This window comes from Hippocampus bargibanti, linkage group LG12 (genome assembly GCF_051943395.1).
Source record: "Hippocampus bargibanti isolate YZ-2025 linkage group LG12, ASM5194339v1, whole genome shotgun sequence".
Taxonomy (NCBI): Eukaryota; Metazoa; Chordata; class Actinopteri; order Syngnathiformes; family Syngnathidae; genus Hippocampus; species Hippocampus bargibanti.
The window spans coordinates 6,296,951-6,400,000 of NC_142745.1; the positions used below are offsets into that span (position 1 = coordinate 6,296,951).

The following is a 103,050-nucleotide window of genomic DNA, read 5'->3' on the forward strand; positions in this document are numbered from 1 at the left end:
TACACGTGACTTTCTTCCGTTGTATACGTTGTTGATTGCGTATCGTGTGACGTGCGGAGATTATAATTGGACAGGTTTGGCTGGAATATCCACGTGAGTTATATTTCGGGATGTTATTAAAGGAGACGTCCAAGGCGTTAAAATTAAGGGAAAAAAGATGAATGTGACGTGCTCCCGCTCATACACGGGACCTGTCATCTAACTGCGCATGCGCAAGACAACAGGCGGTAAATCCACCATGATAAATTCCCAAACACATCACTGCCAACGAGCGTGTGCTTAAAATATCTTCACTATTATTATTGTTTATTTTTTTAATTCTCATCCCCCAACAACATTATTCGTTCGCCTAACGATTGGAAAGGGAAAAGGACGGAAAAAACGGAGGTGGGAGGAGGGTTTGGAGTGGGGGGAGAGAGAAGGGGGCGTCGGGTGATGGTGGAGGTATTAGGTTGGGGCTCCATCAACATTCCCAAAATCATTTTGATTGGAGTCGCCGCCGTGCGTGCATGGGCCGACTTAAAAAAAAAAGCGCTCCTCACGTCCCACCTCGGAGGAGATTAGCGGTCACAATAGATCCAGTGGGGAGGCAAAACCCGTGACATTCGCGCAAGGGGGGACGACGGCTGAAGGCAGGAAGGACGACACGCGACTGAGCGCTCCATCTCGTGGGGAGATATTCCACACTTAGACGACACTTTGACATCATCGGTAAGCCCGTCGGCGACTTGCATTACTGTGCCACGTTTGAACTGAAAACCACCAGGTGACATTTAAAGAATACACTTAGAAAAAACGAATGTACCGTATTTATAAATGACGAAACATTTGATAATATTTTTTCTTTGTTCCTCATTTTTCAGCATGCTGACAAACTCCACCATGAATGTAAAAACTGATTGTGATTGTTTAATTGTATATCATTCATTAGCCAATGTTTTTAAATAGGGAAAATGTTTTATTTCACACCGGCAAACAAAAAGGTCACCAAATGTTTACAGTGATGCCTTGCAAAATGATTTATGTGATTTCAACATACCGACTCTTTATTTTATTGTTGAAATTATATTTTTGCTTTGATTTGCTAGCCCCTCAATATTTGAGTTCACTTCACAACAAGGACCAGTTGGGCTGTTTGGGAACATATTTGCTCAAAGTGTAATGTGCCACTACCAGTTGATGTATACCGTCAAACTAATCAAACTGGATTATTCCGCATATTGTATTTGAAAAAGCATATATTTGACTTTGGAACAATTGCTGAGCTTGATTTGAACAAACATTGCAAAACTCCATAGCATAGTTGAACTAACAGATAGCATCCATGTCAGTATTCAAATCCTACTGAGGTTGTGATATTTGAACACAAACAGTAAAGCAGCACATATAGACAGGCAACACAACAAAGCTCGTCAGTAAATTGGTATTGTCCTCTTAAAAAAGACTAGTATTACTTCATCCATACAGTCCATATGCCTTTATTATACTACTTCCAAATGGCCAAGGTGTGCATACTACAAGTAGCTTCATACTCCCTATGAGTTCATCATGTTCCACAAAACTTTTCAAATCATAACATTGCATTTGATTATTTTCTGAGTCTTTTTTTGTGATATTTTAGAGTGTTATTTTTCTTACTAAAAGACAGAATTTTGGTAAATGTTAATGAGAATAAAATAGGTTAATGGCATTTCAATTCATTTAAATAGTAGTTACAAGCTTGTTCATGGAGCATTTGCATCCAAAGGCAACAAATTGGATATGTGGTACTCCCTATAAATGTTGAGGGCACTTCATATGTTTAAGGGGATTCCATAATACGATCACCAAACACTTCTAATTGCCTTGTTGCTCTCTGACATCCATTTTACTCTGATGGTGACGCTCATGGAGTTGCAGTGTTGTAGTTTGAAAGCAACCATGTAGTTGTGGTAATAGCTCTGATCACTCATGCCCGGAAACAGTGCCTCTTCTGGTTGCATCTGAATTCCCAATCAATCAATGAATTATTATGCCCATTCCAACGATAACACAAAAATTATATCTCGCGAACTGTTATTACGATAAGCTAATGACAGTTTTGATTTACTTGTGCACCCCCCTCCCCTCCCCAAACGATCTCCTTGGGGCCAAATGGTGAAATAGATGTGTATTTGTTGGCGCTGCAAGGTCAGAGAATCATAGAGAGTTGTTGACGACACTGCACAGGCACCTGCAGCGGACAAAGTCCCCCTTGTGCACGATGAGTCAGATGAAGGGTTTGAGGGCAGCGGGTGGCAGCTGGAGGTGAAACGCTGAACCACAGCTCATTTCTGATCCACTTTTAGGATGAAATATTTCCCACATTTAATTAGCAGTGGCATCAAGCGTGTTATGCTTTTGTTCCAGCTGGTGCTGACAACGTTTGCATATCATCATTGAAACATCATTTTTTTTATGTTGTTGGATCCATGGGTAATGTAACTTAAATAGTACTTTCTTTGTCTTTAAGGTTGTCAATGCGCTTTACTATTGATGACACAGCAGCATCAGTATCTTGGATGCAAGGACACGAGCGCTGGGCTCAGCACGAAACCCACAACCTCTGTTTTGGGAAACAAACGTTCCACCATGCTCCATCATGTGGTGCAGCTTGTCCGATTTTGCTCCATCATATGGCGCAGCTTGTCCGATTTTAATCCACACTGTTTGGCAGAACATATTTTTTCATTGAGCAAGAAAAAATTTACACCAGCCACTTGAATTGCATGCGATTGCAAGGATTGGATTGGCTATGCTGGTAAACTGAAACATCAGAATGGGCAAGAATTGTGTTTTTTTTTTGTATACTTGATAAGAAGTTGCAAAGAGTATCAAAATAATGGCCATATATATTATTTTTCAGGAGGAGTTGGCTGGCTACAAATTGTTTATTGAAAACAGTGCCCCCTGCTGTTCTTACAAGTAAACAACATATGGGGGGGGGGGGTGCATACTTATCAATGGTGGACCGTGCATGTTACTCCAAGGCCTTCATTAGTGCTACGTCTATATCAATCAGCTGCGAGTGTGGTGTGATATTACTACACGTCCACGAGAGGGTGCCGTTGGCCGGGAAATAACTTGTGACTTGAAGAAACTTAAGAAATACTGTCATTAAATTGTTCTAAGTTTGAACATGTGCATTCATTGATAACCAATATTATTTCCTGTTTTTGTTAGCTTCGGAGCTGTCCAACCTTGATGGTGTCCATCTATTCTTGAAAAAGCTCATCTTGAAAATGGCTTTAACAGTACGTATATCTGCAACCAAATCCATTTCTTCTTGAGCTTTTGTGGGTTGACAAAACCCATATTAAATCGACACATCAATATACAGTAAAGTCTCGTTATATCGATATCGGATATATCGATAGTCCCGGTTATATCGATACTATTTCTATGCACGCACGGAGAAAATTACATGCAAACAGGGTCGGATATATCGATAGTCCCGGTTATATCGATATTTTTTCGGACTCCCTTGAATATCGATATAACGAGACTTTACTGTATTTGCTTTGGCAGCTCAGTATAGATACAATGTGCTAGCTCTGGCCAGTATGCTCTATCACTAGTGGCTAGTGATACTATGATTGTAGCTGGCTATATATTAGCTATCTACCTGGCTAGCTGTTAGCTATATATTAGCTAGCTTTCTATCTCTTTGAGTTACTTATGACAGTAAAATTAATCTGTATTAGAATTATACGGCCTGTACTGTCTATAGCATTTTATGATGAGTGTTTTCTCAACAGATGACTTTTTTTACTTTATGTTACTGTCACTGCTCACCCGCAGAAAAAAAATATTCTGACTGTAAAGTATCCTTGGGAGTTTTGAAAGGCGCTTGTAAATGAAATGTATTATTATTATTATTATTGGCTAGTGACTAGCCAATCATGTGATTAGCCAATCAGAGTTTGCGAAAACTCTGACGTTTCCAGCGCCTTCCAGCAGGCCTTTGGTTTCAAACTCGAACTCTGATTGGTTAAAGCAACAGTTTCATCAACATTGATTTTTATGCTTGAGCGTGTTCTACCGGAAACAAATTCCTTGTGTCCTACCTGCAGAATTTGATTCTGTCAACATTGATTTTTATGCTTGAGGGCCTGCAGAATTGGTCGTGAAAGTGTCCAGGTAGATTTGTGACCCTGGTAACAAACGATGGCTGAAATGTGATTGGTTAAATGCTTAAATACGAAAACACACAACTGATTTGTCATCAGTTTTTAGAACTTCCACGTGTAGCACTGCAGTCACGTACTGTACAAGTTGTACGGTACTTCCAGCTGAACGAATCCATTTGCTCCCACCATGCACCCTCTCTTTTGCTCGCATCTCGTGCGATGTCGGAGAAGCAGAAGAAAGACAAGCAGTACATGCCAACAGAGGGTGGCACTTTGTTTTGGGACACATGACTGAGCGAGCAGAGCGCTGGTATTATACAACAGTTGGCGGGTTTCAATCTTTCGTGTTGTTCTGACCAATATAGGGGGCATACGCTTGCCTCTGTGGTTGTGTCACTGCTCTCCTTTGTATTTGCTCGCTGGACATGCTGCCTTTGTCTCCACAATGCAAAACTAACCTCACGCGGATCTAGGGGTGGGGGAACAAAGTGTTTTTGTCATTTGGTGGCTTTTAGAAGTAATGTAATCTAGCCAATGGTGGACCGTCAAGGCCTGCAAGGCCTTCTCTGCTGGCCTAAAATATCTGAATTACAGACTGATGTTAATTATATTTTGTCCATGAATTTTTATTTCATAATTCCAAATTGTCTTTCAGCTTCCTTTCAACATTTCCTTTCCCCTGTTGCACTGCTTTCGCATGTGTTTTTTTTTTCATATTTAAGCATTTAACCAATCACATTTTAGCCATCATTTGTTACCACGGTCAGAAATCTATCTGGACACCTGCACAATCAGTCCTGCAGACCGTCTTCTTCTTTTCCTTTCGGCTTTTCCCTGCAGGGTTCGCCACAGCGAATCAGTGTCCTTCATATTTGTGCATCCTCTTCTCTGACACCAGCTACCTTCTTGTCCTCTTTGACAACATCCATAAACCTCATCTTTGGTCTTCTTCTCGGTATTGCTCCTGCAGACCCTGGAGCATAAAAATCAATGTCGATAAAACTGTTGCTTGAACCAATCAGAGTTCGAGTTGGCTACCCAAAAGGGGTACAAACTATGATTGACTACTCACTGGCCAATTATACAGTAGTTTGCAAAAACTGCTCCGATCATAAGCCGCTAGTGACAAGAGCATACTGGCCAGAGCTAGCACATGGTATCATTAGCGAGCTGCATGCGCAACTATATTGTGTTGATTTAAAAGCAGTCAACCCACAATGGCTGAAAGAGGAGAAGAAATTTATTTGGTTGGAGATTTACTGTGAAAGCCATTTTCAAGAGGGACTTTTCAAGAAAAAATGGACTTCATTAATAAAGGTTGGTCAGTTATTTCCTGTCTAAAGGCACCCTAGTGGACTTGCAGTAAATCATACCACACTTTTTTTTCAGTTTGGATTGCTTCGGACGTAGCACTACTGAAGGCCTAGCGATGAAATTCACGGTCCGCCCGCCACTCAATCTAGCACAGTGGCTTCCAATCTTTGCGGATTAAACCCCACATTGTTTTTTCATGATTGTGAAAGTCTTAGCAAGCACTGAGATGATCCAAAGTTTAACTCTATTCTCACATATATTCATATGCATGATCACCCCCAAAGTGAGGAATCACATAAAACAGACAGATGGTCAGACACCATCACGATATATTTAGTACTTTTTTTGCAGGCAGATGATATGTTCATTGGCACATGCAGCAGCATTTAAATACTGCTTTGTGACATGTTAGAGCGAGGTTATTCACTCATCTGTAGCTATTTTTATCCTCAAGCAAGGACATATAGAACAGGCTGTGTGGTTTCATTGTAATATCCCGCGAGAGGCTTCCGTATCCGATCAGCCAGACCATGTGAGGTCTCTAGTTCAATTCTTTTTTTTTGCAATAAAATGTTCCCTGTTAGATCTATTAGCTGCCCATCAGTAAAATGGTGACCATGTTTAATCTTTTAATCTGCTGAAAATCTCTTTCTGTTTTCATTGGCGGGAAGGGAGAGGGTGAGGAATCTGCATGAGTTGTGCCATCCGGAAATCTAAAGTGATTAGTGTATGTCGGTTGCGTTTCCTCCAACCTTTCACTTCACAAATCACAGACGATCTGCAATGCATTCCAGGAGATTTAAATGAGGAAAACTCCACTAGGGACTAAAATAAGTCAACTTCCGTAACAGCGACATCCTGTGAGAACGTCATCAAGTTGTGTCTTACAATACCAAGTGGATCTGTCTCTGAGGAAACTAACAAAATACGCACTTGCATATGAATGACGGAGGATGAATCAGAGTGAATCGTCAGTCAGTTCAGGTATCACTTTAGGAATAACAACAACAAAACTGCTCCCGGAGCTGACGTCCCTCAGGACAAAGGCCTGCGTCAGAGCAGACAAAATCGAGGCTCAACTTGCGTTGGCAAAGTGAAGTGCGGATTTAGAGGATGGCTGAAAAAAAAAATACCGGTAGCCATGCCTGTTGCCATGAAGAGACTCATTTATTACCCCCAAAAGACCACTACAATGTGTCATTTACTCACCCTTGGATTGCAGCGATGAAAAAACTGGATTATCAGATGTGTTTCAATGAATATTTACTCATTTGCATGCCGTTTTTTTGGACAGCTGTTTAACAGTTATACTCTGTCTCCAAAAGATTTATGCGGCACAATCCGGCAGCTGACAAAGATTTATTGTCATTCTGTCAGTCTATCTGTGCTCTGCAGAGCTCTATGACGAATTGGGGAGTGTGGGGGTGAGGGGTTTGGGGGGGGGGGCACCAGAGAGAAAGGAAGAGAGGGAGAGAGGCATTTGGTTTTGAGTCGGGAATTAATTATCTTGGCAACAAGATTTTGCAGATATGCACAAATTTTGGCTTGTCAAATAACTTGCTGCATAAGAGATTAGGACTGCAATCGTGTGCAATTTGGTGTAACTGCCAAGTGATATCTTCTCATATATTCGCCGTATATTTTTTCTGATTAGGGGATAAATGTGCAAATGTTGCATTAACTCCACAACAAACAGAAGTTTGGCAGGTGGTGAAGAATTCGTCCCAAAATATTCTTCAAGCTGTTTAACACATTCACTGCCGGACGATGTGAAAAAAATGCATCCACTCCAATGCCAGGGTTTTTGTCATTTTCACTGAAATTGCAGGACCCACAAAATATTACGTTTTAGGACTACATAAACATTCAATGCAGCGTAAGAAACCTTAGACTTTCTTCTTTCATTAGAAAAAGTTAATTCCTAAGTTAATTTCTAAGTAATATTGGCCTGGAGTTATCTGTGCTTGAAATGGGGGAGGCTGTACAAAAGGCAAATGCTGCCCACTGGTGGGAGGGAAAAACATTGCCAGAGGTCCACATCATTCTTTTCAATTCCCAAACAAATTCGGGAATTGAAAATTAATGCTATTTCTAGTTGATGTTTGCGTGAAACTAAACATCAAATGAATTACACATGGCATTATTTTAAAATGATCATAACAGTTAAATGATTAAGACAACATTGTTCTCAAACCATGGCCTCTGCCGTCACACTCACAACGGGTGTTCATTTTGCTAAAACAAAATAAACCACGGGTAAAGTACTGTATATAGGATGCCATCATTAAGTAGCTCTTAATTATTTTTGTTCCATCAAGCGAGACAGTCCGGTTCACTACACTACACCCTGATGTGTTTAGTGTTTCCACCACAGGTATCCAGATGGGATGCTGGTAACTGCATGCTCCTCAAATAAGAAGACATCACAGCACCAGGTCATACACCAGTGATTTCAACAAAAAGGAAAAAATGTGACATAATCTCGTGCATTGTTTAACCAAACGTCTGTAAATGCCCTCCTTGGGTTGATACAAGATAATGTTGTTTTCATAGCGCTGTCAATGAGAGCATAAAAGCATGAGGGTGATGTAATAAAACAAGGCGTTATTCTTCTGACCAGAAGTTCAGGGGGTCTGCTTAACCTGAAAAGGGTCGCTGGGGTGCTAGAGCCGAAACTTTATCTGCCTTTAGTCATTAGGCGGTGTGCACCCTGAACTGGTTGCTTGCCAATTGCAGGGCATACATAGATGAACAACCATCCGGAGTCACTATTCGCTGGGGGTGCTGGAGCCCATCCCAGGTCTCTTCTGGAAGTTGGCTGGGTCGTAAAGCGGTTGCCCAAAAAAATTAGTGGCAATTAACATACAGTGTTTTCCGGTGTATAAGGCACACCGGATTATAAAGTGCACCCCCATTTAATTGCATTGGATTTACCTTATTAGTGTCGCAGTGGAGAAATTTACATGGCGTCTTTTCAAACTTTTACCATATACTGTATAAGGCGCACCCCGAATGAATGACAACGTTTTCCAAAGGTATTTGAACACCTACACTGTCTGTAAGTAAAGAAACTGCTTTAAATTAGTACATACATATATAAACGTTTTCCAAATATAAGGCATACCACATTGTCAGGTGCTACGGTAGAGGCTGACGTTAGACACAACTTCTTCTACAGGGGGAAATGGAGTTGGTGACTGTTGACAGTCGTTGCGAGACTGGTTGTGGCTCAATGTTACTTCACATATAAGGCACACCTGCATATAAGGCGCAGGGTCATCTTTTCAAGAAAATTAAGGCTTTTGGGTGTTCCTTATACAGCGGAAAATACGGTATGTTGTATGTTTTTGGAATGTGGGAGGAAACCTGAGTACCACACAGACATAGGGTGAACTGGTCTGATAACCAGCCGGCCAATGGGCTAACCAAATAGAGATTATTCATTCATTCATTATTTCATTCATTCATTCATTCATGCATTCATTCATTCATTTGTTCGTTCATTTTTTTAATTAATTTATCTACCTATTTATTTATTTATTTATTTATTTATTTAAAGGGATATTTGTTCTCACACAATATGTAATATCAATAGGAAATGATTAGTTATATGGCTAGTTGTCTAGCTGGCTATCCATTGGCTATTTAGCTAGCTAGCTTTCTATCTATTTGAGTTACTTCCGGGTTGAGTGAACACTGGCGCTTGTGGCTGCCGCTGCTCACCTGCGGAAAAACTGATTCTGTGACTGTAAAGTAACCTTGAGAGTTTTGAAAGGTGCTTATAAATACAATGTACAGCAAAGTCTCGTTATATCGATATTCTCTGGAGTCGGAAAAAAATATCGATATAACCAGACTATCGATATATCCGATCCTGCGGCATGTAAATTTTCTCCTTGCGTTCATAGAAATAGTATCGTAATAAGCAGTACTATCGCTATAACCGATATCGATATAACGAGACTTTACTGTATTATTATTATTATTAGTTCATTTTAATTTTGCTGCATATTTTTTTATCGATAATGACGTCGAGCAAAATCGTGACTGAATGGAGTTCACCCATTTCCTTCCGATTGTCAGACAAAAGTAGTATTTCTTTGTCGACTAGTCAACAAAAGCATGTCTAGTCTGATGCCACTCCACACGACGCTTCAAATAATTATCTGTAACTCTCAATGATTAGCACAAGAATTACTGTTTTTGTTTTGCTTTGATGGCTCTTGACTTTGCCTCATCTGTCACGACTCCCTTATTCCGACTGAATGGTCATGTCCTTCTTTGTTAGTGAGAGAATTGCAACCCTCCCTGTAGCCTTTGGTCGAAATCAACCACAAAGATTGTAGGAGAGATGACTCTCACCAATCAGCTGTGCTGTTTGTACCCGCGCTGCTTGAGGCCATTGGGGTGGCACTCTTGTAGCCACCACAAGCCACCGTCCATTGTCCTCAAACGGCTTCCCCTTACTCCTCTCGAGATTTGTCGACCCCGTGAGTGGCAGTGTTTCTCTGCGCTGATTTGTCGAATGTGAGGGGCCATCACTGCCCTCAGCAATTCTGCTACAGCTGCACACAAATAAATGACCGTGGCATTTGTTGAATCCAAGGTGGCATATTTTCAATTAGCGATTTTTATGTATTTTTTTTGTCATCCTTTGAGTGGCCCACCAAACTACAGCCAAAGGGCCCCCGGCAGTATAATGATGCCTTGGCACAATAGTACCACTGTTACCCAACCTGTTCCCAGGAAACGGCACAACATGCGCCATTGTGCGCTGTGTTTTTCTGCCCAACCACGTTGCCCGGGTTGAGCCAGAGTCACGGAGAGGCCTGGCTGTGCAACTAAGCTCACGGCAACGTGGTTGATAAGACAGCTTTACAGGAATGATAGATGAAGTCTAGGTGTATTCACCTCTCACTGCGCTTGATTTGCTCATATTACAAAAAGCTACATTAGAAAGAAAGCTGTGAAGCGGAAGAACCCCGGGTGGGATGCAAACACATCCGAATGGTTGCCAGGAATGGTGCTTCAGAAAACCCCTGCATTGTTACTATGTTGACCGCTCCTCAATAAACAAGAGGACCAAGGGAGAAGTGTCAAGCAAAATGAAAAAAAACACGGACAGCTGAAACCGGTTCGTAGCTGGTCCGAGCTGGTTCCCCTCTTTATATCTGCACACGGTATTCAATGTGTGTGTGTGTGTGTGTGTGTGTGGCACCCAGCGTGCTCACGCTTCTAGTCTTCAGGAGTGTTTTTGCAACCCAGCAAAAGAGATTATTCAGTGCCAGCTTGTCGGAAGGGGGTGAGGGGTGTTCTTTTAGTCTGCAGGAGAAATATGTCACAGGCGCCTTTCTGAGTCAGTCGGTCATCTTAGACCAGGGGTGTCAAAGTCATTTTTTGCTGCGGGCCACATTGTAGTTACGGTTTCCTGTCGAGGGCCATTATGAATTTGGGGAAGCCATTAGAATGTTTCATCCCCTCCACATATATAACATATAGAGTGCACAACAAATTAATGAATAACTAGTTTTCAAATCTGAAGTCAAGGATAATGACTGTTATTGTGGTTTACATCCAAAAATATGAAATTTTGGTTAGGATTTTAGCTAGCATCATGGAATTTTACAAGTTCGATTTGCTTTCGCGGGCCGAAAAAAATGATGTGGCGGGCCGGATTTGGCCCCTGGGCCTTGACTTTGATAGCTGTGTCTTAGACAGATACGCTACGACTCGAAGTAAATAGCCAAGTGTGTCACACTTAGATTCAAGTCCCTCCTTACGCTGGGCCTCCAGCTGTCAGTTGATATGACGATTATGATTGGAAATTGTGGGCTGTATGCTAAACGCTATACGCTTTGGACAAATGATGACTGTTTTCAGTTTCTTCCACTGTCACCTTTATCTAGTCAATTGCGGAATTTAGTCAATTGCAATCTTCTATTAGAACAAGGCACTTTTTTATTTTGAAATTATTTTTTTATTCAGCATTTTGACTTTTCAACAAAAAGTACAGAATGACAAAGTTTGTGAATAGCATTGATCCTTTGTGAAACAATTGGTGGGACCTCCTTTTACCATTTCCCTGTCCTACCTACTGATTTTTCTCTAAGTGATATATACTCAAGTCGCCTTACAAGTGTAACTCAGGATTTCAATGTACTGTTTCAGAGTGAAATCTTTGTGCTTGCTGATGTACTCTTCCTCCAACATTTAGAACATTTTGCGTTTTACTCTGAAGTCCCTTCACCTAAGAGCTGCGGTGTCCAACCTTTTTTTAACTCATTCACTGCCAGATATGCCAAAATGTGTCCACTCCAGTGCCAGGGAGTTTGTCATTTTTACTCAAATTCCAGGACCCGCAGAATATTAAGTTTTAGGACTACATAAACATTCAATGTAGCATAAGAAACTTTAAACTCTCTTCTTTCATCAGAAAAAGTTAATTCCTAAGTTATATAGGTGTCGTTATCTGGCTTGAAATAGGGGTGGCTCTACAAAAGGCAAATGCTGCCCCCTTGTGGAAAGGAAAAAAATGACAGAGGTTTGACCAGCGCATTATCGTCACCCCTTCAAGAAAAACCAAAATCCGAACAAATTTGGGAGTGGCGCTCCACATCATATTTTCACTTCCCAAATAAATTCGGGAATGGCAGTGAATGAGTTAATCTACTTTTCAAGCAACCAAATACACTTTTACACGATGAAACCTGTTCAGATTGTTCATCTTTTCCCTTCCGCAGATCTCTGATCAAAATTAAGAAGCCTTTTCTTCTTCCACGAGCTGGTTTCTTTGCATAACTACCGCAACAGCACTGAAGACATGAGTGAGGATAAACCTTCAGACAGTGTGGAGACGGCCCCCGCTGAGATGAATTCTATCCCCAACGGCAAAGGTCACGATGCGGTCGATGAGCTGACGGCATCGTCCAAAATATCACCTGTGGATGATGGCCCAACGTGAGTCTCTAAACATTGCTGATTGGTATTAGCGGTGCTAGCTGGAATACTTGGAAATCAACATTGTGTTACACACATCTCAATCTGATTAACCTTCAAATAATATTGTCTGATTTTAAATATTAAATACGTTTACAAGTCATCCATCACTGTCAAGCTAATGTGGCCTACTGCTTAGTTGGCTAATGATGTCGTCACCCCTAACGTAGTATATGGCGCAATGCTCCTAACAGTGAATGTGATGGAATCACTCGTTGTATAAGCTCACTCCCTCCTTACACACTGATTGAAAAACAGTTAGTGCTGCGTAATTGCTTGAGCTAAAAGCCTACCCTAATTAGCTTGTCCCTGATGTCTGGCAGTCATTTTCCAGCATGTAATAGCTGTTCCCCCTTCAGTCATAGATGATCCTGTCATCGTGTAATTGTTGTTATTGTATTATGACTCAATATCGTTTTCTAATTGTGCACTCGTTGGGTGATGGATGGCCTCTCGACAATGCTTGTAGGGAAACGGCACCCAACAGTGCCACGAATGTTAGGTATGTTTCTGTTAAATATTTTATTTGTCTTTTCTGTCAAATGTTAGACGAAGCGGTTATCACCCTAAATTGCCATAGAGGCGTCCATGTTTCTCCCTCGAAAAGCTGAAATGATTTTCAATTGATCAATTTGCAATTCACGGTGATAATGGTGAACTTGACATCTAAGTACATAAAACAGTAACTTTTAATGTCCTTAAGCTAATATTCGTGCTATTTAGCCTCTGTTGTTAATGTTATTTCTTCCCAACTGAAGTCCTAACAGAACTGAAAATACAACAGCCAACCAGCCAGAAGGACAGGAGTTCTCGTCAGGTGCCGACAACACCAAAACGACACAATTTACCGATGTAAGGTCATGTGACTCTCAAGTGTGATGTACATTAGATGCTGTGAAGATGTAACACATTCACTTCTATTTTGGTTTTAGTTTGAGGGAAAAACGTCATTTGGGATGTCCGTCTTCAACTTGGGCAACGCAATCATGGGAAGTGGAATCCTGGGACTGGCATACGCAATGGCCAACACAGGAGTCGTTCTGTTTTTGTAAGTTATTACAATATGAAAATACAGTGTCACTTGTAAATTCCTTGACCAAATGGTATCACATGACTCATTTTCTGAATGCTCAGTGACATGCTTTACCATAAGTAATTCCCAGTTTTATTTTAATAGCTTCTTATTAAACAGACAAATTATGTCGGGTGAAATCATTAAATTAACAGACACAAGACTAAATGAAATGTCACTCTGAGGAAGCAAATGGAATGCCTCTTCAGAGGCCAATAAAAGGCTACTTTCAGTCATTCAAAATATACAGTATTTCACAATTTTTCCTTGTCCGAACAAACAATTCTTTTATTGTATCAAGTTGATTCTTTACTTTCTCCAGTGCGTCTGTCTGTGGCCCATATGTGATAGGGCTTATCTTCGCTAAGCCTCTGCAATATCACTGTCTTTCAGAGTAATATTGTGAGCGGATCCTCGGTACTCAAAAATAGTTGGTATTACCTCCTTCGGTTTGAAAAATAAAGTAACTGTAGTAGCGACATTGCCCCTTTTTGTGATTCTGTTCTTTTCCCATTAGGTTTCTGAGATTAAAGTAAAAAAAAAAACAACAACACGCATAATTTTTAGAAAGAAATGACTCATCCCAGAAGGCACACATAAACAAAGGCACAGCGGATCCAGTGTTTTTTTTCTGCTACAGTTGAAGCATTTCAAAATAAGCTCTATATATATATATATATATATATATATATATATATATATATATATATATATATATATATATATATATACACACACAGTAAAGTCTCGTTATATCGATATCGGATATATACATCGATACTATTTCTATGCACGCACGGAGAAAATTACATGCAAACAGGGTCGGATATATCGATACTCCCGGTTATATCGATATTTTTTCGGACTCCCTTGAATATCGATATAACGAGACTTTACTGTATATATATATATATATATATATTGTACCTCTACTGTAGGATAACCAGTGGTTTTGACACATCTATCTATAGCTAACAAACTAGCTATAGCTACAGTATACCTATGTAACTTGTGATGCAGCATGCTAGCTCTCTAAAAAAACAGTGTGTCTTACTTTTTAAAGCAATAATATTGCAATTGGAAGTGGAAATTTTTTATTTAATGCATACGTGGTATAGTTTAAGGTGTTTTCCAACGTGGTCATGTTTGGAAGATTTCCCCTGGCGTGATGAAAAGCTTCTTGTATTTAGCTGAGTTGTGTGGTGTCAGGTTTTTGTATATTTGAGTGTTAGCCTATAGGTCACATACATAGTTTTATGCTGCTGGTGTGCACTTGATTCTTGGGCGATGCCCAGTTTGCATGCATCTTGCCATTGAAAGAAGACCAATCCAGGGTGGACAGTATTGTGCCTTCCACCTTTAGTGCCTGTGTACAGCACTGAGCAGGATTAAAACCTGTAGAGAATGACAAATGGCCAATATGTATACTTCATAATGACTGTAGCTCACAAGGTATTTCATGTAACTTCAAAAATCAGTTTTTACTGGTATCAGCTTTCGATTATACACCTTAACCAATGTTCTTCATTTTTGGATTGGATTTGCCTTTATTAGTCTCGCAGTGGAGAAATTTACAATAATTAATTTAATTTTTATGTGTATTGTAAAAATATTCAGGTCTTTGCTAAATTTAGAACATGGTTGTTTTTGTACCCCTTATACTCTAATGATACAAACAAACAAAATAGTGGCTGCTTTGTCCAAGGCTCAGGCCGAGCTGGAATGCAGTGGTGCAAAGCTGTGAGCAAAGCAACAGTGACCCAAGTGTGTCACTTTGTGTGATTCTCAGCAGATCTGTCCTCCCACTGCCACTCGACTGACTAAATCCTCCCTGTCAAGGTTGACCGGCATTGTTTTGCAACAACCCGCACTGGAATAACAAACTGTTTAATTGTCTGAATATCATTGCGAGGTGACTCGCAGTTGGTTTAAGAAAATGATTTTGAGCATTCCTTTGCAAATTCAGACATTTTCTACCACTAATCCTGTTCCTTGGAGATGAAATGTCAGACCAAATTTCCCATACCGGGAGTTGAACCCGGGCCACCTGGGTGAAAACCAGGGATCCTAACCGCTAGACCATATGGGACACATGGGTACCCACGCGCGTCAGGCATAAAACGGATCAAATCTACCACGGACACACCTCTTGAATACCCATAATGCAATTCCTCATAAATGGAATCAGTCAAAAATCACTTGTCTGATGAGGGCAAGATTATATGTTATTTTAGAGTACACAATGGAAGTGAACCTTTAGTATTTACACATATATTTGCTTTTTTTATGGGGTAGCCATTTTCAAAATGAACCCTTGGTCTATTGGAATTTTGTGAATGGCACATCGCATTTTGCCAAACCCAAACATGCTAAATGTGTGTTCTGATGAAAAGAGCGCATAGTGCTTGCTTATGACTGATGAGAGCCAAAATAGTTTTACATTTAAAAAGATGAAGCCCACTGTCGCACATTCCGAAAGCAGTTCAATGTACATCCTATACGTTTAACTCCAAATAAGTAAATAAAACGTGATTGCGGGTCGAGACGGAAACAGGGCGAAAGAGGGAGATTAATATTAATTTTGGATTTCTCCTCAAACTGTCAATTCCATCAATCCACCGCTTCCTTTGAAATAGTCCATCTGCTATGTGGTTACTTAGTGTGGTTGAGGGCAGAGGGCAGCCAACTTGATCAGCTGCAGAAACAATCCAGGATAAAGGCGAGCCACGGGGACTCGCCAGCGTGTTTCTATACCACAGCTGAATAAATAACCTACAGTACAAGTACAAGTGGAGGGTAGCCTAAAGAAAATGCATGGAGAACTCTCCGTTTTTAATGTGTCACACTTGGTGTGGTTAAAGAGTTAAATGCCGTTTTTGCTGGCAGTCATTGTACTGTATTTAATGTCAGTTGATTTGTCTTTTTTTCAGGATTCTCCTAACAGTGGTTGCTGTCCTTTCATCATATTCCATTCATTTACTGCTCAAGTCTTCTGGTATTGTCGGTATGTATGTCCGTGATTGGATGTCTTATAAAGTTGTGAAGGATCATGTCAACCTCAATTGCACTTTTAATAGCTTTCGTGACAAAACAACAAAACACACAAACTTTTAGTATTCATGAACAATACTACAAAGTGACAACATGTTGAATAAGCACATTCGTATATAATCTACCGAGGGCTACAATTCACGCCATAACACTCAGCAGTCAAACAGCTCTACACTGATATTTGCTGACACCCATGTCACTCACCACACCAGCCCTCACCGTTTAAAGCCATACACACTTAAGTCTCAGATAGTACAATGCAACATGAGGATGGTGACCCCAAGTGGGAAAACAAAAAATATCTGAATCTTACATGTGGTTGTTATTGTTGAACTCATTCACTGCCAAACGATGTGCAAAAATGTGTACACTCCAGTGCCAGGGTTTTTGTCATTGTCACTCGAATTACACTTGAATTATTGAGTTTTAGGACTACATAAAAATTCCATTCGGCATAAGAAACCTCAGACGACCTTCTTTCATCAGAAAAAAGGATTAATTCCTAAATTATATGGGTCTGGAGTTATATGAGCTTGAAATGGGGGTGGCTGTACAAAATGCAATACAATACATACATATTGATTTCTATAGCGTTGAAGCTGTAATAAAGCGCTAATATGGAAAAAGGCAAATGCTGCACCCTTGTGGACGGGAAAAACATTGTCAGAGGTCTGACCAGCACTTTATCTGCACCCCTCCCCCACACAAGAAAAATCAAAGCCCAAACAAATTAGGAAATGGCGCTCCAAGTCATGCTTTTCAATTCTCGACGAAATTTGGGAATGTCAGTGAACTATATGTAAATACATTCATTAATCAAGGGCATCATCAATAGAGTACTTTAATCCAAAAAAAGTTTCAATAAATCATCACTTTTCTCCATACTTGAAGGTATCCGTGCTTATGAGCAGCTCGGCTACAGGGCTTTTGGCACTGCGGGAAAGATGGCAGCTGGTATTGCCATCACACTGCAAAATATCGGAGGTGAGCACGCGTTTGCTTTTTAAATTTGCCTTCTATCATTCCTATATCGTATGCTCACAGGAGAGCGACTTTGCTGGCATGATGTTCAGAAATGTCTTCTGTTCGTGTTTACGTTATCCTCTCTGTTTGAAATTTAATTATGTCTTTCTCCCGTCCACAGCCATGTCTAGTTATCTGTACATCGTCAAGTATGAGTTTCCTCTTGTCATTCAAGCCTTCCTTAAGGTGGACAAGCCAGCAGGGTGAGTCAATCGATAATTCCCATTTTGTAGTAACGGGAATAAACAGCACCTACAGAAATTTGCAAAAATCAAGTGGGATACAACAGATGCCTCGTTTGTTATAATTCACACCTGCCCTTTGAGAAACTGTTGATATCGGAACCACCAGGTACTTCATCCGTTCATTTTCAACACCCCTTATTGTTGTTTAGGATTGCAAAGTCCATGTTTTTTGTTCCTGATAATTACATTTAGTGTCTTTATTGGCACTTATGCACATGTTTTTGTATTTTCTTGTGGTAAATGTTGGGGTAAAAAAAGTAGTTACAGTAAAGTCTCGTTATATCGATATTCAAGGGAGTCCGAAAAAATATCGATATAACCGGGACTATCGATATATCCGACCCTGTTTGCATGTAATTTTCTCAGTGCGTGCATAGAAATAGTATCGATATAACCGGGACTATCGATATATCCGATATCGATATAACGAGACTTTACTGTATTTATTTTTACTTCATATCTTTTACATTGGACATACATATTTATTTTTAATGAAACAGTATGTTGCTGTTTAATTTTGGATGTAAACTGACATCAATTACTGCAGCTTAAATGTTAACATTAAGAAGAAGAAATACTGTAACTAAGTTTCCTTTTGTAATCAGTTGTGTTATATTCTACTATTGGTGAATCATGAATACGTATGAATGGGGGAACAGGGGGGGTGATAAATGGTATGATGAAAGGTTCCAGGGGTACACAAGACAAAAATGGTTGGAAACCATTGGCATAAAAGAATTATGGTTTCATACAACCCACTTGTAGGTTTAGCCTGGATTGTTAGTGGAAATATATTGTCATTAGTGTATATGTATACATGTTCAGAATCATTTTATTCTTAACTCATTCACTACCATTCCCGAATTTCTCCTGGTTTTTGTTTTTCTTCCTGGCAATGTTTTTTCCATTCCACGCGGGGGCAGCATTTAGCTTTTTTTCCACGTTAGCTCTTTGTTACAGCCGCCCCCATTTCAAGCTCATATAACCCCAGACCCATATAATTTATGAATTGACTATTTTTTTCTGATGAAAGAATAGAGTCTAAGGTTTGTTACCCTCCATTGAATGTTTATGTAGTCCTTAAACTTAATATTCTGTGGGGTCTGGAATTCGAATGACAATGACAAAAACCCTGGCACTGGAGTGGACACATTTTTGCATATTACTGGCAGTAAATGAGTTCAGAGTAATGTCGTAAAATGAGCTTGAAATTTTGAAGTGTGAAGGATCATTTCTCTGTATATTTGTATATTAATGACTTAAACGTTGAATACAGGCAAAATAAACTAAACCCTACAGTCACTATATCAGCATTTTGGCTATCAACAGCAAAATACTTGTCTGAATCCACAATGACAGAAAATACCTAATGGCACCAACGCTGTGACTTAGTGTGTCATCTCATGTGTGGGGTTACGATCCAGAGCTATCTCACTGTCATCCCAGTAGAACATGCGGCGCAGCTGGCGTGCGACCAGCTGTGATAGTAACCCCGAAGGAGGAGAGCAGCATGGCCATAGCGAGAAAGTCACAAACACGTCTATATTCCACGAGTGCAAATGTAAACCATTCGATATTTCTGGACATGCGCAGGTGGCCGCGGGGACAAACAACACTTGCTTCCTTGGGAGTTGAACTGGGGTGTTACCCCTTCACCCTTTTACACTTACCCCACTTAAAGGAGACGTAAAGTGTTTCTCAGTCGTCATAGCACTGGTTTAATTGACCTTTCAGAATACAGTGCAGCTGATTGTCTTTACTGTACGATTGTGTGTGTCTCTGGTGATAAGCAAAAGATTGGGTCCGTGAAACAGATGGCCAGAGGGCAGGATGACACGAGAATAGATGAGTCTCAACATTTTTTTTTTCACATTCTGTGTGTGCGTGCAAGGGCAAGACAGCTCTAAGAGGGAGTGCGTATCCATGCAATTTTCCCACTTGATAGAAGAGAAGAAGTGAATCACCCTGACTAAAAATAGTCCCTTGTTTTGGCAGGAGCGTGGCGCATTGTCCTGCTCATGCTTTGTAAAACTTCTCCCCACCTCAATCTTGTGTCTTAAAGGGACTCATACCAATGTTTTAGCCATGATATGATATGATATGATATGATATGATATGATATGATATGATATGATATGATATGATATGATATGATATGATATGATATGATATGATATGATATGAAGATATATCACTTACAATCCACATCAAAATTGTGACTTTTTTTAAAACCAGTGTTAAGAATTCAATTAATTCATCAAATTTAGTCCTTTACTGTATTTTCCGCTCTGTAAAACTCACCTAAAAGCATTCAACTTTCTCTAAAGCTGGCTCAAGTTCAATTTATAATCTGATGCGAATCAAATATCTGATTTCTTGGACATAGAATTTTAAATGTTCTGTTAAATGCTTTATTACATTTGCAACAGTTGTGAAAGGTCCACATAAATAAAGCGTTATTGTATTGAATTCTCATTAGTGTAGCACCATCTAGTGGATGAATAATGCAACCGCATGGTAGTTTTCTATTCTGTGCAATTTATAATGAAGGAGCTGACCCCTGTATATGAAAACAGATGAACTCATTCGTTGCCAGACGATGTGCAAACAAGTGTCCACTCCAGTGCCAGGGTTTTTGTCATTTTCACTCAAAGAATATTGAGTTTTGGGACTCCACAAACATTCAATGCAGCGTAAGAAACCTTTGAAAAGAATTCCTAAATTGTATCTGTCTAGAGTTATCTTAGCTTGAAATATCCAAAATGCAATACAATACATACATATTGATTTATATAGCGCTTTAACAACAGCTGAAGCTGTAACAAAGCGCTAACATGGAAATAAGAGAAATGCTGCCCCTCCGTGGAAGGGGAAAAAAACATGGCCAGAAGCATGGCCAGCGCTTTATCGGCACCCTCAGCAAGAAAAACCCAATCAAATTCGAGTATGGCACTCCATGTCATATTTTCAATTCCTGAATAAGTTCGGGAATGGGCCATATTCATACTCTGTAGTGCCTTGTAGTGCATAAAATATGGTAAGTAGCATGAAAAAATTGTTTAAACTTTTAAATGGTTGTCTACACACATTACTTTATACGATCGGGTTTTTGATGTTGTGCATATAGTTTTTCTAAGGTAAATTATGTGTATTGGCTTGATATATATTGGGAAACAATGTTTTAAAGAAACACAACAAAATACAACTTATCAAGGCAGCATTCCTCTACTCAAGTTCAAAACGTTAAAATTAAGTTTGTGAAAATATATATTTGTATTGTCCTCTTATGTGTGTTTGTAACCACATTGATATTTTTCTACCTCACTGCAGTGAATGGTACTTGAACGGCAACTACCTTGTGATTATTGTATCCATCGCCGTGATTTTGCCGCTGGCACTCATGAAGCAGCTTGGTGAGTTTATGAATTGCTGATCGATTGTTAAATCACATAAAACTTCGAAGCAAAATAATAAAAAGGTGAGATATACAGTAAAGTCTCGTTATATCGATATTGGTTATATCGATAGTACTGCTTATTACGATACTATTTCTATGAACGCAAGGTGAAAATTTACATGCCGCAGGATCGGATATATCGATAGTCCGGTTATATCGATATTTTTTCAGACTCCCGAGAATTTCGATATAACGAGACTTTACAGTATAATAGGTGGGACGTTTTTGGGGCTTTACTGTAGAATGAACACTTTAAATGTGTGTCTGCAAGAACTATACTAATTGAAAGCAGGGTTACAATGCTTGATTTTTACTATTCGCATTCATTCATTCATTTCATTCTGAGGGCACTGAATTGTCTGCAATTGGACTGCTGTGTTGTCTTAGAAGAGATTTCACCTCTCTTCTAAGTTTATGCAACAAGGTTTGGTAAGGACAGCAAAGTGACTGTGAAAAATCCAACTATATATGCTCCAAATTGGAAGTGGTTGTATTCCCACCGACGAAACAAAGTCTTTTTTTTTGCATGGATTGACAACACCTTCTCTGATCAGAGGTGAATCATCTTCGAAGACAAAAAGAGCAGTGCAGTTATAATCGATTCATTGCCTGGAGAAAGGTTGCAGCACGGTGACTTTGTTCATTCGTGTACAATCGCAAACAGCCCGAGGAGCGCAAAGTGGTGCAGTTGCAGTCAATAATCAGCTTCTACTCCCAACAAATTAAATCAGTCTGGCGGGCATCTAGGGAGCATATTTTATTTTCTGCAAAACTTCTTAGGTGTAACCGAGTACATTCCATGATACTATTTGAGGTCTATTTTTCATTAGGAAATAATTTTAGATTACATTTATGTTTTTGTCTGCTTGTCATTTGTCACGATTTGCAAGATGGTGATGGTGGTGGGCCCCAAAAAATGCAGACAGGAAGGAGGAGCAGGGTGTAGTTGACAAATAGTATTAAATCAAGTAAGTCAGCAGGAACGAAATCTCAAACACTAGTAATCAGAACCAAAAGGTCCAAAGTAGCAAACAAAACAATGAGTAAAACATGCTAAAATGAAACAAACCTGACAAGGTGATACCAACATGACAGCCTCTAACAAACAATGACCCAACATTGAATGGCTGTGCCGGGCGTCCCAAGCTGACCCCTGACCCCGAGGACAGAAAGTGATTTTTTTTTGTCATGCTCAACTTTAGCAGTTCCACTGCATTTTATACATGAAGTCAGGCTAATAACTGCTTGCTTTCAGGTTATTTGGGATACACCAGTGGCTTCTCCTTGAGCTGCATGGTGTTCTTCCTCGTCGCGGTAAGTCGAGTGAGACATTTGATGTCTTAAGCATCAACATAAACATAATCAGAACGGATAAGTACATGCTGATGCCTTAAACTGTGATCAGCTTGTAATATGATTGACACTTTCACCTTCCCACCAGCTTTTCGTATTGTCTTTGCGTGCTGCTGTTCCAGGCTATTTTGATTGTCTGACTTTCACTGACCTACTTTTGGCTGTGCGAGCAGTAATCCATGTATTGCTCTCTCTCTATCTCTTGCTCTGTCTCTCTCTCGCTCTCCATCCCTTCAGTCTACTCAATATGCTAACTGCATTTTTAGAGTTCACCCATGTCTGTTTCACGCCTCCGCAGGTCATTTACAAAAAGTTCAACGTCCCCTGCCCATTCGTGGACTTTGCCGTCAATGGCACTGCCGGTGGTCTCCTTAACATCACGGATCCCGGTGGGGTGGATGACCCCTCCTGCCTTCCCAAAATGGCCAACCTCAACTCTCAAGTAAGATTTAGGGATGCCACTCCTCATGACTGCTATACGAGAGCCATCCACTTGGAACATCTCCAGCATGCTGCCAGTAACATATCACACAGTTCAAGCATGGTCACATTTGGCTTGAAGCACTCTATCACACGCTACTTGAGATTGACACATTCACTCTTGAAATTAGACAGTCGGGTTTAAATATTGAAATTGGTCAGTGACCTCTCCACTGAAGAAGCACAGGTCATGGAGCAAAGTTCTGCATTTAGACAAGGGCTAATATTTATCATAAATTCCAAGTCAATCTAAGTCCATTTGAAGTTTTTTGGCAGCACAACTGGTGTGATGTAAGGATGTCTTTTGATGGACAAATAAAAACAAAGGAAGTAAAGCCTAAAAAAATGTGGTAAAACGGCTGGGATAGCGCTGCTTTACCTCTGGTGACCTTTTGGGGTTCGTTTTCAGACCGCCTACACCATCCCTATCCTGGCGTTTGCCTTTGTGTGCCACCCTGAGGTGCTGCCCATCTACACAGAGCTACGCAAGTATGTGCTAATGATGGAAAGAAAGCTCCTGCTACCCTTTAAGACTAATAATCTGCTGCCTGGCAAAACAAGGAGGCTACAATGTTGAATTTGTGTTTGGCTGATCCCTTGCACCTTTTTTTGGCACTCCTTGCATGATGGAGCATGTTTGTGTTGATTTCCACTTTTGATTTCTACAATTACTGAGTTACAGTGGGACCTCCAAATTTAAACGCTACAACGTGTTATGTACTTATATGGATTTTTGAGGAAGTGTTAAAATTTCAACTCAGCCGCCTGTTTTTTAATCTAATATAATCATAGGTGGGGCGGGGTGGTGTTAGTTTCTTTCTTTGTTGGTGATTTACTGTGTTTTATATAATTCTTATCCTGTTTAGGAGAACAGGGAGCTGAATTCTCCCAGGTGACTTTGGGTGAAAGGCAGACGTGTCGGACGAAACATTCAGTAACATGAAATAATTCATACTGAGGGAATATTTGTTTTGAAATTAGAAGTCGAGCATTTGTATTGAACGTCCGTCTTTATTGGAGGTTCCACTGTATGAATCAAAAAGCTGCGGAAACCTTCATATCGCTAAAATTACAATCTCCTGTATTTTATTCATTGTTTTTATTTAATCAAGCTACTATACTCACATAAATACAAAAACCATGGACACTGCTGTTATAGTAAATAGCAGGATAAATTGCAGTACCATATTTTCCGGTTTATAAGGTGCCCCCAAAAGCCTTCATTTTCTTCAATAAAGTACCCTGCGCCTTATACGCAGGTGCGCCTTATATGGGAAGTAGCATGTAACCTCAGTCTCTACTGTAGCGCCTTATAATGGGGTGTGCCTTATATTTGGAAAACTTTTATATATTTAGAATTTATATTTGGAAAACCTTTCTCATTCATTGAAGGCGCGCATTATACGGCTGTGCGCCTTATATATGGAAAAACATCAAAAATTCACCATTCATTTGGGGGTGCACCTTACACTCCGGTGCGCCTTATACATCAGAAAATACGGTACTTTTATTGTGTTCTTCAAAGATGTATGTGTTTATGTGATATCACATGGCAATATATATTTTCGTATTTCAGCCCCACCAAGAAAAAGATGCAACATGTGGCTAACATGTCCATTACAGTCATGTACGTCATGTATTTCCTGGCTGCTCTCTTTGGCTATTTGACCTTCTACGGTAAGGAAGGTTACTTCATTCCACTGCGGAATATTCACTGATGATCATCTTCAAGGGTTTATCTTACATTCTCATTCTCGGACCTTTTGTCATGCAGGTGAAGTGGAGGCCGAGCTGCTTCACACCTACAGTCGCATTGACCCGTATGACACGCTGATTTTGTGTGTGCGCGTGGCCGTGCTCACCGCTGTCACACTCACAGTGCCCATCGTGCTCTTTCCTGTGAGTACTGTATACGTGATAATAAACTCACAGGGACTGTCAGTATATTCTGAACACTATAAGTGACACCACCGTTAAAAGGGGTTTGTACTTGAATATACAGTTGCTGCCACTAGATGGCATCAAAGATAATAAACAGTACTGTACAGTATTTGTTTTTTTTTGTCAAGCCGTCCTGGCTTTGTTACTAGGGTCAGAAATCTACCCGGGCGCCTTCATAATCAATTCTGAAGTCCCCAGAGCATAAGAATCAATGTTGTTTTAACAAATCAGATTTCGAGTTGGCAACTTAAGGCCTGCAGGAAGGCACTACAAACATCAGTTTTCCCAAATTATGATTGGCTAGCCACATGAATAGCTAGTCACTAGCCGATCATAGTATAACTAACCGCTAGTGATAATAGCATACTGGCCAGAGCTAGCACACTGTATCTGTAGCGAGCTGCATAAGCAAATATAATGTTGTGTTGGTTTAATAGTGCTTTTGTCCACACACAATGTCTGATTGAAGAAATGGATTTGGTTGAAGATATACGGTTAAAGCCATTTTTAAGAATAGATGGGCATCATTAAGAAAGTTTGACCAGCTCCAAAGCTAGCAAAAATAGCAAATAATATTGAAATTTTATGAGGCTATCATAAATGCACACGTTCATAGTAAAAATTCCAACAGTTTAATGACAGTATTTTTTTAAGTTTCTTCAAGTCACAAGTTATGACCTGGCCAAGGGCCCCCTCGAGTGGACATGTCGTAAATCACACCACACTCGCAGCTGTGGATTGATTCAGACATCGCACTACTGAAGGCCTAGGAGTGACATGCACTGCCTGCCACTGAAAATAATACATTTATTTCATTGGTCTATGCATAAAAACAGCAAACTGACATGACAAATGTGTGGGATTTCACTTGAGGTGCGCCTTATGCTATGTTGTGTCTCCTGTTATCAGGTACGAAAAGCTATCCAGCAGATGATGTTCCCAAACAAGACCTTCAACTGGCCACGCCACATCGCCATAGCGTTCACCTTGCTCACCTTCATTAACCTGTTGGTCATCTTTGCCCCAAACATCTTGGGCATCTTTGGGATTATAGGTATGTATACAAACCCGAAATGTTTTTGAAACGTTGGAATTCATTTTAATTTCTTGATTTGTGTGTGTTTGTGTGTGTGAATGTGTTTCTAGGAGCTACTTCTGCCCCTTGTCTTATCTTCATCTTCCCTGCTGTCTTCTACATTCGCATTGTGCCCAAAGAAGAGGAGCCACTACGCTCAACCCCCAAAATCCTGGTAAGAAATCAAGTGCAGTGACTCTGTTTGGCGTATCTGAATATAATACATTTTGGTCTCTCTTATAGGCGGCTTGCTTTGCTGGGCTCGGCTTCCTGTTCATGATAATGAGTCTCAGCTTTATCATTATTGACTGGACTTCAGGCAGCAGCAAAGCCAACACAGGCCACTAAACGGCCTTCCGGTACTGTCCAAGAATTTAATTTTCCTTTTGGTTCATTTAAGTTTATGTGTTATTACTTTTCATGATTTTATTTTGGATCTTCCATCGAGAATTTTGTCACTTCCATCAAGTTAAAGGGTTAAAGGACAACCGACGCCTCTGGACAAGTTGTGTCCATAATTTGTAAAATCACTTCAAATGACTTCTACTGAGCGCATTTTACAAAGATTCCACCGCATATAGCTATATTTTACGTTTTAAGACTCGCGCTGAATATTCAGGAAGTCTTGTTTTTGAGTTGGTGACGAGTCCGTACGTGACGTCACTAAAGGAACGCCCCTGACCGAGAAAGCGACACACAATGCATTTTGGGTACTTTGTTTGGTCTGAAAACTTCGTGTTTATCCGTGTTGATGGCGAAATTAGAAGGAAATAATGCGATGGTGATTAGTTGTGTGTTGCACCATGACTACTATTTGATCCTGGTTGACACAAATTCCCAGCAGACAAATCAGCCCATTTCCAACAGAGCTTGGGCGTCATCTTGTGCATTTTCTGGCCGCTACATTGGAGTCCAGACGCCTCAAAATGAGATGGAAGGACTTCTTTAATCGATTGCAAACATGTATGCTTTCCTCTTCAGAACTATTTGAATCATATTCATAACTGGATGAGTAACAAGAAAGCATATTCTACGAATCTGAAGCCATTGTTTTTATTCTCGAGCGAGACGTCCTGGTGTCACGAACAAGGGGGCAGGACCTTCTGAAACTGAAACTTTCTGAGATCATTTTGAAGTAGTTTTGGGACACTTTAAGTCATTTTTATTGGTGTTTTGCATTTGACTAAAAATATCATACTGCGTGTTTTGGGTATTTTAGATGCTATAAAATGTTTTTCTGATGTCAGTTAGGAAACAAAAAAAAATGGTGTCGGTTGTCCTTTAAGAGGACGCTTTGTCCCCGCACAAAATAAACTTTGTACTGTACATCCTACCACACAACTACTGGACAAACAATTTTTTGGGAGAGTGTGTGCCTTGTTAGATGAGATGTATATAAAATGGAAACGCAGCAGTGTAGGAAACTGATTTCTTTCCACATTCATCTGTCACTGTGATGACATCATGCTATGCTCATCTGGTTATCAGCGCTGCTAAGATTTCAATACATGCATTCCTTTCAGACAATTGGAACATCAGAGATGTACTTAACTAAGGGAATGCTTCGATAATATAGTCGCAACATTCAGCTTCCGTCCAAGCCGTTGTGTAGCACAGACAAAGCACATTTACAACAACATTCCGCGATCAAACTGAATGTTTTTAAATGTGTTAAACAATAAGTTAGCGCATACTTAATTCCAATGGCGTTTCTGGTTATCCTAAAATCATTTTAAATGAATATTTTGCAACTGGTGCTTCGAGATACAAAAGTATCTTCTTTGGAAATGAATTGGCAAAGAGAATAATGGTTGGCTGCAATTTAGTGCAGAGTGAAGGCGTCGTTGGGGGATTTGGGAGGACATTTGGACAAATATATTAGCTCAAGGCACCATCATTGTGTTTTTTTGGTTGTTTGTTTGTTCTCAATAATTGCCGATACTGAAGACCTCAAGACAGTTACCTCTCAGTGTTCATCTTCCTTGGTGATTAAAAATTAAGCATATGCGTTGTTTCTGAGTTAACCTATGAAACAGGGTCCATTTAAGCAACAACTCGCAAATGTTTTGTTTCTTCTCAAAAGTGGAAGTCAAGAAAAAAAATTGCAATAATATGTCCAATGTGACCCCCTGACCTCCATCATCCAAACACGTTAGGATTAACGTTGGTGAAATACGGTACAGTAAAGTGAAGATTATTTCACCTGTTTTCGACCATCTCAGGGCATTGAACTGACATTACACTGCCCCCTGCTGTCGACTAGCATTAATGTCAAAATGCTGTTGGACATCCATTTGCCAATGTCACGTGACCTAACCTAAAATCCAGGTGAGACGTGATTCACACTTTAATGAATACATCCAGCAAATGGAAACGACAGACATGCAGTACTTAGTACTGTTTGCAATGTTGCTGTTTAGCATTAGCACTTTCACTAAAAGCACAACATCTCGCCGTTCTTACTGACTTTTTGTGCAATGTCTTTGGTGTGTGTGTGTGGGCGTGTAACTTTTGGATTGGATGTACTACCTTTATTCGTCTTGCAGTAGAGACATTTACAATATAACACAATATATGCTGTATTAATCGACCCAATTCCACATAAAGTAGCGACGTGTCAGTGGGGCGTTATAACACATATTACCTGAAATTAACATGAACTTTTCTAATGTTCCTTTTCCACTATGTAGTAGAGAAAATCCAAGCAATTTAATCAGATATATTATTACAAGGTTGTCATATGTATAAAAGAAAACATCACAGCTGTGGTGACTACATGCAGTGATGTTGTGAAATTTCAAACGTATATTCACAAGTCAGAGGTTCAACTCAAGTGTTCTAATCTAGTACAAACGTGTTTATGATGTTGCCAGTGGTAACAGTCTGCTCATATTACTCAAAATCAGTGATCTTGTCAACCTTTCTGTATTTTAACATTTGTTCACATTGTCAAAGCTGTCAGTGCTCTGTAAGTGTATTATCGTTCTTTTCAATTTGTTATGCAGCAAGTATTATCTGTTCCCCTTTTGTTATGTACCCTGTCTCTGCTTTATGAAGTTTTTCTGTTCATTTGCGGTGGGCTTCATTTTGAGTCCGCCACTGTATCCTTCACCTTAAAATTGGTCTTAAAGATAGCTGAATTATTCCTTGCACAACAGACAAATGCCACAAAAATGATAAATATTCATAATCGTGACCATCTGTGTTGGTGGCAGCTGCATGCAAGAAGACCTCTTTGAACCTTTATGTCACCTCTCAGTGACCATCTTTGTAATGTAATAATTAAGAGCATTAAACATTGGCCAGCATTTATAAATACATGTAAATAAATGTAGACCCTTTATATTCTATATGCATATCTAATTTGTATAATGTAAATAGCAGTTACAGTTTTAGTCAAATATAAAAATATATCAGAATTTTCAAAGTGCTTTTAAACCACTTGTTCCCCAATTGGTGTCTATTTTCTTGTATGTCTATTTTAATATGTCGCTGGCAGTATTGTACTGTAAACAATGTTGCAATAAAGATAATGAACGTCCTGGTTTGCGTTGGTGGTGACTCATTTTTCTCACGTTAATTTAGTTGACGGTTTGGGACAGTGTAAGCAAGGCCCAAATTGCTGAAAATTTAGAGATTTGCACATCGTTCACTAGGTGACGCTGTAGCCCAGTTTGAGTTGCCTGAGTAACCTACTGGAACTTGTGTTGGGATTATATATATTATATATATATATATATATATATATATATATATATATATATATATATATATATATATATATATATATATATATACACACGTATACTGTAGTACTAAAAATAATATTCGGACTGGATTGTTAATGAAACTATAGCTTTTCTTACACTTTATGTGTACCTTATTGCGCCATGCACGTGTACTTTCTCTGAAAAAGAAACAAGAACTATAGAAGAGAACAAATGTGCCCTGTCGTAAATGATTGCTCCCAATTTACCCTGGCAAAGGTTTGTGTACGCTTGTGACTCTTGTAAGAATAAAAGGGATAGGAAGTTTATGGGTGAATAAAAGAATACACAACATTTGAACTAAAAAATAACTACAACAACACATGTGTGCTTTAATCCAAATTATGCAAATATACCCATTTTGTGACTGTTAAAGATTATGTGATAAAATGAGTATTTTACTGTTGAATATGTGACTGCGCTCTAAAATCTTAACCTAATTATCTGTTTGTTTTAAACATCAAATGTAACTGTATACCGCGTGACACAAAGCCATCCAAAAACTGTGTAGTACAAACAATAAGACTGTATTGCGCTTTAATATTCCAGGTTGTTACAAATCGATTTGACCTCATTTACCACAATGCACTGCAGTGTCAGTTTCTTTTGGGGCATAAAAACGGTCGCATTTTGGCACAATCGGAAGTAGTAATGGGATTACATACCCGGCTCTTTTGGCGCAACTCACTAAAAACAAACATGTGTTTCGGCTCCTAACGCGTTTTTTTTTAATTATTTGACCAGTAAATGTCAAATAATGCAGTGTTTTATCGTAAATTTGCCTTTGTTTTTGGTCGTTGCATTTACAGTAGGGCAGACGAAGGCGGAAGTATATCCCGAAACATGTGATGGTAATTGGACACCTAAAAAAACACTGTCTGGAAGAAAAGAATGTTTAAATTAGTTAACAAGTAGACAGTATGAAATTAACACAACTAATAAAAGTAGATGTTTTATCTTGAGTAAATTCAAAAGATTCGTGAAGAAGAAAACTCACTGAAAAATTATTGTTGATAGGCTGTGTTCGATGAGTAAACGTGTAAGGGAGAATCAATGGGGTCCTCGGGACTGCATTTCTTTTGCATTTTAGGAGATTTTAAAACCGCATAGCATTACTTTGTGATTAGAACATTTCGTATAAACAAAATGTTAACGTATTTTAATGTTATATTTCATATTTTCAGTTTTATTTTCTATATCGCTTGACGCCTCCTCTTCTTTCTCTCCCTCATTGGGGATTGATTTGCGTCACAGGTATTGCCCTCATATCCCGACTTTTTGTTGTCGTTAACTTTAAGCCCCTCCCGTTTTCTCGGCTCCCAATCATGATCCGGCCTCCTTCGTTCATTTCATCGAGCCGTTTCGTTGGCGAATGACACATTACTTGTCGGACGGTGACTCCAGCCCGACGCCTCTTGTGCCTGTCGTGGGGGAACGTAACCGCGGACCCGGGTGTGGCTACAAACGTGACAAATCTTCGCCGCGTAGAAAGAATGCGTGATATTGCAAATGCAGTAGAGGACAGCTTAATCTAAAAACAACCGCCCGCCGGTGTGAACCTTCTTGTCGATTCTCCTTTGATTGATCGATTTTGACTACAGCTGGAATACTTTTTTTCTTTCCACGGAACTTCCGGAGTAATTTTTCGTGAGTTTATCATGCGTTGAATGTGTTTCAAAACAAACCAAGAGGTCTACCCGTAGGAAAACAAAAACTTTTTTTTGGCTGCCTCTCCCTTCTCCTCCCAAAAAAAAGAGGCGCTCATGCTGTTTTTGTAACCGGGCAAGTCGCTCGATTTGACGGCTCAAGGGTTCTGGGGAACCGCCACGAGCAAAAAAAGGGGGAAGTCGTTCTATTCAACTTTAGATTTTTGTTCCCCCAATTCCAAACAAAGGCTTCGAGCCTCGTTTTTTTCCCTAGGTGATTTTTACCACTAAAGCAGCAGCCCTGAAGCGAGCACTAGGAACCATGGGTTGCACCGTGAGCCAGGAGGATAAAGCCGCGGCCGAAAAGTCCAAAATGATCGACAAGAGCCTGCGGGAAGATGGAGAGAAGGCGGCTAGAGAAGTGAAACTGCTCCTGCTGGGTGAGTAGTCTCACCCCCTCCTTCCTACAAAGTACATCAATTGTGGAACAGAAAGTTGAATTGTGCATGCCACGGAGTGCGTGCGATTGGCTGGATTTACTGCTTTCATTCATCCCCTTCAACGCCTCACGAACGGACAGCTGAGCTTTTTGTGTGCTTAACAATAAATTGACCCCTGACACTTGCCCTTTATGGCCTGCAATTGACACTGCGTGCAACCTGTGTGGCCTCGCATCATCTCACGGGCTTACTCACAAAGGCAAAAATGAGTTAAAGTTTGGAATCCAATCAAGACCGTCTGTCCTTCTGCAGACATGTTGAATGGAATCTACTTTCTTTACCTGCTTTAAGGACAGATTGGTTAATAAAAAGTTTGCTGCAAGGTCCGCCTGATAATGAGCGAACTACCGTTTGGTCAGAGTTTGAGCAGCCCTAACTTTTCCCAGAAATATCCAGACTGCAGCATGTTCACATCTAGTCAAAACAAGTCAGTGAGAGAGTGAAGTCCTTCAAACCCTTGTGAAATGCTCTTTTTGGGTCCAAGTAGGGGATTGTTACTGCCTCATTTCCATGCAGTCACATTCTGTTCCATCTCCCTAATATGTCTGTCTTTGAAGTTCTCTCACTGATGAAGTATAAGAAATGGACATGCACCGTACTGAGTGCTCTAAGTTAACATCCTGTGTGTTATTAAATCTCATTCTCGCTGTTAAATGAGACCTTTTTAAAGGTGTCAAACAGTCTTGAGTGTAAATATAACCAACGTAACCACCTTTTAATGACAACCATCAACACAAAGAGAACCAATCAATGTTGTACAAAAATGTACATAATTCAATAGTCATCTGCTAATATGATCAAAACTTTAAACATTTAAACGAAGCATATGCGATTGACTAGAGAACTGGAAAACTGTCATGATGCGCAGATCGCAACGGATTCGTTTTGCTAGCCGCAACAGGTTTTGCCATGGACAAAAAAAGTACTTTTTATTCTGGTCTCTGCCAACTTGTTCATTGTGTGTTGTGTCAAATGTGTGAAGACGTTGTTAATAATCACTTTCTCACAGGTGGCATTACCCTTACCGTTGAATTTTTCGATTTTAATGTGCGCATTTGTCAGTGGGGACCCCCAATATGATCATTCACTTGTGGTCCTCTTCACTAGAAAGCAAAGTTTTTCACGTCAAACTGTAACATGTGCATTCTTAACACTTGTGACAGTATTAAGATTTGTAATGACACAATTTGCCTGTCCAGTTTAAAAAAACTTTCAACACTTTCCGCTGGGAAACAAAAATCATTGTAGTCAGTTTGCCCCATGTCCTTATAAGGAGTTGACGTTTGATATTCTACCACCATGCTGGCGCCGCCTCCTGAAATTCGGAATTAAACGCAGCATTGCGTTTCGTCCTCTAAGTTGCAACTTTGTGATCACATTTGTCATCTCGGGACCCAGATGGACCATGACAAAGAGAGGGTGTCATAGAAAAGGCCATGTTTTTCCTCTCCTTGGTTGTTTGACGACATGGCTAGTTAATTTGTGGCTCCTGGTTAGATAGCTAATGATACACTTCGCTCCGTATTGCCACGATCATATCAGTATCGCAATTACTATCCAGTCAAATGTGTGAGGGATTACACTGGAGCGCTTTATCCCAAACTCTCTCGGATCCCAGAAAAAGAAAAAAATGGCAATGAGTTGTGCAGCTTTGTGAAGATTATGTCACTGTTGTTTCCGCTGTATTATTCTACCGTATAAATTGATGTACTGCCTTTTAAGTAAAGCCAACATTGCATGTAGGCAGTCACATAGCCTAGCACTGAATTTGATAGCTTTGTGAACACCCTTCAAAGGTGCTAGATTGGATTGGATTCGTCTTTATTAGCCCAGTAGTGGAGAAATTCACATTTAACAGCAGCAAAGTGAGGAAAGGAAAAAAGTAGAAAAACAAAATACAGGATCTACTGCAAAGGCAGCCACTCTTGCGGTGCCATCTTTAAGTCAAAAGAACACAAAACGGAATATCAAATAATATGACAACACAAACACATAGACAGTCATTCAGAACTTTCTGCACCCTCTTTGTTGTCTTAAGCAGTTCTAGATGAAAGAGGAAAGGAACAAAGTGTCATTTTCACCAGTGGATCAGGAATGTGCACATCTGCTATACGCTAAATGTTGAAAGCAAACCTAAATCTGTAGCCATTGATAATAAGAGATTGTCTCACATCTGTGCCACGCAAATCCGCTTCCATTCCAAGCTGTGACAGTTCCACATACGCACCGACCGTTCCGCTGAACAAACGGGGGTGGTAAAAATGCGACCAATTACAGGAGCAAAACAGTACAATCGCCGCAGAGCTGTCCAGCGATGACAGTCAAATGGCATAGACATTCCTCCCAAATCAAAAACAGTGCTGGCATGTTGTACTTTAAACAAATGTTGAATCATTTCTTCACTGTGAATTAATTTATTCAATAATCTGGGCCATATTATCATCACCCAAAATACAAATTCAAACTCATGCAAAGTATCACCAGAGCAACCGGTAAAAATACCAATCGATTGCCAATCGGTAAACTCTTTGTAGCCACTTGGCAGAGCCGCAACAAGTTAATATGGCTGACTTTCCCCCCCAAAAAAAAAACGCCAGCAAAACTTAGCTCCTCTCTGATATTCTTGGAAGAGATCACAGAATAATTCTTTCCTATACGCGAGGGCTCCGATGTCATATTTGTGCATTCCAGAAAGGCACAAGATGTGAGTGTCAAACCACAAAATGGGCGAGGTTCACCAACGTGGCCTTATTGTTTGATAGTTCAGTTATATCGCACCAGACAACACCACTTGTATTTATTTCTTTGAACTACTTTGGATTTTAGTCATAAGATCTTTGTTTGTTCCACAGCAAAAGGTCTTTATGATCTGTTTGGTGTATTTTTGAAGCAAGAAATTGAGTTAATGGAGTAGCATGTCACAGTAAATGGCAGATTAGCTGTGTGTCATCAAATTATTTTAAAATCATTCCAAAAATGGAACTGTATAGTGCTACTTAGCAGTTTTTTTTGACGACGATACTAGTGCAGCGTGTTCTACCGGAAACAAATTCCTTGTGTGTTCTACATACTTGGCAATAAAGATGATTCTGATTCTGATAGGCTCCAGTTCCGGGTTGATTCACCTTATATGTGGATCAATATACTGACTTGTTGGACTGATTTTTAAAAAATGTTCTATAAATCGCTTTTTTTACAGCTGTAGCTCTATTATAATAAAAGCTGTATTGTATTCTCTTTATCATAGCTCCATCTTGTGGATGCGTAACGTAAACGCAGCCACCATTGTAGCTTCTTCATTGCGCCTTATAATTTATGAAAAAAGTTTTTAAAATGCAGTAAAGTCTCGTTATATCGATATTCAAGGGAGTCCGAAAAAATATCGATATAACCGGGACTATCGATATATCCGACCCTGTTTGCATGTAATTTTCTCCGTGCGTGCATAGAAATAGTATCGATATAACCGGGACTATCGATATATCCGATATCGATATAACGAGACTTTACTGTAGCTCATTTGTTGAATTTGCGCCTGATACTCTGAAGCGCCATACGATATGGAAGATATTCTACTTTCAAGGCTGTTGTTTTGAATTTGTCACAAGTTTCCAATCTCAGATCAGTCTTAAAGGACAACCGACGTCTCCGGACAAGTTGTTTCCATAATTTGTAAAATGGCTTCAAATGACTTCTACTGAGCGTATTTTACAAAGATTCCACCGCATATAGCTATATTTAACATTTTAAGACTCACACTGAATATTTCGGAAGTCTTGTTTTTGATTTGGTGACGAGTCCGTACGTGATGTCACTGAAGGAACGCTCGTGACCGAAAAAAGGACACATTGTAGCAGTCCTTCCATCACGTCAATGTATTTTGCTGTACTTGTTTGGTCTGAAAACCTTGTGTTGCACCAAAAAGCCGCCAGAAGAGGGCGTCCAAGCTCCATGGAAGGAATTTACCAGCCTGTGGAAACGGGCTGATTAATTCCTCACAGGAGGTCGCCATTTTCTGCCTCTTTTTTTGATGATACATTGCCCCCCAATGTTACCTCAAAATGGCACGGAATACATTCTTTAATCGATTGCAAACATCTATGCTTTCCTCTTCAGAACTAGTTGAATCATATTCATAACTGGATGAGTAACAAGAAAGCATATTCTCCAAATCTGAAGCAATTGTTTTGATTCACAAGCAATGCAAGACGTCTTGGCGTGACTTCATGAACTGGGGGCGGGACTTTCTGAAAATGCCCAATTTGCAGCTCAATTTTTTTTGCAGATTTTGGACACTTTAAGTCATTTTTATTGGTGTTTTGCATTTGACTAAAAATATCAGACTGCATGTTTTGGGTATTTTAGATGCTATAAAACGTTTTTCTGATGTCAGTTAGGAAACAAAAAAGTGATGTCGGTTGTCCTTTAAAACGGCTTCACACCCGACCGACTCTAGTTCAGACTGACAGACAGAGTGCTGTAATTGGATGGACAATGTCACATTAGACGAAAGAAAAGCATGATCTTCAAATGTTAAATTTTAGACAAACAAGACCAGTAATGTTTTAAATGTTTGCCGTGTAAAAAAAATGTCATGGAAGAAAGACATTCTCTTATGGATGAAACAAATCTTAACATGTTGCTTCTCAGGAATGAGCGGTCATACGACACAAATGAAGTCTGTGGTGTTTGACTGCCCTCACAAATTTAGGGTTATAAAAATCTTAGCTTGATATTTTTATTTTATTTTATCGATCACACACTGAAAAAAACAAAACTCCAGAGGCACTCACACGTTGGCATCCATCTTGTGAATTCCACTCGAGTTAATGGTATTTCCATCACCACAATGAAATTAAACTTGCCTCTGTATTTGTTTTGGCATCAAAGAGAGGGTACCAAAAAACTGCTATGTGGAGTTTTTTTTTAAATGCCAAGGCTTTCAAAGTAAATGACGAGCTGAACTCAAATTGCCTTGAGACAGTTGATTTTCCTTTATAAAATCATTTGCAAATGTCATAATAAAGCCAAGTACTTTGTATTATGATGGATGCAATGTACCTTTAAAGCGATTTATATACAATACATATTGATTTATATAACACTTTAAGAACCGCTGAAGCTGTAACAAAGCGCTTAACATGGACAGCTATCAGATACAGCAGGGGTGTCAGTCATTTTTTTTGCCGCGGGCCACATTGTAGTTATGGTTTCCTCTCGAGGGCCGTTATGAATTTGGGGAACCCATTAGAATGTTTAAATCCCTTCAAATATTACATATAGAGCACGCAGCAAATTAATGAATAACTCGTTTTCAAATCTGAAGTCAAGAATAATGACTTTTTTTGTGGTTGACATCCAAAAATATGAATTTTTGGCTCAGATTTTAGCAATCATCATGGAATTTAACAAGTTTGATTTGCTTTCGCGGGCCGAAAAAAAATGAAGTGGCGGGCCGGATTTGGCCCGCGGGCCTTGACTTTGACACCTGTGATATACAGTGAATAAAGCCGTCCCAAATTATAGTATTTTAATGAATTACATTTCATATAATTTATACACATTATCACATCATGGTAAAGCCGCTGTATATTGTTTCTTGAAATTTGGATTTGACCCAGACGCATCACCTGATTTGTTCCCAAGTGAAGTTGACTCTGCCCTGCTATGTGCAAGCAAACAAACGCAAACCTGTGTTTTCGTTGTGTGTGCTCTCCCGCAATTACTCAATACTTTGAAAGTTGTTTCCAGGGAAAATCAGTCGTTAATGTGACATGGGCAATGAATGCATGATAGCCCGAGTTAACATCTAGTGCTTCCCAGCCACACTTTTTCCCTCCTTTCCCCTGCTAGGTCCTTGATTGATGTTTTAATCTCCTCCCCACTCAGCAACAGAATTGCAGAGATTTTCTCATGACTTTTTTTGGCTCGCTGTGTGTTTCTAGTTATGCATAAATAGAAAGTTCCTTGGCACAATGTTGCGTTGTGAAAATAAAATAACCCAGCATGCAATTGCGGTGTGTTTCTGCATAATGCACTGCACACAATTACGCACGGGCAGACTTGCATTCATGACAGAGGAACACATTGTAGCGGAGATTTGACAGCCTGTTTTATGCAAAATAAATTTCATGTTTTGAAGATATAGTGCAGAGGACTGTGACTTCACATCAGTCTAGTCCACCGGTGTCAAAGTCAAGGCCCGGGGGCCAAATCTGGCCTGCCACATCATTTTATTTGGCCCGTGAAAGCAAATCAAACATTTAAACTCCATGATGCTTGCTAAAGTCTGCACCTAAATTTCAAATTGTCCCATGTAAACCAAAATAAGTCATTTTTTTTTACTTGAAATTTGAATAATAGTTACTTGTTCATTTGTTGTGTGCTCTATATGTACACGCTTGATCTAGTGCAAGATTAAGAACCACTGGTCTCGTGCAAGGGTGTCAATTTGTTTTTTTGCCGCTGGCCACACTGGAGTTAGTTTCTTCTTGGGGTCCGCTATGAATTTGGGAAAGTCGTTAGAATACCCTCCATATTTTATACACACAGCGCACAACAAATTAATGAATATCTAGTTTTCAAATTTAAAGTCAAGAATAATGACTGTTATTGTGGCTTGCATGGGACAATTGAACATTTTGGTTCCGACTTCGTGAAAGCATCGTGAAATTTCACAAGTTGATTTGCTTTCACGGGCCAAAAAAAATGATGTGTCGGGCCATATTTGGCCCCCGAGCCTTGACTTTGACACCTGTGGTCTAGTGGATCAAATGCGGGTGTACAGTTTTGTTCTTTTTGGACTGGAGACTCCAGCAATTCGTTGTACGTATTATCTTCCATGGAGTCAGTTGTTCAGTCTTTGAGATTGACTCAGCCTGCGTGCTAATTAGCTCTTAGCATGCTCTATGCAGACCCGCTGAGAGAAGGACCACAGTCAGTCCTAAAATAAGGTTTTTAAAAATAAGTTTCAGTTACTGATCAAAGCTTAAGCCATTGTCGGTGAAAGCTGCGCCAAAATGCCCATTCAAAACAAAAAAAGGCGGCATAAATTCTGCCAGCTGGCTCCGCTCACTCGGTTCTGCTGGTTCACCGGTTTTGTGACGCTTTCATGATGACGGGGGGGGGGCAAAAAAAAGCACATTTGATCACCCAGAAAAAGAAGTCATACTTGGGTTATCAAATAAAAGTTGACTATCACATCATATAACATTTTAGAGCGTAACATCCTGTAGAATTCAACAGTTGGTTCGTAATTAGCCATCCTTCAAATTAAAAAGTGCTACTTTTTCATTCGGAATTGATTTTTGCCTGGGGAGACGATTAATCAATCCCACACAATTGGCTGAATTCTTAAATCAGCTGCACATCATGATGCTTATCCTGATATCAACTTTTGCTGTGTTTTGCCTCAGTCTTGGTCAAATAACCACTTGTGTGTTTGAATTCACTCATTTTTCGAAAATTTCATGGATTTGTGTTTGTCTGTTCATTTTTTTTCGTCACTTAAAAAAAACATCTCCAAAATCCCGCTCACTTCCTGTTTCCTGTTCCTTTGACTCATGACCCATTATGTAATCACCGTGGCTGATCACAAGTCTGTTTGAATTGAATATCCTTCTTTTGTTTTTCAACAATAGAAATGAGTCACATTTAACTAACGGGCCGCAACAAAGGCCCATTGCTCAATGGTAGAAACGGGAGGGATGGATTCGTCGTTATGTGGGTGCATTGTTGTGATCATGTTGGTGTTGATGAGCTAGACGGGAAGCTTTTTTATTAACCCGGCGCCTGGTTGTGTTTCATTGTGCGCCTGGTGAAAAATGGTAGATAAAATGTAGCTTTCAGTAGAGTCCCTTTTTCAAATTTGATGGCTATCCAAGGTGACACATGCTCAGCGCCACATCGACTCCCGGGTTTCTCCCCGTTATTAAAGTGAGCTGTTGCCTTCGTAGTTGTCAGCAGCCTGGTTCAGATACGAGCATTTCATCTGTAGCACATAAAAGTGAGGCTAAATTGTAGCTTACTTAATGTCATTTCTATATCAGCACTTCTCGAGAGACATTTTCAGCCATTTAGGGCCAGCTTTATCAAATAAGCTAATGCCTCATGTTTTCAGCCTTGTTTACTCAACAAACTGTGCCACAGCGCTGCACAATTAGTTGCGTGACGCACAGGATAGCGCATCAGCGAGCGTGAATGTGCCAGGGCTGGATAGAGTGCAATTACACAGCGAGTAAGGCTTACAGATAAAAGCCGCCCCTGCGGATATTCAGTACTTTAACCATTGCACCTCATGCAGAGAAGTGCATCGTTGACTAACCTGTTCATGGTGTTAGTGCTGCCAGCATATGATGTGGTCCTGAATTGAAAAACATTCAAGAGCGACGGCTTGATGTAATCTCATCCAATAGAAGACATGGCGGAGGTGTGATTTACAAATGGCTACAGACTTTGACAGTTTAAAAAAAAATCAGTGTCAAAGTCAAGGCCCGGGGGCTAAATCTGGCCCGCCACATCATTTTATTTGGCCCGAGAAAGCAAATCAAGCATGTCAAGTGCCATGATGCTTGCTAAATTCCGAACCAAAATATCAAATTGTCCCACGTAAATCACAATAACAGTCATTATTCTTGACTTCATATTTGAAAGCTAGTTATTCATTAATTAGTTGTGCATTATGTATGTAATATATGAAGCAGATGAAACATTCTATTGGTTTACCCAAATTCATAACGGCCCTCGAGAGGAAAATGAAACTTCAATGTGGCCCTTGGCAAAAAATGAGTTTGACACCCCTGGTTTAAAACACCAGCAAGTGGGTATCGGTGTCTTATTCTCTTAGACACAAAACAAACATCCTGCCCTGGCGGGATCAATATAAACAAGAGATCCAATGTATGTATTATACTGCTTGAAGGTGACAGATTGGTTAAAAGTGATTTTTATAATGCATTTTTAACTAAACACATAAAATCGCATAAAATATAGCATAGCAACGAACCAGGCGATCCAGTGGATAGCATGCCAACATCACAGTGCAGAAGTGTACTGGGTTCAATTCCATCTCCGCCCTGCCTGTTTCGAATTTGCACGTTCTACCCGGGCTTGCGTGGGTTTTCTCCGGGTACTCCAGTATCCTCTCACATTCCAAAAACATGTTTGAGTGGCTGATTGAACACTCCAAATTGCCCCAAGATGTGAGTTTGCCCGAAAACAGTTGGGATAGGCGGCAGCGAGCCCTGCGCCCTAGTGAGGATAACCGGATCGAAAAATAGATGGATGGATATAGCATATCTACATATGCTTCATTAGTATCACATTTCCTATTTCCTGTTTGGTCGCTTGGCACCCAGTTTAGAATATGCACGACAAAAACTGACTGACCACTTACTGCATAATACTGTAATGTAATGTAATGTCGTGTAATGTACAATACTGAGTGACCACTTTCATTTCATGATTTCATAATTGTTCTCATTATTTTTGGTCGTGGTATTTTATATAACTGATTCCACAGCTTTTTTTGTGTGCCCTTTATGTCGAAAAATACGAAAAAGAAGAGGAAGTGGATACCTCAGTATGCAAGCATGCAGACAGTACTCTCACAAAACGGGAAAAGGAACTGTTGCAAGACTGAGAAGCAACTTAGCCTCCCCTAGTTAGATATAGTTTCATACTTGGTCTTTCTTGCGGAGTGGCCAGTTCAGTGAATAGTTTTAGCAATTTATTTGGCCTAACAAGAATAACCACCTTACAAATCGGTTTCTGTTTACTCGGTTTGTGTGTCGTGATTCTGGCCTCTGGTTGTTGCCTCCCAACCAAATGTTGAACACAATGACGTTCATCATACCAGGTCATCATTCTGGATTGCAGATGAACTTTTTGACTAAACTCAAAAGACACTGATTTCAAAAATACTCTGCGATCTTGGGTTGCAATGCTTTCTGTTGAATGCTATAAATAAATCAAAATACCTCAGTCTCCATGACTACATGAGACAATTTCTAGTTATTGGGATGACCTGACACTTGAAACCGATCCGTTTGTACTTTTTCCTCGTCTCCCCCTATTTTGTCCCAGGGCCACAAAAACTCTTAATTTTCAGTTTTCGCTCAGCACTTGGGCATTTAAGTTTGGGCAGCGCTCCCCGCAACACTGTTTATGTTAGCGGGGCCCTTCAAAAAGCACAATTCACTCGTCAAATGTGTGTCCTCCCATTGCATCGCCACACACAATGTAGTGTCCTCTTGCCTCCTCCTCAACGTGCTTACATGTTCGAGTTCCTCTGGGAAGTTTAGGATTGGGCCTTTCTTTGTGCGATCATATCACTAAACACGTACTGTAAACCATTTTCCCGACTCACCCCTCCCACAGTCCCATTTCCTCTTCCTTGCCATTATAGGAAATGAGCTCAGTTCACTTTTCCCCCCCGCCCTCATCCTTATTTCTTTATCCTATCATTTTCGTAGTCGGAAGGCTTGGCACTCCGGACTCTGAACTGTCCCACGTAGCTAGGACAAAGTATAGTAGTCCAAAATGATCTAATGACAAAAAAGGTCGGTGGTGGCAGTGACTCTTGATATCACAGAAGTGGGGTGAAAGGCTCATGAGGGAAGTGGGTGGGTTGAATGTTCAATGTTAACTTCATTAAGGATCCGACCAGGGAGGAGTTCTCTGTATTGACAACTTTTTTAGACATCTGAAAGAAGTCATCACTTGGTGCTACACGCTGATAATTGAGGGACACCCACAGGTAGACATTTGTACCTAAAACGATGTTGGTCCTTGTTTCCAAAACTAAAACAATGATGCTTTTTCCATTGGAAAAACCAGATCCAAGGAACTTGGCTAACATTTTAAATTGATGCAGTTCAACTAAACATTTTAGCTCTTGTGAAAGTTGGCTTTTCTTGATTTCACAGGAAATAATTTACAGTACAGTTGTCCCCATTTATGAAATTCCAACTTCCAAAAACTTAGGCAACTGATTTGTTTTGCTGCACTAACTTTGTGTTTTTCCCGAAAAATACAAGGTGAGATGTGTAGTTAGCGCTATATTATTTCTAATACCTGATCAGCAGATTCTACCGATACTTTCTGTTCTGTTCACTATGTTACCATTCTGAAGTCAAAACCCGACTGCCTCAGCGTGAGGTGGCAAAGATAATTTGGCACTGTCTAGAAAGGGGAATTCTGAGCTGCGGCCAAACAGCGACAAGTGTGCTGCCTAACATAACCAAAGCAACAAGGGGCCCATGTGGGAGTGAAGAATGGTGGGAATAGTTTGGATGTCACACAGATTGAAGTATATTTTTTTTTCCGTCGGGGACTTCAGAGCGATTATGCTGTGACAGCTGCACTTGGCGAGACTATAACCGAATGGTCAATTGGCTTCAGAAGAATTGTCTGCCCTCAATTAGTTTCTCTTGACAGTGTTTAATATGCCCGATTTGTATGTAGCGGAAAGGATTTCTTTTACTGTGAACCTCCTTGGACAATTTATAACATCAGCGATTTTTACATGAATTTGGTTGCATCGTTGCATAATCTCCTACCAGATATTCTGTCTGCTTCCCACATTCCAAGTCCAATCAATTGCTTATGGCTGTGGTCTATTTTCCTTTGTGCCTTGCAATTGGCTGGCCACTAGTCCAAGATTTATCCTGACCCCCTCGCAAAATCAATTAGGATAGACACCATCTCCCTTGTGACCCTTAATGGGCACTATTTCGAAAATTGGTCGGGTTTTATGGCATTGTTGCATCTGTGTTGCAAATTAAAGTCAACACTCATCCCCGCTCACAAAGTAATGGGAAAGCAAATTTCACAAATCGTTGTTGTGCCGCGCGTTGGCTGTGCGTAATGATATCAAATGAGGCTTTGGTGATGCAACGACCGTTGTAATGACAAAATGAAAGCCATTTTGCTGTTTCAGAGCAAGTTGAGGCAAATTGATCTTTTTTTTTTGCCAATGTTTAATTTCATTTGGGGATGATTTTCAGGTTGAAACGGACTTCCAAAAAAAAAAAAAACGTTTGAACACTCCAATTGTTGCTTTTCAGTTTTGGTCATAATTTGGCAAATGAGTGAGCATTGCTGGTGATTGAATGTATTGCAGATGCTTTTAATACACTCCATAAAATATATTTCTATAATTATATGCATTTGCCGAACGTTTTGGAAATAAATGATTTCCAACTTGGATGAAGTGGTTATTTAATGCGGTCAGGCTAATCTGACTGCATGAATTAAAATTGACAGTCAATGAAGTGAGACATCATCTTAGTCTTGATACTTTTTTTCTGACAGTTTTGTTTGGCGGCATGTGAATTATGTTCCGTTAAAGTGATTCTTATTTTTGAGTGATTTTCCCATTACATTTCATGTTATGTAAAAAAATATACAGGATGCAAACAAGCTTGTCAAGCAGATAAAAGACTTACACACAAGAGTCCCATTTCTTTTTAATGTTGTCCCCATATCTGTCAAAATCCGTGTTCATGAGCACTTCTCTTTTGCAGAGATAATGGACATTCTAGGCCAGGGGTGTCAAAGTCATGTTTTGCAGCGGGCCACATTGTAGTTATGGTTTCCTCTCGAGGGCCGTTATGAATTTGGGGAACCCATTAGAATGTTTAAATCCCTTCAAATATTCCATATAGAGCACACAGCAAATTAATGAATAACTCGTTTTCAAATCTGAAGTCAAGAATAATGACTTTTATTGTGGTTGACATCCAAAAATATGAAATTTTGGCTCAGATTTTAGCAATCATCATGGAATTTAACAAGTTTGATTTGCTTTCGCGGGCCGAAAAAAATGATGTGGCGGGCCGGATTTGGCCCGCGGGCCTTGACTTTGACACCTGTGTACTAGGCATCACCATGCCAACCTAATGCTTGCTCCTGCAAGCCATTACATATGTGGCATTGTGCAGTGATATAATTGCAGGGTGGAATTTTATTGCGAAAGCCTGAGGCGCACCTGTGCAATGATCACACTGACAAATTAGCATCTGAATATGCCATAGACATCAATGGATGAACTTGGCAAAGGCGAAGTGCTTGCTAACGCAGATTTTAGACTTTTGAGCTGTCTTGAGAGAAACATTATAGATCCTTTGAAAGTGTATTCTTAAATTTTTCAGTTTATTTCATAAAAAAATGAGCTAAAACAAGCTATAAATGAATGAACAAGCATGTCATACAGAGATGATTTCATATATGCGGATATACGACTGCAGTTGTTCATCTTTGGATGCAAGTGACGTAATTTCCTTTTTTTGGAGACTCATCTGCCGCTTCCTTTTTTAAACTGCCTGTGTGTTAAAGAGAAGTAGATGTGAGTCTTTTGTTTAGCTTATGGTGCAAACTGACACACCCATCGTCGTACTTTTCTGCTCGGAAAAGTGAAGCTTATTTTTCTGGGAAAAAAATGCTAAAGACTAAATTACACCAAATGTCAAGCCCATTTTTTCCCCAGTTGGTCCTTTCCTTAAAAGTGACTGTGGTTAATTTTCAACATATGTGGGAAAGGACAGAGGGGTACGTTTTATTTAATGTTGACTTATTCATGTATTTATTTATTCAATTGAAGCTTTGCGTTACTGAAGGTTAAGAAGAAGTCTTTGTTGCGATATGTAAATCTTCTCATTACAATGCTCTAGTCAACAGATATTTTGGCTGGTCAAAGTTGATGGAAAGAATGTGCTAAGGCTTTCAAATATGTTGTTTGTTTTTCCACCGCTTTAAAATATGCGGGACAGTAATTGTGTGAGACAAAATAAAAGCCAGTCCAAGAGAAGGTTATCTACATTAAGTCTGCAACACCATTCATTTTAAAAGATCGTGACAAGGCCAGAAGAATATTAAAATTATAAACCCAACATTGTCAAATCAATTATTTTCTTGTCCGTCTACACCATTTCAAATAGGACCGTTGCGAAATCAAATACAGTAAAGTCTCGTTATATCGATATCGGATATATCGATAGTCCCGGTTATATCGATACTATTTCTATGCACGCACGGAGAAAATTACATGCAAACAGGGTCGGATATATCGATAGTCCCAGTTATATCGATATTTTTTCGGACTCCCTTGAATATCGATATAACGAGACTTTACTGTAAATATAAAGTGCCGTTTATCAGTCGAACTCTCTTCCTGAAGTGGAATGTGCCAAATCTCAGTTTACTATCGCAGGAAATTCCTTTTCTGTTTTTACAGCAGCTACATGTGAACTATCACTTCAATTTCACTCCCCTTTCGCATTTATTTAATTCTTTGTCACTTTCATTCACTCATGGCTGACATCTGGTTAACTGTTTTATATGTGCGATGTTGTTGACAAAAATACATGGAAAACATTTAGCACCAAATCACCACAATTATATTCTGTTAACATCAACTGTATTCAATGTGAATCAAGACTTCATTTTGAATAACAGGCGTTCCAGTTGATGAAAATAGCTTTCTCCCAAGGTTACCGTGAAGTTAGAACACCGCTGGAGTAATTGACTATGATTATCCTTTAATATACTGGGGGCGAATTAGCCCTTCAGCCTGAATGGAGCTTAAAAAGTGGCTTATAGGAGTTTGCTCAAAGCTGGAGCTTAACCTCTGTTGTAGACCAGACTTCCTGAGCACCAATGACCTCATAAAAGCCCGCCGGGATGTTTCTTGTCATTGCGCACTTGAAAAAATTACAATTTTACAAGCACTCGCAAACTACACTTGGTGTGCAGGACAAGAATCTGAATGCCAGTGCTGCAATCTGCCTAAAAGGCATCATTTGGATGTAGTTTTATGCGGGTGAACATTCTGCTATTGTTTCAGGCCTTTGTCACAAAATAAAGTATTCATAACATGTGAGTTGGAAGGAAATGAAGGCCTAAAAACACTCCTGTCGTGATTATGAAATGGAGTCATACACAGCAGATATCGAGGAACCTTTCTACAAGGCTAGGTTTCCGAAAATGTATTTTGTTTGTTAATCGTGTTGTGGGAAGGAAAACTCACTTCAATCCAGCCCAACTAGTAAAGAAACAAACCTGGTTCTCAACGTTGTAACTAACACAATTAATTTCACCGATCATAAGAATGACCTGGTGAAGGCAACATGTCATGTACAACATGTATGATGCTGGTTCGCTTTGTTAGCTAGCACTGCTGCATGTGTTTACCACGCTTGCAGTTACTGTACGAAGGCTAGCTAATAAGCAAAAAGGCCTCTTACAATAAACTTGACAGTTTGTGAGTGCATCGTAGCCAGATAAATAAAATTACATACCGGTAAAGTTGTAGTAATGAATAAAGTTCAAGCTAGTTATCCTGTTTTTATTTTAGTCACGAGAAATGTGCAAGGTTTGTAACAGCTAAAACATGTCTTTAGGCGACATGTACGATGCAGCGATTATAACAACCATACTCTGAGGCCCTTATTGTGTATCAAAACTGTTTTTTTGGGTGAAATTTCTCCTTGCTTTAGAATTATAGGCCCCAAAAGCAAGGCCTACTGTTGGACTATAATTAAAAAGTCAGATTTTATTGAGCGTGGCAATTCCACGCCCGATTCAATGCGCTTCTGTTTACAAAATGAGTTAGTTTTGGCCAAGGCTTGCCTGTTCCACATGCTTGTTTACACACTGAGTCTTTCACGCCCGTCCGTAGATGTACATACACAAAGAAAAGCCGCAATGAATGACTAGACACCGACGCCGATAATAGCATGGGATCCTAAAATAAATTAAAGTATTTGAAGGGTGAGAATGAAACATCAATAGCGCTAAAAGTCCAAATCAGCATTTGTTTAGAAGGGTATAACGCGTGTCACTAAATCACATGCTTTGAGCTAACATCGACATTGCATCAACCAGTCTGTTTGCTGTGACGCTACCCACTCAAAGAAGGCCACGATATGACACACTTAAGGAAATTACTCCGAAAACAGTCTTCCTCTAACTCTGAAAACAGTCATGAGTAAAACATTAGCTCCAAATTAACACACGTTTTGGGAGTTGTTTGGGTATATTTGGTTCATAAATAAACTCCAACCACAATCCTTTTTGTGGCTTGGATTTTGGGAGGAAGAAAGGTTTTTCTCCTGTGTTCGTACACTCTGGTTCTTCTCGATTCAGTCTTGTCCTGCTGTTTCTGCACAGTCGTTTGTCGGTGAGGGCGGAGTTTGCGCTGGGTTTGTGATTTGTAAAACAGATTGACTAAAACAGCGTATTTGACAGTCCCATTTTTGAGCTACGTTTGTACAAACAGCCACAGGAAAGGGAATCATGGGTCTTTGTTTCCCTCCTCAACAAGCTGGGAAATGCATAATTCTGAACAAGAACCCCAACTCCAAAGAAAATGTCATTCCAGGGGCCTTTCAAGATGCCTTAGGGCAGTGGTTCTTAAACTGAGTTCGGTCGAGTCAGTCTCAGGGGTTCGTTGGATACTCCCCCGCAGAGGTCCACCCCTCAGTTTATTCAGTTCAGTCATTGAAAGAGGTTCAGTGAATGAGCATATGAAACCGGTGGGGTTCGGTGCCTCCAACAAGATTTAAGAACCACTGCCTTAGGGTCTAGTGTGAGCCGAAAGGTCTCTCTGCTGACATTGGACAAGATGCAAACTCTACTTTGGAGCGCCAGAGCAGAGTTGAAGTCTCGATCTCTCTCCAACCATGCTGCCCAACAACAATAATCAATCCCAATTGTCCAATGACTTCACAATCGCTTAATCTATTTTGCTTAGAAAAGCAATGTCTGTATATCTCATGGGCCACACTAATTCGTTGCACTTGATTGGTGTTTTTGCTTATGAGAACTATTTTTTCGGAGGTAAATGCATACTGTGGTAGACGTGAACAAAAGCAAAGTGTGAAGAGAATAGATGTGCAGAAGGAACAAGCGAAAGAGGGCATGGGTGAGCTTCCTGAAAGAAAGCAGTGAAAAGAGTGTTGAGGTGGGGGCGGGGGTCTGTGTAACAGTCAGCACAGCAACCAAGTTGAACCAGTTCTGGATGCAGCCCAGTCTCTGGCAGCCACACGGCACCGAGGGCTTTATTGTGATTTGTAATTATGTGGTTTTCTGAGGGGCCTCCGCTTGGTGTGCTCCCATACTGAGCTTCTTTTTTAGTTGGAGGGTACTGAGTAGGAGAACAGAGAGAAGGGCGGTGCCAGGGTCAATGTTAACTATTTCCGTCAAACCCCCAAGAAGCGGGCATAGCAAGAGCAGGAAATGGCGTCAGCCTTGCTGAACTAGTCGGACAATTCCAATTTTTACTTTGTTGGCGAGAGTGTGTGTCTGATTGTTGTACCAGTAGCATGAAGAAGCAAAATGTGGTACTTTCCCTCACAAGAAAACAAAATGTGATGTTCGCTCGTCAGTGACAATCTTTGCTAACCCAACATTGTGATTTGTCTATTTGGGCAGGTCATTCGCAGTTGTGCTTTTCGTCTTACTGTTTGTCCAAAACAATGATTCAAAGTGCACCAGTGACAGTCTGCCCTTTTACTTATGGGGACATGACTATAATTTTTAACTAGCAAGTTACATTAACTTCGCTACCATTAGCTTGAGCGGGCGGTCATCGGTGTCCTTGTGATACACGTACTTTGTATTCATGTGAAATGATCTGAAACTTAGGGAATTATTTCCACCACTTATTTGCGCACAGTGCTGGGTGTAACTACAATAACAGCCTGTTTAAAATGGATCCAGGCAACAATTCAAGAAGCCCGCAATCGAGTGACTTGACCGAGCTCTTGCTTTCTTCATTTGAACTACTTTTCCAGGCCTTTACTGCAGCCTCTTTCAGTTCTTATTTAACTTCCGGGGTTTTCTCCCTTCAGTCTCCATCTCAGGATGTAAAATGGAAGTATCGGTCTCGGGAATGCATGCATGTATTTACTAGTTTCGAAATGTGTGCAATCTGTGTGATGAATGGGTCGGTCGGTAAAGCATTGGAGCGCAGCACAGATTGCCCCCCCCCCCCCTCACTCCTGCTTGGATTGCCATTCGTTCGTATTTGAGATCGTCGCTGAAATTGAGTGGAGATGCTTGAGAGCTCCTTTTAAAAGTCTCTCAACTTTACTCACAGCATTAACAGGTAGAAACTTTTGTCTAAATTACAAGAAAAACTATTTCCTACTGTATTGATATAAATCGGACAAAGCACTTTTTTTTCAACTGCTGAGGTTTTAGCTCCCAAACTCTTTAAGGTGCACTTATTGATCAGTCCTCTTAGTCTGCCCTTTTAAGCGTGCCAAGCCAAATGTAGAGGGTGATGTATCGATTAAAAACTGCCCACATAGACTGCCAGCTGCTGGATTTCCTGTTTTTAACGCCTCTTTATTTTTATTTCATTTTTCCCCCCCAACACACCCACGAAACACGGGACACATTCAGCATATCGGCAGGCTTAGAAATGTCAAATCTTGTTGAGCGGATAGATGAGTATTTTAGTGTCTCTGAAAACAATTCGCATTGACCTGCACGTTCCTCTCAATATTCCTCTCAATATTGATTCAAATACTGCTCAGAGATAACTGATGATACAAGCTTAGAGGAGGGCTTGTTTTGTAAGGGGTCTCTCTCTCGGTTTGTCTCTAAATACAGTCATGCTGTCTTTACAGCAGCAATGTTTAATTAATGCCTTGACCTCTTCTAGCATTGTTTTACCTAAACTGCGTGATGATGTTTTCGAAGTTCTACATTCTGAGCTTTCATTAGCCCCCGAAACCCTTTTTTTAATGGCAAGGTCAGGCCCGGCATGTTTTTTTCATACACTTCTTCAGGCATATCTTTTGTATGAAACGTACGGCTGTTTATTTTGATAGTTTTTTTTACATACATGCGGAATCGTATTTCAATTCCGATGTATTTACCTTTTTAATTCAATGCTTAGCAGCTATCCTGAAGAGTGCTTGTGTGAATGCAAGCGGAGGGAGCAGGAAGGGCGAGGTCGAGGCTGTACAGTGTGTTTCCTGTGAGGCAGGAAGTGAGCGGGGTTCAGCCTACAGTCCAAGTGTGAGTTATTGCTCTAAGCTGCTAGTGCTGCTGCTGAAATCCCAAATAAAGAGCTCAGTAGACCCTGATGTTTTCCTACTGATTTCATCGCATTATTCTGAGTAGATGAATATGATTTTTTTTTTACTTTCCTTGTGGTTGTTTGCTCAGTTTATGCCAGAAGGTCACTTCGCATACTGAAAGAGCCCTCTGGGTTGGTGAATGGTAGCATGAGACACTAAAATACTCATTTACTTGAACATTCAATGTCACAACCCTTTCGCCCCCAGTTTTATTGAGTTAAAAAAATATCACAACTTGTTGAAACTGATGGGGTTACTGGGTTGGTGGTTGTTTTCCCAAAGTAAAACCAGATGTTTTCATGTTCACTTCCATGAAGAACACGCAGACTTCACACTTTGGTTAATGACTAAGCAGCAGCATTGTGCTGAGTTTTCAATCTACTGCCAATCTTTGTGTTGTTGACTGAATGAAAACAGCCAATGGACATGGTGTACATTCATAAAATAGGAGTATAATCAAATACAAGCCCCCCTACCCTCACGTGCGCCTCTCTCCTTCAGCCTCTAAGAGTTTAGCAAAGCCCCGTTGATGGCAAACCACATATCCAGCTCAAGATTCTAAACTGTGACAGCTGGGTTCACTGTGCCCCAGTTTTTGCCTCGGAGCGTTTATTAACTCTGCATTGGTAGCGGGCACATTGACCTAATATTAGCTCGTCTGCGTCACTGTTTTTTTTTTTCTGCGTCATGAAGAAACGGACCTATGCACAGCAGCTGATGTAATGTTCAAATTGCCTCACAATGAGTGTTAAGCAGATTTCCTCCTTCCCACATTTAAATTTGCAGGCGCTTATGGAAAGGTTCCACTACAAATGAAAGTAAAATGAAAAATAGCTCTCACACGTCTAAGTGATGGACGAACGCTTCTGAAGTGCCCTTGAGCTAAGACACTTGATCCCTTTAGTGCTCCGCCTGAGCTTCCAAGCGATCAATCGGTCAGAGCGTAGCTGCACGCGAACAGGCTCCCACTGTACGTAAAAGAACCTTCATGCTCACTGACCGAATCCAGCCTGAACAGACAAGAGACAAATTGTTAACAGCCATATGCGCCGTGCACTAAGAGCTTATCTCCCATCTTTCCTTTCGGCCATCACCTGGATGAAAGCTGTCTCCAAGGAAATGACAGTTTTGGCCGCGCCGCTTTCTGAACATGTCACTGCGTCATCTTTGCCCTCTTGTTTGATTGCAGTATTTGCCATTATCACGATGACAGCTTCTGCTAACTGTGCCATTCAGACCCTGATAGTGACCTCTTTCAGATTTTGCCGTCTCTATAGAGATTATCGGTGGCGCGGAGTCTGTTTGCAAAGCAAACAGTGGAATTTTGACACCGTAACCAGCAAGTAAAAGTTGCATTGACTTAAGCCTTAAAGGACAACCGACGTCTCCGGACAAGTTGTGTCCATAATTTGTAAAATGGCTTCAAATGACTTCTACTGAGCGTATTTTAGAGATTCCACCGCATATAGCTATATTTTACGTTTTAAGACTTGCGTTGAATATTCGGGAAGTCTTGTTTTTGAGTTGGTAACGAGTCCGTACGTGACGTCACTGAAGGAACGCCCCTGACCGGAAAAAAAAAGGACACATTGTAGCAGTCCTTCCATCACGTCAATGTATTTTGCTGTGCTTGTTTGGTCTGAAAATGGTGCGTTGCACCAAAAAGAGCCAGAAGAGGGCGACCAAGCTCCATATAAGGAATTTATCAGCCTGTGGAAACGGGCCTGCCTCTTTTCTGGGACGCGCCATTGCAGTCCAGATGCCTCAAAATGACACGTAGGACTTCTTTAATCAATTGCAAACATGTATGCTTTCCTCTTCAGAACTATTTGAATCATATTCATAACTGGATGTGTAACTAGAAAGCATATTCTCTGAATCTGAAGCCATTGTTTTGATTCTCCAGCAATGCAAGACGTCTTGGCGTGACGTCACGAACTGGGGGCGGGACTTTCTGAAAATTCGCCACTCACTTTTTTGCAGATTTTGTACACTTTAAGTCATTTTTATTGGTGTTTTGCATTTGAATAAACATATCATACTGTATGTTTTGGGTATTTTAGATGCTGTAAAACGTTTTTCTGATGTCAGTTAAGAAACAAAAAAGTTACGTTGGTTGTACTTTAAGGTGCATAAAAAGGTTTCTAATCTGGCTAGAATTGCCCCACCCCACTGACGGGATGACTAAACGCTTCCTTTAATTTTATTGGCAGTTATTACAACATGGTGGCGTTACACCAGATAAATTATGTCAGCCTGCATAATCAAGGAGCATCCATTCGGGATATAGTCAGTTATGTCAACCATTTCTGCTTTTATTTCCGTCTGTCTGGCCGCCTCACTCGATTGCTCACTCCAGTCCTGACCATCACCGCGGTCAGCTGCAGAGAGAAGCCGAAGAGGAAGCGGAATAAACAAAGGAAGAGCAAGCCAAACAAAGCTGCAACAGGGCCCCTGCTTAGCTCCAATGGTTTGGGTGCAGCGCGTTCCCACAAAGAGCTCTCTGTGAGCGTGCTCACGCTCTGTATTCTTGAAGTGTACGTACCGAGTCTCACACTCAAAGCAGGGTTGGGAGCTTTTGGGACAGGCACAAAGGAAAGAAAAAGCCCAGCCGCCTGTTATGCCTTCAGAGGCTGTACCATCCAAAAACTGCATTGGAACCATCGATCGTTCAATGGAAACGTTCCTTTATGATGACTTTAGTTAAACATAATGAGATATATTCACGTTCCAACGCGTGTAGCTTAAGTATCTCAGTATGCTACATTCAGAGCGCTTTGTTTTCATGCCCATTCATCCCCCCCATTCACTTTGTTTGAAAATTGCCCTGATTTTGTTTTGATGAAACAAGGGCGGACAACGTTGAATGATAAATGTTGCCTTTTGAACAGATGATTCACAGTAAATATCCCTGGGCAGAGTCGACTAATGCATCCTTGTCAAAATTGAATCTTTGAATTAATCGTTTGATTGTGACCATGAGGGATTGTCATAAAATATCAATGAAGACGTTTCTTTGATGTTTATTGTGAATGTTGGGTTTTACTTAAATTTTTACTTTGTAAACGTTAGCTTATTAGCATTATTGTCATTCTTAACTATCAAAATATCCCAAAAGGTTTTCCAATCTGAGTTTATGCCCATTCCAATACTGATCATCAATGATTGAGAGCAATAGATATTGATCACATTATTAGAGAGCCAATGTTCTATTTTAAATTGGCTAATGTAATGATCATCAAGGTAAGGCGACTGCACTCTAATTGTTTGTTGATGTCTTGTTTATTTTTGAAACTTCTAAATTTCAATCATGCTAGTAAGCTAACAAAAGCTCTCTGAAAAGTCTCTATTCATCAGAGAAAGCGATTCAAAATCTGTCAAATGAGAAATAGGTTGTGGTAAAGGAAGCTTTGTTGCTTCTTAAATAATAATCAAAATGCGAAGCTATGCTATACTTAGTTGAGGTATTTTCAACCCAGATAATTGGAACCATATAATCAGTCAAATCACCCACAAGAAACCCAACAGGCATAAAATGTCTGGTTAAAGAATCTGTGGAGAGGAGGGGCATAAGTACTTTTTGGGGCCAGGGGTGGGCTAACAAAATCTCAAAGCAAGCTTCCCTGCTGTTCCGTCTCGTCTTCCCGGGCTGTCGTGGGGGTACGTCATGTTTAATGGCTCCACTGACTTGTAAGGTCGACTCAAGGTTGTTGTTGTTGTCAGTGTTGTGACGTTTGTTCCTCCGGGAGGAACCATCTTGTATTTTTTTATTTTTTTTTGGCTCCAGGTAACAAGTCTTGTCAAAGTGATATGATTGAATGGACAGTGTGAGGCTTTCCCATTGAGAGATCCCACGCCACGTGATTGTTCCTCTGAAAACAACATGGAGGGGGGAAAAAGCATTCTGTTTGAATGTACAGAAGCTGCCAGACTGACCACGATGTGGCTTAAGCTTGTCAGATGTCTATTTTTATGTGACTGGTCTTTTTTGGGTGTTTTTATATCTTGAACCCGCGGCCGCCCAAGCCAAAATGTTTTTTCATTGACGTGACGTGAGTCTTACAAACCTGCCTTTTGCATCTATTCTACTCCAGAGCAAATTCCAACCACAACTGCAGTGGTCTGTCTGTAATAGGTAAGCACAGAGCAAATAATGTGTTGACTCACTTTTTTTTTTCTTTAAACATAGAACATCGGACATAACGGTGGCTGATAGTGTGATTGTGTCACAGCGTTTCGCCGGCCTGCGTACGTTCCGTCAATAAATAACCCCGTGGAACACGACAGCATTTAATTAAAGGAATGAATTGCTGGATGTCATGTTGGCGTGTTATCACTTTCTTCGAGATGAATGAAGTCGTAGCTTTTGGTTGCGGGACATTGTGGATGTTTTATGGCGACGCTGTAATTCAGTCGACTTGCAGCTACTGTCAAGCCCCCCTGACAGTTTAGTAGATCTCACCATCTCTCCATTCAACATTGCCAAACACTTGACGCGATGAGTTTTTGGAGATACTTGTAACAAACGTTCAAGGAGTTTGCTGCACTTTCCTATAGTGTTTTTGAGCGTTCTGTAAAAGGTGGTAGAGCGAGTCAAAAACTGTCAAACCTTTGATTGTACTCCTCCCGGTTTTTTTTCCATTTCATGTGCTTTTCTTTTTTTTCTTTTTTTTATCTTACACGTCAGAGTTACCATAGCTACAAAGAGTAAGACTTAACGCTGGTTTCCTGTGGTTAAGTGTGGCCTCTTTGTTCATTCTTCTTTTGCTCGCTTCAGTTTCTTCCCTACATTTTGCTCTTCATTCATCTTCATGAGTCATGATCTGCATTTTGTAATATGCCTAATTTCAACCGTTTTTTGTGTGTGTTCCAGTGCACGATTGAAGCAACAAAATGCCACGTGCACTGCGGTCATGCATTGATGTCACGTGTAAACATGCCGAAGTGCAGATCTGTAAGGCAGTATCAGTGTGATCCTTTAAAAACATCAATAAATCACGAGTTTATGGTAAAACATGCCTTGATCCCTCTTTCCCAAGACTCCCAACTTGAGCATTTCTGAAATTAAATTTCTGCATGAAGCTAGTCTAGGTACAGTAGGTGATAAGTCATGTCTTTAGGCCTTTGAATGACATTTAAAAGGGGTCATATGACGTCAAATTTAAAACTCGCAGTGCCTTTAACAGAAAGATGAGCAAAATTCATTGAATGATATTTACGGTGGCCTTAAGCTGCTTTTAATGTCCGCGGACTTCAAGGCCAGAGTAGCCGATTTTTTTTTTTTTTTTTTTTTTTTTTTTTTTTTCTTCGCCCCGTCAGAAGGCCAGTCATCACAAGCGGCCTTGATCGCCTCTGCCCCTCTTTTGATCGATGGCCTTTCAGTTTTCGTAATTATACTAGATGGGGACCCGGCAGGCTTGTGGCGTTGTGGACTGCCTTGCCGCTAAGTAGAAGCTGGATAGTCATTCCAGTCTCTTAATTTGGGTCTTAAATACAGAGGGTCTGTTTACTTTGGCAAATGGGCTGTGTGGATGAATTGTTTCTGTGAAGTCCACCGAGATAAATATGATTCATTTGCTTCATTTCTGCTTTTTTTTTTATCACGTCCACTTTCATATTTTTTTCCACGCGTGACTTGCGAGTCGCCTGACCCAAGCCATTGCTTTGCCATTCCTATTTTTTGCAAAACAAACTTTGAGACACAGATGTTCTAGTGGCCGCAAATTCAATTGCCTTTGCTACAAGTAACCATTTTGTAGATTGTGGTTATTTCTTCCAAAAGTAGGCTTGCAGTTTTTCATTGCCACACCCACTTGAAGTATACTCCCAAATTAAACTTCCGGACTAATCACAGATCTCCTATTCTATTCGTCAGTGAAAAATTGCCGCTATTATGAGGCTTAATGAGCCTTACTTAGTTGTGAAATTCTTCTTCGTTTGCATCTGTGTGCCAGTAGTAGACCACCCCCTAGTGGGTGAGCGCTCACCAAAACCGATCATGAGGTGGGTTGGCAAATAAATTAGATTTTGGCGTTGCAATGAAATAAGAATGACATTTATAAGTGAACGCTGTATCAATTCTTCATTACTGTTGAGTGGTTGAAGCACTGACCGTCCGTCTCTAATTAAAATATTAATGACCTTTTTTTTCTTATTAAGTAAACATTTCCACTCCCATTCCTCCCCAGGCCATTGCTTATTTTCTGATGGCACCATCCATTATTGATGATGCATTTACCTTGATCCTTTATGCCTGAACATGTCAGTGTGCACGCCTGAGTACAGTGGTGGAGTGGCGGTGGTGGTGGTGGGTTGGAATGTGGCGGCAAATGGCGGTACATACATAATTAATCAGCGATACACTTGCAGGTTTCTATAGTTTATGATGCAGCAAGGAATCACCATGAACTATATTTGCCTTTAAAGCCGCGACACAGGTCAACGTACAAGAGATACTTCACGGGTTGGCTCATGCTTAGGTGAACTTCTCATGCAGTCCGACATTGTCTGCCGTAGCATTCAACAGCTTTATTCTTTTCAGGATCAAATCCAGTATCACAGTGTGTTACTTATGGCTCTTGGGAATTTGTCATTTAGTTTGCCAAAACTGACCTATGAAAATGTGCTAACTGTATATTCAAGTCTTGTTTTATTGTCGAAGAAAAAGCATTTGCCTTTAGGATATTTAATCCCCTCCATATAGTACACATACAAAGCACTACAAATTAATGAATAACTACCTTTCAAATTTCAAGTCAAGAATAATGATGACTGTTATTGTGGTTTACATGGGACAATTTAAAATTTTGATGGGGACTTTAGAAAGCATCATGGCACTTGACAAGCTTGATTTTATTTTCGCGGGCCCAATAAATGACGAGGAGGGACATATTTGGCCCCCGGGCCTTGACTTTGACACCTGAGGCTTAACACATTCCAAACGACCAAGTTACACAGCCTTTTTCAACGTCCCTTCGGTCAAGATGAATTTGCTCTATCTGGGGCAAAGAGCTGACACTCGTGTTTACCACCTTTAGAGATAAATTCTTGTCCATTGTGGTTGTTTTTTGTTTTTTTTAAGAGTTTGACCAATGTTTTCAAACTTTTCTGATTCGCCGGTGTCCTTGGCTTGTACTTGAGTCATTGATTTGGCTGCCTCATTCAAGAACTTCACTCACATGTCCCATACGAGTCTCCGAAGGCCTTAACTTTTTCTCTGTCCTTCTCCTGCGCCCTCCACTGTCTCCCAAGATTAATAGCTTGCAGCTTCACCTCACACAACATCCCGTCACCAGCTTCTACCAGGACTAAAAAACAACGCATGACGATTTTCTTGACTCACTTGCCTTAACTTTAATACTTTCCCGGTGAGACAACAAAGCATCACTTTCCACGCCATTTCAACTCATGCTTCCTAAATTACATTTTTAACGGTAACAGTGGAGGCGAAAAATTAAAGAAACATCAATCTTAGTTGTGTTCTCCTTGTTTTTTTCATATTGCAAAGCCCACAAGCACAGTTAATGATGTCATTCTCGGTGATCTGAGCTTCGGGATTTGGGAAAACCTCGGAATTAGCCGGTGCCACCTTTTGAGGCCCATTTTTCACCCTCAAAAATGGACACAGTAATTTTGTGTTCAAAAAGTCAAGTTCGGAACTTGGTTCGGTTGTGGCTTTTTGGATTGGAATGGATTGGATTGGATTTGCCTTTATTAGTCTTGCAGTGGATAAATTCACATTTCACAGCAGCTTTTTGAAACTTTATTTAGCTAGCCATACAGCTATCTAACTATCTAGCTATCTGGCTATGTAGCTATCTAGCAATCATTTATCTCTCGAACTATCTAGCTATCTATTTATTTAAAAGAACCCTGTTTCTTTTCGACAGTGTTGTTATACATTCTGTTTGGCAAAGGGGCAAATCTTAGCCATCTTATTGAAACACAAATTTATGAACAACATTAATTTCTGTGTTGTACAGGCTACTTTGTTACCTAATACAGTATTCCCATTGCAATTATTTTTTCTCTAAAGTCTATTTCGTTCCATTTGGGCTGGTTTGTGTGTTGTTTTTGTGTGTGGAGGAGAGACAAAAAGATCTTCTGGATTTTGAGCATTATCGTCTTTATTTTTAAAGTGTTCTGATTCTGAACACTAGTGCACATAGAGACGAGGACAATTTACCATTATTGTTCATCTTCGGTGCCGCTGTGCCCACTATTGAGCGCTCTTATTATTCATTTTATTTTTTGTAATTATTTCTGGTGAAATCTGGAGCCGCAGAAATGCCATCACTGTAAGGCATCAAACGTTCATTTATTCTTTCTGTCTTCATCAATTTTGCTTTTGTGTCATGTAGCGTAGATAGAATCTTCCCTCCTTGTCAGTGAGCTGTCCAGACTCGCTCTTTACCCCCCTCCGGCATCAGAGCCATCTGTTGACTGAATTTCTTTGTACCAGTCTATCAAAACCGTAGTTATCTTGTGTATATTCTCAAGAAGTCTTCGATTTCCAGCTGGGTTCTATTTTCTCGTTGAAAGGATTTCTGAAGGAAGTGATGCTCATGTCTTTTCAATGACCTCGGAGGTAGCTCATAGGCAACCGATGCGCTATTGATATTTTATACACAGTATATGGATGGTAACAGCGGTATGGAAAATGAACCACATTGACATACAAAGCTGAAAGTGATGTACTGTAGTTCCATGAAAAGCAGTACTCAAGTTCTGCCTAGTGACAACGCAATTCTTCTCTCGCATTATACCGAGCACACTTTTTTTTCACGACAGACGTGACAAATTGCCTAACATTCAACTGTTGAAAAGGAACAGAAAATGTTGGTCAGAGACTCATCGTTCAGACTGTTGGTTTTATCTTATCGGCCTTGTTAGTTCTTCATTTCAGGACATGTCGACACTTGCAAATTTCACAACAAAAAAGCTGATGCGTGCTTGCTGAGACGCGGCTCTCATGAGGGAACAGAAAAGGAGGGTGACAAAACTTCAGGATTTTGCCTATTGTAATGTATGACATCAAATGTGATGTCTACATACCGAACATGATCGCACTTCTGTATGGGGACTGGCGTACAGTATGTGCACTCTAAGACAGAGGTGCCAGACAAATTTTTGCCGTGGGCCACATTGTAGTTACGGTTTCCTCTCGGGGGCCTTTATGAATTTGGGGAATTGGAATGTTTCATCCCCTCCATATATTGCATAATGAGCGCACAATAAATTAATGAATTTTTCAGATATGAAGCAAAAAATCATGACTGTTATTGTGGTTCATTGGACATTGGACAATTTGAAATTTTGGTTGGGACTTTAGCTTGCATCAGGGCAAATGACATGCTTAATTTGCTTTCGCGGGCCAAATAAAATTATGTGGTGGGCCAGATTTGGCCCCAGGGCCTTAACTTTGACGCCTGTGCTCTCAGACAAGATGCTACAGTTGGGAATAATGTGAAGAAAAGGATCCTTTTTTTTACCAACGGTTGAACCAATCAGTCAGGTTCAATAAACAGTAAAAACGCTTGACATCGATTGTTTTTCTCAACTCACCTTCCAATCGGTCATACAGTAAAGTCTCGTTATATCGATATTCAAGGGAGTCCGAAAAAATATCGATATAACCGGGACTATCGATATATCCGACCCTTTTTGCATGTAATTTTCTCCGTGCGTGCATAGAAATAGTATCGATATAACCGGGAATATCGATATATCCGATATCGATATAACGAGACTTTACTGTATTTACAGAAGACTTTCAATTTGCTGCCAGAATATAATGCTCCGTGGAGCAGCAAAATGTTCAGCAAATGACATGACAATTTTTGTAGCATTTAACCAGTTTCCTTATATCAATTTGTCATAGTCGTTTCTGCAATTTCTACATACTGTATCGTCATCGTCAAACTTGACAATCCACCCCCGCTCTGGTTAGAGCAACTACTTAATCATTTATCTCGAACGCACAAAAAAGACCCCCTTTACATTTCAGTCGCATCATTTTCAGTCTTTTCTCGTCACTATTGAACCATCTTGAAAAGTATGAGGAACCAATGTGAGCCATTGCATCGTCGGGAATGATAAAGGCCACGACATGAACAGCGGCCCTGTGTTCTGAATCAACAGTGCTGCCTTTGTGTCCGGGTCCCCCTCTTTCACCCCAGATGGGTCAACGCCCCCTCACAACTTGCGTGTTCATTTTATCGCAGCCCCTAATGCAGCGTAAAGTTGGGGTGGAGCACTGGGGGGGGGGTATCTGGTCGTAGGGTTCTGATGCAATTAGTGGGCAATGCTTCAAGCGGAAAATGATGGAATGATGACCTCGTTTCTCCAGCAGACAAGAAGTCGACTTGCGGGACAGCGTGAGACGTCGTTGTCAAGGGCGCAATCATTGAGACATTGACATTTTTTTTGTGGTGATTTATTGTTAACGTCGGTTTTTCTGGTGGCACATCAAATTATTAGGCGTGTTGCATACAGCGCCATGGAAAATATAAGAAGAATAATTTCTAAAATAACTTGTCACTTTGACACCTGGTGTTATATACTTTTTTGTAGATAGCTGGCCCAAATATGCAGCTACGATGCAAACTAGAAGGATGAAGCTAATTCAGCGAAGGACACACTATTGGTCCTGCTGTCACACTTTTGCCATCACATCTTTTTGGCACACAAACCCAAACATCTGCTTGAGTAGAATCGCGACTTCATCGCGACTTCATATCATTCAAGACCGCTCACTCTGTATCCAGGCCAAGCCATCTTACTGAATGTCCATTTCTTTCAGTTATGGGTCCCTTAAGAAATGAGCCCAGTCCTTCAGGAAACCTCCATATTGCATTATTAAAGCACACACACCAATGCAATCGATGGAAGACTTCTGAAGTCACAGCAAAGTCGGGTAGAGTCTTCTGACCAAATTTCCTGAATCAACTGTGGAGAAATGCAACCATTGTTTTAAAAATGTAATTGTACGTCTTTCTTTTTGCACAATAATTTGACAGAGCTAGCCTTGTGTGGTTTTCTTGAGACAGGAAAAGGCTGAATCATCAGCGTGTCTCAAGGTTGCAGCAAAGTTAACCTCTCCATTGTCCTTTGGTTGCTTCGAAACCTATTGAGGAAATTGCGGACAATGATGTTTACTGGTGAATTATTCAGTCAGTCTTACCAGTCTTAGCTTATAACACTAGTCAATAGATTTAATATGACTAGTGAATCGTATATATTTTTTACGCGTATTCCATATCTGGCTTTTATTTTAGCTATCTATCTATCTTGCTAGCTAGTGATCTTGCTAGCTAGCTATCTTGTTATGTATCTGATAGCTATCTATAGCTATCCATCTGATAGCTATGCATCTGATAGCGATCCATCCATCCCCCTCTAGCACATTAACTGATATTGAGTAATATTTATGAATGAAGGGTTAAGTTCAGAAAACTGGTGCATTTTTTTTCAAAAGTAAAATCTGTTTTGCGCAAGATTTTATTGTTCAAACTCTTAAAATAAAAACAGACTATGTAGATTTGGTGGCCATAATAACATTGGGTTCTCATTGGGATCTCAGCTATACAAAAAGATATTTACAGCAAAGTCGCTCAATGTTGATTGTCATGCCATCGTGGAATTGGTTTAGAAATGACATCCACACATTTCGAAGAAAATCCATGTGACGTCGGTAAAAATGTGCATGTTGTGGTCCTTAAATAGGAGTCCATGCTCCTATTCCATTTATAAGTTTGAGCTGCCAGCTGTATGCGTTAAACGTCCTGACCCATTGCTACCCAGAGACTTCCCTGCGGATATGCATGCTCCTTGCTGCCTTGTAGGTTACATTGAGGGACTTTCCCCCGGGCCAGTTCACCCCCACCACCTTTGTTTGTGTGTGTGTATACATGCGTGCTAGAAATATGTTTGTAGTGTTGGATTTCTTGTGGCAGATTAACGCTTTTTTCGGACAATAAAGGAGGGTTGCTAATTTGTGGCCGGTGTATTTCCACCGGGAATTAAAATGGTGGCATTTTTAATTTAATTTTGGGTGACAGCTGGGTGGAACTGTAGCAACTATCCAGTGGGCAGGATGGAAATGAGAGCATGGCAGTAGAATAAGGGTAGACGTTGCAGATGTGGGACGGACGGCCTCTCTGGTCGACTGTTTACATTTCCCGTCTAACCGGAGCGTATTTTTAAGCTTTGCCTGTTTTTGTTCTCTTTGCAGGTGCTGGGGAGTCTGGAAAGAGCACCATTGTGAAGCAGATGAAGTGAGTGCTCTGAGAACTTTTCTTTCCCTGCTCCCTTTTCAAAATCTCACAAGTATTAACACAATTTAAATGTATTCCTTGATTCTTGTGAATTTCTTTATATACATAGTTGGATAACACGACCGCAAGTCACGACCGCACAAGGATTCTTTGTGTAAAAAAAAAATACCATAAAATAAATGGATGGATTAAATTATTTTTTTGAATGGGAGGAGTCTGGTGTAAATTTCCATGCTATCAATGCACTGAAAGCCCAAGGACATCATGGGAACTCAACTCAGAACAGTAGAAATCAAGATCCGAACACAATTTTACATCGTTTTACCAACAGTCAAATCGCTCTGCCGCCCTGACTTCAAATTGGCAAATCTTTTGACGACAGAGCAGAATTGCTTGTTCACAAATGGAACCTCTTCCTGGTTTCTATTGTTTGTCTTCTTTTGGTCACCTCTCCTGGTATCATGGCCTGTCTCCCGGTATCTCCTGCTTGACCAACTGTGAGCTTGACCTCAAACTCTGAGCGGCACTGGAAATGTGCACAAATCCAGCCAGCCCACGTGGAGTGGATTTATGACACAGTACATAAAAATGTTGGTCTTTTAAAATTAAATTTAGGCTGGAATGGAGGCAATTGAACCATGAATATATTAATACACAAAACAGGCGGTTAATTTATCTACTGCGGAGCTGTTGAACAAATGCGTAAATGTGTCCATTGTCTGGAGATTGGACTCCTCCCCCTCCCTTGAGGCTCATGCCAAGGAATGTTTCTGCTATGTTTCTGCAGCGTGTAATTGACTCAGTGGGTGCGCTTTGTTTATCACGGGAGATAATAATAATAAGAAGAAGAAGAATACCAATAACAATACATTTCATTTATAAGCGCCTTTCAAAACTCTCAAGGTCACTTTACAATTACAGGATAAGTTTTTCTGTGGGTGAGCTGATAGATAGCTAATAGCTAGCTAGCTAGATAGCTAATATATAGCATGCTCGATAGCTAATAGATATCTAATAGATAGCAAATAGCTAGCTAGCTACGTAGATGGCTAGATAGGTAGATAGCTAGATAAATATGAAGTGAAGAGAGGAAAAAAATAAGAATAAAGTAATTGATGTGCTAAAAATGATTTCCCCTCAATCCTGTCCAATCAAAATCAAGAACAGTGTGACTATGCAGCATATGTTATGCTACAATAACAATACACGGTGAGTATCCTGTGATGTGTGATGCTGTTTCAGTCATTTGGAGTACACCATGCACACACTGTAGGTTGTAAGAAGACACAAGCTTAACGCACAAAAAAACAGGAGTTGTGTGTTGAGACTTTTGACATACAAGAACACATACATGAACGCTGTTTACTGCAGAGTCTATCTTCTGTCGACAGCGAGGGAGAATACATTTCAATACTCCCAAATGCAACCCGTACGACAGTTAATCCTCAGTACGTTTGGCGTTTTTAAATTACGTTCTTGACATGACGGTAGCTTCTCAGCATGTGTCGCAATCAAACCAATCAAAGCTCCACTTTTCAAAGTATTGTTTGTTTGAAGGGTAAACAGAGGGGAGTGGGGGGGCTTATTTCATCTTCCAAGCTATCTTGCCGCTTCTCAGCGGGCTCACTCGCATTTTAATGAGGTTTCATTTAGTACACCGCTCGCTATTGAGCATTCTGGGTGTGACGTCTGTCTCTGGACCCTCATAAACCTGTTGGAGATGCTGATTGATGTCTCAGCATCTCCTCATCTGTGTTAGCAACGCAGCTCGTGTTTCTATCAGGCCATCATGTCAGGATGTCATTTCCAGAATGTTTGATCTTGATTTGTCATCATTTTTTTAAGAGAGTGGTGCGTTGAGATATGACTTTGTTTTGTAGGGTGACATGCTTGTGATCTGTTGAAGTTTAACTAATAGGCGATGACTTCTTAGTTAGGATATAAAGCATTAGCATGGGGTACCCCCCAAAAAGTCACTAGGATCTCAAAGCGGCACTTATTGGATTAGCCTTGATTAGTCTCACAGTAGATACATTTACATTTCACAGCCGCAAAGCGATGAAAGTAAGGCAAAGGAAAGGAAGAAGTAGAAAAACAAAATATAGGAGCTGCTGTAAAGGCAGCCACTTTTGCGGTGCCATCTTGAAGTAAAAAAAATAAATAACGTGACACAACACAAGACAATCATTCAATCTTAAGTACTCTCTGCACCCACTTTGTTGTATGAAGCAGACGAAACCAGAGTGGATCAAATCATCCTTTTCACCAGTGGATCTTTGCTGTCATGGTGGAATGTGCACGTCTGCTACAAGCTAAATGTTGAAAGCAAACACAAAGCTGTAGCATCCAATGACAAGAAGAGATTGTCTCACATCTCCTGTCCCACGTAAATCCACTTCAATTACAAGCCGCGACAGTTCCCTATACGTATCGGCACCCTGCGTTGACACTCCTTTTTTTCTCATTGCAGACATGATTATGATGATCATTATTATTGTTATTACAATTGTTGTTGTTCTGATTATTATTATGCTTCTTCTTCTTATTATTATGATTATTATTATGACAACATTGAGAGATATCTTATATTTTCCTTCCATGGTGTTTTTGATCATTGCACTTTGCAGTTCAAATTTTGGCACGCGCATTTGAAAACTCGCAATGAGCTTGATGAGCTTGAACACAATCAATCCTCCAGGTAGCAATAGTTTTGCTTGCGACATCACTGGCAATGGGAACAGTAATTCCCTAAGATTCAGACCGACTTTTCCATGAACTTATTTCACCCCACATCGATCAAGCAAATGTAGTCAGATGCCCGTCCCTTCGAAAAACGGCCTGTGATCGTGAGAATCCGCACATCTCTTGCTCATGTTCTGATTTCTAATGATGGCCAAGCAAGCGCCGACACGAACTCGATGTCCTTAAAGCTTTGCCTTTGCATTTTTCATGAACGTCAGCCTAAAAGTGCAGCTTGAATCATTGACGCGATTTTTGACCCGCATGCATTCAAATGAAAGTACCAATTTATTGTCATTCATATTCAGTAGAGAAGTCCCATTCTATTTTTTCAGACCTACTCTTTTTGTGTACTCACCAATACAGATGATCTATTCTTCAATTATTTTTGAGATGCCGATAATTTCTAAGGATCAACTACTGTATTTTCCGGTGTATAAGGCGCACCCAAGAGCCTTGATTGATGACCCTGCGCCTTATATGTGAAGTAATATTGAGCCACAACAGGTTTTCTATATTTATATATTATTTTTTTTTAAACAATTTTTCATTCATTAAAGGTGCGCCTTATACAGTGATACCTCGGTTCACGAACCCCTTGGCTTACGAACTTTTTGGTTTACGAACGTTACATTTATGAAAATTTAACCTTGGCAGACAAATGATTTTTCGGTATACACACGGAACGCCGCCCCACAATGGCTGGCAGAGTAATTTTCGTTGGAAGAACACCAAACCATATGACCGAACAGCGCCACTGCCGGCCTACTTTTCCACACCCCCTTTCTCTGAGTGCATACGTCATTCGTCTTCAAGGATTTATCACGGATACTTTATTATATAGTACAGTGTATTACTTTCATTACAATACAATAGCACATTTATTATACGTAAAAATAAGGTATATTTTGTGTCGTTTTAAGGCTTATTTAGTAAAAAATCATGTTTTATGGGGACTTGGGAACGGATTATTCTCATTTTAATGGTTTCCTATGGAAAATTAATTTTTGGGATACACACTTTTCGCATTACACACTCTGTCTGGGAACCAATTAAGTTTGTAAGCCAATGTATCATTGTATATGGAAACAAATTGAAAATACACCATTCATTGGGGGTGCGCCTTATATTCCGGTGTGCTTTATACATGGAAAAATATGGTACTCAATGTCAGTTTTTTATCTTCTTGCTGAATACCTTGTATCTGCGCCATTCCAACTTAAAATATTCACTTGACATCCCAAGTGTTTCGCTCTGGATTGTATGAACACATAATAATTGTGATAAACTCTTCATGACATTGAAAAATGTCAAAACATGATCAACCATGTTATTTATCACTTTACCCATGTTGCTTTTAACGCGATGCTGACACCGATTTGTTAATCATCGGAAATTGGATCGACGATGTTGGCATCAAGCGTCGGACATTTTAATCTTCTCCCCTTTCACACGCACGCACTCACATTTTTATTTCCTTTGGAGGAGCGTTCGAAAAATGTCAGCGTCATTTCAAGCTCAATTTACTCGACAATCATTTTTACGTTCAATGACATGCTTCCTTATTTTTCGTCTCTCAGGATTATCCACGAGGATGGCTACTCAGAAGAAGAGTGCAAGCAGTACAGAGCAGTTGTGTACAGCAACACCATCCAATCTATCATGGCTATCATCAAAGCCATGGCCAACCTGAAGATTGACTACGAGGACGCCGCAAGGGCGGTAAGGCCAATTCAATATTCATCGCCTTGTGTTATGGTTTTAAAATTGCACTTGGCTTGCTAGAATATGACGAGTGACCTGTCAGTACCCGGAGAATGAATGAGAATGAGGCGTTAAATACATCTTCATCGAAGGAAAACATCTTCAAGTGCAGTGTACTTAATTTGCTCCGTGGACCGATATAATCTCTTACGATCGCCATCAAAGCTGCTCTCTCGACTTCGTCTTCAACGCCCACATTATGTTCAGAGGATTTTGTGTGTGTGTGTGGGGGTGTAATTTACACACCATGGATTCTCTATCTCGAGGGGAAATTGGATTGGATTAGCCTTTATTAGTCTCACAGTGGAGAAATTTACATATCACAGCGGCAAAGTGATGAAAGTAAGAGGAAAGGAAAGGAAGAAGTAGAAAAACAAAATACAGGAGTTGCTGTAAAGGCAGCCACTCTCGCTGCGCCATCTTGAAGTCAAAACAACAACAAAAACGAAATAACAAATAATGTGACACAACACTAAAGACACGGACAGTCATTCAATCTTGAGCAATTCCTGCACCCTCTTTGTTGTATGAAGCAGTTCTAGATGAAAGAGGAGAGGATCAAAGCTTCCTTTTCACCTGTGGATCAAGGACGTCATGGTGAAATGTGCACATCTGCTATAAGCTAAATGTTGACAGCAAACACAAAGCTGGAGCATGCATTGACAAAAAGAGACTACTTCACATCTCCTGTCCCACGTAAATCCGCTTCAATTCCAAGCTGCGACAGTTGCACATACGCATCAGCGCTTGATGTCAGAAACGACCAGGAAATCAGTTGGGAGTTTGAGCTGTATATTCTTTTGACCGAATCTCGCCGGGTGCAGCAAATTCTGTCCTGGGGCGTGTTTCTGTCACGCTTCAAGACACTGGAAAAAAACAACAACTTTTCAACAGGAGGATTTTCACTATCAACTGTCGTTCCGCTTGTGATGATCAATAAAATATATTTTATGTCCAGTCTCTGTTCAGCCCAGTGTGGTTTCTGAGAACTGCTACGTTTTTCAAGTTTCTTTGAAATTCATGAGTAAAAAAAGTACCGTATTTAAGGTGTACCTAAAAGCATTCCATTTCCTCAAAAGCCAACAACGCGCCATATAATCTGATGCGCCTTATATATGGATCAATATCGTATTTCCTTGGATGTAATATTTTTAAAATCCTTTAAAGCACTTTGTGACAGCTGCATTGGTTCTGAAAGCGCTTTATAAATAATCCTGTATTGTGTTGTATTCCCTTTAGCCTTTCTCTCTCTACCTTATAATGCGCTATGTATGAAAACTGTTTTAAAATAGGCCATTCATTGACGGTGCTCCTTATACTCCAAAGTGCCGAATAGTGCGAAAAATATTGTTAATCCGATTTGAGACAACAGTAGTTGCAGTGAGGTTCTCAAATCCCTACAAGTCCCCCCCCCCCCCTAAAATTGTATTCTTGAATGGAAAAGCATCATTAATCCTGATTGTATGTTCATTCATTCAGTCTCACTTTATCCCAGAGAATGTCATCCTGCAATTCCTCAGGAACAATGACGCAATTTGTCGGATGTGTTTTGTTATGTGTTGTCAGGACGACGCCCGGCAACTGTTTGCCCTGTCTGCGGCCGCAGAGGAACAGGGCATCTTGCCGGATGACCTGTCCAATGTCATCCAGCGACTTTGGGCCGACGGCGGCGTGCAGAGCTGTTTCACTCGAGCCCGCGAGTATCAGCTCAATGACTCCGCGTCCTAGTGAGTGACCATTCTTTCCATCCAATCAGCTGTAACTACACCGGTTAACTCGGGTTATAGGCAGAACACCCTGGACTGGTCACCAGCCAATCACAGGACGCATTTTGTACACGCTTGAGCTATCATATTGAGACTAAAGTAATTATCCTTGGAATGACTTTTGTGCTAAAATAAAAGTTGATTTTATTCGAGTCACAAAATAGATTCATTTTTATGTTGTTTTTTATTTTTTTTATATTGTGCTCCTTCTGGTGTGCACGCCTTGGCCACTGTAGAGGCAGTAAAATACAGTCATACAGAAATAAAAAAGGTTTACAACAAAGCCACTTTTCCGCAGGAGTATGTGTCATTTTTTGCGCAGGATAAAGAATATACGTATATCCTTGAGTAATATATCTGGCGGCATGTTGACGCATGTTTTGTTGCTTAAATTACTATGACGTCGCCATATAAAATAATAAAATGATTTTAAATGAATAATTTTACAGACAGATTTTATTTGTTTGTTAATTACGGGTAAATTTGTTGACACATAGTTAAATTCATGGTATATATTTTTAAAGTTTTATTTGTTACAAAATCCCCTTTCAAATTGCTGCTGTGGACTGCAAATTTCCCCATTGTGGGACGAATAAAGGTTTTCTGATTTTGAAATGTTATTCATTTATTTTTTTATTTAGTCACCATGATTTTAAATGAAACATTTTACAGATATTATTTGTTAGATTTTTTTTTAATTACCTGTCAATTTGAATTTTAGAGTTACATTCATAATACATATTTTAAAAGTTTTATTTATTACAAAATTGTATTCATTTATTTTTTTACTTATTTAATCACCATGTAAAATAATAACATGATTGTAAATGAATGATTTTACAGACACATATTTGTTTTATTTTTTTTAATTACCAATAAATTTGATTTTTAGAGTTACATTCATGATACATATTTTTCAATTTTTTTTACAACATTGTCCTCATTAATTTTGTATTTATTTCATCACCATGTAAAATAATTGTGATTTTTAAATTGTTTTACAGACACATATTTGTTTTTTATGACCTCTAAATTTGAATTTTAGAGTTACATTCATGATACATATTTTTAAAGTTTTATTTGTCACAAAATGTTATTTATTTATTTATTTATTCATTTAACAATGTATATATTTATTTGTTTGTTCATTAATTTTTTCGCCTGTCTATTAAAAAAAAAAAAAAAATATCGCCCGTCTCAGCTCTAAACAAAGGTTTTCTTATGATGACCACGCTACTTCCGGGTTGAGTGAACGCTGGCGCGTGTGGCTGCCGCTGCTCACCTGCAGAAAAAATATCTCGTGACTGTAAAGTGTCCTTGAGAGTTTTGAAAGGCGCTAATAAATGAAATGTATTATTATTATTATTATTATTATAAAACATTTTTCACCCACTGTTGTGTAATCGCTATAAGTGAATATGCACTCCTGCAATTTGGTCGGTCATAAATTTGATCCTCACTGCTGGGTTGTCAGTATTCGTTGTCGCCCAGCCAGTTTGAGCTCCTTTTCTCTATTTCTCAGCTGCGTGTGAGGGAACATGTGCTGCTTTTAACTTGAAGGAACTTTTCTGTCCAACTCAGTTGCTTTCCATGATGAAAATTGAATCTTTTGTTTCCCCCCTCTCTCCACAGCTATTTGAACGACTTGGAGAGGATAGCCAAGCCTGATTACATCCCCACACAGCAAGATGTGCTCCGAACCCGAGTCAAGACTACGGGCATTGTGGAAACACACTTCACCTTTAAAGACTTGCACTTCAAGTAAGCCGCTTTTCGTCTACGCAGTGCTACCAAGTCATTTAGTTGGCGTATGATGTTGCTGACAAGAAAGTACTGCTTTCAGTAAAGACCATGCGCTGCTAGCTAAAAGGAAAACATTTTCTGCTTGCGTGAAGTGTTGGAATTGGGCAGACTATTTATGAAACTCTTTTTTTTGCATGCCCTTACATGACTTACATACAAATAAAAATAAGAGGTGTGTCCAGTTTGCAGTTCCTGGACTGTTCGAATGGAAAGTTACATGAGTAATCCGCGACTGTTATGTGCACACACAAAATCCCCATTGGGTCATCTGCGCTCAAGATGTTTTTCATATAGACACACAACCTCCATTGGTGGGCCCACACAATTAAACAAAGGAAAACACAAAGTGGGTATTTTTTTCTTCTTCTATTGTGTGTCTAATTCAGAGGCTGTCAAAATTTTCAAGGGGTTTTCCGAGACCTCCCTATTCTTAATAGGATGTGTTGACAAGTCTATAGGGGTGGTCGTGTTGTGTGTCTCCTGCACTCATGCCACCCATCCCCCAATCCCTAGGAAAAAAAAAAAACACTGAAAGGTCGCGTTCGTGTCTTGTGTGTTTACAGGATGTTTGATGTCGGAGGGCAACGCTCCGAAAGGAAGAAGTGGATCCACTGTTTCGAGGGAGTTACCGCCATCATTTTCTGTGTTGCTATGAGTGCTTATGATTTGGTCTTGGCTGAGGATGAAGAGATGGTGAGTTCACGACATGAATGACATCTAGAATGAAACACTTGATTGAAGTCAATGTCATGTTATTTGATTGGATTGAATAGTCACATTCATTTGTCAAAATTTGCTATCTATTAGCTATCTGGCTGGCTAGCTAGCTCGCTATCTAGCTATCTATCTATTAGGTATCTAGTTGGCTGGCTATCTAGCTAGGTATCTGTTGGCTATCGATTGGCTAGCTAGCTAGATTTCTACCTATTTGAATTACTTCTGGGTTGAGTGAACGCTGGCGCGTATGGCTGCCACTGCTCACCCACAGAAAAAATCTATCCTTTGATTGTAAAGTGACCATGAGAGTTTTGAAAGGTGCTTATAAATCAAATCTATTATTATTATTATTATTATTATTATTATTATTATTATTTATTATTATAAGAGAAGAACATTCAGTGCCATTCTCATTAACTCATTCACTGCCAGATGATGCACAAAAATGTGTCCACTCCAGTGCCAGGGTTTTTGTCATTTCACTCAAATTGCAGGACCCAGAGAATATTAAGTTTTAGGACTACATAAAAATTAAATGCAGCGTAAGAAACATTCGACTCTCTTCTTTCATCAGAAAAAAAGAGTTAATTCCTAAGTTATCTGGGTCTGGAGTTATCTGAGCTTGAAATGGGGGTGTCTGCACAAAATACAATACAATCCAATGTATATTGATTTATATCGCTGAAACTATAACAAAGCGCTAACATGGACAAAAGGCAAATGCTTCCCCCTTGTGGGAGGGAAAACATTGCCAGAGGTCTGACCAGCACTTTACCAGCACCCCCTGCCCTTCACAAGAAAAATCTACATTAGCAAAATTGAAAGGGGATGGGGTTCGGTCAAAGTATTACATACACAAAAATGTTTCAGAAAAGAACTGTACACAGTGCAAAAGTATAAAAACATATGTGCAGCTGTGTATATGTAGGATTGTATCATCTAATACGCAGGTGTCAAAGTCAAGGCCCGCGGGCCAAATCCGGCCCGCCACATCATTTTTCTCGACCCGCGAAAGCAAATCAAACTTGTTAAATTCCATGATGATTACTAAAATCTGAGCCAAAATTTCATATTTTTGGATGTCAACCACAATAAAAGTCATTATTCTTGACTTCAGATTTGAAAACGAGTTATTCATTAATTTGCTGTGTGCTCTATATGTTATATTTGAAGAGATTTAAACATTCTAATGGGTTCCCCAAATTCATAACGGCCCTCGAGAGGAAACCATAACTACAATCAGAATCAGAATCAGAATCATCTTTATTGCCAAGTATGTAGGACACACAAGGAATTTGTTTCCGGTAGAACACGCTGCACTAGTATCGTTGTCAAAAAAAACTGCTAAGTGGCACTATACAGTTCCATTTTGGCTACTGTTGAAATGTGGCCCGCGGCAAAAAATGACTTTGACACCCCTGATCTAATACAATAATTTCTTATTTTTTGAATACAACTTGAGGCATATTCTTCTGAAAAATATTTGCCACATTCCAAATTGACTCGATTGTCAAGGTCTTGTTTGAACAGATTTGTTCTCATATTTGCAACTTATGGGGGGGGGGGGGCAAACGGCCGCTTTTCCCTCTAAAAAATATTTTGAAATGTTGCTCCCCCCTTTAACCTGCGTGCATCCATCCCACACCAGAACCGCATGCACGAGAGCATGAAGCTGTTTGACTCCATCTGCAACAACAAATGGTTCACCGAGACGTCCATTATCCTCTTCCTCAACAAGAAGGACCTGTTCCAGGAGAAGATCACCCAGAGCCCGCTGACCATCTGCTTCCCGGAATATACCGGTATGATACCTGCATGATAATCATTCATTTATAAGTGCATTTTAAAACTCTCATGGTCACCTTACAGTCACAGGATAAGTTGTTCTGTGGGTGAGCAGCGGCAGCCATACACGCCTGCCTTCACTCAACCCGGAAGTAACTCAAATAGACAGATAGCTAATAATAATAATAATAATAATAAGTCATTGTATTTATAGCACATTTCAAAACGCTCAATGACATAGCTAAAAGTTAGGTAGATAGATAGCTATCTAGCGAATGGGTAGATGGATAGCTGTCGAGCTAATAGGTAGCTGGATATCTATCTATCTAGCTAATAGGAAGCTGGATAGCTATCGAGCTAATAGGTAGCTGGATAGCTATCGAGCTAATAGGAAGCTGGATAGATATCTAGCTAATAGGTAGCTGGATAGCTATCGAGCTAATAGGAAGCTGGATAGCTATCGAGCTAATAGGAAGCTGGATAGATATCTAGCTAATAGGTAGCTGGATAGCTATCTAGTTAATCGGTAGCTCCATAGATAGCTATCTAGCTTATAGGTAGCTACATAGATAGCTATCTAACTAATATATAGATAGCTAATAGCTAGCTAGATAGTGAGCGCGATAGATAGCTGGATGGCTAGATAAATAAAAAGAAGTGAAGAGAGGAAAAAAGAAATAAGAATAAAGTCATGAGAAAGACAAAAAAAGCTAATTGGAAGGAAAGAAAGTAGTAATCCCTGTTTTTATGCGGTGAACAGGGACCAGGACCACCTGCGATAGACTAAAATCCACGAAACGGGGTTGCCCCCAATAAAAATGATGCAATGATGATCTTTCAAGGTCAACTCAAAGGCACCAAAAAGCAGGCGGGCTAAGTGCGTTTGTGGGCGCCGATATTAACTCATTGAGGTGTTCGGAATATTTTTGGGTTAGCTACATGACAGGCACAAAATGATTGCATTTCGACACCGCTGCCAACCCCAACCGTGATAGATTTTGACACTTTCCGTCCTCCTCTTGTGTGATGTCAACACGTCATTCTCATCGCCTTCCAGGCCCCGACAAGTATGAAGAAGCGCAGGCGTACATCCAGACTAAATTCGAGGATCTGAACAAAAAGAAGGACACCAAGGAGATCTACCCGCACTTCACGTGCGCCACCGACACCAAGAACGTTCAGTTTGTGTTTGACGCCGTCACCGACGTCATCATCAAGAACAACTTGAAGGACTGCGGCCTCTTTTGAGAGCAGGTGATCGAGCGTCAGTAGCAAGTACGCGTGTTCTCATGTCCGTGAATTCACGCCGCTGTTTTTGCATTTTGTCTTACCAGAGAGGAACTCAAGGCGCATCCTGAACGACTGCACTGGCCAGCCGCCATCTCGCATTTTCCTCCTGCAAGAGACTGCCAAGCCCAGCAGCCTTGCAAGCGCGTCCACTTGATGTTAACTCTCTTTGGGCTACGACCACAAGATCAGCATTTATTCATGTTTATCTTCTATCTCTTTTTTTTTTGTTTTAAATATATAAAAAAACATGCTTTCATTTTACTTTTAGCGAGTCTCGTTATTCAGTTTTTAATCACGCCAAGCTTATTTTGAAAGAGATGAAGCACACGCATGGACTCGAGATATGATTTATATCGGGATTGTTGTTGTTTTTTGTTTGTGTCCATGTTGATAACGTTTACATTGGTTCATCATCATCTATAGCTTGTATTGTTCTGCATGACTCAACATGATGGCTCTTGATTACTTACCTGCACAAATGATCTAACATTCCGACAGAATAAAAAATATTAATAAAAGACAGACGAAATGGCCATATTCTTACTGATATTAACACTTAAACGTCGTTTAACTGATAGCTAAACGACTTCATTTCACGGTTTTTACTGTCATAGCATTTTTCATAGCAACATTTTTTCCCCTTTATTTTGATTACTATTAAAAAAATTGAAGTCAACATTAGTTAATTTAAATAAAAGTAGCGATCACTTGACCCCTCGTGCATTGTCTTTCCCCTTAATATGTATATAACTTTTATATTTACTTTTTTCTGTTTTGCTTATGTCTTTTTAAATCTTTTTCTACACAAATATTTGTTTTTTCACAAATGAAGGTACCTCAAAGAAGGTACATACAATAATCCCTCGTTTTTCGCAGTTAACGGGGACCAAGACCACACATTATAGACGAAAGTCCGCCAAGTAGACTTATGACTGTAAAGTGTCCTTGAGAGTTTTGAAAGGCACTTTTAAATGAAATATTATTATTATTATTATTATTATTATATTAACCCACATGATAAAACGGACAGGGTGCTGGGCGGGACTGAGAAGATGCACAGCCAATCCTCATGGCTGCTGTCATTGGGTGACGTTAGCGCTGGGAAGCAATCAAGCTAAAGCCATGGACAAAACCAGTGAGTCGTTTGGCTTTTTTCTTTTTATTCTGAACGTTTTTTCTCTGAAAAAAAAAAAATCCGTGGTGCACTGAAACAGTGATAAGTGAACCGTGAAGTAGCAAGGGATCACTATATACTGTAACGACCCCCCTCCACACACAGTAATGAGTATTCATGTTTGCTTATCTGTCAAATTTGATGGATACAAATTGCATAGTTATCATGACAATTCTCAATGAATATTCTGGAGTTATTTCAGGTTAATTTGGTTTGAAAAGAGAATATTAGAAAAGCACATTGAGCTGCTAAAAAGTTTCCACCACCTCTGTTTAGATGCAGACGTTTGTGATGTGAAAAAGTTTAGACAGACGCGTACAAAGCACACGCCCACAGTGTTGTGTTTTTACATACAAAGTGCACTTCGTGGTGATAAATGTGATGATTTACTTTTTGGTTTGTAATGTGTTTAACTAACTGCAACATGTGGGCAAAACAAACTTGTTTACCCAAGCGTCACTCGTCCTCTCGGACACATTACACTGTACAGCCATCTTGTGGACATGACAAGGACTACACCGTTCACTGCCAAGCGACGACGTTGGCAGTTCCACTTCGATGGAAAGCACTACTCAACTAAAAAATATTTAAAAATTGGTATGAACAGGGTTAACACGCACATACACAAATTATATATACACACACAAACACGTATTTTACCGAAAGTATTTGCTATCCGATTCAAATGAATCAGGTGTCCTAATAGCGAGGCCTGGCCACAGGTGTGTAAAATCAAGCATCGAAGTCTGAAGACTGTTTTGACAAACTTTTCTCGCCCCTAAATACCCTTTAGTCAACTTTCACCTTTATTACAAGAATATGGAAGAGTTTAGGGGCAACGGCAACTCAAGCCATGAAGTGGTCTTCCATGTAAACTTACGCTGTAAACTGCAAGGAAGTCACTGACTTGTTGCTTTTTTTTCTAATTTCTCGTCAAGCGTTGGCCCCTTAATTCCAGTGAAATGAACTTTGAATGCTTCTGAATTCCTAATCGTTTTGGACAATCCCTGGACAATGGTCAACAATTCTGCATGAAGACACTTCTCAACCTTGTCGACAGCCCTACTGGGAGAGTCGAACCTGTAATTGCTGCAAAATGGGGACTGTCATCATATTGAACCCTGTGAGTTTGGAATGAAATGGCACCTCAATTCACGTGCAAGTCAAGGTAGGCGAGATCAAACGTGCTGGTGATTTGAATAATGTGGGGTTTAAATGTTGATGAATCAAATGATCTATTAAAAGTGTGAATATTTGATACTTAAAGTAGCTTCAGGCAACCATGTTTAGCTAAAACTGCTGATCGCCTCTGCATGGAGATAGGGGGATAATCGTTACAATGTAAATGTCGGCTGTAATGGGGGTTGTTTAGTTCCCATTTGCAGGTAAATGCTACACAAAGGAGCTCGTCGTGATGAGGGTCAGAGGTCATGCAGTTGTCTTGCACGTTCGGACATGTCACCGTGATCTGTATGCTAATGTTGCACTTGAACGGTGGCCACAGCCACTAAAGCACAAGTGCTCCTATCACAGCGTAAAGGCTCAAGCGGTGATTAGCCTGCGAACAGTCATTGGGGAACAACCATCTATAAAGGTGCGGATTGAAGCATTTGTTTACACTTGAATGACAATGAACCACCACCTTTGCAATAAGTGCTTCATTTCGGGAACATCTGGTCCAAAAAAGCGAAAAAAACAGGGCAGGTTGTGCTGTTTTTTAACAATTTAATCTTGGCAAATTGATTTAAAAAATGTAGCCTGAGGCAAATATTACTTTTAGACATCAATGCAATCAGTTTGACATACACAAGCAATGCAAAGCCATTAAATGCTTCTCCACTAGATGGCAGAAAGTTCAATTCAACCGTGTATCCTACTGCTGCCATCCATACAAGCATCCACACGCGCACACGCACACAATTATATTCGTATAGTATAGTATTTCACTTTAGATAGAGGGTAATTTTGGATCACATATTGTCAGACTAGATGTGATCAAATGTTTTGGAATAAACTCTAGGTTTTAGCATGGGTTGATCAATTGCTGCCATTTGATGTAAATAATCAGAATCAGAATCAGAATCATCTTTATTGCCAAGTATGTAGAACACACAAGGAATTTGTTTCCGGTAGAACACGCTGCACTAGTATCGTTGTCAAAAAAACTGCTAAGTGGCACTATACAGTTCCATTTTGGCTACTGTTGAAAGAGTAATAATAATAATAATAATAATAATACATTTCTTGCAATACATCAGGAGCTCAAAAGCATGAGGCTAAAGGACATACGTGCCAATATAATGAATATTTTGGACGCTGGGGGTCTTCATTAGGCACACCTGCAAATTTGAATAGGGTGAAATAATTTTGTCATCAACAAAGTCTCAACTGTATTTTACATATTTCTATATTTTGATCTGCTTTTTAATTTTCATACAGATATTCAATTTTAAGATTCTGGAGGATTTCAAAATGTTATTTTTGATACTGCTCTTGAAACTGTGTTATCATGACAGTGAAAGGCGAGCAAAGTACAACGTAGTAAAGAGTACTCGGTAAGAAAAAGTCACACTATAGTGTTCTAAAAGGTACATTCATATGTTTCCATGCTTGATATCTGTGGAATAAAACCCGTTTTACGGTAAAATGTGTTTTTTTTTTTTGGGGGGGGTGTTCGTTATCATAATTTTATTAGTGGATGCTTGTTGAATCGATTTGAGATCGTCTCAAGGTTCTACATTTGGTCTACCGTCATCTTCGCGCTTGCTGCTCTCTGATTGGCCGTTTTGCAATCCAATGTATCAGTCGGTTTCTGATTGGCTGCCCATTGCATCGCACGCAAAGACCCAAAACAGACTAGACGTGAAACCTTGAAGCACATCAGCACATCTGCACTCGACAGAGCAGCTGTAGTCAACACCGGCATTCAGGACTCTCCTTTTACGCAGCTTCATGGCAGTATTTTTCGTTCCACTCCAGCAGAAGAAGTTCCTGTTTTAAACTGCATCGTCGTTTGTGTTCTATTGAGAGCGGAGGAAACGATATGGTAAGTTTTCCTCAAAATTCTCGTGAAGTGCTGCGGAGCCAAAGCGGTGCTTCCACCAATGTACTTTATTTGTTGTTATTTTTAATGTTCCTTTTTATGTCTTTTTTTATTATCATGATCATGTCGTCATCACAGACTGTCGAATAGTTTCCACACATTTTTGGCCCAGTATTGCATCCCCTTGTCAGCATCACATGACCCCTTACACATTTGAATCATGAGGTACCCACTGCATTCCAACTAATCAGAAATATAACCCAGGAATAATTTTGAGATATTAAATTGCTCTAGTGTGTTACTTATAACTTTCTTAAAGACACAGTATCTCTCTTTTTGTGAGAGCTAAATTAAGATCCACGAGAGTCCCGTTTGATATGTTGCAGCTGTTTTCACTTTGGAGACATGCACACTGTTTAGAAAATGCAGTGCACGTGTCTGGATTTCCCCCTTGAATCATTCCACACTCAAAGTCAATGAACGGACATTGGCTTTACATTGAATGATACCGTCACGGACCTTCACTTTGATAATGAAGATGCGCAGAAGGTGGGCTGTGTTACATTATGCAGATTCTCATTTAAAAATGTTGAAAATGTACAGACTACTTAAATCAGCCCAAATATGCCAATGCAAATGACCATTTATAGAAGTAAAAATGTTAAAACTCCAAGAACTTGATAAAGCTGCGTTACGGTCTCAGTCTCACGTGGTTTTAATAAAAACAATCTGTTGCAGCGGCAATCTGTCACAAGTCACATTATCAGCGCAATAATAACAGAATAATCGGCAATTATTTTGAAAAAGAGCGGCATAAATCATTTACTGCACCTTGAAACCATTTTTGTTCAATTGCTTTTACTGTTTTTTGAGCAGATAGCGCTATCAGAGTTTAATCGGTGGGGAATAAAACAATTAATTGGTTGTGCCTGTTTCAAAACGCAAGATGAATGCGGTCTCATCGGATTTACAAAAACTGCATGTATTTTTTTTTGCCCAATGTCTAAATATACATTTTATCACTCCTTAGCTGTGCCTCCGAGAGTCCGGAGACTGTTTGAGGGAGCACGTGCACTACATGATGAGATCCCTTCAGGACTTGAAGCATCTGAGGAGGACGTGTCCCGCAACCTGCAGAAACATTCGCCCTCCCGGCAACAACCAGCTCCCCACCTTTACCGTCAGCAACCCGTCCGTTCTGCCTCCGTCCTGCCGTCCCAGAGACCAACGCGCCCGTTTCCGAATGTCCAGCGCCAGCACGGCCAGTACGTACGACTCGGCCTGCTGCCTGGCCACCCCTTTGGAGGAAGAGGAGGACGATGACCAAGACGACGACCGCAGCAGTCGCCTCGGCCTCAACTCGCCCAGCAGCCATAAAAGTTTGGACTTTGACTCCGGGTACTCCGAGGCGTCGTGGCAGGACGAGGGGGTCGTCCTCAGGAGGACGAGGAACGTGCGCGTCTCATCCTCCGCCTGCCTGCGCACCAACAGAGCGTCGAATGGACGCGTTCGACCTAAATCGACGTCGGACGCTTGTCTGGAGAGGTGGACGTCTTTCGAGGCGGGCGACCCGGAGGACTGGGCCAACGCTCTGCTAACTAGAGGACGCAGCCGTCAACCTCTAGTTCTGGGAGACAACAGCTTTGCAGACCTGGTCCAGAACTGGATGGACCTACCAGAATGTGCCGAGCCTCCGGAACCAAAACCCAAAACCAGACGCAGACTGGGACGAAGCCTCTTAGGCAACATGCGGAGGAAACTCGCCGGCTTGTCAAAGAGCGTTGAGGAGAGAGTGACGATGAGGTCCGCAGACTCTCACCTCAACAGAACCGCCAACGCCCCCAAGCGTCTCTCGTGTCCCGTTGTGTCGTCGGAACCCAAGATCCCCTTTTTCCACCAGTCCCACTCGGCTATTCACGAACTGGACACGGACTTTTACCATTTTGCCGCTCTGATGAAGTCGGGGAGCAGGCAACCCATCATATGCAAAGACATCATTGGCTACATCTGACACACGGAGTCACTTTATTTGTATTTGACGTCATGTTTCTTCCTTTTTTTAATACTTAAGATAGCAAATACAGTAAAGTCTCGTTATATCGATAGTACTGCTTATTATGATACTATTTCTATGAACGCAAGGAGAAAATTTACATGCCGCAGGATCGGATATATCGATATTTTTTCCCACTCCCGAGAATATCGATATAACGAGACTTTACTGTAACTATTTAAATGCCCCGCGTTCATTGACTCGTATGTGAAGGATTGTGAGTCAAAACGGGGAGTTGAAGGAACCAATTGTACTGTTACAATGCAAATAAAAAAACATGTATCATACACATTAAAAGATGGTATGTCTTATCTTTTAAGTTATTTTGTGCCTAGCCCACAATGTTTAAATCATGGCGTTTTCTGGTTAGCTAACGTGTGGTTAGCACGCCCACATCGCACGTCTGAGGTTTTGGGTTTTTTTTCCCACGTTCCCAAAACCTTCATGTTGGGTTTATCGGAGACTCTAAATTAGTCTTTGTGTGAGTGTGTGTATGAAGGATTGTTTCCTATTTGCCCTGCGATTGGCTGGCGTCCAGTTTAGGGTGTATCCTTCCTCTTGGACAAAGTCAGCTGGGAATAGTCTCCAGCGCAACCATGACCTGATCGATTGCCGATAAGCAGAATAGAAAATGGATAAATGGTCAGTTTTATGTCCATTAAACTACTACTTCGTGAATTGTTCGTGTAATGACCAGAACAAATTACGACTAATATACCATAATTTTGAACGGTACATTTTTTTCCCAACAAAATCATATAATTACCATATTACCGGTGTATAAGGCACACCCAAAAGCCTTGATTCTCTGATGACCCTGCGCATTATACACAGGTGCGCCTTATATGTGAACATTGTGAAGTCATATTGGCTGCCGCACTAGCCATCAGTTCAATTTGAAATGAAAAGACCAACAAGGTCATTTAATGATGTTTCTAGTGTGTCTGCTTGCATCTGTTGCTGTCGCAATATCACAATTACCAAGATGTACAACCCAGAGTTCCTTGAAACACTTTATGCAAAAAGCTATCCATTGCATCAAGCCATCAACGACCATCACAAAGGTAAATAAAACGACTTTATTATACTGGACAGTTTATTTATTTAATTATAATACCATAGCACATTTATAAGGTATATTTTGTGTAGTTTTAAGGCTTAGAAAGTAGAAAATCATGTTTTTTGGGGGACCTGGGAACGGATTATTCTCATTTTAATGGTTTCCTATGGTAAATAAATTTTTGGCATACACACTTTTCGCCTTACACTCCCCGTCTGGGAACCAATTAAGTTCATAAGTCAAGGTATCACTGTATATTCTTACACTGATTCTCATTCAATTATTTGAAGGGCAAGTTTACTTTAGTCAATTTATTAGAGTGCAATTTTTTAGCTGTTTGACTCAACTCTGTGTAATCTTGAAAACAAAATGGTTGGACTGCACCTAATTGGTGAAGTAATACAATTCGGGGTGTGCCTCATTTCTTGCATCCGTTGGGTATTTCTGTTTTTACTCAACAAAAATCATTGAGCGCAGGGTTTGCCTCGTCAGACAATGAGACTATTTACAGAGTTCTACCGGCTGGCTTAGGTCATCTCCCCTGTGTGTGCGCACGGGGAGGTAAAAGGCGAAGAGAGGCATGCATCACGTCGACTTTATGGATGTTAACTGGCTCTTTATTTGACTTGCTGACTTAGCGTGATACGAGCGCACGCATGACCTAATAGAAGTGGCTCACGTGCGATTAGTGAGGAGACAAGGGGGCTGACTTATATACTTGCCATGATAAGATAATGATCACTTCAGCGTTTGCCGCGTTCACATTAATCCAAGGTGGAAATGATGGAGGAGACGATGGCGATAAGGGAAGATTATTCTCATATTCCTTACCTCACACATCATGTCACCATTTCATCACGTGTCAACGAGAAGGAGCGATGTCTCCCTCTTTTATTCCTGTCTGGAGCGTCACAGAGAAATGTAACCATATATTATGGGGACATTGTTGTGTGGTCGTTGATGAGAAAAGTGTCTAAAAGTGAAATTGGGGAGAATTTTTCTTTGCATATTGACTTCATTGATGATAACATGCAAAATGGGCTTTTCACTCATCAGAATCATCTTTATTGCCAAGTAGAACACACAAGGAATTTGTTTCCGGTCGAACACGCTGCACTAGTATCATCATCAAAAAAATTGCAAAGAGGCACTATAGAGTTCAATTTGGGCTACTGTTCAAAGAGTTAATGGCTTGGGGGAAGAAGCTGTTTAAATGTCTGCTGAATTTGGTGCGCATGGATCGGTAGCGCCTCCCTATAGGGGAGTAGCTGGAAAAGGTGGTGGGCAGGGTGCGGAGGGTCCAATATGATTTCCGGCACCCGAGTTTGGATTCTTGCAGTGTGCAAGTCCTCGAAAGTGAGTAGGGCGGTACCAATGATTTTTTCCGCCGTTCGAACTGTCCGTTGAAGTCGGATTTTGTCCATTTTTGTGGTGGCCCCGAACCAAACGGTGATGGAAGAACACAGGATGGATTCGATGACAGCCATGTAGAAATGTTGCAGCACCTCCTGTGGCAGGCCATGCTTCTCATGTGCAAAATAGTTAGCTGTCTGCTCGCCCACAAACAAGACTGAAGCATTTGTGAGTTTTTTTTTTCTCTGCATCCATATTACACAACAGCGTCCGTGAGAAAATAATGATGAAGACCTCCCCAGAGGCGAAAATATACCACATGTTTAAAAACGAATGAATTGAACGAATTGAGCAATGCCGGTTTTGACGTCATGCTGAAAGGGAATCTTGAGGTGCGTTATCTAACAAATGATGCTAGCGTTTTGGGGAAAGAAACATTGATGTGGTAGTATTGACTGAATTGTCATGAGTGCGACTGCTTGATAGTCATCACGGTTACAAAAGAAGTGAGTTCAGGCAAGTGGAATTCATTTAGTCATTGATCGCTGCTTGATTGGATTGGATCGGTTTTGCCTTTGTTAGTATCGCAGTGGAGAAATTTACATTTGACAGCAACAAAGTGATGAAAGGAATGAAAGTAGAAAAACAAAATACATGAGCTGCTGGAAAGGCAGCTACTCTCGCGGCGTCGTCTTGACGTCAAAAGAACAACAACAACAAAAACTAAATAACAAATAATATGACAACACAAAGACAATATGACAACAAAGACACAGAGAGTCATTCATTCTAAAGCACTTTCTGTACCCTCTTTGTTAAATGAAGCCGTTCTAGATGAAAGAGGCCTTTCGGTGGATTTGAGGCGGAGGTTTCGGATTGGATTAGCCTTTATTAGTCTCGCAATGGAGAAATTTACATTTCACAGCAGCAAAGCGATGAAAGGAAGAGGAAAGGAATGAAATAAGTTGAAAAATAAAATACAGGAGCTGCTGGAATGGCAGCCACTCTCCACTTGCCATCTTGAAGTAAAAAAAGTAAATAGCAAATAATATGACAACACAAAGACACAGAGTCATTAATTCTTAAGCACTTTCTGCACCCTCTTTGTCGCATGAAGCAGTTCTGGATGAAAGAGAAGTGGAATAAAGCGTCCTTTTCACCACTGGATCGAGGACGACATTGTGGAATGCGCACGTCTGCTACAAGCTAGGTTTTGAAAGCAAATACGAAGCTGTAGCATCCCTTGACGAAAAAGGATTGTCTCACATATCCTGTGCCACGTAATTCCACTTCAATTCCAACCCGCGGCAGTTCCACATACGCATGGGGGCTCTGTGTAATTACGAAGAAAAAAAACTGTTTGTGAATGGAGATTTTGTGGCAGAGTTAACACACCGGTGCTAGTGAAGGGAAAAACATGCTAAGTGTATTTACACCCACAGGAACACATTATTACAAATGGGCATAAACATATGTGACCCGCTATTAGCCGAGCAGTTAGCAGAAGCTGAGACAGGAAGTGAACTGCGGGGTTTGTGTGGCCTACCAACTGACACAAAGATGAATGTTATTTTGATTGTGTGTAGTTTCTCTGTGAACCCAAAGCCCAGAACTTGGAAGCAAAGCAAGTAGATGGCATCTGCTTTCAGTATATTTCTTTTAAACGCCTGCTAAGATTTAAATGAAGTAAACAAAACCAACACAGCATTTCTTGTGATCATTCATTTGTTTGTGTTTTATGGTTCTTGTGACTGCTTGAGATCTAAACAAAGCAGCTGCTCCCAACTATAACGTGGAGCTCATAGTTCATGGGAAGCATAACAAATGGTGATGACACATCAGAAACATCCGAGGACATTTTTTCTTTGCTTTAGTTCTCATGGTCAAATGGAGCCTTTGGGGTCACGATGTACTTCCTCTTCATGGATGGGCTTTGTAAACATTTTGGGACTAATTAAAGAGATGGCCAAACTTGCAGTACAAGTTTTACTTTTTGTGAAATTGATGCTCAGTTTGATGAAAGAAGACGTGTTCATGACGTGTGGTTTAGAAGTCGTCTTTCTTTGGTTCTTTGTTTCATCACAATTTTGTTGAGGTGCGTTCATTTTTTTAGTACGTGTGTGGTTACAAAATAAACACGTCAAGCTAATTGATGCAGTCCAAAGGGAGTTCTCATCGGCCACAAGCGATAGACGTCCAAGATGGACGCCCGAGTAGGCAGCTGTCGGCAAAGGCTCTCACGAACCTTGCTTTTTTTTTTTGTTATCGTTCTTTTTGTGTTGTGTCTTTGTGCTTTCTATTGTTTGTGTTGTTGTGCATCTTGTGAAATGGATGCTGATTGTTTTTCAGCATTTTTAGCCACGACGTTCATCAAGGAGGCGACTGCTGAGCACGAATGGGCCAGCACTGTTTTTGATTTGGGAGGAATGTCGGTGCCATTTGACTGTCATCGCTGGACAACTATGGGGTTTTCACAGCCCCGCCTTATTGAGCGTCAGCGCAGTGCGCCAATGTGTACCTGGAACTGTCGCGACTTGGAATTGAAGCGGATTTACGTGGGATAGATGTGCGACAATCGCTTTTTTTGCCAATAGATGCTACAGCTTTGTTTGCTTTCTAAACTTAGCTTGTAGCAGACATGCGCATTCCACCACACCTTGTTCCAGTGGTGAAAAGGATGCTTTTTTTTCCTCTCCTCTTTCATCTAGAACTAATTCATGCAACAAAGAGGGTGCAGAAAGTGCTTAAGATTGAATGACTGTCTGAATCTTTTGTGTTTATTTTGTTTTAGTTGTTGTTTTGACTTCAAGATGGCGCCGCGAGAGTGGCAGCAGGTCCTGTATTTTGTTTTTTCTACTTCTTCATTCCCTTTCTCTTACTTTCACCACTTTACTGCTGTCAAATGTAAATGTCTCCACTGCAAGAGGGGTAAAAGACTAATCCAATACATGCAATAAATGTGATAGATGGTATACACTTGGCATGCCATTTACGATTCATTCTACTGATTGCTCATGCTAACTCTCGTTGACGATTGAAACTAGTTTCAAACTTCCCGTACATTTCTATTTCTGCATAAGTCTTCTGAGCCAGTTTTGTCATCCGTTGCAGATCTTGAAACGTTTGAAAACATCCATCTGCAGAATGTGGTCCTAATATTTGTCGTGTGTTTATTCTTTGAGCTGCACCCACGTAGAGGTCACTTTGTGTCTCGGGCCTAATCCGTTACATGCCCCCACCTCCCTGTTGGCTAACAGCGAAGGGAAAAAAAATGACGAGGATGGAAAAACAAAGCATTTGTCCTCTGGCTATTTTCCCTCCTAAATTTTGTGAATTAACGTTTCCATATAACATTAAATTTTGTTTTGCTCTCTAAAAATAAGATGTTGTCTCTCTGCAGGTATTGTATTCAAGGCTTGTGCTTTATCATTAACAGGCTCCAGCTAAAATAAGAAATGCAGAATGTGGTGATGTTTACAATAAACGCCACCAAGAGAAGTTTCCGAACAACGCAGAACGCCTAAGCCACATGTGGATACAAAAAAAAAGCATTCCTTCATGCCTCTGTTGGCGGAAGATGCGAGCGTTTAGCGGCCATTCACCACCACCCACAGCCCAGTGTGTGTGTGTTAACAGTCTCGCACACAGCCCAGCTAAGTCAAACACACACTCTCTTAAGCAAGGGCAAATATTCACTGCCTTATGCACATAAACATTGTCACCTAGTTTACATTGACTCAAATAGACACAAGCGGTCACCATCCATAAAGTTGCAACTTTCTCCCAAGTGTCCTCATAAAAAAAGTTCTTCATTCCGTGCCATCACTCAAATTGCTGACCCTCACTGCACCTCCAAGCTATGTAAACTTTTTTTTCACCCTGCATGTGCAAATAGTACACACACAGGATACAAAACACACTACAGGATTAAGGCAGTGGGAGATTGCCTAGTTCGTGCTCCAGAAATACACTCGAGACCACCACCAAGGCCAAACAAGTATGGCAAATAGCAGTAGACATTCTATGGTGGGATACTGTAACAGGAAATAATGGTGAGGCAGACATTGTTCTTTTCTGTATATAACAAAAGTGATAATGAAAAAAAAAAACACAAAACAAGTCAATGTGTAATGTTAAACGGCGCGAATGGCTGCCACTGCCGACCCGCACAAAAAAATCCTGTAACTGTAAAGTGTCCTTGAGTTTTGAAAGGCGCTCAGAAATTAAATTTATTATTATTATTATTAACAGTTGAAAATTAACGTTGATGTTACACTCCAGCCCTATAGATGGCAGTCATGAGGAAGCTGTGCCTCTATCTGAAAGAGAGACAAAATGTCACCATCTTTTTCTGTTTCTGCTTTTCATTTCCCACTTTGAATTCAAATAATAATATAAATAATGATAATAATAATAATGATAATTATGATAATAATTATAGTAATAGTAATGATAGTAATACGTTCAATTTAAAGCAATGTCGTCAATTCTGTTTTTTTTTAATGGATCAATTGAACCTTCAGCTGTTCCATCGCCACGTGAGCATGAATGGTCACCAATGGAACTGGGTTAATTGTCATTTAACTCATTTACTGCCTGACGATGTGCAGAAAATGTGTCCACTCCAGTGCCAGGGTTTTTGTCATTTTCAATCAAATTGCAGGACCCACAAAATATTGAGTTTCAGGACTAGATAAACATTCAATACAGCGTTAGAAACTTTAGACTCTTCTTTCATCAGAAAAAAAGAGTGAATTCCTAAATTATATGGGTGTGGAGTTATATGAGCTTGAAATGAGGGTGGCTGTCCAAAATATAATGCAATACATACATATTGGTTTATATAGTGTTTTAACAACAGCTGAAAGCGCTAACATGGAAAAAGGAAAATGCTGACCCTTTGTGGAAGGGGAAAAATCATTACCGGAGCGCTTTATCGGCACCCAAACAAGAAAAAAACAAAACCCAAATAAATTTGGCAATGGCGCTCCATTCATATCATATTTTGAATTCCGGAATACATTTGTGAATAGCAGTGAGTGAGTTAATGTCTTTTTTTTAAGATCAATTTTATTTTCTCTGCTTGTCCATGCAGAATGAATGGATAGACAATCTGCATGCCACAACCGTAGTTTTGTGCAACAAAGGAGTATCAGCTTCTCCCACTGCAGATATTTTGAGCGTGATGGATATTTAGTGGAAATGCAGTCGGGCAGAACAACATTTGAGAAGGAAAGAAAACATTTCCAGCCATTACAGTGTTGGGATGCACATCCAGTAATTATTTATTATACCTCTGGAGGACCCTACGTACAGTTCAATTGAATTGATATTGGTGTCTCGTTGCTTTATGATTGTCTGGCAGTGAATGAGTTAAACAGAAATCAGATAAGAGATTTCCAGGTTAGGCACGTGATAAACACAATTTCGAAAAGTTACAGTTCAAATGAGCTGGAGAATGTTGCCTGGAAAACAAAAGGACTCAATTCGTGGTTAGGGAGGAATTTCCATTTTAATTCCGAAAAGAAACTATTCCTGTAATCAGAAGAAGGCTGGAGGTGGTGGGGGGGGGGGGGGGATAATGGAAAATGTCAAAATTTTATTGCATGGTTGTTGTGGAATCCTAAGAACTGATCGCTGAGATGAAAAAGATGTGACATGGAAAAGTTACGACGACATGTATCGCAGATGAGGTCATGCAATTGAGGGGATGATGCATACAGTATTGGACACACATGCGAGTGACCGTGCAGGCATTCGAGGATGTCAAAGCAACACAAGTCACACAGCCGAGCTTGTTTGCTGCTCGCACAGTCGTTCATTCTGTTGGGCAGGAAGCAAAGGTCACCAAGGCGACCTTGATAAGCCCACTTCTTGCGGGGCTTCTTAGCGTGCTGTCCACAACGCCACACGTGAGACCCTTCGGACAATGGGGTCCTTCTCTTGTGGAAGATGCTCTCAAAGATCTCCGTCTCCTGCTTCCTCACTTCCTGTTCTCACCCCTGGCGCTTTGCCTTCTTTTAGCGTTCGCTGTTAATGAACTATTTGCATCTCAACTGGTTCTGTTCCGATACGCCCCCCGCCACCAGCCCTCAAAGGATTTGTCAGTAAAGACGAAAACACTATTGATTTGTCAGCGTTATGAGACGTTCTCACGCAGCGTGAGACTATGGATCCTTTGTAAGCATTTTCGACCGATTCTTGTCTTGATGAAGACCAAAGTTGAATCTAAATACAAATATGCGACAACCCCCCCCCCAAAAAAGGGTAAAAAATCCATTGAATGATACCCCATTTTGTGTGTGTGACCTCTCAGAAATTCATCTGCAAAAATGACAAAATGAAACAGAGTGTGGTGTGATTCTAAAAAATTAACCCCACTGTTAACCCTCTTTTAGAACATCTTGGATCAGTTTCGCCAACGTGGCCTCAATCCAAGTTATTAAAAGCAGATGTTTCATGAGTCATAGTGATGAAGCTTTCTTCTGTAATGCTTCCACCATTGTGCCGCAACGCATTAATAACTTCAAAAGAGATAACTTTGACAAAATCCAATTGTTTTAACCGTCTTCTTCTGTCACGTGTCAAACATTGAAAGATGATCTGGGGGGCAAAGCTATCATTAGCTGTAATATCTCAAAAACATCCGCTTGAATGACGTTCTTTCTTCATACTCTTGAATATTATGCTCATTGTTATCAAGGTGTAAGCTGCGGCAATAAAAAAGATAGGTAGCTACCAAAACAGGTTAGCACTGAATTTCTCCCATGAAGACTGACATATTCTTGACCATAGTTCACAGATGGACATTATAATGTTATTATTCAACTGGAATGACGATAGTGTAATTAGAGGTTAACAAAACAAACGCTGGGTCGACAAATGAATGCTGGATATAGCCTGTCACTCACATACAGTGCTCAGTTCTTCCTTTCAAAATAATTATGCTCACTTAAAGGACAACCGACACCATTTTCCTATCAGAAAAACGTTTTATAGCATCTAAAATACCCAAAACACACAGACTGATGAAAAACACCAATAAAAATGACTTAAAGTGTCCCAAAACTACTTCAAAATGACCTAAAAAAGTTTCAGTTTCAGAAGGTCCCACCCATTGTTCGTGACGTCACGCCAAGACGTCTTGCCTTGCTCGACAATCAAAACAATGGCTTCAGATTCGGAGAAGATGCTTTCTTGTTACTCATCTAGTTATGAACATGATTCAAATAGTTCTGAAGAGGAAAGCATAAATGTTTGCAATCGATTAAAGAAGTCCTTCCGTGTCATTTTCAGGCGTCTGGACTGCAATGCAGTGTCCCAGAAAATGCACAAGATGGCTCCCAAGCTCTATTGGAAATGGGCTGATTTGTCCGTTGGGAATTTGTGTCAGCGAATATCAAATGGTTGTCTTGGTGCTACACACGATTCACCATCGCGTTATGTGTTTTCCTTCTAATTTCGCCATCAACACGGATCAACACAAAGTTTTCAGACCAAACAAAGTACCGCAAAATGCATTGTGTGCAGTGTCGCTTTCTTGGTCAGGGGTGTTCCTTCAGTGACGTCACGTACGGACTCATCACCAACTCAAAAACAAGACTTCCTGAATATTCAGCGCGAGTCTTAAAATGTAAAATATAGCTATATGCCGTGGAATCTTTATAAAATACGCTCAGTAGAAGTAATTTGTCGGTTGTCCTTGAACTGAGTGTCCAGCGGAAAAAAAAGAGAGAAAAAAAAGATCATGAACATTAGCAGCAGCAACTAAACTTCCACTTTCCACTCCAACATGTGAATTTAGTGAATGTTAAAAGCTACTGGCTGTTAGCGTGGTGTATCCTGCTCATAGTCCCCCTGTGTCAACAAGGACCATCGGAGGTGGGCTGAGCAAGCGGCAGATGGTCTGCTCAAAAACACCTGGACAACTATTGATTTTAAACACAGATGTCAGACCTAAAAGGCCGCATGCACGACTTGCTGGCTACTGCTGATTGGGTCAAATATTCAATGTTAAGTGCAATGACCTACCTCAAAATGTAGAACGGGTACTACGTATATACATACATATATACACTATGAAATTACGATAATATACAGGAAGCCTTACAGAATATATTTTTTTAAATTGACCAATATAATCACGATTATATTTAATTAAGAGGGCTCTATATCGCCCCACACCCCGCACTTCCGCCGTATGCGCACTCTCGGCTAACAATGAGGCGCTCTAAAACAGTTGTGACGAGACTTTCTGAAAGGAAGATTTATTTTCATACTATAGGCAGAGTGAGTTAGATACATGCAAGTTTCATTTGTAATGTATAACCACTAAAATGTGTCAATGAAGGCGGTCAAGTTCCTACTTGAGAGTTTGGGAGTAGCGACTCGTGCCATTGCCGTGTTTAAGCCACATCCCAAAATGAGAAAAACTGAAACGGTTTATCACTAACTTTATTTAGAATCATATCTTTGTGTTCACGATATGGAATCTAAAATCATACCTCGAGTTGTCAAATTTAAATCAACATTAGTTCTTGTTGCACTATAATAGTAATTGTTTTGTTTATCATTGTATTTTCATTACCATCAATGGGGTGAACGTAAAAACCCCAAACAAACCGACACACTATGACATTTTACATAAGACTGATGCATGATCCAGATGTAAATTACCGGTACTGTGGTTACTGTGGTGACTTGTTCCTGTAGCGATATCGCGACCGCAACTTTTACATGTTACATAACAAGCTCCCACTGGCGAATTTCACCTTGTTGGACCCTTGCAACCAGTCAGTAGTCACCCAGCGTTTGTGTGTGGTAATATAACTACCCAGTTCCATATGTTTGGTGAAATGTAGTCAAACATTGCAGAACCGGAACAGAGCTAGCCCAATATAAAGTTGTATTTAATGCAGCCCAACCGACCAAAACAAACGATAGCCGAGAGAATTCCAAACATGGCAACATTGTGCATATGTTATCATTATTGATATTTAACCTCCAGACCATTCAAGCAGAATAGAAATGAACCCCCCAAATGCTATACTTGAGGTCTCCTCATTGCACTCATCTATACGCGTGTGATTTACCGTATCTTGACAAACAGGAAAACCACAAGTTAACCCAATGTCGTACACAGACGTCACATCGATGAAGGATGAATCCTTTTTCAAAATAACAGAAAAGATAACTGGTTATTCCGAGCTAACCATGATGACGCACTGCGCTAGGCTAAGTATGATTACATGCGCACTTTAGCCACCCTGTGGCTAGTTTAGTGAAGACATTAACAAGAGACAAATCACATGATAGCAATTAGCCATGTCAGCCTCTCGTGAATGTGGAAGTACTTAACTGTATTTATAATTTCATATGTACAGTACTGTACCTGTATATGAGAGAGAGCACACAATTCTGAGTTTCCGTCACCAAAAATACACAATAATAATCATAATAAATGTAATTTCTAAGTGCCTTTCAAAACTCAAGGAAACTTTACAGTGACACAACTACACTTCTTCCTTGTTTCAGTTTGTTATGTTGTTTGTGGTTTAATAAAAACAATAAATATAATACAGTTATATGTGGCGGCGAATTATAGTGAACACCATTTTTTTAAATGTAGTTTTTTTTTGTGGCGTGTCACTGTGTGGTGGTTTGACTCGTCTAGTATATTTATTTTCTCGTTTGCCTAGTCGAGGATGGTTTCACATGTGTTGCTTCGTGATCGGCCGACTGGATCCGTGTCTCTGTTCCGCTTCTCTCAAAATTTGTCTCGTAACCATGTATGTTAGCTCAAAAGAAGTTGCATTGTTCAGCTAAAAAATGTTCACGCTGAAATGCTCGAGAACCAAATGTTCAGCAACTGTTGAAGAAGAGATCAGGAACATGGATTATGAGTCCCTTTCACATAGTCTTTGTGGGAATGTTTTTATTCACTTACGTACTTTTAATTTGCCCAATTTCATAGCCTTTCTGATTTTGATCATTCACAATGAGTAGTAAATGTTGCGGGCAGTGACAATCCATTTCAACACAGAAGGCCGAGAGGTCAGCGAGCTCACCCAACCTCTCACACACAAGGAACGTCCCCACTCTGTCACATGTCAGATAGTAAACTTGACGGTAGCATATTTTTATGGTAGATGTTAATCCCCTTAACACACAGGAGAGTAACCGGAGGCCAGAGCTGTTTTAAATGGCCAGTGTAAAGGTACAGTGGTCAGACAGTAAACCTTTAGGTTCTGCTGTAGCCTACTAGCATTGTCTACCAAGTCTGAGAGAAAAAGCAGTTCTTGGTTGGGATAAAGTAATGTAGTTAGCACCACCTCATATTTCTGTTGAATATATCAAGTCACCTTGAGGTAAATCTTGTGATTCCATTTCAAGGAAACACTGAAGTGCACTCACATTCTATCTGTGAAACGCTGATGAAATCGAAGGAGTTTTACAATCTCCGGTATGATTTAAAGGGATGCTTATTCATTTTTTTCCCCTGAACATGAGTCATCAAAATATTTCATCCCTTAGCACTGGTGCAAAACTCAATTTGGAACTGAGTGGGAGTTTTGATCTCTTCCAAATCTTGCTATCTGAAACTTGCCATCACACGATCATGTTGACACCCCAAAATTCTTCAACCGGGTCATAAAGCATCCATTTGGCTTCAAGCAGACGTCACACTTGGCCTCCATTTCTGCTAGAGACCATCAAACCCACAGTAGACCCAAATCTGCTTCCAAGGAAAGCTCACCAGGCCTTAAAATAACTCCAAATGGCCTGTGCATTCTGGCCTGCCTGCTAAATTACATACTTTATGCACTATACAGTATGGATTACGCTGTCATTGTTCCTAAATACCTGACAGTGGTGTAGGAATGATATACATCTGATTTAAAATGATTGACCGCTTTGGAATTTTTGCCATGGATGATAATGACAATATAGAGAGCAGTTACAGTGCATTGCCACATAAATATGACCTCCAAGAATACATCAAGACCTGGTTCCCAGGTCGTACCTACAAATTGAATTCTGCAGGCAATACAAACACGGTGAGGAGCCAGATGGGCTCCTCACCGTGTTCTTAAAAATTGCCTTAAAAGTCATCTCAAATTCCATGTTCATAGACAGATGAACTGTTGGTCTTCAGATGTTTCAATGTATTTTATTGTCAAGTGTGAGTTTCTAATCCTTTGGGGTACATTCAATCATGCTGAAAAGCGAAATGGGAGATGGTTTTAGACCAGAGGCCTTACATCACTCGCCATATCTCAGTTTCTAAAGTACAGTATCCCGTGCGATGATAGGCTTGTTCAAATTCAAAGCAGGCAGCTCATAGGTGCATCGCTTCATGACCAGCTCATCATTCTGTCATGACTTTTATATACACGGCTGCCACTCTGCACTTCGTTAGGTGAAACATCTGGTTTGGGGTGATACATACTCTTTGGTCTTTAATAGTCTCTGCGAGAGGCCACATCAAGGGCAGGGATGATAAATCTGAACAAGGAGAGAACCAGTTAAAGAGTCGGGAGGGTTTCCGAGAGCCGGGGGACAGGAAGTTTGGCTCCTCTTGACCTCGCAAGCCCCTGGGCGAATTGCGCTGTATGTTCCCATGGTGTGAGCATATATTGTACTGTAATTATTAAAATTAAGTAGATAAACCACCCCCCACCACTCCTGATGAACAAAGTCATTGATGCATGTATTTAATTGTCGTTTGCAGTGGACTGGAGAGCTGTTTCCCATATTTTGGTTGCCTTAATTTTCTCATGTGAAGAAAAATATAAAACAGTCTTCAGTACGCAGCAAATGGTAACCACTATTGAGAAATATTTTGTACCAATCAAAGCAATGCATCTCTATTATTTGCTAGACATGCAATGTCGTGGTACATTCAGACTCTGTCTGGTTTATGGTAACCAGTGCTCGCTGAAAGCCAGCCACTAAACAAAGCAGTCTTGTTAACACCAGTGAAAGAATGAGTTTTACGACAGCCTGGCACAATGACAGCGACATTTGTACACGAAACTTGTCAATTACTCCTAAGCAGATGTCACGGTAGTTTAGATAAATCAAATCAATAAGGGTCAACCGTGACAGACCGCTCCTCTGTGCTTCTGTACAATGTGACGGTCAGGGGCTTGGGTTGCTAATAATTTCAGAGAGAAGTCTGACAATACTAAGAGTCCAAAAACAAAGGGGCTCTTATAAAGACGAGGCCCATGACTGCTCAAAAGGTCTCTATTGCCAGTGACCCCCGTGCGCCTCCAGTGATGTCCTCTCTGATGAGTTCAACCACTGTCCACCACCCCTCGAGGAAATGTGATTCTGCAGCCAAACAAAGCGCACAAGTTAAGGCTATATAAGGAGAAAGGCGGAGAGGAGCTGTTGACTTTAAACAGCACAGTTAATTTTGACTAGTCCTCCCCATTGGGCAGACGTTTACAGCAACTTGTCCAAACAACTGCGAGGGAGACGCGTAAAGGCTTCACTTTCACGACAAGTACCATTTATGGTGCATGGCTACTTATCAGCTCTGGCTTATCAGGACATTTTGGACATCGGACATTTGAGTAACATTAAGCGGAGTAAATGTACCGTTTTTTTGAAATGTGATAGCCCCGCCAACAGGGGTATGTGCCGGCTGGTCTTAATGTGCGGCATATTCAAGATAAACAATACAACACAGTGCATCACACACATTTGTCCTTGTGCCAATCCTGACCTTTTGAGAGGCAGCAGAGCATCTAGACCGCTTTTAGCGAGCCTCACAGAAGTCAATATGTTTGATTTGCTTTTACGAGCCACATCAAGTGATGTGGCGGGCCAAATCTTGCCCCCGGGGTCTGGTCTATGTTTTCGAGACATCTCAAAAATTATCCTGTTTGAGAGACCTTGAAAAGTTCATGCAGAATAATCGGTTTGAAACACAGAGGAAGTGATTCTGCTCAAATTTAAATTAAATCTAGCCTGAATTTAATTAGAAGTTTGCTTGCCACCTCCCCTTCCACAAAGGAGGCTCGTGATGAAGAAGTACATTCTGCATTCTTTGTAAAACCCACTTTGGCTCAATCATCTGGGAACCACAAATTTCTGCAGGATTCTACAAGAAAGCCTAGCTTCTAATTTGGTTGAGTGAATCACAGATGGACTACAGCCCCTCTAAACAGTGTCCCATTTCAGCATTCTCACACCTTATGGTCTGAGGCTTTGGTGACGTGAGGTAAGGTAATCACCTTCACACTGCTGGCCCTGTCCAATCTAGATAATTGGCAGCAGATCGTTTGCTGCAGAGGAAGGGCTGTGCCTGTTTACCGTCTCACGGCTTCATTAGAGGATAGCCCGGGCCAAGACATTGTAATAGCAATTACTAAATCAACACGAATGACAATGCTGCAACTTTAGTGTCACTCAGAGAGCGAGGACATCTGCTGAGGTTGTAGCACTTGTCAGAAACTGGCTCCTTACATCCAAAAAGAGATACGGCTTCATTGAAAGGAACAAAATGTGCGTAATACCACCTTCCAGAAACGCTGCTCATTACAAGCCCATCTGATCTGACTGATATACTGAATCTGGATGAGTTTCGGTTCCAGCATTGCAGATTCTGACAGATTCCTTCAGATTGTATTTCAACTGAATCACATTTGACAGACATGGCAAAGAATCCGCCAAGTGAAAGACCTCCAAATTAAGAAATGAGCTAAAAGTTATTGTTAACTGATGATTTATTTCCCCCTTCCTCTTAGAAATTCACGCTAGACTCAAACTGCTAACTTTGTTGCGCTATCTTGGCCATGCATTCAGCTCCGGAGGGCCTCGAAAATAATCACTCCGATATCTCCCGGACATAACCCCAGGTGTTGCTTAACAACACTTCATTACAGGTGTTGGCTAAAAGTGCTATACTGCACTGTGCGGCAGTCTCACCTCCCATGGAGTCCAGGTGCATCGAGAAGTCCTTTCATCAGCACCTATTGCATCATTATATTAACTCGACGCGGCGGTTTGCACAAGGCTGATGAGATTTGCGTAACGGAAAGATGGCTTGATGGGATAAAGAGGGGGAACGAAAATAGGAAGTGAGGAGTGGTCGGGTTCTGCAATTCAGCGAGGGAGCATGTTTGTTTTTTGCTGACGGGCTTTTTAGAAAACATTCAATAGCATTCATCATTTAGCTATGCCAAGGTTGTATGGTGGCAGACATAAAAACTAATTTCACTAATACACAATGTTTCAGATGAGACATTTTTTTGGCAGTTTTGTTTTTTGTGTCGTAATTTTTGTTTTTTTAAGGAAAAAGTTGATCTTTGGCTCATAAAAGTTTGGGAAACACTGAGTCATTGTGGGCGGCTGGTCCTTGTGTCATTTAATTTATGATTTCATTGGCAAATTTAATCTACAGTATCATCCATTTTTGATTTATGTTGACAAACAATCCTGCTGTGAAACTCTTCAAGTTTAATGCCACTTAGCAGTTTTTTTGACAACGATACTAGTGCAGCGTGTTCTACCGGAAACAAATTCCTTGTGTGTTCTACATACTTGGCAATAAAGATGATTCTGATTCTGATTCTGATTAATGCCTTCAAAATTGCAGAGTTCTGATCTCCATAGGTCGAGTGGTTAGCACGTCGACATCATAGTGTCGAGGTACCGGGAACAATTTCAGCTCCGGCCTCCCTGTGTGGAGTTTGAATGTTCTTGTCGTGCCTGTGTGGGATTTCCCTGGGTATTCTCGTTTCCTCATATACAGTAAAGTCTCGTTATATAGATATCGGATATATCGATAGTCCCGGTTATATCGATACTATTTCTATGCACGCACGGAGAAAATTACATGCAAACAGGGTCGGATATATCGATAGTCCCGGTTATATCGATATTTTTTCGGACTCCCTTGAATATCGATATAACGAGACTTTACTGTACTTCAAAAACGTCCGTAGCAGGCTGGTTCAACACTCTAAACTGTCCCAAGGTGTTTGTATGAGTGCGGAAGGTTGTTTGTCTCTGTGTGCACTGCGATTGGCTGGCAACCAGTTCAGGGTATCGCCCACCCACAGCGTGAAGATTGCTAAGATAGGATCCAGCACACTTAGGAACCCATATTAAAATGAAGAAGAATGGAAAAATGATGGAACATCCCCATAGGCAAGACTACACGCTACTTGTAAAAATTTTCTCTTGAGAGCGCAGCCATTTCTTCTGTGATCCCTGTCGTATGAATTTTGCCATCCATTCAGTAATTAAGAAGCCACAGGTGTGTCCAGGTTTTGTTAAAATTAGTGCAAATGAACAATAAATCAATAAATGAAAATGAAGCTCTTGGCTGAGTTAATGACGCATGTGCCACTGCACTGGACAATGAAACGTTGGACGCCTGTGCTAATTTAAGAATGCATTGTGTTCCTATCGCATGGCTCCAAGTTTTTTTTTTCATCAGTATGCTTATGCCAAGACAAACTAAGGCAACAGTGATGCTCATATATAGACTTGGTGAGGTTCCTGAGACGCAAGGGAGGACATTCTATTCGCTCTCTGCATCGTGTCACAGTACATATGGTGAAACATACAGTACATATGGTGAAACTGACCAGAGATTCGTCCCCGTCCCCTTAGAACAAAATAACACGGGACATATATGGAAAACTTTCTCTCCCACCCCCCCTGCCCTCATAGCCTTCAGCAACTTTTACTCCGTCCTCGGAGGCTTCTTGCACGTGAGCTATCATCCGAGACTGGTTGAAAGAAAACACGGTGGGAAAATCGGATGTTTTGATGAATTTAAATGCAAATAAAGGGCGGATGTTATGCGTACCCGCATCTGACTGCAGAAGCAGCGCATGCCAGGTTGCTAGGATACCCCCACCTGAAAGGTAAGATGAGGACTGGCCCAACAACACAGGAGGACAAAGGCAAAGAGATTCAGGAATGAGAAGGATTAGTGATTGAGAAACAGAATTCGCAGGGGCAAAGATGTGGAATACTCAATTTGTACGGAATCCATTTTCCAGGGCATTTATCCCCATTAGGGTTGGAGGTGAGCTAGGGCCAATCCCAGCAGACTTTAAAATGAAGCGGAAAATGGATATATGGATAGATGAGGGGATGGGTGGCAAGGATGTTTTGAAAAATTGAGACGGTGAACCTTCCAACCTATATGAACAAACTGCCAATTCATACTTCACCCAGAATACATTCAAACACCTTGAAAACACACATTGCACATGAACACTCCGACTTCAAATATTGCAGCCAGTTTCATTTCCATGTGTTTCTTGCAGTGTGGGGGGTCCCGGCCCTGGCACACTTCCTTTGACCCGAGGGTTATCACCATGGTAATCCCGGTTTTACAGCCCCTGTGTGGGATGATTTGAAGCTACAGCCTTATGTACCTGACTCTCCCTGAAAGTGAGTTCTTTCCGGCACTCCGATTTAAAAACGTAGTGAGAACGTAAAGATGAAGTTTAGGAATGCTCTCCTTGTGGCAGTGGTTCTTAAACTGGGTTCAATCGAACCCTAGGGGTTCGGTGAGTCGGTCTCCGGGTTTCGGATCCTCCGCCGCAGAGGTCCACCCTTCATTCTAGTCTGCAGTTAGTGGGCACAGTCATTGTAAGAAGGGTTCAGTGAATGAGCAAATGAAACTGGTGGGGTTTGGTGCCTCCAACAAGATTAAGAACCACTTCGTCGTGGTGAGTGAACCCCTCCGGTCTGAACAATGTGAAACAAGGAATGCCTCCTTGTTCCTGCATGTGCAGATGCCCGAAGTGGGTCTTTCTGCAAGCTGTGCTGGGCGCAAAAACCTGTTTGGGTTGAGTCCAGGGTCACCGAGCTTTCTCCTGACACTTTTATACACTCAACAGAAGAGCGTCTGCTTGGACTGCGACACGTAGACGATAACTTCCTCCCCTTGAGTGTTTAAAAGCGAGTGTGAGGGCGTGTGTCACACGCTGTATTTACGTTTGGGCCCCAGCTAGTCCGTCTCACCGGGACTGTGCTCGGGCCTTCACCGTATACCAGCGTGGCTGGTGTAGACCTCCTCCAAACAGACGTGGCTCCTGTGTGTTGACATTTGTAAAGCCAAACAGTGAAACGTGAGCACTAAGTTGAGAAGGAGAGAAAATATGGACTTGTAAAACTGCATAAATAATGAAGGAAACAGCATTTAACCCCCCCGAGGGGGATGAGCGTGCATGCTGCTATCTCCCTCAAGGCCTTCCTCTGTTTGTGTGCGAAGGCTGCGCTCACTCGGACTTCGGCTTAAATCATGTGTTGGGAGGAAATCTGTTTCCAATATGAGAGTTTCCTGCAAGAGCAGGAAACGCTCCTCCGCTCAAAGCAAGCATGCGAGGTATCACCGCGCAGCTACTGCACCTCCCTTTCCCTGCAGAACCACTCTAAACCCACCACTGAGCATTACTCATCAACATGGTCTGGAGATTAAATTCGAGCTTGCCAATGTGGGGGATAAGAGGGCGGGGGGAACGTTGTATTTGTTTATTTGTTTTTGTTTGTCCAACCACACCAGGGTTAGCAGCAGTTTCTTCAATCTGCGACATGCATTCTGGCAACAAGGCAATAGAACAGTGGTTCTTAATCTTTTTCATCAACCAGTTCTCACACCCCATTCCAGAATTGATGAAAAGCAATATTGATATCCTAATCATAATTTGTAAGTAACAAAACCATTATGTGTTTAATTCTTTATTTACGTAAATGACAAATTAAAACTACATAAAATACAAACAATACATAAAATAATACACTCATAAATACAACAACTACTACTACTACTACTACTAATAATAATAATAATAACAATAATAATAAGAGTAATAATAATAAGAGTAATAAATGAAAATACTATACTAATAAATGAAAGTACTATAATAATAATAATAAATGAGAATACAACAATAATAATAGATGAGAATACAATAATTAAAAAAGAAAAAAAATTATAGTATATACTAAGTTACATATATTTATATTTAAAATGTCTTTTTGGTTTCATTATTATAATAAATAATATTATAATAATAATTGGTTTCCTTTATAGCTATAAAGCTAAATTAGCATTATTGCTAATGCCAATGAACACAATGACTTCTTGATTTCCAGAATGTTTCACTTTTTTTGGTTATCCCCAAAAATTGCACCTTTCCCCCAGGGTATCCAAGCACCCCCAGTTAAAAACTACTGCAATGGAATGCGAAAGTACACTTGTGTATCGTATTTTTTAGACGATTAGGCGCACTGTATTATAAGGGGTACCTTCCATGAATGATATATTTTAAAATGTTTTCCATGTATAAAATGCACTGGGTTTTAAGGCGCATGGTCAGCTTTTGAAAAAAATTGAAGGCTTTTAGGTGCGCCTTATAATGCGGAAAATACAGTAGTTCACAACTGACTACAGATTTTGCAAAATGTCAAATATCTGCAGATGCTACCCCGGCGTTTCAGCTCATTGCGATTGATCATTTTAAATATTTTGATAAATAGGACCACTGTACAGAATAACTTTGGTGCCACTGAAATATGCATCATAAAATGCATGTATCGGCAAGAAAGAGAAGAAGGAAACATCATCCAAATGTGACCTCAGTACTCTCCCCGTAAGCGGCTGGCTGATCCCGCTGTTGATCCAAACCAACATTGCACTGCTGAATCCTTGAATCCCAGTTGTGATCTAAAAAGCAGCAGCTGTAACACAATATTTCCCAGGGGAGGCACTCAGCTCGTACCCACCACATACCACAACATACTCAGCGGGAGGATGTGACGGGCTGCACTTTAAATCGGCCCTCTCCAAATATTTCCACTCTTTAATTTGCTTCACTTGCCCGGATTTGCTTTCTGATGTTGAGGTTGAATAATTGGAGCAGTTTTTTTTATTTGAAACTAGCCTGGACAATATATGACATTTTTATAGTAATCCTGTCTTGTACTTTGACGCTTACTCAACCGAACTCACAGTCCTGATGCAAGATTTATAAACGTCGGTAATATGTACTTCCGAATTGAACAGGCCACAAGTGGATGATGCCGTGCCTCCAAT

General features: G+C 40.4%; 3 protein-coding genes and 1 non-coding gene across 7 annotated transcripts; 3 read left to right on the forward strand and 1 right to left on the reverse strand.

The window, feature by feature from the left end:
• Positions 1 to 268: 268 nt before the first annotated feature.
• Positions 269 to 29,696, forward strand: LOC148890191 (sodium-coupled neutral amino acid transporter 3-like). Of its 4 annotated transcripts, none has more exons than XM_089010453.1 (17): positions 269 to 711; positions 12,203 to 12,419; positions 12,928 to 12,960; positions 13,217 to 13,310; positions 13,391 to 13,506; positions 16,461 to 16,534; positions 17,473 to 17,565; positions 17,726 to 17,807; positions 21,180 to 21,262; positions 22,562 to 22,620; positions 22,958 to 23,101; positions 23,549 to 23,628; positions 24,716 to 24,816; positions 24,914 to 25,038; positions 25,990 to 26,134; positions 26,227 to 26,330; positions 26,399 to 29,696. In XM_089010453.1, the coding sequence occupies exons 2-17, from the start codon at positions 12,283 to 12,285 to the stop codon at positions 26,501 to 26,503; spliced, it is 1,575 nt and encodes a 524-aa protein (XP_088866579.1). In that variant the 5' UTR covers positions 269 to 711; positions 12,203 to 12,282; the 3' UTR covers positions 26,504 to 29,696. The 4 variants fall into 4 exon arrangements, with proteins under 4 accessions (XP_088866579.1, XP_088866582.1, XP_088866581.1 ...); XM_089010455.1 differs by lacking the exon at positions 269 to 711 and adding an exon at positions 3,227 to 3,272; XM_089010454.1 differs by lacking the exon at positions 269 to 711 and adding an exon at positions 7,809 to 7,897.
• On the reverse strand, positions 15,548 to 15,619 carry trnae-uuc (transfer RNA glutamic acid (anticodon UUC)). Its single transcript has one exon. It is a non-coding gene; the product is annotated as a tRNA-Glu (tRNA).
• A 1,581-nt stretch (positions 29,697 to 31,277) lies between the features above and the next one.
• On the forward strand, positions 31,278 to 75,813 carry LOC148890193 (guanine nucleotide-binding protein G(i) subunit alpha-2). The gene is made up of 9 exons (XM_089009442.1): positions 31,278 to 32,008; positions 63,389 to 63,431; positions 67,751 to 67,892; positions 69,501 to 69,661; positions 71,333 to 71,461; positions 72,067 to 72,196; positions 73,869 to 74,022; positions 75,063 to 75,259; positions 75,340 to 75,813. Exons 1-8 carry the CDS (start codon positions 31,891 to 31,893, stop codon positions 75,251 to 75,253), a joined length of 1,068 nt encoding a protein of 355 aa, XP_088865568.1. The 5' UTR covers positions 31,278 to 31,890; the 3' UTR covers positions 75,254 to 75,259; positions 75,340 to 75,813.
• Positions 75,814 to 79,348: 3,535 nt separating this feature from the next.
• LOC148890194 (PAK4-inhibitor inka2-like) lies at positions 79,349 to 81,856 on the forward strand. The gene is made up of 2 exons (XM_089010264.1): positions 79,349 to 79,515; positions 80,543 to 81,856. Exons 1-2 carry the CDS (start codon positions 79,513 to 79,515, stop codon positions 81,521 to 81,523), a joined length of 984 nt encoding a protein of 327 aa, XP_088866390.1. The 5' UTR covers positions 79,349 to 79,512; the 3' UTR covers positions 81,524 to 81,856.
• Positions 81,857 to 103,050: the final 21,194 nt, after the last annotated feature.

Coding starts and splice junctions, on each gene's coding strand:
- LOC148890191 (XM_089010453.1), top strand. CDS start 12,283: ATGAGTGAGGATAAACCTTCAGACAGTGTGGAGACGGCCCCCGCTGAG. Junction 24,817..24,913: donor TGGCTATTTGACCTTCTACG/GTAAGGAAGGTT, acceptor TTTGTCATGCAG/GTGAAGTGGAGGCCGAGCTG. Junction 26,331..26,398: donor GCTCAACCCCCAAAATCCTG/GTAAGAAATCAA, acceptor TCTCTCTTATAG/GCGGCTTGCTTTGCTGGGCT.
- LOC148890193 (XM_089009442.1), top strand. CDS start 31,891: ATGGGTTGCACCGTGAGCCAGGAGGATAAAGCCGCGGCCGAAAAGTCC. Junction 63,432..67,750: donor ACCATTGTGAAGCAGATGAA/GTGAGTGCTCTG, acceptor TTCGTCTCTCAG/GATTATCCACGAGGATGGCT. Junction 74,023..75,062: donor CTGCTTCCCGGAATATACCG/GTATGATACCTG, acceptor ATCGCCTTCCAG/GCCCCGACAAGTATGAAGAA.